This window comes from Camellia sinensis, chromosome 11 (assembly GCF_055761805.1).
Source record: "Camellia sinensis isolate YWXY chromosome 11, ASM5576180v1, whole genome shotgun sequence".
NCBI classification, from domain to species: domain Eukaryota; kingdom Viridiplantae; phylum Streptophyta; class Magnoliopsida; order Ericales; family Theaceae; genus Camellia; species Camellia sinensis.
Window position 1 is genome coordinate 92,603,573 of NC_138971.1, and position 134,589 is coordinate 92,738,161.

At 38.6% G+C, this 134,589-nt stretch overlaps 1 protein-coding gene and 1 pseudogene across 6 annotated transcripts; one reads left to right on the forward strand and one right to left on the reverse strand.

Annotated features, from left to right (window-relative positions):
* The first annotated feature begins 5,773 nt into the window (after positions 1–5,773).
* Positions 5,774–103,015, forward strand: LOC114280714 (Transducin/WD40 repeat-like superfamily protein). 5 transcript variants are annotated; one of them, XM_082894329.1, is made up of 10 exons: positions 5,774–6,216; positions 7,323–7,453; positions 27,731–27,813; positions 72,956–73,207; positions 73,492–73,555; positions 74,558–74,638; positions 74,733–74,814; positions 75,461–75,561; positions 102,383–102,515; positions 102,699–103,015. In XM_082894329.1, the coding sequence occupies exons 1-9, from the start codon at positions 6,109–6,111 to the stop codon at positions 102,507–102,509; spliced, it is 1,029 nt and encodes a 342-aa protein (XP_082750455.1). In that variant the 5' UTR covers positions 5,774–6,108; the 3' UTR covers positions 102,510–102,515; positions 102,699–103,015. The 5 variants fall into 5 exon arrangements, with proteins under 5 accessions (XP_082750455.1, XP_082750456.1, XP_082750457.1 ...); XM_082894330.1 differs by having other exon boundaries at positions 102,752–103,015; XM_082894331.1 differs by having other exon boundaries at positions 102,404–102,515.
* LOC114298312 (protein EI24 homolog pseudogene) lies at positions 50,505–52,062 on the reverse strand (annotated as a pseudogene). The gene has a single exon (XR_014344241.1). The product of XR_014344241.1 is annotated as a protein EI24 homolog pseudogene (transcript).
* Positions 103,016–134,589: the final 31,574 nt, after the last annotated feature.

The window sequence follows — 134,589 nt, forward strand, 5'->3', positions numbered from 1 at the left end:
GACAGGAGTATAGTACGGGTTTTCCGGGTAGGACGGATTCGAGCATGCATCATCTGCGCGCCCCGAGGCAGAGGCTGTGGCCACCCTCTTCATTCTTTTGCTTCCTTTCTTTTAATTAATTAGGAAATTTTGTAATAATTTTATTTGTTCATTATTTTGGGACTGTAATATTAATTCGAACCCTCTGAGTGAGGGTAAACATGTAATAAGTGTGGGTGAGTGTGTGTATGTCTTCCAATCCCCATTTCTTTCTCCCCTTTTATTTACCTGCTTATGATGGTAGATTAGGGCATTTTTTTGAAATTAGCATACCTTATGATGTGCATGCGTGCATTTATGCATCTGTTGACATGCACCGGGCTCGGTACATCATACTAACCGCATTCGCATTTTCAAATTCCAAAATTGAATACATGAATCAGTTGGTTGCATATCGTATGTCATATTTAGGTTAACCGAGCCTAACTAAAATTGCATCTTGTATGTGTTGCATTAGGCAAAATAACATGAACTAGGACATGCACATTTGCTAACTAGTTTATTGTTTTGGCATGGAGTACAATGTAAGTGGTTATGCTTTAGCATCCAGCATGCGTGTGAATGTTGCCATAATAGCATGCTTAACATGTGGCTAGATGTTTATGTGTTAAATTGCTTGAATGCCTGTGGGTGGAGGTCAAATTGCTTAAATTGGGATAATGCGTTAAAACTATATTTGTTTTAAGCCCACTAGATAGTGGCAAAACCGTCTTTTCCAAAAAAAACACTTGAGGGTGGTAAAATCTGCATTTTAGCCTATTTAGGAGTAGCAAACCATTTTCAAAATGAACAGGGAATGTTTTGTTCCAATTTGGGCAATTTGGTCTATACTTGTTTGCTGCGCGCACAACATAGTAATTCTAGGCTAATAACTGGATTAAGAACACATAACGTTTTCAAAATTGGATATCACGGTTAGTAGAGGCCGGTCTTCGGACCGGGCGAAAGGGGGTGCTCATAGCTGACCTTCCCCGATCGTACCCAAGCTCCCGAGCCGAGACAACTCCGGTGATGACGGACATGTGGCCTTCGGCACTGAGTCAGGGTTTCCTAAATTTCCCCATTTTAAAAATATTTAGGTGGCGACTCTGTATCTGGCAAAGCAGTCCATGTTTGGCACTACTTTTTCAAAAATCTGTTTCTCAAAACGATTTGCCAGATTTGGACTCTTTGGTTCAGATTAAGAACCGTGACACAAATCGCGAGTCCGAACTGTAGCGAGGTCCCACGCGGGCGCGTCTACAGGTAGTAACTTGCTAGAGTCACTCTTAGTTCACTATCTTCAATGTGAAGCATCTCAAATGTCTTCACAATTTGTTCGAGCCACTCATCCGCTTTCTTAGGCTCAGGACCACCATGGAACTCATCCGGTTTGGCCCGCAAGAACTCTATAGTAAGGAAACTCGCCCTTGACTCCGTGGTGTTCTCTCGGGCTTGATTCTCCACCCTCAACAAGTTCATAGACTTCCTTAAAGCCCCTGCCATTTCTCAAGCTAGAGCCCCCATTGTGGTTTGACCCGCTTGTCCCGGGATTCTCGCCTGCCCCACTTGTTCGGCCACATTAGCTTGGCCGGACTCTTCCTCTTGCATCGGAACCTCATGGACCAGTACCTCATGCATACCTCGGTGAGCCCTACCACGCCTCCTGCCTCTACCACCATGGGTTTGACCTCTTCCTGACATCCTATAAATGACAATAGAATTAATTTAGCACACTAACCCACACGTGCCCGCAACTTGCCTTACACATTTGATCACAATAATTCTATACATTTCTCTACCATATAGCAATTAAGTTTCACTCCACTTAAGCACTTAGTCATATAAACACATACGGACTATTTTTTTACGATGAAATTCGTCCCACGAAAAACCAAGAATTCTTAGTAGAACGAGTATAGATCAAGTACCTTTCTAATGAGACCTCAAGGAATTTAATAGGCGTAAACAACATCCCAAAAGTCCAGTCTCATACCCATTTAGTCACATAAGCATGTTATCACGTAGTCACAAAATGCATAACACTTCCTAAGCATGCTAAATGAACCCATTGTGGTTAAATAACCACTTCCCACGAGCTCCAAGTATTCAAACCTGGTAGCTCTAATACCAAGTCGTAACGCCCCAAATTTCTAGCCCAAATGATAATACAACAATCATGGCTCTTTCAAGGAAAACCGAATATAAATCTCCAAACTTACATTACATGATACAATAGTTCTTCATGCAACAATATATTAATCCAACAACAAGTAAATAAACAAATAAATACCTCCAAGGGTTTACAAGTTTCCAAGGCTTGAGCCTAGTTACACAAAACAGTTATTCAAATCCACACACATACAGCCCTTGGCTTACACACAGAGTCACAGCAAAATGAGAGTCTCGTACTCTCAACACACATTTCCTCGCCTTTAGTTAGGCGGGATCACCACATCTTTTCCTGCACAAAAATCCCGTAGGGTGAGCATAAGGCCCAGTAGGAAATCCTTAACAAAGTATATACATTTTATACAACTCTCAAGAGATGAAATGCACATGCCATGTTATGCCCTTTTTGAAGATAAATCACGTTTTCATCATTTGAAATCCATCATGCTCAATGATATCATGCAATTTCAATTGTTCAAAACTTAACAATTTATTTCAAGGGCGGTAAATATAACTCTGGTAATCTCTAGGTCTGTGTCTGCATGTAGACCATACAAGTGCTGCCAAATTGTCATACTTACCCACGTATTAACCAGAAGCCTTGACACCTGTTCGCGCAGGTTTTCGGTCTTTCACCCTGGACTTTCAGGCCAACTTATTCAATATCATCTACACTACCTATCAAGACTTACCAACGTATTTACCCCAAAACCATTTCATGAAAACTTGTTTCTCAACATTCTTTTCTCTATGCAAGTTTTCAAATCAACTTTCAAATTTTAATGTAATCAAATGAATTGTTATGCCAATAACACAAGATGAATATAAATACTTTATTCTAATTCATTATCCAAGGAATAACACAATTCTCTCTTCTCAAGTATCCTTAACAATTAGTCATTTCAAAACTATTCCAACGTTTTGAACAATAATTTCGAAAATGAACAACAATTCTCATATTCCCTGAAATTCATCATTTATATAAATATAAATAAGAAAATTTCCAAACATCCATTTATTTTGCAACGAAGCCCACGAGAAGTTAACCAACTTTGATGAAGAACCTATGGCAGAACTCTAATGGATCTTGAGAAATCAAGGTTTTGATCCAATTTGGCGAAGGGAAAAGTAGAGATAAGGGAGAGGAAATGTTTTTAGAGAGAGAAATATACAAAAGTGATCTGAAATATCAGATTCACGAATTGGTATAACATGTTCTGCTCGAGCGTGGAAAGCCTCGCTCGAGCATCAAATACACCTTCCCAGTACTTTTGTAAACAGGTTAAACTTCTGAAACCAAACATTCTCCGCTCGAGTGCATAAACGGCCGCTCAAGCGGACAAGCAACCTCGATCCCCGACCTGCCCAGTCAAAGTGGCAAAACATGAAAGAAGGCTCGAAACTGGGATCGCTGCAGATCCTATTAAAAAACAAAATGAAAATAAGCCACTTCCTTAAAACAAACCTAATTAAAATTAGAAAAATCAAAATGACATGAAAATAAAAATACAAAAACTATTGTTGTAATTTGTCTTTATTTTTTTTTATAATAAATTATGACGGTAGTCCTTGTACTTTGATTTTTGTGTTATTTTGATCCCTATAATTTCAATTGACTCAATTTTGATTCTAAATTTATAATTTTCTCTTAATTTGGTCTAATTGATTACAACTCTTACATCTTTTTATGAAAAATATGCATATAAGTTTCACATGTCATATTTTTAATGGGAAAATTATAAACTTATTAAACTCAGTAAGTTAATTTCAATCAATTTATGTATAATTTTTCATAAAAAACACTAACGATGTTATCAATTGGATTAAACTGATACAAAATTTAAAATTAAGAATCAAAATTGAGCTAATTGAAAGTGTAAGAACCAAAATGACACAAAAGATAAAATGTAAGAACCATTAGTGTAATTTATCCTTTTTTTTTAGAATTTCGTGGACCACTAGTAAGGGATTGTTTGGAATGTATTAGATTAGTATCCTTTTTAACTTTTTACAAATATATATATATATATATATATATATGTAAAAAAATAAAAAAATACTAGGGGGTGAGCATGGTCTGGATTGGTTTAGATTGGGACAAAATTAGGACCAATCCGTTATCTATTATTCTTGATAAATTGGAACCAATCCAATCCGTTTAAATCACGGAACTAATCCGAACTAATCCATTTAAACACGGATTGAATCGGTTTAAGACCACAAATTCACATAATTAAATAACAAAAAAAAAATATAGAACATTTTTATTTCATAAAAACATAAACATGGCATCAACCAAAATCAATAAACAAAAGCAACAAACAAAAGTAATAAAACTAGATACACATTACACAAAGCAGAGTTCTCCTTTGTATTAAAACTAAACATAGTATTAAACAAAAGCAACAAGAAAACTAGTTTTAGATAAACAAAAGTAACAAAACTCCATGAATAGAAGCAACAAACAAACAAAAGAATAACAGCAGCAACTCAACAGCAGCAACAACAAACAAAAGCACAACAGTAGCATAGCAACAACACAATAGCAATAGCAGTAGCAAATTCCACATCACAACAAGCCAAATCACTTTCTAGCAGCAATGTTGACATTGGTTAGTGCTGCAAAAAAAAATTATGTCAGTTTAAACTAAAAAATAACACAAAACATGAATGTGATAAATTGAATATTGAAATTCCATTACCTCTTTCTATATCCTCCAAATCTACGAAGTTTTCTTCCATCTGATGTGGCAATGGCGAAGCACGCAACAAATCTTATGTACAAATTAAACTTTCAACAAGCTTTGAAGTAAGAGAACTACGAAATTGATCAAGGATACGACCTTTAGTGTTGACAGTAGACTTGAAAGCAACAATAGAGACAAGAATGGCCAAAATATCCATTGCAACTTGAGAAAACTTTATATGTTGAAGAATTTGTCTTTCACCAACTGAAGATGTCAAAGTTTGCAGTTTCCTTTTCACAAGATTCTTCCAATTAACTATTTACTTTTGACTTTCCTCCATCACATTCTTCTTCCTTCAAAAGCTTTTGAAATTTTGTCATGAGAGACACTTGGTGCTCACTTGCACCAATGTTTAATTGATTAACGATATCTACCTCATGAACCATTTCATTGGAAGATGAAACAATTGTCTCAAACTGTTTATACTTATCAAACATGTTATTCAAAAATTAGAGATAACTTTTAGTTTGAAAAAGAGAAGAGAGGAAGAGTACCAAGAGAGAGATGGGAGTGTAAGAGACAGTGGCGTGTGATATGTTGAATTAGGGTTAGGATTTAGCTTTTATATGGAATAAGAAATGATATTATATGAGAGGGTCTATAGTATAAATATTTGTATACGGTCCGGATTGGTTCTAATCCGGAACCGATTCGTGACCTACGAATTTTTAATTTTCAATCTAGAATTGAATCATGAATTCAAAAAATTAATCAAAACCTATCGGATTAGATTGAACCAAATCGAATTAGGAATTATACCAATTTCCTCCTTCCCTAAAAAAATATGATCCAAAAAAAATATGAATACAATTTTTTAGTGGTAGCCAAACAACTCCAATATAAGCCACCGAGCGGGAACATTTCAGGTCAAACATTTGAATAACTTTCGTTTTACTTGTCTGCCCCCCTCTGTCTCTCTCTCTGTACTGCACTTGGCACTTTCACAAACTGCTGCTACTACCACTACAAGACCACACACACCCACTTTAATGTCAGTGGTTCACCGGAAGAAGCTGTGGATTCGGACAAATCGAACTTCAGAGACCAAATTTAGGGTTTGAAGTTTTCCCCAGTTTTAGGGTTCAAAAATCCCAGTTAAATTACACCTCAATTCGATACACCCCTTCTGAATCGAATGTCCTGAGCTCCCTTTCTCCTCTGGGTTCAGAAAATGAATGAGGGAACTCGTTTGAAGTTCCAAAACCCAATTGGAGACGCCATTACCAGGATCAGATTCGCTCCCAAATCCAACAATCTCCTCATCTCTTCCTGGGACACCGTATGTATTCTCTTCATTTCTGCATTCCTTACTCTACATCTATCTATGTCAAAATTACTTATGTAATGTATTTCATTTCACTCATGTGTATATATATATATCTTCTATCTATTTATACTATTGTATATGTGACAAGGTTGTAAAAACCATTACTTAACGCCGTTATGTAACGGTTGTGGTGATTACTGACAACTGTTACGGCCGTTATAGTAGTGTGACGAAAATTCATATGTGTAACTGTTGTTTTTGTGTTACATAATGGCCGAAATGGTGTTGTAACGGCTGTACCGGTTTGTTACAGCACCGTTATACCCTTTTACAATATTTTATATTTTGAATAGCTTCTTTCTCCCAAAAAAAAAACTTACAAAAAAGGAACAAATATTCGAGTGATTCAAGTCTAAAGAAAAAATCTTATATGAATTTTTTTCTTTATAATTTTTTTTATAAAATTTTTATTTCATGACATTAACATGTAAAATAAAAAATATACAAACAGTGATTATATTTATTTTTTATAATCATTTTATTTAATATTTAATTGTAAATATTTTTTTATTTTGTTATTGTAATATGTTGCCTAAAAAGTGTCTTTAAAAAAATACATAAAAGCAGTAGTTCAATTTTTTTTTTCTTTGTTTATGGCACAATTTTTATTTTTGTAATCATTTCATTTAATACTTAATTATAAATAATTTTATTTAGTTAGATGTAAAGTGTTGTCTAAAAAAATGTTTCAATTTTTTTTTTTTTTTTTTGTTGTTGTTGTTTATGGTACAAATTTTAATTTTATAATCATTTTATTTAATAATTGTGAATATTTTTTATTTAGTTAGTTCAGGTATTGGACTTGGTGTCTAATTGTTTGATGGCTTATCCTTCTTTCAAAATAAAAAATTATTATTCAAAGGCGTGAGCAAGGTTTGAACCCAAGACTTGGGTTTCATTAATAACACTCTTACCACTTCGACAACATATGTATTATGATATTAATTTCTTTATTATTTATTTTTATTCTTATTTATCTGAATTACACATGCATTGTGTGTGCCACCCGCTAGTATATATGTTGATGTATTGTGGTGGTTCATGCAAAATGTGTGCAGAGTCTTCGATTGTATGATTTGGATAGCTTTATGCTCCGAGTAGAGGCTCCCTCCGAAGCTGCACTTCTTGATTGTTGTTTCCAGAATGAGTCAGTTGCTTTTGGCGCTGGTTCTGACAGTTTCATTAGAAGGTTTTTGAAACTTCCCCAACAAATTTTATACTGTCGTTTTTTTATGCATGCATTTATATTTAATCGGTAATTGAGCTGCATTTTTGGAATCAACATAGTTGAGCTGTACAATCAAGCAATATTTACGCGTACACAATTTTTTTTTAAAATCTAGTTCTTGAGGTAAGAAATCTCAAGATTTGAATGGAAGTTTCCTTAAATAATGGAGGCTACTTGAATAGTTGTAGATGTCCAAATCATATAGTAACAGCAGGGGCCTCCATTTACTTGTCTGGCAAAATGTTGCATCATCAAGTGATTTGCTTTGGCAGTGATGGAACATACTGTGAATTGGCGATGCTCATTAACTATTGTCATGACCTCATTTGCTGGGTGTTAATGACTATTGAAAGGATTGTCACTTCCGATGGAAAGCTGATGGTGCTGAACCACCTCATACTTTTTCCTTAATCAATATGTAAGTAAGAAGACATTTGCCAAAAACTACTCTCAACATCATTTTATGGATGACTGCTTTGAGGGCTTGTAATTTTAGATGTAGTTATTTCATTCCTGTCTTATCTTTTTTGTCAAATTTGCAATTTTACTCATTGGTTTGGACCAATTAATGTGCGCCCAATGAACAAACCAATTAATTTATTTTATGGCCAAGGTCTTCTGAGAATTGAGAAAGTAACAAAAGTTTCATGTCCTAAATTTGTACATAAATCATATATTGTAGGACTTGTAGAAAAAGGAAAGAAGGTCAATCCTTATTGGGAAAATGGAGTATAGGTTTCATTATGTAATATGTGAAATTGATAGCAAGTCATAGTCTGCAAACTTAGATGTAACTTCAAGAGGCTTGAGTGGTAAATGTGAATTATATGAATAACTTTGCATAGGTTGCATCAGTACCTCCATAATAACTACCATGATTAGAACCGCGACCGCCACTACTAGACACCAAAGCAGAAGAGGCGAGAGAGGGGGAACCAGAACCGGAACCAATCATAAGGGAGCGCTGTCCCAACGAGGAATGTAATAGGTGAGAGTAGGCATTAGTAGTTGTAGGGAGTCTCTCACTAGCAAGAATTGGATCCTTAAAACTTCGCAAGTCTGAATCCAAACCAGAAAGCAACAATGAAATCATAAACTCCTCCCAATTGTGCTTGTGCTATGTCAAATCAATGGTAAAGGATCTCTGCTGTAATAGTTGATCCCACAAATTCTTTAGATTGTTATAATATTTAGACAACGGACTCCAGACTGCTTAGAGGCAAACATCCATTCATACAATTCATACACATGAGAAACATTACTTTGATGGGAAAACAATTGAGAGAATCCCAAATTTGCTTAGATGTCTTACAATATTTAACAGTAGTCGCAATATCAGGTTCTAAACAATGCCAGGGCCGCCCCATCACAACAGAATCCCCACTTGACTAACCATCAAAGGCCTTATCGTCTGGAAGGGGGGAAGCTCTGTAACAAATAGAAGTTTCTTCTTACGTGAAAAAATCTTGATAGTATGGGCCCAAGCCATATACTTTAGACCATCCAGTTTCTTTGTAGTAATGGATTCAGGCAAATAAGCATGGGGGATTTGGCTTTAGTCATGGATTTTGCCTCAACCATAGGAAAAATAGGTGCCTAAGTGTATAATAGCACAAGAAGAAAACTTCAATAGAGAGAGATGAGACTGTCACGCACTAAACCACCTAGGCAAAGGCAACGAAGCACCACACAAACCAAAAACAATGTTTGTAGACTTTCGAACCAGAATGTTGGAGCCTTTACAAGTAGGTTTGACTACTGTAAGGGTAAAAAATTCACCAAACCAAACAACCTCAAGAAACCATTCAGATACTTTAGTTGACATCCGTAGAGCATATTCCAGGGCAAAAAAAAACTTCGGGTAATGTTTTAGGCAATAGATGGGAAAAAAAAAAATTCTAAAAAAATGAAAATACTTGAAAAAATGAAAATTCACGTCAATGCCTTCCGAAAAATCCACAAAAATCACCATAAGGATTAGGAGGGCAAGATGAATCAATCTATGTGTTCGCCCAATCACCTTTGTTTCCACTTCATAAGAAAATCTGGAAGGCAGTTGTTCCTCATAAAGTGAAGTTTTTTATGCTGTCCTTAGCTCATAAAAGTGTCATGACCAATGATCTCTTTCAAAGGAGAAGGTTTGATCACCTTCTTTGTCCTCAATGGTGCATAATGTGTAAGGGGAATGCGGAATCGACAGACCATTTATTTCTACATTGACCGGTGGCTCTTATCTTGTGGCAGCAGCTCTTTGGACTGTGAGATACAGTGGGCAGCTCTGGCGATATGCACACACATGCTTCTTGTCAACTTTGAAGGGTTTGGAGGCAATAGGAAAGCCAAAACATTGTGATCTTGCATCGTTTTTGCCATCTTTTGGACCATTTGATTGGAGAGAAATGTAAGAATTTTTTTATGGGAAGGAGTTGCACGTGGAATCTTTGTGGAATAAGGTGGGTTACTTGGCTTCATTTTGGGCCTTTGGGTCTCCCCCATTTAAGGGGCTTTCATTTTTTTTTTTGATTTGTGGGGATTGTGCTGCTGTGTGTTATTCTTGGTGTTGGACTGTTTTCTAGGGTGCACCGTTGATTGTTGTAGTGTTTTCTTTTCACTGTATGAGGACTCGTTGTCCTCTCTTTGCTACATGATTTTCTTTTAATAAACTTATTTGTTGATGCTCAAAAAAAAAAAAAAAAAAAAAGTGTTCCCCCAATCATGGGGTCTGTACAGATGCTGACATCACGCTAATGTCATCATACGGATGATGACACCAGCTACCTCGAGACTATCTCTAGATCTCAATAACACTGACTAGAAATAATCAAGAAAGAGAGGAGAGAAGAGAATATGATGAATGGGTTATTGGGTCATAATGAAAAAACCCTCACCCAGCACGTATTTATATAAAAAACACTAATGTCACTATGACAATAAAACCCTCACTATAAACTTAAATCAAAAAACATTGCTGACAATTCTAACTACTTCAAACTTAGAGAAAGGAGAAGGAAGGAAAAGGGTTGTTGCAGGAAGATGGTTAGCTTAAAAAACGTTTTCACACCCGATGCATATTATCTTGAAAAAATTGCTCTCTTGATAAGGCATTGGCAAGAATGAATTAGAAAGCTCCATCAAGAACAAAATTGGCATATGAGGCATGCTGGAGCCGCACTTGTACAATTGTACTAAAGTTATGAAAATATAAATATTTATTTTTGTATCATATTGTTCTTGAGTATCACTCAGGGTGTTCGAAATGCTTTTACAACATTGAGTTTTTGTTATGTACCTCATTAAATTCATGGTAGAGGGGTTGTTAATTGTTTCAAGGATGTTGACATTAATTTTCAATTCTTTATTCTAGAAATGAAATTTGAAGGTAAATTGGTAAAATATGTCTTAGTCCTAGAGTTTGAGTCTAGGAAGTTGTTTGGCAATTCCATTTAGACAAACACTTTTCCAATGTAATCCTTTAATTTTGATTAAATTGTAATTGTTCTAGTCTATAGATTTTGTTTTGGTTCTTAGTTATGATGAATCCTCATGCCCTGGATCTATGGCTCCGTTTATTGAGGTGATCAAGACTGCCATTTAGGTAGAGTTAATGAAGTCAGCACTCAAGCCATGAACTGTGCACTAGAGTGGTCAAGGTCGGTCTGAACACTTTTTTGTTTTGCAATCTGATCCAGATACAGATCTAACCGACTATGGTTTCTCTCTCTAAGGACGAAAACTATCTCTTAGTCGTGAAATGTGCGCTTGAGTGGTAAAGGTTGGTTTGAACACTTCTCATTTTACAATCTAATCTAGATTCAAATCTAACCGATTGAGGGTTTCTCTATCTGAGGATGAAAACTATATTTGAGTTGGAGAGAGAACTTAAATTACTTGAAGAAATTGTGAGCTCTATGGATCAATGGTGATGGATTGAACTCTTCAAGGTCTATTACACTTCAAACCTTTCATACCTTTACTTAGAAAATATGAGGAAGAAGAACTCCGAAAATATGAGGAAGAAGGAATATATTTCTGTTATATTCAAAACTTCTTATCTTACAAGACCAAATGACACTCCTTATATAGGAGATATTACAAACATCATTATAACCCATTATATGCCACTTATATATTATATATTACCACTATCTACCACTATCATATTATATACATGCCACTATCTACCACCAACACCACTATCATATTCTATACATGCCACTATCCTTCACCAACACCACTATCATATTATATACATGCCACTATCTACCACCAACACCACTATCATATTCTACACATGCCACTATCCTTCACCAACACCACTATCATATTATATACATGCCACTATCTTATTATATACATTAACACAAATTTCCAGCACTCCCCCTCAAGCTGGTTTGAAGATATCTTCCATAGCCAGTTTGCTAGTTAGCTTATCAAATTGCTTCTTGTGTAGTCCTTTCGTTAGCACATCAGCTAATTGTTCACCTGTTGGAAGGTAGGTCATACAGATTATGCCAGCATTGATTTTCTCCTTGATGAAATGTTTATCCACTTCTATATGTTTTGTGCGATCATGTAGAACTGGATTATGAGCTATAGATATAGCTGCTTTGTTGTCACAATAGACCTTCATAGGTGTCGGGTGAGAAAGCTTTAATTCTTCAAGAATTCTTTTAATCCACATTACTTCACAGATTCCATGGGCAACAGCTCTGAACTCTGCTTCTGCACTATTTCTAGCTACCACATTCTGTTTTTTACTCCGCCATGTAACTAGGTTCCCACCTACAAAGGAGCAGTATTCGGATGTTGATCTCCTGTCTGTAACACTTCCTGCCCAGTCTGCATCTGTGTATACTTCAACTTGAAGATGTCCATGTTTCTTGAACAGTAAGCCTCTCCCTGGAGTTCCTTTCAAATATCTTAAGATCTTATAAACGGTCTCAAAGTGCTCTGCCCCTGGTGAGTGCATGAACTGACTTACCATGCTGACTGCAAAGGCAATATCAGGCCGCGTATGAGACAAGTAAATCAATTTCCCTACAAGTCGCTGATATTGTTCCCTCTCTTTGACTTCTTCAGCCTTAGCAGCTTGTAACTTCAAGTTAGGCTCGATCGGAGTCTCCACCATCTTACAACCAAGCATACCTGTTTCTCCAAGGAGATCAAGAACATATTTTCTCTGATTAACGAATATACCTTCCTTGGATCTTGCAAATTCCATTCCGAGGAAATACTTGAGGGCTCCCAGATCCTTAATGTGAAATTCTTTTGCGAGTTTCTCTTTGAGGGCTGCTAACTCTGCTTCATCATTACCAGTTAAAATGATGTCATCAACATAAACAATCAAAATTGCAATTTTACTGTTTTTTGAATGTTTATAAAATATTGTGTGATCTGCTTGACTCTGCGAGAAGCCACAACTGATAACTGCCTTCCCAAAGCGTTCAAACCACGCTCTTGGTGATTGTTTGAGTCCGTATAATGACTTGTTCAATCTGCATACTCTGTCGCTTCCAAGTCTCTGCTCAAATCCCGGCGGTAGGCTCATGAACACCTTCTCTTCAAGATCACCATTGAGAAATGCATTTTTAATGTCAAGTTGATGTAGAGGCCAATCTGAATTTACTGCAAGAGATAACAGTACTTTGATGAAATTTATTTTAGCAACAGGAGCAAATGTCTCCTGATAGTCGATCCCATAAGTTTGAGTGAAGCCTTTAGCCACCAGTCTCGCCTTGTATCTCTCAACGCTTCCATCTGCGTTACATTTTATCGTAAACACCCATTTACACCCAATTGTTTTCTTGTCTTTGGGTAGATCAACTATCTCCCAAGTACCACTTCTCCTTAAGCATTCATCTCCTCCATGACTGCTAATTTCCAATTCGGATCATCCAATGCTTCCTGTATATTCCTTGGAACAAACAAGTGTGAAATCCTAGATGTGAAAGCTCTATGGTTTTTAGACAGTCTTTGATAGGAGAGGTAATTTGCAATAGGATGTTTAATGCAATTTCGGACACCTTTCCTAATTGCTATAGGAACATCAAGGTCGGAAATAGAAGGAATAGGATTACCTAAAATTTCGATGCCAGAACTCGGGTGGACATTTGGGTCATTAGGATGGACATTCGGGTCATTATTCCTCAGATGAAATCGCTTCCTAGTATAAACTTGAAGTTTAGGATTTAGATCATTTTGTAGTACTTCTCCCCCTAAACAAGAATCTTCTTGACTAGGCACCATAGAACTTGGTTCTCCTAAGTGATCATTATCAGACAGATGTGGTTTTTGTGTAGGATAAATGACATTGGGGAGCGGGATAGAAATATCCCAAAAACGGTCTTCTACTCCACTTGTCTCCCCCTGAAGAGAAGTGTTGGGGAAATAGGATTTTGTTTCTACAAATGACACATCCATACTCACATGAAATTTCTTGGTTTGAGGATCGAAACACTTATACCCTTTTTTGTTTGAGGAATAACCCAAAAAAACACATTTTATAGCACGGGGGTCAAGTTTTGAACGAAATTGACTGGGAACATGAACATAGGCAGTACATCCAAAAACTTTGGCGGGTAAATCAGAAAACAACCTCGTGTCAGGAAAAAAAGTTTTGAGACAATCAAATGGTGTTTTGTATGTTAACACCTTTGTAGGCATCCTGTTTATCAAATAAGAGGCTGTTAAAATTGCTTCACCCCATAAATATTTAGGAACATGCATGTAAAACATTATAGCACGTGTTACTTCAAGTAGATGTTTATTTTTTCGTTCTGTAATGCCATTTTGTTGAGGGGTATCCCGACATGTAGATTGATGAAAAATCTCCTTTTTTTCCAAAAGCTCACCCAACTGCTCATTGAAATATTCTGTTCCATTATCAGAATGTAAAATACCAATTTTGGTTTGAAATTGGTTTTCAATCATATTGTAAAAATTTGTGAATAAATTTTTCACGTCAGATTTTTTATTCATCAAATAAATCCAACATAAGCGGGTATGGTCATCAATAAATGTAACAAACCATCTTTTACCAGAAAGAGTAGTGATTTTAGAAGGGCCCCAAACATCACTATGAATCAAATAAAAAGGTTTGGAAGCCTGGTAAGGTTTTGGCAAATAAGTAGAGCGATGAAATTTTGCAAAAATGCAACTTTCACAATGAAAAGAAGAACAATCAATCCCTTTAAATAATTCTGGAAATAAATGTTTCAGATAAAGAAAACTAGGATGTCTTAGCCTATAGTGCCATAGCATTATTTTTTCTTGAACAGAGATTGAACTAGTACTATTAAAGCTCTGAGCTTTTTTATTACTAACATGTACTTCATCAAAGTAGTAAAGACCTTCAAGCATCCTAGCACGCCCAATCATCATCCCCGAGTTCTGGTCCTGAAATTCACAATGGGATTCAAAAAATGTAACACGACAATTAGAATCCTTAGATAGTTTACTGACAGACAAAAGGTTACAGGCTAAGTTAGGGACGTGAAGAACAGCATTGAGATTAATTTTCTCAGTTAGTTTAATAAATCATTTTCCTGCAATAGGTGAAAAACTACAATCGGCTATTCTGATTTTGTCATGACCAGAACAAGGAAAATAGGTACTAAATAAATGGGAAAAACTAGTCATGTGATCGGAGGCACCGGAATCTATGATCCACGGAGAGAAGTTTAGGCAAGAGAAGGCTTTAGGATTTCTACCTGTTTGTGCCAACAAAACACTAGGAGTACCGGATGAGGAGTTGGATTTTATCAGCTTTAAGAGTTGATCAATCTGCTCGTTGTTGAAGGGACCTGAATCGGCTTCATTAGCGGTAGGAAAGCCACGATTTTTCTCTCCTTGTTTGCTGCTTTTCCAGTTGACAGGTTTGCCATGGATCTTCCAACACGTTTCGCTTGTATGGCGAGGCTTGTTGCAAAAATCACACCAGACCCGTGGCTTATCATCAAACCTGCGCTGGTAATTTGCAGCCTTGTTGGCCGCAACATTGCTAATTAAAGCAGAAATTTCAATTGATTCACCAGTACCTTTTTTCTTAAGCATGACGCTCCTTCGGCTCTCTTCCCTTCTGACTTCGGCAAATACTTCGCCAATGGATGGGAGAGGAGGTCTGCCAATAATTCTTCCTCGCATTTCATCGAACTCAATGTTGAGGCCGGCAAGAAACTTGTAAATACGGCTGTCTTCCACAGTTTTCTTGTGGTGGTTGCAGTCGTCAACCGATTTCCATTCGTATGTGTTGAAGATGTCAAGATCCTGCCACAACCTTTTCAACGAATTGAAATATTTGGTGACGGAATCATCTCCTTGACGAATCTCTCCCAACTTCAAAGTTAATTCGAAAACTTGAGATTGATTTCCTAGGTCAGAATACATCTGACTAACATTATCCCACAATTCTTGTGCAGTAGTATAGCACATGTAATTAGAGCTTATATCCTCCTCCATGGAATTGACCAACCATGTCATAACCATGGAGTTTTCAGCGTCCCAACTGTCGAATAGCGGATCATTAACAGCAGGAGCCTTCTTGTCACCAGTGATGTAACCGATCTTTCCTTGCCCACGGATATACATCCGGACAGATTGTGACCAGCGGAGAAAATTATCACCATTTAGGCGGATGGTGGTGATTTGGACAGAGTGAGAGTTGGACGTTTTCACCGGAATGGCAGCGGCAGGGGTTGAAGTGGTTTCGGATGTGACTTCCGACATGGCTATGACGGTTTTAGGGCTGCTGTGTTTTTTGTTGCTCTGATACCAACTTAGAAAATATGAGGAAGAAGAACTCCGAAAATATGAGGAAGAAGGAATATATTTCTGTTATATTCAAAACTTCTTATCTTACAAGACCAAATGACACTCCTTATATAGGAGATATTACAAACATCATTACAACCCATTATATGCCACTTACATATTATATATTACCACTATCTACCACTATCATATTATATACATGCCACTATCTACCACCAACACCACTATCATATTCTATACATGCCACTATCCTTCACCAACACCACTATCATATTATATACATGCCACTATCTTATTATATACATTAACACAAATTTCCAGCACCTTTCTCTTGGAAGTCCTTTGGTGGTTCTGAAAGGCAATTTGGGAGATCATTGGTGGATTCCAGGTGACTAAAGGCAAGGGAGATCAATGTGGATTTGGAAAGATGTTTTTAGATCCATGTGATGTGGATTCATTTGAGGGATTGTAAGAAACTCTTATAATGATTCATTGTTTATATTGGGCCCGTTTGGGAACTTGGATATTTTACTTGGCTATTTGATTATTTTAGCCTGGCTAAAAAAGTTGAGTTTGGAATGATAGTTGATTTTTTCTTTTTTGTAGTTTATTTGATGGTTATGAGAGAAAAAGTGAAATAATTATAGTTTGGATGTGACATTTTTGTCTTATTGGATATTTTAGCCTATTTTGCCTTTATTGGCTATTTTAGCCAAAAAAGCCACAAACCCAAGTTCTCAAACACTCCCATTGTGTGATTCTTTGACGTTGTGCCCATGGTTTTTTCTTAATTGAAGTTTTCCACGTTAAAGTTGCTTGTCTCTTGTGAGTTTGATTGTTTAAAATTGCATCTACCTTAAGTTTGAGTCAAGTTCCACTGTTTTAGAGTCCTAAAGAGTCTCGTCCTATTTGGTCTGATCTTGATTGTGATGTCATTGCTTCTCTCATATGTGGTGAGTCCCGTCCATGTGGTGATGGTTTAGCATAGGGGTGCAACTCGGGCGGGTTTGGTCGGGTTGGGAGGTTGTCCAAGCCCAGCCCAAGTTGTGCTGAGATCTGCCCAAGCCCGCCTAAGCCCGAATTGTAACCCAAGGTTGTCTGTCCAAGCTCGACCCGAGTTAAACTCGAATTGCCCGAGATGCCCGAATTGTAAATGAATTTCAGGTTTTTTTTTTCCCAGCTACATTATTAAATTATTAAAATTTGACTCTATATACAATTTTTTAAAAAAAAATAGAAAATCATTAATACCATCAAAACAAAAAATTTATATAATGTAAGAGAGATGTCACTATAGTAGTCCTTACAATTTATGAGTGAAAATAAAAAGAAAAAAAGTAAGATTTTATGTTATTTATATATATAATATATATTCAATATGATTTAATAATATAAATTATTTTAATATCATGTAATGGCTAATAATTTATATATATATATATATTTAATATTTTTATATATCTATATATGTATAATTCGGGCTTCGGGTTGCTTGACGTCTTTACCCAAGCCCGCCCAAATTTAATTCGGGTTTCTGAATTTTTGCCCAAGCCCGTACCGAATTTAAAAATATTTTGTCCAAGTCTTAAAAAAATTCGGGCTGGGTTTGGGTTGCTCGGGTTGAGCCCGCCCAAGTTGCACTCTTAATTTAGCAAGGTTTTAAAATGCAGTCGCAATCGTTACGTAATGGTTGTGGTGGTTACCGCTACCCATTACAGCTGCTATAGCAGTGTGACATAAATTCACAACCGTAATGACCACCACCATTACGTAAAGGCCGTAATAGCCGTTGCATTGCCGCTATAGCACTGTTATGGCTGTTACACTTCTATTTTTTTAATATAAATTTTGTATTTATTGCTTTTATTTTCTATTTACATAGAACTTTAGTAAAAATCTTATCTATACATATTTTGAATGTCCAATCTTCAAGTTCATATTTGACTATGAACTTATATCTATTTGTCTTATGTTAAATTTATTGAACAAAATTTAGATTTCATGTTATGTACTTTTACATTATTATGTTGACATTTTGTATTTTGAATTTATGTTTATGAAACTATATTTTTAATATTAAACGTACTTCATTTTTTTTTTCTTAACAAAATGAAGAAGTTATCCATAATTATTAGTAAAGTAAAGAAAATTAAATAAATCCAACAATAGAAAAGTTTTTCATAGCGACTTTAAACTAATATAAAAATTAGTATATATATTGGATCATGTTTTTAAACTACACAAAAATAGTAAAAATCATTTTGAACCTCACTAAATGTGATTCTAAAATTAAAACATGCGTATCAGTATGTTTTCCTAAAGTTGTGTGAAGAATTAAAAATTCACGGTTTTGGTTGCCACCATCGTTACACTACAGCCATTACACCCCGCAACCGCATCAACATTACCGCTACTGTTATGGTAACCACCACCGTTATTTAAAACCTTTTTAATCAAATAAAACGAGCTTACTACTGAGTATTGTTTTTCGAATATGATTTGTATATAATTCCTTCTGTTCACAAACATGATGTTAATCTTAATGGTAGTTATCTCGTATCTTGTCTATCTCAATCCAAATATATTGATTTGAGTCAGATTATCTATTCTCTCGTGCTTAAAGTTCCTAAGTTTAAGAAAATATCTGTTCTTCCTTATGGTGTCTTTCTCACTAGGTTTCTTAAGCCTATGGGTGTTCTTGAGTTTGATGAGGATGTCTTTTTAGGTGTGTCTTTTCTTATATCTAAGATTACTTTTGTTCAGAGTGATGCACAAGTCAAGCGCACTAGGATCATAGGAGCTAGTCTAGGCTTGTTATGAGGCAAAAAAGGAGCTTGATAATATTAGCACCCGAGACATTCTTGCAAGAAATAAGCATGTATTTATCTATGTTTGATTGCTTTGTATTGCATTGGTAGTCTTTTGAGATGAAATACTTGGATTGAACTTTGATATGCTTTGGTTTAGAAATTTATTGATAGCTAGGGGATAAACGAAATAGTGTTCTTTTGAACTTAGTTTTGTTAGAGATAAGATTTTATTGTCAAAGATATCAAAAGATATAGAAGATATTAGAATGTATGGAGATTTCACGATTTGTGCTTATTATGATTTTTTGTATCTTTGATTTATTTCAATTCCTTAACTGAAGGGATTTGATTGTATCTCCTACTCTATATATATGGTGTATTATGTAAACAAGAGCATAAAGTTGAGTGAATGAAAGATGTAGCCCATAGGGCTTTGTGTGTGTGGATGTATGCCAATATTGGTTGAACCATGTTAAATCTTTATGTTCTTTCTTTTCTCTTTTCTATCTCTATTATCTCTCCATATTCACCTTATTGCCTTATTACAAAATTTAACTTGGTATCAAAGCCTATTGATTGAATCCTAAACATGTTTCTATATAGTCTGCTTTCTCACTTCACATTTGTTGTTATCAAGGTGTTTTTCCTTATTCCTTATGTTGACCACTAGTTTGCTGATGTGTTAAGCAAACTTTATAATTATTACTTATTTCGGGGTTGCTGGTCTGTATGGTAGCATTGTTATGTGATACACCGAGTTTTCCGGCTACTTCTCTACCCTTTTGGGGTCCTTGTGCTGATGTAGTAAACACATTTATTTCTTTTTTATTTTTTGGGCTACCGATGTGTTCGGTATTATTCTTTGTGGGATGCAATTTTTTTTAGCCTTTCTGTTTGTGGTGATTTGCTGTTGCTTCGGCTTTGTTGCTTTCTTTCTCTTAGTTGGTTTCTCTTACTGCCATCATGATTGATTCAATGTTCATTTCTCTGTTGCAAGATGTTGGTTCCTTGCTTATGTTCATTGAAGTTGTCATTGAAGGGAGTTATTACAATTGTTGTCTTTTGGACTTCATTGTAGTTGTTTGTGATGATTATCCTATTTTCGAGTTCAAGTTGGACACTTCACTTTAATTGTTCCATGTTCCAACTTGAAGGGGAGTTTTGGAGATAAGATTATATTGTCAAAGATATCAGAAGATATAGAAGATATTAGAATATATGGAGATTCCATCATTTGTGCTTATTATGAATTTTTGTATCTTTGATTTATTTCAATTCCTTAACTGAAGGGATTTGATTGTATATCCTACTTATTATGTAAACTAGAGTATAAAGTTGGGTGAATGAAAGATGTAGCCCATAGGGCTTTGTGTGTGTGGATGTAGGCCAATATTGGTTGAATCATGTTAAATCTTTGTATTCTTTCTTTTCTTTTTTTTGTCTCTATCATCTCCTTATTGCCTTATTACAAAATTCAACTAGTTTGTATATCTGTGTTTGAAAGTCCTAATCAAGTTGTGCATATTCAAGGTTTGCATATATGTGATTAGTGATAATTAAGTAAGATTAATTATGCTTAATTAGGGTTAAGTAGGCATACTAAGATTAGAGGCTTAGCCTTGATTAATCAGAGTTGAACTTGATTAATTAAGTTAATTGGAGGATTAGTGACAGGGTGAAGCATGCACACGTCACCAAGTGGCTTGACCACTCCTACTTGGGAATATGAAGTTGAATTGGTATGGGACCAGTGTCTCTAGAGAAAAATGAATTTTTAGAGAGAATTTCAACTGGAGCAAAATAGAAAAGAGAGGAGAGAAAATAATGAAGAAAGGAAGAGAAGAGAAGAGAAGAAGAAGAGAGCAAGCAAAGAAAGGGGCTTGGGTTTTTGACTTGGAGATCAACACTAGTTGGTTTAAAGGTAAAATTTCTAGTCATTTCGTTTTAGGGTTTATTACACTTTCTACCCCTAAACTATCGTCAAATTGTCTATTTAGTCCCTAAACTATCGATTGAATATATTTAGTCCCTAAAGTATATAAACCAAAGTCTATTTAGTTCCTGCAGTATTGATTGTGTCTACTAGGTTCCTAAATTATATAAATCAAAGTCTATTAGTCCCTACAAGAATTACAAAAATAAAATATATGCTCATACGTATTAATATTATAAATTAGTAAAAGAAACTCCCAAATTAAGATTTTATTACATAAAAATCTTTAAATTTTTTTATTTTGTCTTTATAAGGTATTTTATTTTGTTATTTGTTTAAATTAATATTAGAGTTTGATTTTTCAGTCTTGCTAATAAATTATATGAATATTAGATATATTGAAAATGTAGAATTAGATAATTTAAATAATAACACTTCTCTACAAATAGTAATATAACAAAACAATACATTAATTAAGTAATAAAAAGAATTTAGCGAAAAACTTAAAAACAATCAATTAGAAATTACAAACAAAATTTGACATATTACACTAGATAAAAGCAAGCACGTATCCATTGTAGAAGATAAGTAATAAAATACTATAGATAATTAGGCTTAACCTTACAAGGGAAATTCAATATATGGATTGACGTTCACTTTTCAATGACAGAATAAAAGTTTAAGATTTTTTTTGAAATAAAATTTTAAGTAGATAGGGTCTTTTACTAATTTATAATATTTATGGGTTTATATTTTATTTTGTAATCTTTTTAGGGATTGAATAAGTTTGAATTAAATACTTTAGGAACTTAATGGATTCAATTGATAGTTTATGGGCTAAATAGACTTTGATTTATATACTTTAGGGACATAGTAGACACAATCGATAGTTCATGGACTAAATACACAATTTGACGATAGTTTAGGGGTATAAAGTGTAATAAACCCTTCATTTTATAACCGTCATAACTGGTAGAACTCATTTTGGAAATAGATTTGAAAGGAAGAATGAAGAAGCTATTTTAAAGGAATGAATTGGTAAGAATTCACTCTTTTTGAAAGGAAATTCTAAAGTTTGTAAGGGAGTTATAAATTTATAAGTTTCATGTGATTTTTGAAGGATTTTGTATTGAGAAATTTCATGTTTTTGGGTTTTGGAATGATAGAAATTAGCTTTGAAATGGTTTGAAGGAGAAACAGGTGGTTGCATCTGTAGAATTTTGAATGTGCATCACAAGGCCACCGCACGTGTGGCCCAGACCAAAATCAAGATTAAGATTCTGGAGCTTTCTGCACGTGTGGCCTTGGGTCATTGCACATCCGGCACATGGGTTTTGGCCATCTTTCTTGGATCATTTGTGACCTATTGGGATCACTTCTAACCTTTAGGACTTGGTTTGAGACTTAAAAATGGCTCTAAATAGTATCCTAAAACTTGTATTAAAGGGACATGGATCGAATTAAGAGTGACACTTGAATTAATCTCGAATAACCTATATTTTATGGTAGCTAGAATAGTATTTCAATAGACATTGGTTCTTTGTACTCTTGTAGGTTCATAACCTTGTGGATCATCCCATTTGTCGGAGCCATTGATGAGTTAGTAAGTATTATTTCAAAGATATGTTCAAACTATTATTTTAGAACTAAAAATGTACTACGTTTTGGAATACATTGAAATCTGTTGATATGAATGGATGTCCTATGCTTATGTATGACATGTATAAAGATGGCATTCTCGGATTAGTCCTAACCACTAGGGGACAGTAAATGTGCTAGTAGCGGTAGATTGAGTTGAGATCTCCCTTGTCATCTGCTGGTGGGTCATCTAATTGGTACTCGGATCAGTTATTCCCTGTCTTGTTATAATGGATATGCATTATCATGATTTGGAAATGCAAGCTTGTGGCTAAGATATGGTTTGAGCTAATTAAAGCTTTTGATATATGCTATTGTTCTGAATTGATATCCATTCATCTTACTCCTTTGTCACAATACTATTCATTGGGCTTTGGCTGACCTTTCTCCCGTATATGTGGCATGAAGGGTTTTGCTTGTTGAAGCTTGTATATATATATGCACTAAGACTCTTTTGAAGTGCAAGTTTGATTTTTGAAGTTTGTACATATATTAGAAGTACTCCTCATAATGTTTAAGAGATGTAAATGCTAAATGTTTGATTTCATAAACTTGCGCACTTGGTCAGAGTGGATGTGTTATAAATGATCAAATCATAGAACTTAATAGTTTCCACTACTTAAAAATGGGTTCTGGCCCAATTTCCATAGGAGTACCATATGTTTGGTTTAGATAAGCCTTGGGTAGTCCATGACTACTGGCCTGTCACAACTCCATCTCAGTTTGGGACGGGATAGAGTCGTGACATTGAGGCTACAGAGGTAGGAGTTGTGAGGGAGCAACCTTGGAGTGGCAGGACTTTGGGTGCTCAGATGGATCGTCTTGAGGCCCAATTTTAGTGTCATGAGCATAGTTGTGTGCCTAGTTCTTTGTTGAGACTCGCAAATAGCTTGCTAGCATTGTTCATTAGCTTCAGACTATCACCAGTTATCTTTAGCACCTGTTTCCTCTTTAGGGTGTCCAGTAGTTCACTTTATTTATTTTTGAGTTAGATTCAGTTTTGTCTATGGTTGGATAATTTGGATATTAATAATTTTTTTTTGTACCTATGTTGGTTGCGTATACTGTCATATCCTATTATCTGCTGCTACCTTGTTTTGTCGACTTTGTATTCTACATCAAAAAAAGGGGAGTATAGTGGTTATTATTATGGCTTATATCTAATGTATCTGCTTTTATATCTATTACATTGGTCTAACAGTTGTTTTGCAGCTTCTCTGAGGACTTCACAACATTTCTTTTGTCTTGATTTGGTTTGGGATTAGGCTCGGCTTTTAGATGTGTTTTGTCACGAATAAGGAACGGGGGAGTTTGTTATTTCTAGAGTCTTTGGCCTTGTTTGGTTTGTGTTTTGAGATATTATTTCAAAAATAATTTTTTGGAGAGTTTAAAAAATTTGAAAATTTGTTTAGTTGTATATTTTGAAAATAGTTTTGGAGTTTGGAATGATTTGATTTTTTTTGTAGTTAAATAGATGGGTGTGAGAGAAAAAGTGATTGAGAAGGAGAGAGGCTATGAAGCACAGGTGTGGGTACAATACGGGTACGCCGATGCGACAAGACTTAAAAAAATAAGATACGGGTTTGGTTGGGGTACATCAATAAATTTTTTATTTTTTGTAATTTGTAGTTTGAGGTTCAATCTACAAATCAAAGTTCTATATCAAATCTAAAAGAAGAAATTATAAAACAAAAAGAGAAATCATAGTTCAACAATACCAATACCAAAGCAAAGTCTATAAGCTGTTTTAATGCCATTAAATAGGAAAAATTACAAAATAAAGTTTCATTCCAAAAGCAAGCTACGTGAAATTTGAAAACTTGAAACTTTAGTTTTCGCTTCCATCAACTTCATCATTGAATAATATATTTTTCATCTCTAGCACATCAAATAAAGGATTTGTAATTTCAAGTAAATTAGAACTCTCTAATAAATTAAATGTATCTCCACTAATGTCCCGTAGTTTGGTGTACTCTAGATGTACCAATCCTGTACCCATGAAGTATCCATGGAGTACAACTGCCAAAGAATGTATAAAAAGTACCTGGTATGTATTTCGAGTATTCGGTATGCATGCAACCCTATCAGTACTAGTACCAGTATTCGGTACGAGTATGGCAACATTTTCGAAGTACCCATGCTTCATAGGAGAGAGGAGAGAGAAAAAGTGATTGATTGATGTATAGTATAGAGAAAAGTGATTTTGGAATTTGTTCTCCAAAATTTTTGACCAAACATGTTTTTGGAATTTTTTCTCCAAAAACATGTTTTGAGAGATAAATTAAACATGCCATTTGACTCTGGGTAGTTCTTTGGCTATTGCGTTTGGACAAACAATTTTCGTATGTAATTCTTTAATTTTGACTAAATTGTAATTGTTCCAGTCTATAAGTTCTGTTGTGGTTCTTAATTATGATGAATCCTCATGTCCTGAACTTAAGGCTTAGTGTATTGAGGTGATGAAGACTGCCACATGGGTAGAGTTAATGAAATCATTGCTCAAGCCATGAAGGGCGCACTCAAGCTTTCAAGGTTGGTCTAAACACTATCTGTTTCACAATTGTTGTGAGGAGAGCCCTATGAAAATTCAACCACACCTTGATAGTTGATGGCTTTGAATATGGAGCCGAAGAACCATACAAATCTAAGAGAAACAAACACAAACTAAGAAGATACCAAGATATATGTGGTTCAGCCTTAGCCTACCTCCACGTGCAATCACAAAGAGAACAATGCTTTGAAGAGCTACAATGGTGACAAAGCAATCTCTCACAAATAACTAACCTCACCAAGCCTAAAATACAAGTTGGCTTATCAATTCACCTAAAAAAATTCTCTTACCAAATCCAAATGCTTTTTACACAAGTCTCACAAAACCGAAGTTTCAACCAAAAGACACTAAGAAAGATATCTCGTAAGTAGACATCAATGGATCTAGTCAAACATAAATGAAGATCCCAAACAAAAGAGACAAGAACAAGTGATAAAATCTCACCAAATCAAGACTTCAAAGAAGCCGCCAAGAGTCTATGGAAGACCACCAAAGCAAGACCTCAGAGGCCACTAGGATGCTGAAGTTGCATCAAGATTTATAGTAGACCGTCAATCGAATATTCACGAATAGAATCTACTTCAAATCAATGAATACGAATCTTCCAAGATCAACAAATATGGGTCCATTGAAAAGGACCAAGTGCCCAAAGGCCACACAAAGACCCAAAGGCCAACCAACAAAACCCTCCCATGGGGGGTTCCCAAAGAACTAAAAAGTCCAACCAAAGACGTGAGAATCTTCACATATTTATAGCCAAATAATCCTTCCTAAAACTAATCCAAAATTAATAAGGAAAAACCCAAACCAAAGTTTTAGGAAGTCCAAACCAAGTCAAAATAGGTCTCTCATGAATCCAAACCCAATAGTAAACAAATTACTTCAAAACCAAATTAATTTGGGAGTGGACATTGAGCCAAAATCCAACATTTTGATCCAGATTTAGAACTAACCGACTAGGGGTTTGTCTTTCTAAGGAAGAAAAGTATCTTTGAGGTTATGGAGAGAAAGAACTTAGATTTCTTGAAGAATTGAGAGACCAATGGATTTGTGGTGATGGATTGAACTCTTCAAGGTCTATTACACTTCAAACCATTCATAGCTTACTCATGGAAGTCCTTCGGTGGTTGTCAAAGGAATTTGGGAGTTTGTTGTTGGATTTTATCGAGGTGACTCTAGGCAAGGAGATCTAGCACTGGGAGTGATGTGGGTTCATCTAACCGATTGTAAGCAAATCACTCATTTTGGTTATAGTGTTTGATTCTCCGACATTGTGCCTGTGGTTTTTTTTGAATTGAGGCCACGGTAAAATTGCTCGTCACTTGTTAGTTTGTTTGTTTAATTTTGCAATTTTGATGATGGGATTGATTCTTATCTTATCTGTAGAACTAGGTTAGTAGTTCTTAATTAAATCTGCATTGATTTGAATAGTTTATATTCTTTGTGTTGGTTGTGTTGATCTCCTAGCTAATCCATATTTGTGGTTATTTGGGAATTGTAATAGGCAAGGGAAAATGTGGTATGTACATATTTAAATACTTTGGTCGAAAGAAAAAAGAAAATGAAGTCTGCGTGTTATGTTGTACCTTGTTACCTGTTTGATGGTATTTTATGTTTCTTATATTAATTCTTGGGGAAATTACAAAAAAAAACCTCCTAGGGTTTGACCCTTTTAACAAATTAAACCCTAAGTTTTTAATTTTCTCAATTTAAACCACAAACTTTTGATTTATTTTCAATCTAAACCATTTGCCTATTTTCGTTAAGTAAAATCATTGGAAAAATGGAATTTTAGTCATTAAATTCAATGAAAAATGGTATTTTGGACATTTTATGTATACTTACATTTAGTTTAATAATTAAAATACTTTTTGCTGTTGATTTTACTTTACAAAAATTGGCAAATGGTTTAGATTGAAAGCAAATCAAAAGATTGAGGTTTAAATTGACAAAATTAAAAACTCAGGGTCTATTTTGTTGCAAGCCTCAAGCGCTAGTTTTTTTTTTTTGGGTGGTAATTGTCCCTTAATTCTTTATTCATAGGCATTGTATGTGTCACATATTGAATATCCTTACCCAAGTGTTGAGTGCCCAACATGAACACTTCACAAATTTAGAATTATTCAAAGGCATTATATGTGTCACATATCGAATGTCCTTACCCAAGTGTTGAGTGTCCCACACGAACACTTAGCAAATTTAGAAGAATCCATGTAACGTATATGTACTTACGTATGTATGTTTAATGCATATGAATAAATGTTTAACTTGCATTATGGTGTGCATTCTATAGCACAAGCACCTTTTATGGCATAGGCTTAGTAGCCTTCCTTGATGACATTCTCTCTCTAACATCTCTTCCCATATATTCCAGTTATTGTTCATTGAAGAGGGCTTCAATCATTTGACATTATTTGTTTCATACTACATCTTTAAACGTGACAAACAAATTTTCATATGCTTATTGCCTACATTTTCATGACGTTGCGTGTTGTGATTAATAGACAGTAGTTAATGTCTCCTTTTTGTTGTTGTAGGTATGATTTGGATTCAGGAATTCATGATACTCTTGGAAATCATGATGATTTAGTGAGCTGTGTTGAATATTCTGCTGAAACACGTAAGATCTGGTACTGCCTAAGTTCTTATGTCATGTGCATGTGTGTGAGTTATCATGTCAGTGTTGGGATGTGTAACTTATACCTGCATTGTGATTTTAGGTATGCAAATGGCCATGTTTAAATAGGTAAAACTAGGCGTTTTCTACTTTTTGGTACACATTTTATCCTTTGAAATTTAGAACTTTAGCATTTAACTATGTATTATCAGTATCATCCTTAAGTAGTGCATTCGTGGCACATTTTGGTCATCACTACTTGCTTCAAGTCAAAAAAGAATAAAATATCAATGAAAATGATATATCATAACCTGAAAAACATGGAAATTTCAGTGGATATGTTTCCAAGCATCAACACATTTCAAGTAAATATGGAAGCTAATAAATGTTAAAAAGTATCGTGTATAATATCAATGTATCAAGGTGAGGGAAATACAAATTGATGGATATTGCAAATTGTTGGACGCAAGGTTCTGAAAAACGGTTGCGGTGTGAAGGCCGTAGTGTAACGGTTGCGGTAACCGGAACCGTGAATTTTTTTATTTATCGCACAATTTAAAAAAAACTTACCGATACGTATATTTTTTTTCCATGATCATATTTATTGGGTTAAAAATAAATATTGATAAATTTTTGTAAATTTTTAAGCATGATCTAATATATTTCATATTTTTAAATCACTATAAACTGAGTTTTTTACATTTTATTTTAATAATTATTGACTTTATATTATAAAAAAAATCAATCACTAACTATTATATATAAGATAAATAATGATAAAAGTAAGAGAATAAATAAGAGCCTAAATATATATATATATATATACATATTTTAACCAAGCCAAATAGATAATGACCACACTTATTATTATTATTATTATTTTCAAACAATATCTAGATAGACACACATAAATAAAATGGTTGAGTGATAGGAGCTGAAGAGAATAGCATAGGTCTTACAACTTCAACAAATCAATAACATGTTCTTCGTCTTCCCTCTTCTCTCTATCTCTTACTCCTCAATTTTCTCTCTTTATCTTTCCTCTTATCTCTATCCCTCTTCTCCTATTTTCAGCTTTTTTTTGTATGTTTTTTCGAAAGAAACAGTTTGGATCCGTTACGGAACGGTACGTAATATGTCGTTACGGCTGTTACGGCACCATTACGACCGTTACGGTAGCCGCTACGGCCAACACACCTGTGAATCTCAATCACACTGCAAAAGCGGCCGTAACGGGTAGCGGTAACCGCCAAAACCGTTACGTAACGGCATTACGTAACGGTTGCGGCCGCTTTTTAAAACCTTGGTTGGACGTCTCTTGCTTTCTGCCAGACCCATACAATCATTATTTTTTAAATGTACTTGGATTAGGTTGTAAAGTCTGGAATTTGCTCGGAATCCATTATATGAAAGGTTTTAATAGTTGTATGGGACTAGGATTTATTGGGTTTGCCTATAAATGGGGAACTTGTGAGATTGAGAGGGTTTGTAGAGATGTAGGGGAGACAGAAATTCTGGGCGCATCGAGCGTGACCTGGGAAGATGGTGTTGCTTTTTGGGTATCAGTTATCCTTGAGTGGGGACATGGGTGTTGTTCTAGGAATTGGGTATTGGTGTCGGTTTTTTCTTGGTTGTTTTTCGTCTCATGTTTATGTACTACCGTTTATAGTGGATTGTCTCTCACTCAATGACGTAGGCAGGGTTGGGCTGAACCATGCAAATTCTGTGTATTTTTCTTTTCAGTGTGTGCATGGTGTGCTTGTTTTTGTGGTTGTGGGATGTGCAATAATCCCAACAAGTGGTATTAGAGTCATTGTGGTCAACCTGAAATCATGGAGATTTAGAGCATGGGAATTTTTTTTTGGTCTCGTTCAAAAAGATCAAAAATTTTGATTCACACAAAAAGAGAATATCATAGTGGTTGATCAATTGAAAATAAATCGAAATCAGTGAAGGATGCAGACATAATGAACAAGAGTGTTATTTGTTTGTTGGACATTTTTCTTTTGCTGTTAGTTGGGTTAATAGCATGAAATGATGAAAAAGAAAAAGATTAGGCTTACAAACAATGAAGGCTAGTGCACGAAAGGATTATTGTGTTGAGGTTGTAATGGGTTGTGATTTAGTGCCACACATGTTCTGATTTCACAGTTTCAAATTTTTCTGTTAGATGAAAATATATGCAATAGAAAGATTCAATGTATAGGTGTTTCTAAATGTGTTTTAGCATTGTGGATTCACTGGTTGGTTCAGATTTTTCAGATTCTGAACAGTTTGACGAGATTGGACAAATTCGACAGAGATCATGATTGATCAAAGGGGATCGGGTTTGATTGCAAGTGATCAAGGGTGATCGGGAGCAAATTGGTTCAATTAGGGGTGAAAGACCAGTCATCAACAGGAGCAACTTGGATTTTAGTTAGGGCTGTTCAAATATCTGTCTGACCCGCCTAAAGCGATCAATCTGATCCAACCCGACCATGTACGGATGGTTTCTTCACTAATTTCGGTTGGCAGTGGTTGAAGTTACAAAAAATTTTCATTTTGGCGGTCGAGTGCCGGATTTAAAGAATAAAAAATCAATTAACCCGACTTGCCCGATGTATTAAACGATGCTTCTATCCACGCTTTTGCTTTTTATTAGTTGGAGATATTAAAATATTATTAACAGAAGGTATTTATTATAGTTTTATTTCATCTGCCAAGATAACCTAGGGAATAGACATCACTGCTACAACCTGTTCAACTTTTCAACTAGACGTCATAATTATACATTTGACTTATTCAACTCTTTAGCTGGACTTCATCATTACAAATTTTAACTTTTCATTTTTCACGTCTCTTTCAATACTTTGCTGAAGAAGTTTAGTTGGTAAAAACATATCTCTCTATCACTCTCATTCTCATCTACTAGAGACTCTTAATCGTATCTTGCACCCTTTTCCACTCTAATAATCCTCTTCCCATCCCCCCCCCCCCCCCCCCCCCCCCCCCCGATCTCCCCCAAATCCCTTTTCTAGCCTTACTCCCTTCCAAAACCCTAATACGTTAGAATCACAGATGATGAAGGTGATCGTAGATGGTGGGTTTGTTTGGTGTTGCACCTGCTAGATCTAGATCTGCAACATCCAACAAGTATCAAGTCAAATAGATTGGAGGCCTAGATCGAGATATGAGTTTGTAATTTTACTTTACTTTATTTGGTAAGGCGTTAAGTTTGGATTTTTTCTTTCATGTTTTTTTGTGTGTATGATTTTAGTTTTGTTTGGGATGAGTTTGGATTTGATCTTTGACACATGTAATTTTCTTCTTCTCGTTCTTTCTTCTTCTTGTTTATTGTGTGCAGCCCAAATTGAGAAAACATGACTCGTCTGCCACCGACCGTGAATCCGAATAGTGTGAGTGGTTTGATTTCGAACAATGCATCAGTCGAACTCGGATGGGCATATGCCGAACCTGACATAATCGGTTCGAGTGATGGGTGTATGTCAAACCCGGTCCGATCCAACTCATAAACAGCCCTAGTTTTAGTTGTATGTGCAGTCAATCAGATGGCATTTTCTTGATCTAAATAGACGATTGGCAACCTATATGGGATTGTGGATAGTATTATGATAGGTGGAGCGGTTATCAAACATTAGACAAGTGGTATGGGTGGACGACATACGTAGGTGTGCGTATGGGTGAACAGGGTGGGCTACAATTATAGATGCACACATAGGTACAAAGGTATGGGGATACTGTGTGAGTGTACAGGTGTGCGAGTTTTCAATTCGAATAGTGTGCATGATTCTTGTCATAATCCTAACCCCGTCCCTAGAGGTTAGAGTGGTGACCGACCAATAATCATGAGATTACTTACGGCCTCAGACAGAATTTCAAAATTATTTAAATAATATCAGGACCCGAGGCAGAAACAGAATATAAATTTGTCCATTGAGCTGTACATGAATGACATGAACAGAAACAAACAAAACACTTCTTCACTTACTTAAAATATTTACAAACATTCACCTCATATACATAACCCAAGATCATTCATATATCATATAGGGACTTGACAAAATTAAGCTATACAAAGCTTGGCCAAAGGCATCAGCAAAAGCCTCAACACGGAGGCATAACTCGGGTGGCTTTACAAAAAGGGTTGAATGCAAGCAATCTCTAATGTGGGTCCTCCTGATGCATACCCACATATATATATATATATATATATAAGAGTGAGTTGGAAGCCCAATGAGTAATCTCAATGTAAAGAGGTTAAATGAATGAGTTCTATATTTATAAAAACATTATTATCATATGCAAAACATCGTCTAGAGATAAATCGTACGTAAGTTTCATCTAAACTTCTCAGAGTTTAACAAATTATGTGGTACATCCAATAACATTAAACATATTTAAACTTGACAAAACGACCTCTGATCCAATACTTGACAACACATGACAGAACGACCTCTGGTCCAATATACAACAACTATACGGAACTCTAGTCCAACATATAGCGGAACGACCTCTGGTCCAACATATAGCAGAACGATCTCTGGTCCAATACACAATTCATAGAGAATTCATTTAAGGATGCCACGATAAATTATCAAATGGGAAACTCATTCATTTATAGCAAAACAGAATTTTAGAAAACATAACGGGGGTATTTGTTTGGATTTTTTTGAGCCAACTTATAGCTTCTATGTTTAAAAAAGCTATTTTGGACTGTTTGGTTAAACTTATTTCAAATAGTTTCTGATTCTAATAACTTATTTTAACTCAAAAAAGCTGATTTTAAGAAGCTATTCACCCCTTGTTTCTGATTTTCAACTTCTGCTATGGACATGTTAATTTGTGATTATATTTTTAGATTTTTTTATTTTTTATTTTTTTAAAAATAGAAAAAGACCCAAATCGACTATAGATTATTATTATTATTTTTTATAAGAATTGTAGACAAGTAATGAATAACAAAAAATAAAAGTTAATTGAAAAAACTACTTCACAGTTTATTTAACAAACACTACTTAGCAACTTAAATCTATAATCCAACAGTTACACCAAACAGATTAATAGCTTCTGATTAAAGTTATAATCTATAATCTGTTTTAACAGCTACACCAATTGGGGTCAACATTTCATAACGTTTCAAATTAAACACTTACGAATATAATTTCGGGAAAACCCATCATATCATGATTCATAAGTATTTCGGAATTTCTTAGCATATCTTATCATTTCAAAAGTACTTATTTGGAAAACTTATCATATCATGAACAATCGGAAATTCATAGCGTATCTTATCGAATATTTCGTAGACAAAACATGGATTTTATAAATCATCATATAACATAGTCATTTCTAAAATCATTTATATGAAAATATCTTTACAAAGACATTACTCATACTGGGTTTGACTCGAATATTACTTCTCGAATGTCCAACCTACACATAGCACGCAAACATACACATTGAAACATTTTAAAACAAATATATAATGGCAATAGAATCCCTACCTCAAATTAGAGGGGGAAGAGAAAAGTCCTAAAAGTCGAATGTGTCGAAATCATGATCGGCTCCGGTCAAAATGATGCTCCCAACGCGATCTACACTCTAATTCAAAGGAGCAAGGCGAGATTCTAACTCTAAATATGGTGGATCGAAGGTTTTGTGAAAGGGTAACGCTAGGGATATCAAATTTTCTACCAAATAAATGACCAAATGTCTCACATGGGTGTGGGATCTGCAGTTTTATGGACCCCACACCTGTGTGAGACATTTGGTTATTTGTTTGGTAGAAAATTTGGGGCCTATAGCATTTTCTTTTGTGTAAAATGGTTAAGGTTTTAGAGAGAGAGGGAAAGAAATTTCAAAGAAGAGAGAAAGGAGAAGTGAGGAAGAAAGAAAGAGAGAAAACGTTTAAATATGATTTTTAGTCAATGCAATTGGTCACATCGCACTTACAAGAGCGATCGATCAGCTATTGATCATAGCATTTTGCTAAAATTTCAACCAAAATTAATTAGGCAGAGCGATTGATTGCACTACCATGGGCGATTGATCGTCCAAGTGTGATCGATCCCCTTTCGGTTGGAGCTCTTTGTTTTCTAATGAAGAGCGATCGATCGCTCCCAAATGCGATAGATGGCCAACCTAGAATTCTAAACAAATAGGCTGGGAAAAATCTCCAACCAAGCCAAAAACTCAAAACAAAGAGGCAGGAGAAGAAATAAAACAATTCCCAACAATGAATAGACAATAGACAAGTTCAAAGAGTTGATAAGAGTATACAATGATGTCAAAATGGTTGGGTCTTGACTTGAGCCGTCACAAAACAAGTCTCTCTCTGTGTTTGGTTAGTAGTGGTGATCTCTCCAATTGTGCACGTGTGGGAGAGGCGGAACCACATCAGCTGGTACCTAGGAAAGGGGTGTAGGCTCCTTGGTGAGGAGGTGCGGGCCATATTGGTTCGAGTATGTTGGATTTGTAGTGAGTGGCATAATCTTTAGGTTGGTTTACAAAATTAAATCTAAGGTGGAGATTGTTGGGTATGTCTTGTGTTCTGTGATAGACAAATTCCATGAATATTTCATTCTAATACTCTAGGCACATGTTTGAGAGAGTTGTTAAGTGTTAGGGGTAGTTTGGTCTTTATGTATTGTTCTTATTAGTATAAGTAGTTGTGTGTAAGGGGGAAACCCTAAGTTTTGAATCAATAATCTACAACAGCTTTCTCTTGTTCTATTCCTTCTTCTTCTTTTTCTTCTTCTCATCTATACATTTAACATGGTATCAGAGCACTATCTTCCTCCTTGAAGATTGTTCCTTAGAGCCCCATATTGTTCTTGGTACGTCTGTTATAGCCACAAAAAAAAAAAAAAAAAAAATTACAGTATGCTCGAAATTTAATGGGTAATCACCCTATAATCTCATTTTGATTGTTTGGTCATTATTGATTGAATTTTCTAATTTTTCGTCAAAATTGGGTGATTTTTCGAAAATCCCTGTTTGACCCTCTTTTTTTTTTTTTTTTTTTTTTTTTTTTTTTTTTCTGGTTTTGTCCCCTCTTCTCCTATCCTTGGGAGCCGACTGGAACCCTAGAGGGGTTTTTTGTCCCTGGTTTGATGTATTTTGGCCCTATCTTGGATTTTTATCGCTGTTCAGGTGCTCTGCTTCGGTTTTCTGATTTGTAGTTGATCTGGTTGCTCTGTTCTGGGCTTCTTTTGGACTGTTTTAGCCTTAGAAGGTGTTTGGTGTGCTGGTTGGGTGATTTGTGAACTTGTTTGATATCCGGCTTGTGTTTTTTGCACCCTCTTTTCTCATCTCATGGCTGACAGCTTGGGTCAGGACTCTAAGGGCAAGGAGGAGAGTGGACTGAGTCGTGGTCTGACTCTCGGTGATAGTCCTTCTCTCCAGATTAGTCCGGTCAAACTTAATGGTCTTAATTACTTGATTTGGTCCCGCTCCTGTAGTCTTGCGATTGCTGCCCGGTGTTTGACTGGCTATATTACTGGTAGTAGTACCCAACCACCTACTAAGGATAGTACTTTATCTGCTCAATGGATTTCTGAGAATGCTTTAGTTATGACTTGGCTCATCAATTCTATGGAGCCTACCATTAGTCGGACTTTTCTCTTGATGGATACTGCTCATAAGATCTGGATAGCTGCCTCTCAAATGTATTCTCAACAAGGGAATGATGCACAACACAGGCCTATGAATTGCGTAAGACGATTAGGGGTTTGGATCAGAAGGATCGCTCTCTGGCAGTCTACTATGCTGAGTTGAGTGGTTTGTGGCAAGAGCTAGATTTCTACCAGAGTTTCCTGCCAGTTTGCTCCAAGAATGCCACTATGTTTTAGCAGGCTGTGGAGAAGGAGTGGGTGTATGACTTTCTTGCTGGTCTGAATTTGGAGTATGATCAGATACGGGTTTAGGTGTTGGGTCGCTCTCCGTTTCCTACATTGCGTGAGGCTTATGCCCTGGTTCAGCAGGAGGAGAGTCGTCGTAGTGCTGTGGTGCATGCTCCTGTTCTGGATCGGTCAGCGATGGTTGTCGGCCCCAAGTCACGTGATACTCCACCTTTTCTGCCTCCAGGTGGTGGTAAGGGTCTATTGGTTGATCGGGACCGGTTGAAGTGTGAGTATTGTGGGAAAGATAGACATGATAAAGAACACTGTTGGAAGTTGCATGGCTGCCCTACTCGAGGCCGTGGTGGTGGTGGTGGTGGTGTTCGTCCTCAAGCACATGTTTCTGAGACTACTGCTAGTGCCTCGAATGATGCTAGTTCTATTTCCCCGGATGAGCTTCACACTCTCAGACGTTTGATGGCTCGACTTGATTCTTCATCTGCCTTAGCTCCTTCCTCTTCTGCCTCTTCCAACTTTGCTCACACAGGTATTTCTGCTAGTGCCCTCAGTGCTTCTTCGTCGTCTCCTTGGATCATTTATTCCGGTGCTACCGATCACATGACAGGTACTTCTAGTTTTTTCCATTCTTATTCACCTAGTTCTGGGCGAGATAAGGTTAGAGTGGCTGATGGCACTTTATCTTCTATCTCCGGCAAGGGTTCTGTTCGTTGCACCTCTTTATTTTCGCTTTCATCTGTTCTTCATGTTCTTAATTTTTCAACTAACTTACTTTCTGTTAGTAGCCTTACTACTGCTCTCAATTGCTCTGTAACTTTTTTTCCGACTCATTGTGTCTTTCAGGAACTGGCTACGGTGTAGAAATTTAATGTATAAAGAGAAATAGAGAATTGTATTATTGATTGATGATTTATTGAATGTTACAATGATTCCTATATATAGAAGAGTAGGTGGTAGATGGAGTAGGTAAAGTGGAGGTGGTAGTGGTGTAGTGGGTTAGGTTTAGTGGAGTAGGTGAGGTGGTAGTGGTGTAGTGGGCTAGGTTTAGTGGGTGAAGTAGGTGATAGGTTTTAACAGCCCCCCGCAAACTCAAGGGGGATAGGAACTAACCAACTTGAGTTTGGAGAGAGTAACAAAACAAGAAAATAATCTGAAAAAATAAAAAATGGATAGGAGACACTGTATGGTCGTGTCAGACCGTTGTAGAAGACTGTATGGTTATGGCAGACCGATGTAGAAGACACTGGCTTGTGTCGGACCGATGTAGAAGACAGTTTATGGGGTCATGTCGGACCGTTGTAGAAGACAGTTTACGGAGTCTTGCTGGACCCTTGTAGAAACTAACCGGAACCAATGTCGGGACAGTTGACGGAGTCTTGTCGGACCCATAAAGGAGCTAACCGGAATCAATGTCGGGACAGTTTACAGAGTCTTGTCGGACCCATGAAGGAGCTAACCGTAATCAATGTCGGGACAGTTTACAGAGTCTTGTCGGACCCTTAAAAAGTCGCACCCTCAAAAGGTGTGCCCAATCTTTCAATAGGCGTGCCATCAAAAGGCGTGCCCAATTCATCAAAAGGCGTGCCATCAAAAGGCGTGCCATCAAAAGGTGTGTCCAGGTTGGCGTCGAGCGCCGAGCGGCGCATGATGCGCGTGGCTGCCTTGGCTATTTAACCAAGGTTGATGCTGAGGCTGAGGCAGACAAAAACTTCTGAAAATCCTCTGAAAAAACTCTTCCTTTGCTGAGAGAGAAACGCTGTAATACTCTGTAACCACCCCGTCTCTGAAACACTCAGCAACATGGCCTCTTCTTCCCGTCCAGCTACCCAGAACATGGCCTCCTCGTCCCGTGGTCTGCTCACGCTCTTTCCAGAACTGAACGAGTCCACAAGAGAAATAACTGGTGCGGTGGCCAGTGAACCTCAACCAAACACCGCTGGTTTTGCTCCGTTGAACTTTTCGATGCGGTCGGTGGAGCAAAAAATGGCGGTGCAAACTGATATTGAGGCCAATCAGTATACTCTGAAGTCATGTGTGGAAACCATGACTGCGGTCACAAACTTGTCGCACCGGCTGCAGAGCAGGACAAATGAGGTGCAACAGTTAAACTCCCAGCTGGCTCTGCTCCAACGCATGTATAAGGATGCGCGAGCAGAGATAAGTGTGCTAAAGACAGAAAACAAGGAGCTGAAGCGGAAGACCACCGTGATGTTCCGATTTGGAGGTCCACCATATGCTGTAGTGGAGGAGCAGGGAGAAGTGATCGTGCCCAGTGGAGTGGGAAACACGAAGGCAACACCGTCAAGGGCCGCCCAGGACGGAGGCAAGAAGAAAAGACCGGCGGAATAGGCGAAGAAGTGAGGGCGGTGGGTGGCCGGTTGCAGAAAAGAAAAACAAATCTGTGGGTGTTGTTTTTTTTTTTTTTTTTTTGGTGTAAAATTGTGATCGGGGTTGATCCCTGAAATGAATAAAGCAAGTGTGTTTGGCAAACTCGAATGGTAGGTGTGGTAATGCAGAAAAATCAACTGGAATGATTTTTTTTTTTGTGAAAATAATAATAATAATAATAATAATAATATTGGTATCATGGAGTGGGCGGTGGTACAAAAATATTGTGTAGAAAAAGAGGGAGATGGTGGAAAATTATTGTGTAGACAGAGAGAAGGCATGTGAGCTGTAAAGTGGAGGACAAAATAAAAGAAAAAAAGGTGAGAAATGTGATGATTTCTGTCCCTTCGCACAAAAACAGTACCACTACCACTCTCTCTCCCCAACCACTCTCTCTCCCCAATTCACTGTGATTTCGAGGAGAGAAATTGAGGCTGTGAAGATGACGCTACTTCCGCCCTACTCTTGCTGGCGGCGCTGCACCTGCGCTGAAGGTTGCCCAATTTAGGCGGAAAGTTTGCTCGGTATTTGGCATTGTAGTACCATTGAATCTCTGCAGAACTTTCTCAGCTGCTGCGTGAGAAAGGAACTCAATAAACCCATATCCCTCTGACTGACCAGTCTGCTTACTGCGAATAACCTTGACAGAGTTAACCTCGCCAGTGTGAGCAAAGCAGGTGTTGATGTAACCTTGCCAATTGAAAGATGTTGTGGCTGCAAAGCCTGAAAAACTCAGTGCATCAGTGGGTGATGGCGGAGACAATTGGAGTGTGGGACAGAGACAGCTTCTGTGCTTGGGGAGAGTCATGCTGAAACACAGCAAGATTCTGTTTATGGACTGGTACAAAGTGATGGTTATGGATGCTGGATGGGCAAGGGAATATGAAGCCCCATCTCAGTTGCTCGAGAGGCTTTCATTATTAGCCTAGCAATACTCAGATTACTATGCATTTAGAGGCCATGAGGTGTACCAAACACCATTCAAGGAGGGGAAGAAAAGAGGGTCTGAGAAGCTTGATCAGAAGCAGGTTGTCCATAGGAAGTCCATTGATGCATTTGGACAGAGGACTTCACAGTATAGAGGTGTCACAAGGCATAGATGGACTGGTAGATATGAAGCCCATCTATGGGACAACAGTTGTAAGAAAGTTGGAAGAGGCAGGAAAGTGAAGGTATGTGTACAAAATTCCAGCGGGCAGCGAAGGTAAGGTTGCCGGCCAGCTGCCCGCTGGTGAGAAAACAAAATACGGGCCTAAATCTTATGGCTCTGATACCATGTAGAAATTTAATGTATAAAGAGAAATAGAGAATTGTATTATTGATTGATGATTTATTGAATGTTACAATGATTCCTATATATAGAAGAGTAGGTGGTAGTAGGTGGTAGATGGAGTAGGTAAAGTGGAGGTGGTAGTGGTGTAGTGGGTTAGGTTTAGTGGAGTAGGTGAGGTGGTAGTGGTGTAGTGGGTTAGGTTTAGTGGGTGAAGTAGGTGATAGGTTTTAACATACGGGGAAAATGATTGGCAGTGGTAGAGCACAAAGTGGTCTGTATTTTTTGGATGCCATGCCTGCCTCACCTTTGTCCTCTCAGGCTCTTCAATGCACTTCTGGCTCCTTCTTTCGTCTCCTTCATCAGTGGCATTGCCGTTTGGGGCTTAGCATTTTAGAGAAACTTTTTCCTTTATTAGTTCGTGATTGTCCTAGGAATAACTTTGTTTGTGATGCTTGTGAGCTTGCTAAGCATAAACGTACTTGTTATCCTTCAATTAATAAAAGAAGTACTTTTCTTTTTATGCTTATTCATACCGATGTGTGGGGTCCTTCCCTTGTTGTTTCTACCTCTGGTTATCGATGGTTTGTCACATTCATTGATTGTTATTCCCGTGTGACTTGGCTTTATTTACTTCGTACAAAAAATGAAGTTTTCTCATGCTTCAAAAGTTTTCATAAAATGGTATCCAATCTCTTTAATGCTACTATCAAAATTCTTAGGAGTGATAATGGGACTGAGTATGTTGATGGCGCTTTCCGGGCATACCTCGACGACCATGGCATTCTTTATCAGACTAGTTGTGTTGGCACTCCTGAACAGAATGGAGTTGCTGAACGTAAGAATGGCCATCTACTTGAGGTTGCTCGTTCTCTCTTGTTTACCATGAACGTTCTTAAGTCCTTTTGGGGGGATGCGGTTCTTATCGCGGCTTATCTTATTAACCGTTTGCCCTCTAGTGTCCTCCACTTCCAGATTCCTCTTGCGCTTCTTCCTGTGACGTATCCCACTTCTTCTCTTCCGCCTCGGGTTTTTGGTAGTGTTTGTTTTGTTCATCTTCAACCTCGGACTCGTGGGAAGCTTGATCCTAAGGCTGTCCGGTGTGTCTTTCTTGGTTATTCTGCTACTCAGAAAGGCTACAAATGCTATGACCCTCACTCTCATAGGTTGTATGTTAGTATGGATGTCACCTTTCGTGAATCTGAGTCTTTTTTTCTTGGTCCTCCGCCATCTCCTCAGGGGGAGCGTGGTATCGATGAGATTGCGGATGAGACGGCATCATATCAGCAGGAGTTGTCTTTTTTCCTTCCTCCTTAACGGGCTGTTATTTGTGGTGAGGGGGAGCCTAGGAGTTCTGTTGATGAGGAGTCGGATATCGGTGGTTGTTTGGACAGAGCTGATCTTAAGACTTATTCACGGCGTCAGAAAGAGCCGGCTTCTCTTGTGCCACCAAGTCAATCATCATCTCCTATGCCAGTTCCATACCTAGTTTCCACTAACTCTTCAGGTAATGATCCTCATCTCATTTCTTCACCTGTTGTTGATGGTCCCATTACGGATGATTTGAGTCTTCTTATTGCTCTCAGAAAGGGGGTTAGAGCTTGTACTCAACACCCTATTTCTAAATTCGTGTCATATGATTCGTTGTCTTCTACGTATCGTGCTTTTGTTTCGTCCCTTTCTTCTGTGTGTATTCCGCAGGGTTGGATAGAAGCCATCAATGATCCTAAGTGGAAGGTAGCTATGGTAGAAGAGATGCGTATCAGCAAAGCAATGTGGATCACACCTTGTTTGTCAAACGTAATGTACATAAGGTAACAGTGCTTATTGTATACGTGGATGACATAGTTGTGACAGGTAATGATGAGGAGGAGGTGACCCATCTCAAGATGCAGTTAGCCAAGGTGTTTGAGATAAAAGAACTTGGTCCATTGAGATACTTCCTTGGCATTGAAGTTGCTAGATCTGACAAAGGCATCTTTATTTCTCAAAGGAAGTACATTCTAGATCTTCTTGAGGAAACGGGCATGTTGGGCTGCAGACCAACTGATTCACCAATTGAGACTAATCATCATCTTTGTAGTGGAATTGGTGAGCCTGTGGAGAAGGAAAGGTACCAAAGACTTGTGGGAAGATTGATATATCTCTCTCATACTCGTCCAGATATTGCCTATGCAGTTGGAATAGTGAGTCAGTTTATGCATGATCCTCGTGTACCTCATTTGGATGCAGTCTATCGCATTTTGAGGTACCTTAAATCTGCCCCTGGAAAAGGAATTTTGTTCTCTAATCATGGTCACTTGAGGTTGGAAGCATTCACAGATGCAGATTGGGTAGGCTCTATAGATGACCGACGCTCTACATCTGGTTATTGTGCTTTTGTAGGGGGAAATCTAGTCACATGGCGTAGTAAGAAGTAGGGTGTCGTTTCTAGATCTAGTGCTGAAGCTGAATACAAGGCTATGGCACATGGAACATGTGAACTAATGTGGCTTCAATCTTTGTTGAGTGATATAGGGCTTGATTGGAGTGGTTCCATGACTTTGTATTGCGACAACAAGGCTGCTATTAGTATTGCACGCAATCCTGTTCAACATGACCGGACTAAGCATATTGAGATTGACACACATTTCATTAAGGAGAAATTGAATAAGGGTGTGATATGTATGCCTTTTGTTAAGTCTGAAGATCAACTGGCGGATGTTTTTACTAAGGGTCTTAGTAGTAAAGTCTTTCACTCTATTTGTTGCAAGTTGGGCATGAGAAGCATCTTTGTACCAACTTGAGGGGGAGTGTTAAGTGTTAGGGGTAGTTTGGTCTTTATGTATTATTCTTATTAGTATAAGTAGTTGTGTGTAAGGGGGAAACCCTAAGTTTTGAATCAATAATCTACAGCAGCTTTCTCTTGTTCTATTCCTTCTTCTTCTTCTTCTTCTTCTCATCTATACATTTAACATAAGTACCTTTAACAAACAATTGAATCAATATTTTAAGCACCGGATCGGACTGGATCGACTGGTTCAATTGGTTGAACCATCGACCATTGTTTTAAACAAAAGACTGACTTATTTTCATTAAACTGGTCAGTACCGAGGTCGAATTGGGTTGTCATGACCCTAACCCACCCCAAACAGGATGGTGTAGTGATCGGCCAGTAGACTTGACTACCGAAGGCTTAACTAGACAAAAGCTAGTTGGACTCTTAAAATAATTGGGGCAAAAGTTCTTGTAGTGAGTGTTGAAGCCATTATTTTCTTATTTTAAGTCCATTTTAAAACATCCATTCAGAACAGTGTGTATTTATATGAAATGAAAGCATACATTCAGAGTAGTGTGTATTTATAGGAAATGAAAGCATACATTCTTCTTGAAATATTATCTACTTTATTACATGACTTAAATTGTTAAAATAAAATACAACACTTATAACACAACTTTACAAATCCAGCACAAGCTTATAAGATTGGCTTCTAACCGAGTTCTCTCTATACTTGAATTCTTTGTCACCTACATATATATATATAGGGATAGGGGTGAGCCATTGCCCAGTCAATAGTAATACAGTAAAGTGGTAAATGAATGAACACTGATAAACATTATTAAAACCAAGCACAAGCTCATATCAAACATAATATAACTTTTCAAACAAAACATGCTTATCTTGTGACATATACATAGTGATGTTCATTCTCAACGCACTTTGAGTCAAGAGGCCACAACTAGTGGCAAAGAGCTCAGTTAGTAAGCAAGAGGTTATTGGCTAGATTTCTAATAACATTCAAGTTCCAAGATGTCATCTTAATACATGAGCCAAAAAGATATGATGTTCATTCATAATAAAACAATAATATAACTTTCATAAACATAGCATAGATTTTGCATTTCAAATCATAGTTTTAGCAAACATAACTTTATTATACTACTACTCACAAATGGCTCCTTGAACAAAGGGTTTCCTCCTCCGAGTGCTTGACCTACATAGAACACGAGCAAGACATTGAACACAATTCAACTTGTAAGCTCCTACTTCAATTCAAGTGCCTAAACTTACCTTAATATTTCTTATTGATTTTCTTAGATTGTTCAAAGTATTTCTAAGCTTATTCCAAGTCTATATCAAGTGTCAAATGCATGCCTAGAAGCATCCTAGGTGATTAAGGCCTGAAGAATGTTGGAGTGTGTTAAAGACACACGTTGAAGGGCCCTAGGTATTCTACATCAATTTCATATAATAAGCATTGAAAAATATCATGTTTACATATTGAAGGTTTAGAGAAATAGGCAGAAATGAAAGGAAACTAAGTTAGGAGAGGCATTAGCATGAAACAGTTAGGAGGAAAGTGAGCTGTCTTCACTAATTTAAACATTTTTTTGTATATTTAGAATTTGGATGTGAGACCACCACTAGTGGAAACTAGACTTCCGGGGCTTAAATTTAGACTCAAGAATCACTTAAAATCGAGTCTAGATGAGAGAGATATGCTTATTTGAAGTTGGTATGAGCTGTAACAGATTTGGCCGCATGTGCACCCATCTTGACCACTCGTGTGGTGGTTGAGCTGCTCGAGTGGTTGGTCTAGACAAGGCAAAATGCATTCTGCATGCTCAAGCGCCCGATGAAGGCCGCTTGAGTGGACAACATGCCCAGGTTGAGGCTGAAGCTGTTCTTCATGTTCTAAGGCTTCCCATGTCGGTTTTCTTCATTTCTAACTCTGAAAACATGATATATAATGTCTAAAAACATGTAAATATGATGTCTAATGTATAGAAACTCTTTTACTTGGGAATATTTCGAGTTCGAACTTGTTAAAATCAAGGTTTAATTTAAGATTTCACTAACTTGGTTCCTTTTCCATGTTCTTTATTTTTCTTCACTCAAGTCTCTACAAAACTCATTGTTTAAGGTTCCTAACAAGAATAGGTGATAGGGAAATGAAAGGTAAACACTTGTATGCTATGAATTCAAAGTAAAAACATATTAAAACATGTTCTTGGTGCCAAATCTTCAAACCCTTTCTTAGTTTCTAAACTTTCTTGTTTTTCTTCATTTTAATTCTTTTAAATCTTAGTCCAAATGAATTTGTAGCTAGATTAAGTTAGCAATACTGTGTAGAGAATTGAATATCTTACCTTCTTATGATTTTTATTGAATTTCTAGGCTTGATTTAAAATCTTTCTTTAAATTTCTTTCCTTTCTCCTTCTTTTTCTCCTTGTTCTTCCTTAGCTCCAAGAGCTCCAAGCTTCTCTAGTTTCCTCCATCATTCTCCTACTTTCTACTATTTGTAGGAATAGATTAGGTTAATTCCTTAATGACTTCAGTAGCCTAATTAACTAGGCTTAGTTCTAATTAATCATGCTTAAATCCTAATCTTGTTTAGTCTAATTAACCTTATTGAGGGTTAAGCTAATCTTGTTTAACTTTTGCTAATCCCGCTTAATTTTTAATTAAATACTTGTTAAACTCTATTCATTAGACTAAGATCATTAAGCTTCTCACTTAGGTTTTCCTAAATTATTTAAGTGTTCAGTATTCATTTAAAAAATCAATCCCGTAACTCCATGTCATATATCAACTTCTATATTAAGGTTCTATTTACTATCTTAAGTTTTTCATCAATCATAAGTATCCTTAAGTTTCTTCTTCTTTTGCTCTCTTTCTCAAGGCTTTCTAACTACTCGTTTCTAAGCTTTATCTTAAGTACTTTTGTGTATTGAGATAGTTAATTTGACTTAGGGTGTTCAAGGATAGATAATAATAGTTACGACATGTGGCGTTCTTTGGGGTGTCACACGGGTAACTATTCACACAGGTAGCTAGTTCGAAAAAGTTGCCGCGTGCTCCACATGTTGCTTTTAAACAAAAAATTTATGCAGCAAAGGCTCGAACTTGCAAACTGATGAATACATAGTCACAAGTTAACCACTACGCTAGGCTACCAACTTGTTGAAATTTAGTAAATGTATTTTTTTTACTACATTCTTTACATTTTATTTCAAGTACATAGTATAATTATTTTTTCCCCAAACATTCAATATCTATATTATCTATGTCTATATTGTCATGTAGAGCCAAGGCTTGACTTGGTGTCTTGAAGCCTTTATTTTCTAATGCCAATGGATTTTTCATCATTAGTTGCACTTTTAACCAATTTAAACATAACTTCCCACTTACAAAACAATTACCACTACTTATTTTTTCATTTTATATATATATGTATGAACATATATATTTGTTAGACTGTATTTATGTAAATACATATATATATATTAAAATGTGAAAATATTTAAATAAATGTATGTGATAATCTTGAGCCACAGGGCCTTTTATTTGATTAGTGGAACGCTGTTGTTGTAAAAGGGTTGAATCCTTTCTCTTTTATGTAATAGTGTAAGCTTACGGGCAATTTATTTAATTGTAATTCGTTTTGCATTTCAATATGTATATACGATTGAGGGAACCTTTATGTATTTATGGATATCAGTGGATTTTGTTCCGTATTATATCAATGAAAATGGACTATAATGATGGCTTTGGTAATTTTAACCGGGTAATAAAAAGTGTGGCGTGACAACTTGTTTTTTGTATAAATTATATATAGTGAGGTAATTATGATAGCACAGTTCAATTTCAGTTGACCCGACGGTTTGAACCAGTGACTCTTGACCCGGTTCCTTTTTCAGTTTGGTCAATAGTCTTGTTTTTAACATTGCGATGAATGTCAATATGAACTGAAATTTGTTGTATATCCTTTACTAAGATCATGTAAAGTATTTGCTTGTAAGCAAGTTTTCTTAGGCTTCATTGCAGTTTTGTTGTCATGTACATTGTCAAATGCAATTTTCTTGAGGGGACAAAATGTAGTTTATTTTCGTTGTTTTAATTGATCTGCTGATGACTCCTTGTTGAAAAGAGGTCAATACAAAGTTGTAGAGCAAAATCTCTAAAATCCACTTTCTTAACTATTTCGTGGTGAAGAATTTTCTTTTTCTAGCTTTACTAGGCATGAAGGGATTTGGGATTCACGGTTAAGATTGATTTTGAAGAGATTCCTTAAGTGGACTTGATCCACATTCTCTTTCTAATAGTAGATACAAGGATGATGGTTGGACTTGGGTGGCTTTAGTGGGACATGGTACAAAACACCCTTCTCAATTAATTCAGGAATTCTGCAAGAAATTTATGGATTGAACATGATTTAGGGAGCAGTGCCTTCATACATCGATTGAAAAATAGTTCAAAGAGTAAGCAATCCGGAGATGAGGATGTAACAGTAGACAAACAACTTCTTGTGAATCTTCTTTCTATTTTTTGTTACTTTTATTGCAATCTGTTGTTTATCCAGAAAATAAAGAAAAAAGAAGTAATTCAACACTTGAGAATGATGAGATTCTACTTATAAGTTATATATTTTATGACAAGGGCCCTAAATTGGTTTTGCATTGTTAATAAAATCAAAAATCGTGTTTTACAATTGATAGCCGAAAACTGAATGCTACATTGCACACTTGAAGCCTAAATGGTCTTTCCATCCTTTTCTTAGATTCTTGCACTTATTTCGTCTAATATGCTACTGTATGAAGCATTTCCAAAGCTAGCAACCCAAGCATGACAAACCCATTTCTGAACTCATTCATCAAATGTGGGCAAGACTTAAGAATAGAACACAAGTTAGGTTACTAAATTTTTAAATTCTTCCTTGAAGATATGAGTTAGCTAGGTAGAGGTGGCAATCTCAACTCCGGCCCATAAAGTCGCCTAATTAAACCCATTTAAAACCCCTCCAAATTCATAAATGGGTTGCCCCTTACAAACCCAATTAATATTGGAAAGGAATAAAGAATTGCCATAATAGCTATTGGCGGACCTCGCAAGGCCTCTCTTTCTAGAATCAATCATTCCCGTACATCTCGTCTAGGTGGCTTAGTCAAAGCAGTAACATGAGAATACCGGTTTTAAGTGCTATAAAAAACTTAGCACGACATATGAAATTTCCTTAATACATATTGATGGGATCCAAGAACAAGAGAGAGGAACCTAAAGGGTTCTAGAGAGAATATCTCAATATCAATCAAATATCATATATCTAAGTTGGTTACAAATGATCTCTTCTTCTCTAGATATAGGACACTAACTCAGTCACGTACTCACTCACTGACTAACTCACATGTTAGGCATGTGTCCTACATCATATTCTTTCACTCGAAAGAACTTGTCAAGTGAAGACGAAAACAAAGTAACAACCAATGCATAATAAATGAAACACTATACTAGACAAGTACAATACAAACAAATCCCATAAGGAAACTAGTTTACAAGAAGGGAAGTGGTGTTGGTGTAAGAAGAATCCGGCAAGTGGGGCACAAGATGTTGCACATTGGATGCGTTGGAAATACCCAAATGAGGAGGTAATTGGACTTGGTAAGCATTGTCATTGACTTTGTGGGTGTTTGGGAAGTTGCTATTTTAGTTTTTGGCTATTTTAGTATGCTAAAATTTGTGTGCTTAGGAAGATGATTGGATTTTTTTGTAGTTGGATGTAATGTTTGTGAGACAAAAAGTGAAATGATTATGGATTTGATATGACATTTTGTCTTATTAGCTATTTTAGCATATTTTGTCTTTTTGTGGATTTTAGCCTAAATTGGGCTAAAATCCCACTTCCCAAACAACCCCTTTGTCCAACACTCCACATGGACCCACTTTTCGATAACTCAACTTTGTGTAAGAACCTTGAGGGTACCTTTCCTTGCTCAATACAACCCAAAGAAGATCCCCCACTTCGAATAACACCTTCCTTTTTATGTGTATCAATGGCTGCCTTTTATTTGGAATTGAACTTTTCAATTTGGGACTTGATTTGAGTGTTTCTTCATGAATGCGGTCATCTCCTCCACTTTGATGCTATAATGACCAGGAAAAATGTAAAAATCAATGTATAGAGAAAGAGAGAGAGAATCAATTATGTATATATTGATGTATTATTGATTGATATATCTTGATATATGTTACAATGATTCATGATTCCTATATATAGAAGAGGTTGAGTGTGTAGTAGGTAAAGAGTAGGTGAAGTGGAGGTGGTAGTGGTGTAGTGGGTTAGGTTTAGTGGAGTAGGTGAGGTGGTAGTGGTGTAGTGGGTTAGGTTTAGTGGAGTAGGTTTAAGTGGGTGAAGTAGGTGGAAAGTAGGTGGATTTTAACAGCCCCCGCAAACTCAAGGGGGATAGGAACTAACCAACTTGAGTTTGGAGAGAGTAACAAAACAAGAAAATACATAAAAATAAAAGAGGATAAGAGACACTGTATGGTCGTGTCAGACCATTGGTGAAGACACTGGATGGTGGTGTCATAACGTTGTAGAGGACACTGTATGGGGGTGTCATAACCATGTAGAGGACACTGTATGGTGGTGTCATAACGGTGTAGAGGACACTGGATGGCGGTGTCAGACCGATGTAGAAGACAGTTTATGGGGTCATGTCGGACCGTTGTAGCAGACAATGTTGTGACAGTTGTTGTGACAGTTTACAGAGTCTTGCTGGACCCTTGTAGAAACTAACCGGAATCAATGTCGGGACAGTTTACAGAGTCTTGTCGGACCCATGAAGGAGCTAACCGGAATCAATGTCGGGACAGTTTACAGAGTCTTGTCGGACCCATGAAGGAGCTAACCGAAATCAATGTCGGGACAGTTTACAGAGTCTTGTCGGACCCATGAAGGAGCTAACCGGAATCAATGTCGGGACAGTTTACAGAGTCTTGTCGGACCCGTAAAAAGTCGCACCCTCAAAAGGTGTGCCCAATCGGTCAAAAAAGGCGTGCCATCAAAAAGTTGCGCCCTCAAAAGGCGCGCCCACTTCATCAAAAGTCGTGCCCGACAGAAAGCGTCGAGCCATCAAAAGGTGAGCCGGAGACGCGGCGAGGCACGTGAGCGACAGAGCGGCGTGTCGGCCGCGTCGTCAGTGTCACTATAAACCAATGCGGAGGCGGTGGAAACCAAACCAGACTGAAACCTCTGAACTTGTCATTCTGAAACAATCTGTAAATACTCTGTATCCAACCCTTCTCGGAAACACTCAGCAACCCAAAAAACATGGCCTCTTCTTCCCGTTCAGCTACCCAGAACATGGCCTCATCTTCCCGTGGTCTGCTCACTCTCTTTCCCGACCTCAACGAGTCAACAAGAGAGATAACCAGTGCGGTGGCCAGTGAACCTCAACCAAACACCTCTGGTTTTGCTCCGTTGAACTTTCCGATGCGGTCTGTGGAGCAAAAAATGGCGGTGCAAACTGATATTGAGGCTAATCAGTATACTTTGAAGTCATGCGTGGAAACCATGACTGCGGTCACAAACTTGTCGCACCGGCTGCAGAGTAGGACAAATGAGGTGCAGCAGTTAAACGCCCAATTGGCTCTGCTCCAGCGCATGTATAAGGATGCGCGAGCAGAGATAAGTGTGCTAAAGGCAGAAAACAAGGAGCTGAAGCGGAAGGCCACCGTTATGTTCCGATTTGGAGGGCCTCCATATGCTGCAGTGGAGGAGCAGGGAGTGAACATGCTCGGTGGACTAGGAAGCACTGAGGCAACACCGTCAAGGGCCGCCCAGGACGGAGGCAAGAAAAAAAAGACAGGCGGCAGAGTAGAGAAGGGAAAATCCCACTATGGATGTGGTTGTGTTTTTTGTTTGTTTTGTGTGGTTGTGGTTTTTTTTTTTTTTTTTTTTTTTTTTTTGTTGGGTGTTGTGTTGGTGGTGTAAAATGGGGATCAGGGCAAAGGCCCGATATGAATAAAATGAGTTTATTGTGCAAATTCGTATGGCTTAAAGGAACAAGACTAAGCAGAAAAATCAGATGGAATGAATAATAGGGTTTTTTTTGTTTTTGTTTTTGTTTTTGTTTTTGTTTTTGTTTTTGTTTTTTTTTTTTTAAGTTGAAGTTCAAGAAAAGTTGGGCGGTGGAAAGAAGAAAAAAAAATATATATAGATATATATATAAGATAAAGAATGGTGGAAAATGTGATGATGATTTTGGGGGAGAATATTTGAAAATGAAAAAGTATATATAATAATAATTAGAAAAGTGAAGTTGGTGGCCCGAGGAGGGTGCAAGTCAGTGCTCTAAGAATAATAAGAAAATGAATGGGGTGGCCTTTTGATGATTATTATTATTATTATTATTATTATTATTTTTTTTTTTTATAATAAATAAACCATGGTTGGATTGCTTTGATTGAAGCCATTGATGAGATGATCTGGATCAGCTAGAAGATTGACGCACCGAACAAGCCACCACTTGGGCCCATTGTCGCAACCTTGTCTTCACCGTCTGAGGATTATCACCGGGATCGAATATGGAGTGGTTACCAACGGAAGACGACGGCGAGTCACACTCGGACGCCGTCGTGGAGGACTTCGAATTCTCATGAAACTACTTATGAACAGTGTAATAGAGCCCTAAAGCAGGCAAAGTATCGGACAACCGTTGATCGATCTCCGGCGATGCGAACCCGAACCCGAACCCTAGGTCAATACTCCGCCGTCTGCGGCTGTCGTGGTTTCCCTTCCGCCTCAGCCACGCCTCGTCGCGGTAGGCGTCGGGAGACCACGATGTCTGTGTTAAGAGCGGCGCAACCGCCGGTGATGAAGGAGGAGGGGCGGCGTGGCCATCTTGTTGCTGCATATGGAGTATAGCCATGACCCCATAGCTCACAAGAGGAGAGAAAAAGAAAATAGCCAGAATACATGGATTTCCAAAACCAGCAAAGAATGCCCAGTTGGATTCAAAGAAATCAAGTCTTTTGTCCAAACTCAGTCCAGAGAAGTTCCATTTGTACTCAAAGCAGTAGTAGGCATACATCCAGGAAAGAAGTAAGAAATTCAGCATCTTCCCAATATAAGGTATGTATCCTGTAACAAAAAACTCTAGGAAGAATACATTCAAGAGGAGGACTGAATAGACCTGTTCAGCTATTCCAATCATGACTCCCCCAAGGTCAGTAGGTTTATCCGTCTGAGTTGCTTTCGGCGAGCTCGATAGCTCAGTAACAGTATTTCCAGATTTTGCATTCGCAAGAAAACCATACTTAGCAATGTCATTGTACCACATGCTGCTTATAATAAAGCTGAATATGTACAATGGATGTGGAGAGAGAGAGCTTCTGTGAAACCATGGAGCCAGAGTAGTGATGCCTGCTTTAGTTTTGGTCTCCAAACTTCCATGAACTGCCCTCTTCTTCCCATCTTGGAGAGAGAGAGAAAGACCCATGTATGTATATCTTTGTTACCCCACGAGAGTGGTTGATCTTTGTATGTAGAGAAGTCGCCTCTGGTGGCGGCGAACTGGAAGCTATATGTATTGATAGAGAGGACAGCGGAATAGGATGAGGTCCGGCGGGCGGCTAAGGTGAGGTTGCCGCCCGCCGGTGAAGCGAAAATATTAGGTTCTAAACCTGCTCTGATACCATGTAAAAATCAATGTATAGAGAAAGAGAGAGAGAATCAATTATGTATATATTGATGTATTATTGATTGATATATCTTGATATATGTTACAATGATTCATGATTCCTATATATAGAAGAGGTTGAGTGTGTAGTAGGTAAAGAGTAGGTGAAGTGGAGGTGGTAGTGGTGTAGTGGGTTAGGTTTAGTGGAGTAGGTGAGGTGGTAGTGGTGTAGTGGGTTAGGTTTAGTGGAGTAGGTTTAAGTGGGTGAAGTAGGTGGAAAGTAGGTGGATTTTAACAAAAAATTTAAGCTTTTACTAATATGATCAAGCTGTAATTAAGTTTAATTAATTATAATTAAGTCCAGTAGTTTCCCTAATCATTTTAGTTGAGAACCTGTCTATTAATTTTGTGTGCATCAGTGTGCCTCGTTTTGCGTGCACTTGGGCACAAGATTTGAGACATGGACTCACCAGACTTGGTATTAGATGTCCTTATGCTTGTGCAATATTACTGGTTAGTTTAGTGATACCCTAATGAAATGGGAATCCCAATGCATCAATCGCCTCGTTTCGTGCGCACGCGAGCCTAATTCTATTTGAGATTTGAGAGTTGAATTCTCCAGGCCCATAAATTATTATTTATGTGTATTTTATTATTATTAGTTGACCCCGCGAATTTTGTTAAATTCTAGTATAGAAAACTCACAAACAAAGGAATCCAGAATCACGAGGTTTCGATATCATTTGATATTCCTTTTTATTTTTGAAACATAAACAACCTGCGCTGGAAATTGCAGAACCTGCTTTTGAAACAATCTGAATGGAATCTTTTTCTCCATTACCTCATTTTCTTTCACACTCAGTTACTCACATCTATGTCAACTCATTTTAAGATGAATTATGAAATTATTCATGATAGTCGACTCTATGAATGTAACGCATTGCGTCATTATTGATTGTTGGTCTTATTTTGCTTTGTTTGTCGTATGCTCAAACCCTAACGTGGAATGAGAGGTGTTTTGGCTCTTATTGGTATTGGGGGTTATAAGGTTGGGTGTGCATGTGGTACATCAGGGAGAGTATCCCTGGAAGATTGTTCCCATGGGATAGATTATTAATGTTATGACTAGAGGACGTAACTATGTACATAGGCATCGTTGGTAGTTACTGCGGTAATGGTTATAAATGTGACCAAGGAGAAGTCTGAATTGCCCGTTGCCATTACTTAGCAATTGGGTAGAAAGGGTGCTTCATAGGGAGTTGCTTGGATCAATGTAGTTAAAGGGGTTGTTTGTTTGGGCTTTTTTGAGCCAACTTATGACTTCTCGCTTTTGAAAAACTATTTTAGACTGTTTGGTTAAATTTATTTCAAGCAGCTTCTGATTCTAACAATTTATTTTAAGTAAAAAAAGCTGATTCTGAGAAGCTGCTCACCCCTTACTTCTGATTATCAGCTTCTACTGTGGATATATTAATTTACAGTTGTACTCTTAGGTTTTTTTTTATTTTTTTTATTTTTTTAAAAATAGAAAAAGATCCAAATGGACTATAGAATATTATTATTATTTTTTATGAGAAATGTAGACAAGTAGTGAATAACAAAAAATAGAAGTTAATTGAAAAAGTTACTTCACAGCTTATTTAACAAACACTATTCAGCCACTTAAATCTATAATTCAACAGCTATACCAAATAGATTAACAATTTCTGATTAAAGTCATAATCTATAATCTGCTTTGACAGTTACACCAAACGTGACCAAAGCACAATAGGAAGAATTGAAATTTAACACTTGTAAAATTAAATGCTTCTACAATGAAAGTATTGTTATTGCTTTGAATATCTGTCTATTATGCTCGCTTTACTTGTGATATATTTTTGGTTTGGGTAGTGTTGGGTTGTTGTATCCTGTTGGGCTTTGCAGCTCAGGGTGTTTCAAGTTTTGAGAATGACGTAGCAGTCGCTAGAGACTACGGCAGTGGCGACCAATCCCATGAGCCATCGCTAACTTAGAGCCGAAGCAAGCCTAGCACGTAGTCTTTTAAATTTAAGTTCTAGTTGTTCAAACATTGAAGAATGGAATGTAATAGTGCTTTATTTACTTTTCTTGCAGAAACAATGTTCTATTTTAATTATTGAATTGAGTTTTTACAATGTTCTATTTTAATTATCGAATAGAGTTATTGAAACAAAGTGTGTTATATTATGACTCACCCGTAATCTTATAATGTTTATGATTAAATTCATCTAATGATGTCCCCGAAAATTAGGGCGTCACAATCAAGGTTCTTCCCCCCCACCATAATCCGAATTCCTAGAGTAGCCTTTCCTACTCCTTCAAAGGTCATCTTGATGTGCTTTGAAGAGGAAATTGCCACGAGATTGAGATAGATCATAGATGTGTGAATTTAATTTTAAAAAAATATAAGTAATGTAATAAGACCGCGTCATGTTCATCCTTGCTAGCATCCCATAAAAAAAATTCATTTTTTTTTTTTTTTTTTTATGGTTTGCATTTTTTCAGTCACCTTTCTTTTCCATAGGGATTAATCACTTCACTGGAGAAGACACGAGGGATGAGCGACGATCTGGTTTAAATGGTTTGGACATGGATGTCCGTTTAAACCCGTTTAAATAGGTACCGCTTCTTCAACCACCATCATTGCCTCCACCTCACCACCACCCCGTAGTGGCGACTCCAATAATTTTTTTCATGGTAGACATTAAAAAATTTAAACTTTATAAATCTGGTAGTTTAGACATTTCAAATCACACAACCAAACACCAAAAATAATAAATAAAAAAAATAAAAATCTAATATATTAATATCATTGTTTCAAAAAACAAAATGTGGATCCAAAAATTTGTGTAAATATATTTTGTATTTATCACTAGCATGATAAAATGGGACTTTTTTTTTTCTTTTCCCCGTAGAGTCTTGTTTGTCTGGTTTTTCTATGGTTAATTTGTGCAGTTAGTTATAAAATAAGTTTTTGATTGGTCAACAAATTGTGAACATAAATAGGCATAAGATTTGAGACGAAATAAAAGACATGGATATATGCTTTATATTGAATTATTGTCTAAAAGATTGTATAACTAGAGAGAATAAACAAAAGAAAGAAAAAGAAAAGAAGAATTTGTGTATAAACTTAAACCACACATATATATATATATATATATATATATATTAAGAACATTAATAACCACATTTGCTTATCATATTTTATTGATCATCTCCTGTGTCAACATTATATTAGTAACAAACATGAGTGGTATGGGAGCAAAACATCGGTTCATGCAGAATAGCCGAATATCATCACTTAGAAAATCAGGATATATATTATATTTGGCTCCGTCCTGTATGATCAAGAAGCCGAATAGACTAATCGGCCATAGAACCAGTTGAACAAAAAGCCGAGTGTGAATTGGCATACGACAGAAGGGGCCGAACAAACAATCACGCGATGGATTAAGAGTGGGCCCGACCTTGGAGCCCAAAAGCGAATATAAATAGAGGAATATCAACCAAAGAAAGGTATGTGAGAACAAACCCAAGAAACTTAAAACTCAAGCAAACAAGAGACCTATACTAACTTGTTCGTCGGAGTGCTAATTTCGGCACTCCCGACCGGAGTGTTAATTCCTTTTTCAGGTGGCGATCAGAGGATCAGGGACGACTTTTAGGATCCTACAGTATTTCCAAACCTACACTTCCACAATTGGTGCCGTTTGTGGGAATATTCAAGCTTATTCATGGCAAGCGTCACAGAAGATCCTTCGATGGTCGCTGACGAAACTACACTAAGAGACGACCTCACTCCAAGAAACATGCTGGGATCGGAGAATATCGCCGTGCGACGTGCCTTGAACTTTGATTCAGTAGCTCAGACCTCACCCTCAATGCATGAGACAATGCAGACGATTATGGATCAGGCAAAGCAAAATGAACAGCGGCTGGAGAACATGATGGCTGAGAATGAGTGCCTGCGCTAGGATTTGGCCTTGGAGGTGGCGAAATCCCAACAAGCCGCATGCTAAGACCGGGTTCGACCTTCGGGAAAGAAGGATGGTCGCTAACGTCGACTTCAGAAACGCAATATGATAGTGATTCAGACTCACCATCCCTGGAGCCCAGAAAGACAGGGCGCGTTGATGCATCCAGCTCATTTGAAGGAAGTCCATATGTACGGTATAGACGAGGGAGAAGCGATGATTCGGATGAGGAAGATAAACATGACCCATTCGTGCGACGAATTGCCAGGGCTGTGCTACCCAAAAAGTTCAAGGCACCGTCGTTCACCCTCTATGATGGAAAATCAGATCCCACTAATCCTATTCGTCATTACAAGCAAGCGATGACGCTCCATGCTGACGATGAAGCCCTCATGTGTCGAATATTTCCAAGTAGTCTGGGACCACTGGCCGTGAGGTGGTACTATAAACTGGAGCCGACATCGATTAAGAGCTTTAACCAACTCCAAAAGTCATTCAGAGCCAGATTCATCACTAATGAGGTCCAGCCGAAGCAAGCCTATTCTGTCTGGGCCATGCAAATTAAACCGGAAGAAACTCTTAGTGAATACTTGGCCTGCTATTGGGAGTGCCTTAATCTGGTAGATGATGCTTGCAATGATTCCATGGCCATCACCGCCTTTAAGATGGGATTGCATTCTGATACCCCCTTCCGCAGTTCATTAACAGGCGACCCCCCAAAACCGTTTGGGCATTAATGAAGAAGGTCGAAGAATACTGCAAAGTGGAAGACGATGCCTTTCGAGTCAAAGTCGGACGTAAAGCCGTTGAGACGGCCACGTTGGGAACTGTTCAGCCGATTAGTGTCGTGCCATCAAGAAGCCCCGAGCGGCAGAATCGGCCTAAACATGACAAAAGGCGTGACTCGCGTCGATTAAACGACCAATGTTCACATCGAGCTAATGAACAGTATCAAGTGAATAGCAGGCGCACAAGGCGTTCGGGCAAGAAATACACGGAGTTGACAAAGCCGATCAATAAAATTCGATTGAAAGTACAACACCTTCTGTTGTTCAAGTGGCCGCCCAAGATGACGGGACTTTCGGATGCGAGAAGACAGGATAAACGGTGTGAGTATCATAAAGATCATGGTTACGACACCGATAGTTGTTATGCATTGAAAGATCACCTTGAGGAATTGGTGCAAGACGGTCGTCTCACGCAACATGTCCGAAAGAACAATTCAACAAGCATAGTAACTCTACGGCCGGAGTCACCTCCTCTTGGTGTAATTCATATGATATACAGCATGTTGGCGTCACCTGAGGTGCATACAGTCCAGTTGCCATCTGGCTCCGATAGCCCAATGACGCTAGCGAAACGGCCCCACGACACTGGAAGGATCAGTTTCGATGATAGTGATTTAATTGGAGTGACGCACCCCCACATAGATCCCCTCGTCATCGAGCTATGCGTAAATAGATTCACCATTGAGCATGTTCTCATTGACCAGGGCAACACTTCGGAAATAATGTATTACAAAACGTTCGTCAAACTTGGTTTTACCGACTCGGACCTATTTCTGGCTGATTACGCGTTATTCGGCTTCAATGCTAACCTGGACTATCATTTGGGCAAAATTACATTACCAGTACAGGCCGGCACCAGATCAGTAGGCGTAGAATTTCTGGTTGTCAAGCTTCCTTTGCCATATAATCTCATCATGGGCAGAACTTGGTTACATACGATGCAAGCCATGCCAAGCATCTACCACCCACTACTTCGTTTTCCGACTGAATACGGTATCGAAGAAATTTGCAGCTCTCAGAAATCGGCGCGGGCATGCTGCATTCTAGCTGCAAAGAGACCAAGAGAACTGGAAGTGCATTCGATTGAGGTACTGGATAGGGAGAGCCTTGAAAACATTGGAAGATCCCAAGTGGAAAGGCAACCGAAGCCCCTGCATCGGGTCGAAATTGACGGAAGTCCTGACAAGTTCTTTATGATCGGCGCATCCTTGGATAAAGTTGAAAGAAAGGAGTTGGTATCCTTCTTACTCGGCAATATTGATGTATTTGCATGGTCCCCATACAAGATGCCAGGAGTGGATCCGTCAGTGGCCTAACATCGCTTAAACGTTGATCCGAAATGTATGCCAATTATTCAGAGAAGTTGGCGGTCAGCTTCGGAGCATACTTTGGCCGTTGTTGAAGAAGTAGATCGGTTACTTGACGCCGAGGCGGTTCGCGAAGTAACCTATCCTACATGGTTGTCCAATACTGTGGTCATAAAGAAGAAGAATGGCTCTTGGCGTGTCTGTGTGGATTTCATGGACTTGAACAAAGCCTATCCCAAGGACTGTTTTCTCTTGCCCAGAATAGATCAACTCGTAGATGCAACGGCACATCATCAACGCATAAGCTTCTTGGATGCCTACAGGGGCTACCATCAATTTGCCATGCATCTAGAGGATCAAGAAAAAATCGCATTCCTCACTCCAAGAGGAACTTATTGCTATAAGGTCATGCCTTTTGAACTGAAGAATGCTGGGGCAACTTATCAATGATTAGTGACTGCCATGTTCAAGGAACAACTTGGCCGTTCCATGGAAGTATACATCGACGATATGGTGGTCAAATCTAAGGAAAAGCACTCCCATCTTGCCAATTTGTCAGAAACATTCAATATCCTTCGAAAGTACAAGATGAAATTGAACGCTTCTAAGTGTGCATTCGACATCGGTTCCGGCAAATTCCTTGGCTACATCGTTAACCACCGCGGAATCGAAGCCAATCCGAGGTAAATCACGACAATTCTGGAGCTTGGATCCCCTTGGTCAGTCAAAGAGGTTCAGAAACTGTTGGGAATGGCCGCCGCGCTCAACAGGTTTATCAGCCATTCCACAGATTGCTGCTGACAATTCTTTCACACACTTCGGCAAGGCAGAGCATTTGATTAGACCCCCGAGTGCCAGGCCGCTTTGGACGGCCTGAAGTCTTATCTCCGATCATTACCACTCTTGGCAACACTTGCGGCCGGCGATTCGCTCATTTTGTATCTAGCAGTATCCGATTGGGCGGTCAGCGCTGTACTGTTAAGGGAAGAACTTGGGGAGCAGCGACCAGTTTACTATGTGAGCAAAGCTATGGCCGATGCCTTAACACGTTACCTTCCATTAGAAAAGTTTATCCTTGCTCTCGTCATTGCTGCAAGAAAACTGATGCACTATTTTCAGGGGCATACCATTGGGGTACTAACGGAATATCCCCTCCGGTCAGCGCTCCACAGCGTGGAAGCGTCGGGGCGCGTTTCGAAATGGGCTCTTGTCCTCGGCGAGTATGATATCCACCCAGAACTTCCATCAAAGGGCAAGTGCGTGCCAACTTTGTAGCTGAGTTCACAGGATCCGTCGCCGACTTTAAGTTTGATAAAGTGCAAACTACGCCCAACTGGAGAATGTATGTTGGCGACGTTTGGCAGATGTATTGCGACGGGTCATCCAACCAGCGTGGCAGTGGGGCCGGCGTAGTAATCATGACCCCCGAGGGGGCAATAATCGAATAGGTTGTCAAATTGGGATTCGACGCATCGAATAATGAGGCAGAATACGAAGAACTGTTAACTGGCCTGCGAAATGCACTTCACCTCGGTGCGCGGCGTCTGCTTGTTTTCTGTGACTCAAAGCTAGTAATCAACCAGTTGAAACGGGAACATGCAGCCAAAAATGTCCGCATGGCAGCCTATATGAAAACGGCGAATTCTTTGCTTACGAAATTTGATCACCACGAACTGAATCAAATAACCCGGGATCAGAACTCGCATGTAGACGCCTTGGGTTGCTTAGCGTCTACTATCAACTCAGAAATTAAGCAGACAATCGAAGTAGGGTTCGTCCCTGAGCCAAGCATTGCCTCTTCAGAATCAGTTCAGGTCAATGTTATTGAACTGGGTCCGAGTTGGATGGACCCTATCGCCACATTCCTATCTTCAGAGCAGCTCCCGATGGATAAGAAAGAAGCATACAAACTGCGAAACAAAGCCCTCTGATACTACTTGGATCCGCAGGGGAAGCTCTACAAAAAATCCCTCTCCGGGCCGTACTTAGAGTGTGTTCACCCGGATAAAGTCGAGGAACTTTTGTTTGAAATACATAAAGGCAGTTGTGGTGCCTATTCGGGCGGACGTTCCTTGGCTCATCGCGCCGTATCGCAGGGTTACTATTTGCTGACCATGCGAACCGATGCCGAGTGTTATGTCAAGAAATGTGGTCAATGCTAGAAGTTTTCCCCCTTAACTCGTTTGCCAGCCGAGGAGTTAAATTCTGCTGGAAATTTGTGTTAATGCATATGATAAGATAGTGGCATATGATAGTGGTGTTGGTGGTAGATAGTGGCATGTATAGAATATGATAGTGGTGTTGGTGGTAGATAGTGACATGTATAGAATATGATAGTGGTGTTGGTGGTAGATAGTGGCATGTATATAATATGATAGTGGTAGATAGTGGTAATATATAATATGTAAGTGGCATATAATGGGTTATAATGATGTTTGTAATATCTCCTATATAAGGAGTGTCATTTGGTCTTGTAAAATAAGAAGTTTTGAATATAACAGAAATATATTCCTTCTTCCTCATATTTTCGGAATTCTTTTTCCTCATATTTTCTAAGTTGGTATCAGAGCTACAAAAAACACAGCAGCCCTAAAACCGTCATAGCCATGTCGGAAGTCACGTCCGAAACCCCTTCAACCCCTGCCGCTTCCATTTCGGTGAAAACGTCAAACTCTCACTCTGTCCAAATCACCACCATCCGCCTAAATGGTGATAATTTTCTCCGCTGGTCACAATCTGTCTGGATGTATATCCGTGGGCAAGGAAAGATCGGTTACATCACTGGTGACAAGAAGGCTCCTGCTGTTAATGATCCGCTGTTCGACAGTTGGGACGTTGAAAATTCCATGGTTATGACATGGTTGGTCAATTCCATGGTGGAGGATATAAGCTCTAATTACATGTGCTATCCTACTGCACAAGAATTGTGGGATAATGTTAGTCAGATGTATTCTGACCTAGGAAATCAATCTCAAGTTTTCGAATTAACTTTGAAGTTGGGAGAGATTCGTCAAGGAGATGATTCCGTCACCAAATATTTCAATTTGTTGAAAAGGTTGTGGCAGGATCTTGACATTTTCAACACATACGAATGGAAATCGGTTGACGATTGCAACCACCACAAGAAAACTGTGGAAGATAGCCGTATTTACAAGTTTCTTGCCGGCCTCAACATTGAGTTCGATGAAGTGCGAGGAAGAATTATTGGCAGTCCTCCTCTCCCATCCATTGGCGAAGTATTTGCCGAAGTCAGAAGGGAAGAGAGCCGAAGGAGCGTCATGCTTAAGAAAAAAGGTACTGGTGAATCAATTGAAATTTCTGCTTTAATTAGCGATGCTGCGGCCAACAAAGCTGCAAATTACCAGCGCAGGTTTGATGATAAGCCACGGGTCTGGTGTGATTTTTGCAACAAGCCTCGCCATACACGCGAAACGTGTTGGAAGATCCATGGCAAACCTGTCAACTGGAAAAGCAGCAAACAAGGAGAGAAGAATCGTGGCTTTCCTACCGCTAATGAAGCCGATTCAGGTCCCTTCAACAAAGAGCAGATTGATCAACTCTTAAAGCTGATAAAATCCAACTCCTCATCCGGTACTCCTAGTGTTTTGTTGGCACAAACAGGTAGAAATCCTAAAGCCTTCTCTTGCCTAAACTTCTCTCCGTGGATCATAGATTCCGGTGCCTCCGATCACATGATTAGTTTTTCCCATTTATTTAGTACCTATTTCCTTTGTTCTGGTCATGACAAAATCAGAATAGCCGATGGTAGTTTTTCACCTATTGCAAGAAAAGGATTTATTAAACTAACTGAGAAAATTAATCTCAATGCTGTTCTTCACGTCCCCAACTTAGCCTGTAACCTTTTGTCTGTCAGTAAACTATCTAAGGATTCTAATTGTCGTGTTACATTTTTTGAATCCCATTGTGAATTTCAGGACCAGAACTCGGGGATGATGATTGGGCGTGCTAGGATGCTTGAAGGTCTTTACTACTTTGATGAAGTACCTGTTAGTAATAAAAAAGCTCAGAGCTTTAATAGTACTAGTTCAATCTCTGTTCGAGAAAAAATAATGCTATGGCACTATAGGCTAGGACATCCTAGTTTCTTTATCTGAAACATTTATTTCCAGTATTATTTAAGGGGATTGATTGTTCTTCTTTTCATTGTGAAAGTTGCATTTTTGCAAAATTTCATCGCTCTACTTATTTGCCAAAACCTTACCAGGCTTTCAAACCTTTTTATTTGATTCATAGTGATGTTTGGGGCCCTTCTAAAATCACTACTCTTTCTGGTAAAAGATGGTTTGTTACATTTATTGATGACCATACCCGCTTATGTTGGATTTATTTGATGAATAAAAAATCTAACGTGAAAAATTTATTCACAAATTTTTACAATATGATTGAAAACCAATTTCAAACCAAAATTGGTATTTTACATTCTGATAATGGAACAGAATATTTCAATGAGCAGTTGGGTGAGTTTTTTGAAAAAAAGGGGATTTTTCATCAATCTACATGTCGGGATACCCCTCAACAAAATGGCATTGCAGAACGAAAAAATAAACATCTACTTGATGTAGCACGTGCTATAATGTTTTACATGCATGCTCCTAAATATTTATGGGGTGAAGCAATTTTAACAGCCTCTTATTTGATAAACAGGATGCCTACAAAGGTGTTAACATACAAAACACCTTTCGATTGTCTCAAAACTTTTTTTCTTGACACGAGGTTGTTTTCTGATTTACCCGTCAAAGTTTTTGGATGTACTGCTTATGTTCATGTTCCTAGTCAATTTCGTTCAAAACTTGACCCCCGTGCTATAAAATGTGTTTTTTTGGGTTATTCCTCAAACAAAAAGGGTATAAGTGTTTCGATCCTCAAACCAAGAAATTTCATGTGAGTATGGATGTGTCATTTGTGGAAACAAAATCCTATTTCCCCAACACTTCTCTTCAGGGGGAGACAAGTGGAGTAGAAGACCGTTTTTGGGATATTTCTATCCCGCTCCCCAATGTCATTTATCCTACACAAAAACCACATCTGTCTGATAATGATCACTTAGGAGAACCAAGTTCTATGGTGCCTAGTCAAGAAGATTCTTGTTTAGGGGGAGAAGTACTACAAAATGATCTAAATCCTGAGCTTCAGGTTTATACTAGGAAGCGATTTCATCTGAGGAATAATGACCCGAATGTCCATCCTAATGACCCGAATGTCCACCCGAGTTCTGGCATCGAAATTTTAGATAATCCTATTCCTTCTATTTCCGACCTTGATGTTCCTATAGCAATTAGGAAAGGTGTCCGAAATTGCATTAAACATCCTATTGCAAATTACCTCTCCTATCAAAGACTGTCTAAAAACCATAGAGCTTTCACATCTAGGATTTCACACTTGTTTGTTCCAAGGAATATACAGGAAACATTGGATGATCCGAATTGGAAATTAGCAGTCATGGAGGAGATGAATGCTTAAGGAGAAGTGGTACTTGGGAGATAGTTGATCTACCCAAAGACAAGAAAACAGTTGGGTGTAAATGGGTGTTTACTATAAAATGTAACGCAGATAGAAGCGTTGAGAGATACAAGGCGAGACTGGTGGCTAAAGGCTTCACTCAAACTTATGGGATCGACTATCAGGAGACGTTTGCTCCTGTTGCTAAAATAAATTCCATCAGAGTACTGTTATCTCTTGCAGTAAATTCAGATTGGCCTCTACATCAACTTGACATTAAAAATGCATTTCTCAATGGTGATCTTGAAGAGGAGGTGTTCATGAGCCTACCGCCGGGATTTGAGCAGAGATTTGGAAGCGACAGAGTATGCAGATTGAACAAGTCATTATACGGACTCAAACAATCACCAAGAGCATGGTTTGAACGCTTTGGGAAGGCAGTTATCAGTTGTGGCTTCTCGCAGAGTCAAGCAGATCACACAATATTTTTTAAACATTCAAAAAACAATAAAATTGCAATTTTGATTGTTTATGTTGATGACATCATTTTAACTGGTAATGATGAAGCAGAGTTAGCAGCCCTCAAAGAGAAACTCGCAAAAGAATTTCACATTAAGGATCTGGGAGCCCTCAAGTATTTCCTCGGAATGGAATTTGCAAGATCCAAGGAAGGTATATTCGTTAATCAGAGAAAATATGTTCTTGATCTCCTTGGAGAAACTGGTATGTTTGGTTGTAAGATGGTGGAGACTCCGATCGAGCCTAACTTGAAGTTACAAGCTGCTAAGGCTGAAGAAGTCAAAGAGAGAGAACAATATCAGCGACTTGTCGGGAAATTGATTTACTTGTCTCATACGCGGCCTGATATTGCCTTTGCAGTCAGCATGGTAAGTCAGTTCATTCACTCACCAGGGGCAGAGCACTTTGAGGCCGTTTATAAGATCTTAAGATATTTGAAAGGAACTCCAGGGAGAGGCTTACTGTTCAAGAAACATGGACATCTTCAAGTTGAAGTATACACAGATGCAGACTGGGCAGGAAGTGTTACAGACAGGAGATCAACATCCGGATACTGCTCCTTTGTAGGTGGGAACCTAGTTACATGGCAGAGTAAAAAACAGAATGTGGTAGCTAGAAGTAGTGCAGAAGCAGAGTTCAGAGCTGTTGCCCATGGAATCTGTGAAGTAATGTGGATTAAAAGAATTCTTGAAGAATTAAAGCTTTCTCACCCGACACCTATGAAGGTCTATTGTGACAACAAAGCAGCTATATCTATAGCTCATAATCCAGTTCTACATGATCGCACAAAACATATAGAGGTGGATAAACATTTCATCAAGGAGAAAATCAATGCTGGCATAATCTGTATGACCTACCTTCCAACAGGTGAACAATTAGCTGATGTGCTAACGAAGGGACTACACAAGAAGCAATTTGATAAGCTGACTAGCAAGCTGGCTATGGAAGATATTTTCAAACCAGCTTGAGGGGGAGTGCTGGAAATTTGTGCTAATGCATATAATAAGATAGTGGCATATGATAGTGGTGTTGGTGGTAGATAGTGGCATGTATAGAATATGATAGTGGTGTTGGTGGTAGATAGTGACATGTATAGAATATGATAGTGGTGTTGGTGGTAGATAGTGGCATGTATATAATATGATAGTGGTAGATAGTGGTAATATATAATATGTAAGTGGCATATAATGGGTTATAATGATGTTTGTAATATCTCCTATATAAGGAGTGTCATTTGGTCTTGTAAAATAAGAAGTTTTGAATATAACAGAAATATATTCCTTCTTCCTCATATTTTCAGAGTTCTTCTTCCTCATATTTTCTAAGTTATCACTAGTTCTTCGCCGTTCGCTCAATGGGGGCTTGATATCGTTGGACCGTTACCACGGGCCCCAGGCAACAGGCGATTTCTAATTGTTGTGACGGATTATTTCATAAAATGGGTCGAAGCGGAGGCACTAACACATATTCGAGATTCGGACGTTCAGCGTTTTGTATGGAAAAACATCATAACAAGGTTCGACATACCACGAGCACTTGTTTCTGACAATGGTACCCAGTTTGATTGTGGCGTGTATCGAGAATTGTGCAACACTTATGGTATCCGCCCTTACTTTTCCTCGCCGGCTTACCCCCAAAGCAATGGTCAAGCGGAGGCTACCAACAAGGTTATTTTGGACGGCATCAAGAAAAGTTTAGAGAAAGCTAAAGGTAGATGAGTCGAAGAATTGCCCAGTGTGTTGTGTGCTCATTGCACTACTTCGAGGCGATCGACTTGGGAAACGTCGTTTGCTCTATGCTTCGTTACCCAGGCAATCATTCCCCTGGAGATTGGCCTCCCAACCTTGAAATCAAAGGTTTTTGACATGGATCAAAATGAGATGATGTTGGCCTTGGACTTGACTCTGATTGAAGAATGCCGAGACTGTGCCCTTGCTTCCATGGCACGGTACCAGCAGCAGCTTACTAAGTCGTATAATCAACGTGTTTAGCTATGCCGTTATACACCTAGAGAGTTGGTCCTCAAGAAAGTGCTTCCCGCTGCTAGGAATCTGGCTGACGGAAAATTGGGTCCTAACTGGGACGGCCCCTATTAGATTGACTCTATCGCAGGGATAGAGGCATATCGGCTCAAAGACATGGATGGAAGAAGCTTGCCGCGTCTGTGGAATTCCACACACTTGTGCAAATTTTATCATTAAGTTAACTTGTACGGCACGACAGCTTGTTTTGATTCTACGCCGTGTATATCTTTCTTTTTTCAGTACAATGTTCTCTCTTGCCCAGTGAGTTCTGGTTATGTGAGAAAGCCTTCGAATTCGGAGCGCCCTTCGTGGAAATCACGATTGGCCAACATTAAAAGCCTCCAAATTCGGAGCGCTCTTCGTGAATGACACGTTTGGCCCGAATAAGCCTACTCATTCGGAGCGTCCATCGTGGAAGTCACGATTGGCCAACATAAAAGGCCTTCGAATTCGGAGGGCCTTTCGTGAATGACACATTTGGGCCGAATATGCCTCCGAATTCGGAGCGCCCTTGGTGAAAATCACGATTGGCCAACACAAAAAACGTCTGAATTCGGAGTGCCCTTCGTGAATGACACGTTTGGGCCGAATAAGCCTCCGAATTCGGAGCGCCCTTCGTGGAAGTCATGATTGGCTAACACAAAAAGCCTCCGGATTCGGAGTGCCCTTCGTGGCAATCGCGATTGGTCAACACAAAAAAGCTTTTGAATTCAGAGCGCCCGTCGTGAATGACACGTGTGGGCTGAATAAGCCTCCAAATTCGGGGCGCCCTTCGTAGAAGTCATGATTGGCAAACACAAAAAGCCTCCGGATTCCGGCCGCCCTTTGTGAATGACACGCTGGGCCGAATAAGCCTCCGAATTCCGAGCGCCCTTCGTGAATGACACATTTGGGCCGAATAAGCCTCCGAATTCGGAGCGCCGTTCGTGGCAATTACAATTGGCCAAACAGAAATAAGCCTCCGAATTCGGAGCGCCCTTCGTGGCAATCATGATTGGCCAAACACAAAAAAGCCGCCAAATTCGGAGCGCCCTTGATGAATGATACGTTTAGGTTGAATATTCCTCCGAATTCGGAGCTCCTTTTGTGGATATTTCGATTGACGTAAAGCCGCCGAATTCGGATGAATGACACGTTTGGGCCGAATAGTCCTCCGAATTCGGAGCTCCTTTTGTGGATATTGTGATTGACGTAAAGTAGTAGATATAACTTAATCTACAAATATTGACTGAAATAACATATAAACATTCAGAATAATATTTTTTATTCAATAAATCATGTGTACATGCTCTACATAAAAAAAAAAAAAAATAATAATAAAACAAAATGTACATCAAAAATTATTCGACTTCGCCCTTGTCATCAGTCTTCTCGGCTTCGAAAGCCTCGAACGGAAAAGCATAACTCTGATATAAGGGTGACACTGGATCAACACCCGCGGCTTGAAGAGCCTTGATCTATCCATGCTTAAATCGGCGATTTCGCATCGACAGACTTCCTCATCTAGTTTTTCCTTCGTCTTCTCTATTCCAATTTTTCGGCCGTGATGAGAGCCTTTTTCATAGGACCTAGCCTTTGCAGATTCTATTGTGAACATACTGGCCGTCTCTCAGTCGGCAATCGCGTGATCCAGAATTCGGCGATTTACTCGCTCTGCGACAATCGGATTCACTTGACTCGTTGAATGAGTCTCAGAGGTGTTAGCTTTCGTCAGCTCATTTTCGGCCTTCTTCGTGCGGGCTTGCAAGCTCTGAATGCGAGCATCCCTTTGCTCTATCTCTCTTTGTGCGGCACAAAGACGCATGCCGATTTCATAGGAGGTATACAAACCCTTCACTACTACATGAATTCCCTCTCGAAAAATTTCAGAATCAGCATGGCCGACCATGGACTGTTGAACTCCTGGAGGAAAAATTTGTCGAGCGAACTCGACTGCTACATTTGGGTCGTGGATGATGGAATCTGCTTCCGCCATCGGTTTGTTCCCAAGAAAAATCGAAAAACTCAACGGGGGCGGTGTCGCACTGGTTTCACCTCTCGAGCGAGGGGAGTTACCTCATTGTTGTTTTTCCTTTCTGGGTGTCCTACTTCGGTGACGTGGGGAATAGCGCTTCTCACGCTCCCTCAACGTCCTACTCCCCGTGCGTGTAGGCTCGCCACCTCGATTCATCTCTGCGTCCAGTTCCGCCAATGTCTTACCTTCCCCTCTGCTGTTGAAGAATAGTCTTCTTGCCATCCACAGTTGTCCACACTGTTTTTTTCCTCTCCCAATTTGTTGGATTTGAACGCAACAATAGCACCTCGCGCACGCAGCCCCCGCCCTATTTATTGATTACGAGGGCAGCACTCCCGAGGCGATCTCATCAATGCTCGCATTTAAGGTCTTGTGCTGATAAGTTCATGTGGCCCAGCCATTCCATGAACCACTGATATTTGCCGTTCCAGTTCATTCCTTAACTGGGGTAAGGGCTGATTCGTTAATCTTAGCGGCTAAGGATTCGTCAATCTAATCGGCCATATTTCAAGGCCTTGCGCCGATAATTTCATGTGCCTCAGCCAATTCATGAACTACTGATATTCGGCGTTCCAGTTCATTCCTTAACTGGGGCAAAGGTAGATTCGTTAATCTTAGCGGCTAAAGATTCGTTAATCTAATCGGCCAAATTTCAAGGCCTTGCACCAATAAGTTCATGTGCCTCAGCCAATTCATAAGCCACCAATATTCAGCGTTCTAGTTCATTCCTTAACTGGGGCAAGGGCAGATTCGTTAACCTTAGCGGCTAAGGATTCGTCAATCTAATCGGCCATATTTCATGGCCTTGCGCCGATAATTTCATGTGCCTCAGCCAATTCATGAACCACCGATATTCGGCGTTCCATTTCATTCATTAGCTGGGGCAAGGGCTTATTCATTAATTTATTTGGCTAAATTGAAAAGATACGCAACTATCTAATCGGCATCTATTTAATCAGATGTTTAATTTACTCATGATCTTACATCCTACTAGATTGTTAACTAGCACATGCAACCGACAGAAAATCAAAGGAAATTTTCATTAATAAATTGATTACTGAGTAATCATTTTACACATGAAAATTACCCTATATTTAACTTCTAACCAAAGTAAATAAGCAAAAATCTACTAAACAAAAATCTACTAACCAAAAATCTACAAAAAAACTATGCATGGAAGATGCCTAACAAAAATCAAAAAGTCACCCTAGTCAATCTTCAGGGTCAGACTCCAGCGGCTCAACGTCCACCTGCCCGTATGGAATCGGTTGTGCTAATGTCACATTAGTGGCAGTGAGGGCTTTGAGCCAGCCGTGTTTGAAGTCTCGATTCTCGAATTTAGGTTCTTCCTCCACATAGTTCTCCAAGGCGGCGTCCTTCCCAGCTTGGAATGCTTTGGAAATCTTGGAGTCGACTATTTCCTTTGCCTTCTTTGACTATTCCAAATCGCCTTTCAGTTTGGCAATCACCTCCTTGGCTAACTTGAGCTCGTCTTCGCTCGCGTTTGTCCTTTCTTCGGCGGCCAACCTAAGCTGGTCAGAACTCTTCGCTTTTTCGGCCTTGGCGTCGGCTCTTGCACGCTACTCCGCCGCTCTTGCCGCTTCAGACTCGGCCCTTTGAGAGGCCTCCACGGCCTTGCTCTTCTCATTTTCAACTTCGGTTTTCAAAATGCCGATCTGTTGAATAGCATCATTTTGACGGCGGCCGATCTCGGCTATCTTGCCCGCCGTATACAAAACAAGAAATTATAGTTTAAAAAAAAATATAAAAAATATATAGGCTGAAGATTGCAAATAAGGCTCAAGTCACGTACCAATATGGCCGATTGAGCGGCTAAAGTTGTTGACATCAAATCGAGCTCCGCCCAAATAGTCGCTCTGTCAACCGGTTGGGAAATTGAGGCGGCCATGCTCAAGGCCACAATCGGATCCCTCAGAGTCTACGCATCGGACGCAATCGGCACGTTCTTTATCCTTGGTTGGAAGATGAACGGCACAACCGAGTCCAACTCCTCCAAGCGCGGCTGTTTATTGGTAAGTATTTCCTCAGGGTCGGTTTCGCGTTTGGCGGGACGCTTTTCCCCCCTCTGCTCGGCCTCCTGATCCAACTGTTCGCTTATTTGCTCCGTCTCGGCCGTTTCAACCTGAGCCGTTTCAACTTGCTCCGTCTCAGTATTCGGCGAAGAAGACTCAGTCACGGCAACAGGGGGAGGTTCAAATCGGCTGGTCTCGGCCCTCCTTTAGGCAGCCATCCGTTCGGCATTTTTCCTCCTGGCCAGCTGCGTGAGTGACTCCCCAGCCATGTTCTCAGGGTGCGCGCTGGGAAGGTCCCCTAAGTCGGTAAAAATATCTTTTTGTTGGGGACGTCCCCTCGGCCTAAAGTGGATGGAGGGTTGGATTGATTAAGGCCGGCTTCTTCAAAAGCCAAGTTCAGAGCCTCGTCAACTTCTTCGGCTTCCAAAGTGGACTGATTCGGCTGTTTGGTGACTTCTTTGGCTACTTGTTCTTCTGCCTGCTCCGAATTAGAAGCTTTAAAACCAATCTGCCTGAGGTTTTTGAAGTTGGGGAAGATAAGAGTTGTGAGCTGCTGTTCACCCCTCGGAATCGGAATGTTTCCTGCGGCCAAAAAGGGTTCGTAAATCGGCTCGTATTTGAGAAGTATATGGGCCGCCCTCCCTTGCTTCTGGAGGTTTGGACGGCCAAAGAACTGGAGTGCGGTTTTGATTTCCGCAAGCACAGCGTCGTCGGCTGAAACCAGAACTTTCTTCAAGTCGTTGCCTGCATAAATAAAACGATAAGTGCGTGGAAGGAAAGCCGAGTAAATATATAGCAAATTCATGTAAGAAACTATACAGCCACCTGGTTCGCCTTTTCGTCTAGGCACAGGATCTAGGCGATCTTCACCCTCGCCGAATTCCCAGTTGCCTCGGATAACTACCATGACATCGTCAACTTGCTTGCCAGAGCTGGCAAGCATAGTCACCAAATGATGGTCGGTATCCTTAGCCCTGGGAAAGTAGTGCTCTGCCGGCCAGAAGATTTGGCCAAGGCATAGCAATGCCGAATGGCAGGGATACCAAGATTGATCCTAAGGCGTCGGTTCAACTCTACAATTCCCATTATGATTGGGTAAAAATTTACATTGGGTTGGGAAGGGATTAGACCCCAGTGGCGGAGGACAGCCTTTAAAAATGGGTGAAGGGGGAAACGGACTCCGCCCTCAGCAATTGATAGGAGAGGAAAGATGATTGTACTCTCATCTATCCTCTCCATATCAAGTGTGCTCTCTGCCACAAGTGATAGGTGGACGTCATGAGGAATGGCAAAATGGCGTCGAAAACCAGAAACTCGATTCGTAGAAAGAAGGGCTTTCAAATGTTTGGCCATCCTAGCCAGTTTAGGGAGTATGCTAAACTAAAAACAAACAAGGAAGTGGGATTCGAAATGAGGGAGAAGAGAACTTACAAGAAGCGGAGAAGACAATGAGAAACGGGAGGAAGTTGCAGAGGTCGCGAAATGTAGGTGTTATACTGAATGGCGAATCAGAAATTTTGAATATTCAAAAAACGTACTTTCGAAGGGACAAAGTTTTAAATCGCATTAAATGAAGGAAGCGTACGAAGGGGCGGGAAATTGTAATGATGACCAAAAAGCGTATGTGTTCTGACACTTACGTAGGCGTGCACCTAGGCCCAAGGTTTGCGCCTTGTAGTATTCCAGGCCAGGTGACTTCAATAATGGGCGCGCAAGTCCCGTCCAGGCGTTGCGCCTTGTAGTGTTTTAGGCCAGGCGACTGTGATAAGGTGCTTGACTAGCCCAAGACTTGTGTCTTGAGGGCTCTTTTTTATTGTTTTTTTAATTGGGTTTGTTTAAAATTTGACCATTGATTTAATATGGTGTAGTTATAGAAAATCTCTACTCTTGTTACAGATGCAAATACATTGGGCATTCAATCCCAAATCAATGATAGAAGGAAAATTAGCCCTAATTCCTAATGTCCAAAAAATACTAAATGTTTAACATTTTATTTTGTTTATGTTAAACCCTAAATTATTTACTTATATTAAATTATATATTTTTTTTCGTACAAAGTGTGCCTCACTTCAGTGAAGCCTGCATCTCGCCTTGCGCCTTGAGCCTATGCCCCAGAAGATCTTGGCGTCCACGCCTATCGCCTTTAATAACATTGGTGGCCTCACATACCTACTGTGAATTTAAACAACCTGCATATAACTAACTTGAGATAAGATAAGGTTTTTCCAATAACCACTGCTGCCAGCTCCACCACCTCCACCGCATCACCACCACCACCACTATCGCCACCAGCACTCCACGGCCACCACCGCTGCCATTGCTGTTACCCCTCCACCTCCACCGCCACCGCCATCGCCTACGCCTAGACCTCTATTAGCACTCCACCTCCACCATCTATTGGGGAAAAATTTCAATGAAGTAAATGGGTTGGTCAGGTTTATTTGTCCAACATGTATCCAATTTAGTCCAACCCTTTTAAACCTGTTTATTCAATGGGTGGATGTGGGTTGGGTTTTAAATTCATAACCCGTTTGGCCTGCCCAAAATCGCCAATTTGCCACCTCTAGAGTTAGGTACCGAACAAAGGTCTCTCTTTTTGGACACTGGGGTAGCCAACTGCTATATTAGGCAGAATTTGTTGACAGTTGCATGAATAAAATGACCCTCTGGTTGAGAAACATTAGTCTTGGTCCTCATGGACACCAAAATTTCTGAAAATTAAATATGTATATATATATGTCATTAGACCTACCCTTCTAAGCATTTAGGACAACCTTCTAAGCATATAGAACAATGCTTTGCTAGTGCGTGTACTCTGAATTTTTGCAAGGTTATACTTTTTAACTATCAGGAATCTTGGCATATATACTAATACAAAAGCAACTTGACTGCACAGCAGTCTATTTCCCAAACACAAATCTCAATATGCTCGCTAGTGTTTCAATCTTCTACTCCTATGATGCTTTCTTCTTCTGTAACAATCATTATTTATTAGATAATTTTGAATTATTTTTTGAAATTTTTTGAAATTTTTTTACTGCTGTAGGTCAACTAATCAGTGGCGGTTGGGACAAAAAGATAATGTCATGGGATACGCGCTCAACAAACACTCTTGGATGCTTGAACACTGCAGGTGCAGATGTGGAATCTATGGCGGTCTCTGGGTTTCATTTGATGGTTGCTGTTGGGTCATCCGTAAACATATATGACTTGCGTAACTTTAACAAATCAGTTTATGTGAAGGAATTATGTCTGGGCATTCAAATAAGATGTGTCCGGCCAATTCTTAATTATGAAGGTAGTATGACAGCATTGTCATCATCTTGGTTGTGATTTGCATTTCTAACACCATTTAGTTGTTATTTTTCTTGGAGCTGGTCTCGCACAACAGCATTGACAATTTTATTTGATTGGTTACGATGTCAGAGTTGTTATAAATCGTTGTATATGTTTGCCATGTAAAAAATTATTGCAACTTTTGAGCAACAGTTAACCCAAGAGAATTGGGTACTTCCAGTTCCAAGTATTTAGTTCCTTGTATTTATTCTGTCAATTTTCAAGATAGGGTATCTGTTCATGCAGGATTTGTGGCAGGATCAATTGATGGACGGATAGCGTTGGAGTATCTTAATTCAAGTGACACAGGGTCAGTTCTGGTTTGTGGTTCATAGATTTGTTGGCTGGAGCTTGGAACATGGTTCTAGTCGTAATTGTTAAAAAACTTAAGTTTCTTTTTTATGATTAAGCAATAAACAATACTCCCTCAGTCCCAAAACATTAGTCCCTTATTTTATTTTTCATTGTCCCAAAATATTAGTTCATTTTCAAAAATCAAGGACTAAAATGATGTGAATTTCCTATTTTGCCCTTCTTTTAAATTGATTAATAACACAAAAAATACAATTATGACAATTGATATTCCCAAAAAAATGTACTATCAAAGGGTAATTTTGGAAAATCAATATTTTTAAAGTACAATAATTGTAGTATCAAAAAAAAAAATTGGATTCCCCAAAAGGGACTGTTATTTTGAGACGGAGGAAGTAATAAAAATTTATGAAAGTACTTTTAAAATAGAGCCCAATAATAACATTTTGTACATGTTAAGGTTATTAAAGTAAATTTGAGTAACTTACAATTGCTAACTACAAGGGTTCATGCTAGATTTTGTGTGCCAAATTAGACAATATACATATCCCACTGTGTTAAGGTTATTCCATATATGATATATCCAACTTGAACACATTGGTATGAAGCTGGATGAAATTAGATTAAAAAAAAAAAGTTGTGATCTTTCTACAGGGGGTCAAAGCCAAACCTTTTAAAAGTTCTAAGTGTCGTTTCTTCCTGTTTCTTCTCAATCGCTCTCAGAGCGTAGTTTTGGTAGTAGTGATCATTTGTGAAACCCAGTTGTTTTTGCAACTTCACTACTGATATCTGACATAATATGATTGGATTACTTTGTTTTGGTTGGGATCACAATTGGCATATGTTTTGTTCTCAAGAGTTGAGAGTTAATAATTAAATTTCATTGAAGCTTCTTAGCTCATGATAGGATTCGTATTTCCAGCATTTTTTTCTGTATCAGGTTTCCTAACAACTTGCTGTAATGCAACATATCAAATATAGTTCGTGATTGATTTTGCAGATATGTTTTTTGGTGTCATCCAAAGTCAAAAGATGGAAGGCATCAAGTTGTAGCAGTGAATGACATTGCATTTAATCCATTGTATGTCTTCAGTCATTGACAGCTGAATATCATAGATACGAGAAAACTTAAGATTGAATAGTTTTTATTTATTATTATTATATTTTTTTGATAGTGTCTCCGGTGCTTTTGTCACTGGCAACAACGAGGGTTATGTTACCTCATGGGATGCTCAAAGCAAGAAGAGACTACTACAGGTATTTTCATTTCAGGCTAATATGATTTTGCACCTGCTGTTATCACATTTACTGGAATGCTTGATATTTCAATCTGTTGACCCAAGGGTAAATTAGTTGCAATGAACTATGCTTTTCAAGTGAAGATTCTTAAGCCCCTAAATGCAAACTTAGTGCATGATAGTTGATACAACCAAATTCAATTTGGAGACTCAAACCAGAATGTAAGCTTTAGTAATCTTGCGCTCTTATTGTCCAATGCCAGTGGACAGTGGTACATAAATTTATTTATTACACCTTTTATTCCACATGCTAATGTTTGGCAAAAAACCCTAAATGGTTGTTTTTTGGTTCATTTACATGTTTGGCAGTACAATATTTAGATTTTTATCTTGCTTGTCTTTCATTGTTTTTGGTTCTTGCTGTACTTTTCATCAAGTTTAACAACATCATGCTAACGATTGGTATGAAGCTGCAATGTTTAATGAAATCTCTCCTATCTGCTTTTGTACTAATTTTTTCAAAGAAAAGTGCACATCATGTTCTTTACCCTAACAGATGAACATCTTTTTTTCTCTCTTTCTTTTTTCGTTAATTTTTTTCTTCTTTCAATTAATTGCTTCGTGTTTTATATTTCTTGTGATAGACTAACCCTTTTTAGTTTCAGTTTCCAAGATACTCCAATAGTGTGTCATCCTTATCATATAACCATGGGGGGCAACTTTTGGCCGTTGCATCAAGCCACACATACACAGAAGCAAATGAAATGTTAGTGAATTCTCTCCCAGCTCTTGCTATTTTTATTTTTATTAATTATGCATTTTTAATGTGAAAAGTTTTGTAATTATAATCATTGTCCTATTGTGTAGAAAATTTAATGTATAAAGAGAAATAGAGAATTGTATAGATATTGATTGTATTATTGATAGATGTATTGAATGTTACAATGATTCCTATATATAGAAGAGTAGGTGGTAGTAGGTGGTAGATGGAGTAGGTAAAGTGGAGGTGGTAGTGGTGTAGTGGGTTAGGTTTAGTGGAGTAGGTGAGGTGGTAGTGGTGTAGTGGGTTAGGTTTAGTGGGTGAAGTAGGTGATAGGTTTTAACAGCCCCCCGCAAACTCAAGGGGGATAGGAACTAACCAACTTGAGTTTGGAGAGAGTAACAAAACAAGAAAAATACATAAAAATAAAAGAGGATAGGAGACACTGTATGGTCGTGTCAGACCATTGGTGAAGACACTGGATGGTGGTGTCATAACGTTGTAGAGGACACTGTATGGGGGTGCCATAACGTTGTAGAGGACACTGTATGGTGGTGTCATAACGGTGTAGAGGACACTGGATGGCGGTGTCAGACCGATGTAGAAGACAGTTTATGGGGTCATGTCGGACCGTTGTAGCAGACAATGTTGTGACAGTTGTTGTGACAGTTTACGGAGTCTTGCTGGACCCTTGTAGAAACTAACCGGAATCAATGTCGGGACAGTTTATAGAGTCTTGTCGGACCCATAAAGGAGCTAACCGGAATCAATGTCGGGACAGTTTACAGAGTCTTGTCGGACCCATGAAGGAGCTAACCGGAATCAATGTCGGGACAGTTTAGCTCACCTTAGCCGCCCGCCGGACCTCAACCTATTCCGCTGTCATCTCTATCAATACATATAGCTTCCAGTTCGCCGCCACCAGAGGCGACTTCTCTACATACAAAGATCAACCATTCTCATCTCTCTCTGAGATGAAGAGGCCAACCTCCCTCTCTCGGCAACTCTCTCTTCGGTTTCTCTCTACACCACCTTCTCAACCTTTTAGTTCTACTACTGTGACCCTCTCTATGATGGTTTTGGTGTCTCTGCAATGTGGGCTGTTCTTACTATTGTTGTTGTCTTTGACTTCTCTGTGGGTGCAACACTTGGAAGGGGTGTAAATAGGGGTTTTGCAACACTGCTTGCTGGTACTCTTGGCGTTGGAGCTCATCGAATTGCTAGTTTTTCTGGAGAAATATGTGAGCCCATACTACTTGGGCTTTTCGTCTTCATACTAGCTGCAGTAGTGACATTCATAAGATTTTTTCCAAGAATGAAAGCAAGATACGATTATGGGCTGCTGATATTTATATTAACATTCTGTTTAATATCAGTATCTGGTTATAGAGATGATGAGGTGTTAGAGATGGCCCACAGGAGGCTATCCACCATACTCATCGGTGGTGCCAGCGCTGTGATTGTGTGTGTATGCATTTGTCCATATGTGGTGCTGGTGTTGTCAAGGGCTTCCAGCCATCTATCTATCAGGCAAATAATGGTGGGGCCAATTTTGTGGCACATGGTTAGAACCTTTTCAGAGGACTACAATGATTTGAATGTTGAGCCTTCGTTTGGAGAGACCAATCTCGACTTTGAAGGCAGAGAGAGGAGCACTAAGGAAAGCACACCCATTCTTCTTTTATTTATTTAATCACACTCACCAAGTTTGTTTCACTCTCATTATCACATCCATACACACCGGTATCATGTTGTCTTCAACTTTCTTTTATTTATCATTTTAAAATACACCCTTATCATGTTGTTCCCCACCTTCTTTACTTTATATATATATATATATATATCTCTTTTTGTTATATTCTATTACTCAAACTCTGATACCATGTAGAAAATTTAATGTATAAAGAGAAATAGAGAATTGTATAGATATTGATTGTATTATTGATAGATGTATTGAATGTTACAATGATTCCTTTATATAGAAGAGTAGGTGGTAGTAGGTGGTAGATGGAGTAGGTAAAGTGGAGGTGGTAGTGGTGTAGTGGGTTAGGTTTAGTGGAGTAGGTGAGGTGGTAGTGGTGTAGTGGGTTAGGTTTAGTGGGTGAAGTAGGTGATAGGTTTTAACATATTGTTTATATTGGTAAGTAATTGTCATAGGCCGCGTTTGGTACAACTTATGGGGTTGCTTATATATATATATATATATATATTTATTCATTTTGGAATTTTGTGCCGTGGTGTTTGGTGTATCTTCAGCTTATAACTTCTGAGGTAGAAATCATTTATATAAGTTGATAATTGGGAAGTTGGGGAAAGAGTGCTTTTAACTTTTGCTTTATGATTTTCAACTTTCAACTTTTAAGAAACTACACCAAACAAGCACCTAGTACTTGATTCCTTGATGAAGTGTACTAGACATGTCATTGGGAATTGTCACTTGCTAGCCTAATGAATAGGGCACCTAGACTTTTGAGGGACATGTTAAGCTGAAGATACAACATGGCATCTCAACATCCCTCTTAGGACCATGCCACAACATGAAATTTGAGAGACATGTTAAGGCACTTTCTTGATTGTCTATTGGGAATGAAGTACTAAGTAACACCATGGGACTGTTCAGGTCAAGGCAAGCTCTAGGATGCACTACTAGTGCAAATTCTTGGCACTATAGGATTCTGGGGTTTACGAGGATTGTTGGCTAGAGGTGAGGGTTTGCTGAAGCATTTCACCTTCACCTCCTCGCAAGTTTCTTGCCTTAGCTAGTCACAGAGAGAGAGAGAGAGAGAGAGAGAGTTGTGCCCAGGGCTAGAAACAAACACCAAACAAGCAAAAAAAACACAAGAAGTTTTACATGGTCCGACAATTCGCCTACGTCCACGACAACAGATTTCACTAAACCAAGGAAAATTACAAGATTGATTCCTCACTCTCAACCTCACCTCTCTCACTCATTCTTTGCTAACACTTGAATGCTTTACACTTGCTTGCCTTTTGCCCCTTCCTTGCATCCCTATTTGTACACACTATTTTGGGGACATTTTGGGAACTTTGCCAGGGAACTTGCTTGAAAGTTGTTGCTGCAGTGCAACATTTAGCTTCAACTTGCAAGCTTCTAGAATTACAACTTGCCAACTTGCAAGGCTTTTTGGAATTTGAGCCAATTGAATGAGTCAACTCAATACAACAAATCTTCACCTTGGTGAGGATTCTCCATCCAACTTAGTGACCACTGCTTTGTACCTGAAGGTACTTAGTTTCGAGAGATGTTGATCAAGTCCAAGCAGTGTTGGAACTTGATCCTAGATACTACCTTAGTGAGCATATTTGCAGTACCAATCTTCTAAAGCAGAATATCCCCTTCATTCATTATTTCTTGGACAAAATAGAAATGGACATCAATGTGCTTGGTGCGAGAATGATGAACCTGGTTCTTTACCAAACAAATGGCAGTTTGACTGTCACAGTAGACCTCCACGTGCTCTTGACCAATCCCTAGGTCCTCAATCAGTCTATGTAGCCAAATAGCCTTCTTAAAGGCTTTTGTTACTGCCATATACTCTACCTCTGTAGTAGGCAAAGCCACCGTTGATTGTAACGTTGACCTCCAACTCACTGGCACTTTAGCAAGAGTAAACAAATCTTGTCTCTTTCATTCTCTGTTCTAACAAATCTGTTTGGTGTGCCTCAAATAGGTAGCACAAGGTTGAGCTGGATCTAAAGGCCGAGTTTTATAGCCAGTTTGTTTGCTTTTGTCGAACACATGAGTTTAGAATCTTTGAGGCTTCAAGCAATTGATACTTGCCAGACAATAAATTTGCGGTTCTTCGTCTCCAATCTACAAGCGCCAAGAGATTGAGTTGAATGGTGTGATCAACAAACTTTTTTGCCGCGGTTGATTGGTAACTTATTTTGGCATGCGAGAGCTCCGTTACTGGACTAATCAAGAAAGTAGAGTTGAGCAACGATTCATTGAAGATGATTGTGTTTGTTTAGGGAAAATCTAACTTAGGGAATGATTAGGCAATCATTCCCTTCTACATTTATAATAGGTAACTTACAATGGAAGCCTTGGAAGCACAAATAAGGAAATAACAAAATAAGGAAATACCAGCTAAGGGAATAATCAATACACAATAACCAAAGATATTATAATTCTGACACTCCTCCTCAAGCTGGTGCGAAGATGTCTTTCATGCCCAATTTGCCAAGCACATCATAGAATGGTTTGCTTCTAATTCCCTTGGTTAGAATGTCTGCCAGTTGTTCAGCTGACTTCACAATAGGAGTACATGTAGTGCCATTGGTGAGTTTCTCCTTAATAAAGTGTCGATCAATCTCCACATGTTTCCTTCGGTTATGCTAAACTGGATTGTGAGCTATGTTAATAGCAGCGTTATTATCACAGTAAAGTCGCATGGAGTCAGTATGACTAATCCCCAGATCACTTAGCGACAACTTGATCCATAAGAGTTCATATACATCTTGCGCTATGGCTCTAAACTTAGCCTCTGCACTAGATCGGGCGACTACATTCTGTTTCTTGCGCCTCCAAGTAACCAAATTACCTCCAACAATGGTACAATAACCACATGTGGACCTTCAGTCAGTTATTGATCCTGTCCAATCTGCATCTGTATAAGCTTCCACTCGAAGATGATCACGTTTGGAAAAATAAAGAGCCTTTCTTGGAGAAGATTTCATGTACCTAAGGATGCGCATTACTGCAGCTAAGTGTGTCTCATGAGAAGCGTGCATGAACTGCCTAACCACACTAACTGCCATGGCAATGCCAGGACGAGAATGGGACAAGTAAATGAGCTTACCCATTAGCCTCTGATAACTCCCCCTGTCAACAATAGCTCTCCCCACTATCATCACTAAGTTTCTGATTTGGCTCCAGTAGTGTATCACAAGCTTTACACCCAAGCATCCCGGTTTCTTTTAATAGGGCATGAACATATTTCCTCTGACAGACGAAAATTCCATCCTTGGACCGGGTAACTTCAATACCTAGGAAATATTTTAGATTTCCCAAGTCTTTTATTTCAAATTCGCCTGCCAAATATTTCTTCAACCGGGGTATTTCCTCACTCTCATCTCCTGTAAGCACTATGTCATCCACATAAACAATGAGAGCTACAGTCTTTACCATGTGAGGAATGCATCACAAACAAAGTGTGATCAACTTGACTCTGTTTGAAGCCATATCAAAACATAGCCTGAATGAATCCTTAAACCAAGCCCTTGGAGATTGTTTGAGAGCATATAATGACTTCCGAAGTCAGCATACTTTGCCCTTTGTTTGAAGGTCCTTAAAGCCAGGAGGGATGTCCATATACATCTCTTCTTCTAGATCACCATGTAAGAAAGCATTTTTTACATCAAATTGATGAAGTGGAATCCTGATTAGTTGTAAGAGAGAAGTATTCTGACTGAATTCATCTTAGCCACTGGTGCAAAGGTCTCTTGATAGTCTACTCCATAAGTTTGAGTAAAGCCCTTTGCCACTAGTCGAGCCTTGTAACGCTCAATTGAACCATCTGCTTTATGTTTCATAGTATACATCCATTTGCGTCCCACATTTCTTCTATCCTTAGGTAACTTAGTTAATTTCCAAGTACCACTCTTACGAAGTGCTTTCATTTCTTCTATCATGGCATGTTTCCACTCAGGGGTAGCAAAAGCATCCTGAAAATAATTAGGTATATACTAACAGAAGAAACTTTGGACACAAAGACTCTATAAGAAGGAGACAAATTAGAGTAGGACACAAAATTAGAAATTGGATGTTTAGTACAAGACCCCACACCCTTTCGTTTTGCAATAGGAATATGAAGATCAGTATACTTAGCAGAAATAAGGGTTTCAGAGTTACCTGGACTATTATCAGAAGAAGATAGCAGTGGATGATTAGAAGTGGTCTCTTGTATCGAAGTAACTTTCTATTTGTCTTTGTCCTTAACATAGACTTTTCCATCCTTCAATTCATTAGATTTTGTAATTTCACCACTAGTAATTAGTTCCCCTTCTGTGTTCTCAACCACTAGTGATGAGCCAGGAACTGATATAGATCTTGGAATCCCTTCACACCAAGGCTCCCCCTGAAGGGAGGATTGGGATCCTGAGGAGGACTGTGACAAGAAATAAGACTGTGACTTAAAGAATGTTACATCTATGGAGACAAACCATTTACGAGACGGACGATGGTAACACTTATAACCCTTTTGGGTAGGTGAGTAACCCAAAAAGACACTTTAGAGAGCAGGGATCAAATTTACCACAAGAAGAAGTATGATTGTGGACAAAACAGACACACACAAAGACTTTGGGGGGAATAGAGAACATAGACTCAGAACTCGAGAAAACTTACAGAGGAGATTTTTTGTGCAACACTTGGGTTGTGAGACGGTTGGTGAGGTAGCCAGCAATGAGAACTGCGTCCCCCAAGTGAGACCGAGGCATATGCACAGAAAATGACATGCAACAAGCTATACCAAGAAGATGACGATTCTTGCGTTCCGTGACCCCATTTTGTTTAGGAGGGTTGGTGCAAGAAGTCTGATGAATAATGCCATGGGTGGAAAAATAGCTTGCTAGACCAAAATCAATATATATATATATTTTGATAATTAACTAGACCAGAATCAATATACTTTACCCCATTATTAGAACGCAATATTTTGACAATCACCCCAAATTGAGTACATATCATTTTATGAAAATTACAAAACACAGAAAAGACCTCACTTTTGTCTTTCATAAGATACACCTAAGTAGTACGAGAAAAATCATCGATTAAAGTAACAACCATCTATGACCTTTTAAAGAAACAACACGAGATGGACTCCAAATATCAGTGTGAAATAAGGAAAAAGGTATTAAACTTTTATTAAAGCTTGGAGCAAAAGAGGCTCTGTGTTGTTTTCCAGGTTGACAAGATTCACTATGAAACTTAGAGACATTATTGTTTGTAAAAACAGAAGAAAATAAATGCTTAAGTAATAGAAATGATGGGTGTCCAAGATGCTGATGCCATTGTGAGAATAATATTAGTATAGTATATATTATGTGAATATTGTTTCCTATTTAGGATTGGTTTAGGTTTATTCTTTTCTATTTAGGTTTGGTTTAGATTTATTCTTGTTTTCTATTTAGGATTAAGTCTAGAATTGCTATATATATTAGATGTACACGTTGTATTGAAACACAACTAAATATATAGATTCATTCAGAAATCTTACATGGTATCAGAACTTGGTTCGAAACCCTAATCTGAAGGATTCGAAACAGTAGCAGCCATCTCTGTTCGTTTTCGTCTAGTTCAAAGTCAACCTAGTGAGTTCTCTCTCACATCGCGATTCATCTGGTTCTTTAGTCTCTGGTTCGCTGCCATTGGGTGTTCATCGGAGTCGTAATTGCCACCAAAATCACAATCCAAAGACACGTTTGACCCCTCTGCTCATACGAGGGATCTCTCTCTCTCTCTCTCTCTCTCGCGGCATCTATCTAGATTGGCCTCTCGCTAGACTTCGTCTGGTTCTCTCTCATCTTCAGCTTCGGCTTCAGCTTCAGGTTCTCTCGGCTTTAGTTTCAATTGCGAGACCGTTCTATCTCGTTGGTTGTGTCGATCGAAGCTCTTTGCTTCGTTTTTGTTGACGAAGCTCTTTCGTCTCAGGTCTCTATTCTCTGATCTCTCTCTCTCTCTCTTTGGTTATCTGTTCTTAGTTGACTAGTGTTTGCCCATCTAGAGATAGTTTCGGGTTATTACAGTTTGACCCCATCAGATTTTAATTTATTACACTTCACCCAATCGGTTTGCTATTTTTGGTTCATTACGATGATGGATGATCAGATTCAGTCAATCGATTCTCCATGTCTTCTTGGATTCTGTTAGGTCCAAGAAGGGGCCCTTGGCTTCAGATGAGTGTGCATGCCATCAGAAGGGTCATTGGACGTAGCACTGCCCCAAGAAGGGACGTTCGTTTGCTCTGTCTTCTCAACAGTCTCAGCCACCATTCCGAGTTCCCTCTCAGAGTACTTTTTGCCTCCTACTGCTTATGTTGCATTTGCTCTGGCTCCTGATCCTGACTTGGCTTCCTTGAGTGCTCAGATTGGTCAGTTTCAGCATATATTGTCTACCTCCCAACCATTTTCATCTACCTCCATTGTTTCCTCTCTTCATTCAGGTTTGATTGAGTCTTCTTCAGGTATCTCTGTCTGTTTGGATTTTTGATTCTGGTGCCTCTCATCATATGACTCCTCATCTCTCATTACTTCATAATTGTACTCCACCTCCCTTTCCTATTATTGTTAATGCTGCTAATGGGCCTGGTATATCTGTTATATCTGTTGGGTCTATCCTACCATCTGCTGTGTCTGTTGCCTCTATTCCATCAGTCTTATATGTTTTCCAATTATCTGTCAGCTTATTATCAATCAGTCAGCTTGATGCCTTTGGTTTTGATGTTATATTTTCTTCTTTTATCTGTTTTGTTCAGAATCGGATGTCTAAGTAGCAGATTGGGACCGACTGTATAGTTGGAGACCTCAATATAGTGGAGAGCTTGTATCTGCCTATGGCAACCTCTCTGACTGTCTTTTCCTTTTTTCAATTAGATTCTTTGTGTAGTCCTTTCTACTTATGGCATTTTAGATTAGGGCATTTGTTTGCTGATCGCTTACGGTCCTTAGCTCAGTCTGGTATATTGGGTAAAATTTCTCCTAGTGAACTTACTGAATGTCAGGGGTGTAAACTTGCCAAAATGACATCCTCACCTTTTCATAAAAGCATTTTTATATCTGATACACCATTTTCTTTAGTTCATACTGATGTTTGGGGCTCCTCCTGTTCTCACCAAAGGGGGTTCTGCATACTATGTGTCATTTATTGATGACTGCACCCGTTACACTTGGGTTTATCTTAAGACTCATAAGTCTAACTTTTACCAGATATACTGTACTTTTCAAACTATGATCACTACACAGTTTGGGTCTACTATTAAGTTGTTGCGGTCTAACTTGGGCAGGAAATATTTTAAAATTGAATTCTGTGAATATTTTGCCAAATTGGGTACCATTCACCAAGCTTCTTGTACTGGTACACCTGCCCAAAATGGTTGAGTTGAGCGTAAATACCGTCATCTCCTTGAGACTACTAGGTCTCTCATTCTCTCTGCCTCCATTTCGGTTCCGTTTTGGGGTGAGGCAATTCTCACTGCTGCTTTTCTTCTCAACCGTATGCCTACCCCCCTTCTTTCTGGTTGGTCTCCTTATGAGACTTTGTTTTCTCAACTTCCTAATTACTTCCTCCTTCGTGTGTTTGGATCTGTTTGTTTTGTCTTTTTATCCCGTAAAGATAGGACCAAACTTAGTGCCTGCTCTATCCTATGTGTCTCTTTGGGTTATAGTCTCACTCAGAAAGGTTATCGCTGTTATGATCCTGTTTCCCGTCGCCTTTATGTCTCTTGCCATGTTGCCTTTCTCGAACGTCTACCTTACTTTCAGCTTCCTCCTCTCACCGCCCCAGTTTCCAAAGAGGATTTGGTTCATATTGATCCGTTTCCTTCGGAGGTCTCGTCTGATGAGTACATCTCTATAGTTCCTTCTAAGCTTATTCCATATTCTCCTCCTGCTTCACCTCTGGCTGCTTCACCTTTGGCTGCTTCTCCTTCGGTTTCTTCTCCTCCTCCGTTGTTAGTTAATTCTTGTCGAAAGGCTCTTCTTCCACCGGTTGTCTCTGCCCCTACTGTTGATCCTCCTGCTACTGACGACTTTGATCCTGTTTCACACCGATATCCTACTCGAGCGCGTCATCCTCCAAACAGGTTAGGTTGGTCTAATACATATTTTTCTACTCCCTATCGTACTTTTTTGTCTGCTATTCACTCTTTTTCTGAACCTCAGTCTTACAATAAGGCCTGTCAGGATCCTCATTGGGATCAAGCTGTGGAGGATGAGTTGTCTGCTTTACAGAAAACTAGTACTTGGGAGTTGGTTCCTTTGCCTGCTGGTAAGAATCTGGTTGGTATCAAATGAGTTCGTACTTGGCCTTTTTATCAGATGGATGTTAAGAATGCTTTTCTTAATGGGCATTTCATTGAGGAGGTTTACATGCGTTCTCCCCCTGGCCTTAACCATTCCTTTGGACAGGTTTGTCGCCTTTGGCGTGCTCTGTATGGTCTGAAGCAGTCTCCTCGTGCTTGGTATGATCGCTTTTAGACTACTGTTACTGAGCTTGGGTTTCATCCTTGTGCGTAGGACTCAACTTTATTTCTTCTCCACACCTCTGTTTTATTTATTGCGTTATTACTATATGTGGATGATATGATCACCACTGGTTCTGATTCTTCTGCTATATTTGTGGTCAAGCAGCATCTTTTCCGCACCTTTGTAATGAAGGATCTGGGCCCTTTGCGGTATTTTCTTGGTATTGAGGTAGTTTCTTCTTTCAAAGGCTACTTTCTCTCTTAGGCCAAGTATGCCAATGGGGTCATTCATCGTGCCGGTCTTACTGGCACTTAGATTTTTGATACCCCCATTGAGCTTAATGTAAAGCTCAACACTACTGATGGTGTTCTTTTGGATGATCCTACTTTATGTTGAGAGCTCGTGGGTTGCTTTGTTTACTTTGTTTATCTGACGGTTATTCGTCCTGATCTTGCCTATGCTATTCATGTGGTCAGCTAGTTTGTCTTTCCTCCTCTCTCCATACATTGGGCTACATTGGTACCTATTCTTCGCTATCTCCGAGGTACTATATTTCAGGGTTTACTATTATCCTCTACTTCCTCTCTGGATTTTGTAGCCTATGCTGATTCTGATTGTGCTGGTGATGTTAATGATCGCAGATTCACCTCTGGTTTCTATATGTTTGTTGGTGATTCCTTGATCTCTTGGAAAAGCAAGAAACAAACTGTTGTTGCTCGCTCTACTGTCGAAGTTGAGTATCGTACTATGGCTCATGCTATTGCTGAAGTTGTCTGGCTTCGTTGTCTTCTCTCTGACTTGGGTGTCCCTCAGTCTTCTCCAACCTCCCTCTATTGTGACAACCGTAGTGCTATTCAGATTGCATATCATATTGTATTCCATGAGCGGACAAAGCACATTGAGATTGATTGTCAGTTTGTTCGTCGGCATCTGCAGTCTAGCTCTATCTCACTTCCTTTCGTTTCTTTGGCTCTGCAGCTTATTGACTTCTTTACTAAGACTCACACCACTGCTCAGTTTCAGTTTGTTCTTGGCAAACTCTTAGTGTTTTTTGCCCAAACACCTTGAGTTTGAGCAAGGGGTGTGAAAATAATATTAGTATAGTATATATTATGTGAATATTGTTTCCTATTTAGGATTGGTTTAGGTTTATTCTTTTCTATTTAGGTTTGGTTTGGGTTTATTCTTGTTTCCTATTTAGGATCAAATCTAGAATTGCTATATATATGAGATGTACACATTGTATTGGAACACAATCGAATATAAAGATTCATTTAGAAATCTTACAGCCACAACCACAGGTCTTCCTTGGTGGTAGGAAACTTGATGGAATGAAGTGCCAGCTTGTCCGCCTGATCCAGGATATAGAGAGACCATGTTCTACTCTACCACTGCCAATCGTCTTGCTCGTGATAAGGTCCTGAAACAGACAATGATCAGGAAAGAAAGTCACACTACAATTCAGGTCATGAGTAAGACGACTCAATGATAAAAGATTAACAAAGAAATTGGGAACATGCAAACTTGAAGATAATGAGATAGGAGTGGCATGGATTAAACCTTTCCCCGAAACAGAAGAAACAATACCATCAGCGATCCTAACTTTGGCTCGACTTCAAGAAGGCTTATATTCCGAGAACAAATAAGAAGACCCAGACATGTGATCTGAGGCACCGGAATCAATAATCCAAGGTAAAGACTTATGAGATAGAAAAGCATTTGGAGAAGTAGCTAAGTTACCTGAGTGGGCAAAAGACGAGGAGCATGTACCAGATGGAGTAGTAGAAGAGCAACGATCCAACAGGTGGCTTAAAGCATCCTCTAACTCAGTAGAAGATAATCTAAATATATCCCCTCTTGGAAGAGCAACTGAAGAGGCACCGGGAGTATCCACTGCACAAGTATGAGGTGCACGTGGATTAAACCCTCGTCCTCGAGACCGTCCACAGCGAACTCCACGACTACCAGAACGGTCACCACGACCACCAGAAAGAACCTCATAAAGCTTCCAACAAGTCTCGCGGGTATGTCTTGGCCGATGGCAATAATCAAAGAACAGTGTATCCTTCTCTGAAGGACTTGTGGAAGTACGAGGCAGACCAGAACTGTCTCTAGGAGGAGCAGAAAGTAAGGCTGAGCGCTCTGTAGTGGTAGGTGGCAGCATAGTAAAACGACGACTCTCTTCATTCTGTACATAAGCAAAGACCTCATGAAAGGAGGGAAGAACATCCATACCAAGGACACGACTTCAAACAGGATCAAACTCTATGTTGAGACCTTCCAAAAATTTGAAGACTCGTTCCTGTTCAATAAACTTACGGTAACCCACTGAATCGGTTGTGCAAACAGGCTTATAATCCTGTGGATGATCAAGACGTTTCCAGCCATTGTTAAGAAAAGTAAAGTATTGAAGGACAGTCATCTCCCCCTATACTCAGCGCTCAATAGAACAATGCAGCTTAGAAGTCTGTGAGAAATTCCCCTTCCGGGAATAGGTAGTGGCCATAGCATCCTAAATATCTTGGGCGCTATTCATAGACAAGTAGCCTTCCCATATATTAGGTACCATGGAATGAATAAGCCATCCTATAATTAAGGAATTGGTAATCTCCCATTGGTCATGACTAGGATCGGTGATTCCTGGTGCCTTGATCTTCCTATCAACCTAACCTATCTTCCCTTTTCTCTTCAAGAAAAGTGTCAGACATTGTGACCAAGCAAGATAATTTTGACAATTAAACAAAGAGGTGGTGATTTTTAGGCTAGGGTTTAGGTTTTCGGATGTAGTAGTCATAATGGGACTCTTCTCTCTAGGTGGTTGACAAGTGGTGGATTCACTAGTAAGGTCAGCCATTTATACTCTACAAACCGAATAACAACCTGCACTAATAACAAATACTGGAAGAGGGAATAAAATCAATTGGACTAAGCAATATCAATTATAGACCATGATAGGAGCATACCAATCAGTCAAAGCTGGGTAATGTGGTCATTTAATGACGTAAAAAATAAATAAACTAAATGGAAAAGGAACCTCCAATCAAAACAAGGGATAAGCTATTCTCAAATAAGGCAACTTGTTAGACTTGAGGAACAATGGTTTGATGAAAACAGGGTCCTGAAGAACACTTAGTACTGTAGTAGAAAAACTAGTAGCAAGGAGCAAACTATGAACAGATGAGCTAATCACCACATAGGCTTGATTCGAAGCCTCTAGGCAGAGAAGAAGAGACTGGCGAGCCGGAGTAAGGCTGCCGAAGTCCTAGCCCATCATAATGTCCTAGCCCATCATCAAGAATGAGCCAAATAAGCTCTAGATGTATTTAGGGTGAACAGACCACCTACAGAGACAAACTGGAGATGCAATAGGCCCCGGGGGGGTCGCAGGTCAGCAGCGAAGGTCCCCTGAGGGTCGCAAGGCAGTGTCGAGTCACTGCCAGATGATGGGCAGTGACGGGAGAAGAATGGGTGCCGTCGGAAGTGGTTGTTTTGGTGCCGGCTGCTCAGTGGTGTTGTTGGGTGGTGCTGTGCTTGACTGGTAAGGGGCAAACGAAGGTTAGAAGCTAGGGTTTAGGTAGCTTTGATACCATGTTTGTTTAAGGAAAATCAAACTTAGGGAATGATTAGATAGTCATCCCCTTTTATATTGATAATAGGTAACTTACAATGGAAGCCTTGGAAGCACAAATAAGGAAATAACAGTTAAGGAAATTATCAGTGATATTATTCTAACAAGATATTATTTCGACAGATTGTTCAAATAATTCAAGGACAACTGTTTGGTTGGATTTGAAGCTATGAAGTACGGACATGCGACACGACACGGACACGGTGACACGCAAATTTTCAAAAAATAAGGGACACAACACGCTGAGGACACGTTCAATACATATAATTAATTTTATTTATTATATATCATAAAATTATAAAAAAAATCATTAAAAGGTAATAAAAAATACAAAATAACACTATTAAAATTATAAAAAATAAACATTTAATTGATTTGACATCATATATATCATTAACAAAACTAATCAAAAAAAAAATAAATTTACGTACTCAAATAATAGAGGCACAGGGAGAAAAAAGAAAAAAAAAATAGAAGACAGAGAGAGGCGGATGTTAGTCACTCACTATATAAAAGAAAAAATAAAAGAAAAGAAAAAAATAAAATGAGACATAGAGGGTGACTGCGAGAGAGAGAGAGAGAGAGAGAGAGAGAGAGAGAGATGAGAAAAATAAGAGATCGAAGAAGAAGAAGAACGAAGAATGAAGCAGAGCTGCAAAGGTGTACCTTAGATGATGACGGATGATGGACAACGAGCGACCAGATCTTCTCTCTTTCTCTTTTGTTCTCTCTTTGTCTTCTGGTCTAACTTGATTTCGATTTAGGGCAAATTTGTTAAGTTTTTTTTTTTTTTTTACAAATCGACCCCAAAGAAGTTTTATAAATTTTGAAATTAACCCCCAAATGTGTCCCGACAGTGTCATAACGTGTCCGGATGTTAAAAAAATAAAAATAAAAATGGTACACTCTTTGCTGCGTGTCGGACACGTGTCCACCGCGTGTTTGACCCGTGTCCGTGTTCGACATTGGTACGGAGCCCTCGGAGAGGTGTTCGTGCTTCATAGATTTGAAGCTTATTAAGCATTCTGTTGATCATGTAAGTTCTTATTGTACGCTTGGGGGCTTTCAATTCATTTCTTGGTACTCGACCATGGCCAAAAACTCTTCTTTAAGCTTGGTACGAGTTGTCGAGATGCTGTCAAGTTGTTTAGTTTTGATGCCGAGCAACTATGACGACAGTGGATATGTTGTCGAGCAAAGATGATGTTGAGCGAACCCTGGGCTTTGCATTGCTGAGAAGTATGTCCAAATATGTCCAGTTTTCGTGTTTCTCACTACTTGGACGTTTGCTCCTTGAGTCTACCTTTACGGCTTATCATAGAAACCGATTTCAACAACTTCAAATCTCCTCTTAATTGTAAAAACATGGAATGTGTTGTCCAGACTGATTGTTGGATAGGTTGACTTTTTATGAGAGTAAAGCATGCTCCTTTGATCTTGGTACAATTGTTGTTGCACAAGAATAATGTATAATGTGATAATGTGGCTTGAAGACTAGTGTTGATAACACTGCTCAATGTGCCTAGCTTGGCTAGGGTTTTAGTGTTTGATGCCTAGTAAGACTCGGGCTGATTCACTTTCCAATGCTTAGCTCAACTAAGGCTTACTTAATTTTCAATGCCTCTAGGGCTTTTGTGTTCGATGCCTAGTAAGACTTGGGCTTTCTCTCTTTTCGAGGCTTAATTTGGCTAAGGCTGGTTTAATTTTCATTGGCTAGCTCGACTAGGGCTTACTTAATTTTTGATCTGATGCTTAGCTTGGATAAGGTTACTCAATTTCCGATGCCTAGCTTGGTTAGGGCTTACTCAATTTCTGATGCTTAGCTCGGCTAAGGCTTACTCAATTTCCGATGTCTAGTTACTCACTTTCCGATGCTTAGCTCGTCTAAGGTTTACTCAATTTTTGATGCTCTCGGCTAAGGCTTACTCAATTTCCGATGCCTAGTAAGACTAGGGCTTACTCACTTTCTGATGCTTAGCTTGGCTAAGGCTTACTCATTTCTGATGCTTAGCTCGACTAAGGCTTACTCAATTTCCGATGGCTAGTAAGACTAGGGCTTACTCAATTTCTGATGCTTCGCTCGGCTAAGGCTTACTCAATTTTTGATGCCTAGTATGACTAGGGCTTATCTGTTCTTGCCACTAAGTTCAAGAAGACCAGGGCATATGGCGGAATTTGCCAAGTGTATGCCAATGGCGAGTTGTATTGAGTACAAGGAAATGGCAAATTTTGCCATGGCACAATTACTTTCTTCATGGTATGATGACTTTGACAAATTGTATTGGGATGAGCTGAATGTTTAATTTTGATAGCTTTCGCTTATCTTGGCGAAGCTTATTTTTGACATGTAGAGTTTATTCTTTCTGCCCAATATTTGTGCTTAGAGTTCTGTACACCATGTTGTTCTTAAGCTCTTGATCTTCGTCACCTGGTGCTGATGTAATCATAAAACTTCTTGATAGTTGAGATATTCTATTACTTCTTGGATTTTGGCACGCGGTGCATTGAAATAAAGATTGGGCTAGTGAGAGCCCACTTCTTTATTAACTCAACTAGATTAGGCAGATTATTGCTAATAATTTCGTTGGGTGAGAGGGATTGCTTAGATCATGCTGCAAGTATTTCTTGTGGATGACTCTACTTGAGATGGCCTTGTTCCATGTACTTGTGACCAACGATCCTAGGTTGGCTCAACAACGATCGTTTTTTGTACTTTGATGCCATTGTGGTTCGGTGTTCTGTATCTTCATTGAGCTCTTTTGAATTGTGACTTGGTTGAATGCTTGTGCCTGAACCTCTATGCATGGGTCTTTAGATTGGAGTTTTTATGCACAACAAAACTTTATGTTCTCAGTATTATCTACTTTTGTCTCAATTGCGATGCCAAACAGCCTTTGTTTTTTGCCAAGGAGATATTGTTGAATAGCTTTTTAGAGGTGAGACATTAGTCGGGCGATGCAAACAATTGTATTAGCATTTTGGTTGTTGCACGATGTTCGATTTGTGTTTGACATAGATCAACTTCAAAAGTTGTAGTTGCTAAAGTTGGATGTTGTGGACATATTCCCACTTGATGAACTAATCAATGATGGCCAAGAAACTGTCGTTGAACTGCGAAGTGGCGGTGATCAGTTGCCAATTTAAAGCCATAAGATTCGGCCATGGTTGCAACAAGTTCAGCACCATTCTTTAAGAGATTTTAAGAGTTGTAAGTTGTTCGTTGAGATTTCATGAGACTCAGGTCCTTTCAGCCTGAATTGTTGCTGGATGGCATGTTGCATACACTATACTGCTAAGTCGCCAGGACGTATGATGAGACTCGAAGTTGTTTTCTCCGAGGAGATGGGCGTGATAGAGTTCGCTGGGCTAGTTGAGTGTCGGCCCAAAATGCCTGCTTTGGACTGTTGTCTTTGCTTCATGAGAGTAAGGGAAATTGATGCTTGGCCCTTCGGATGAGGTTCGATCGAGCTGCTGGATTGTCGAAAAAGTTTGTCAAACAATTTTGACATTCATCTACGGATCATCTTGCGAAGCTAGGGCATGACGAAGACGGTCACCTTCGACAAAACTTCTGAGTTTCTTGTGATGAAGTTCCATGGACCATATTCTGCTGAATCAACAAAGTCGTGTCTACAAGGTATTCCTGAGCGACTCTTGCTTGCGATGGCTAGGTTGTTAATTATGGTTTATGATTTTGGCCGCTGGATATGTCCGTCCTAGCTCCATGATCATCTTGCTAAAATTTCTTGTTGATTGGGCACGATCTCACCATTGAACTTCCATTTGATGCTTCCAAGTTTGTTGGTTGTTGATTATTGCGTTGGACTCAGAATTTATAGAACCAGGCGCCAAAAATGGATTCGACATGTTGAAAAACTTAAGGGTGGTTATCCCTGAAGTCATCGGACCACCCGAATGTACTAGGATGGATCGTAGTACCTAGGGCCAAGAAGCACTGGATAAAATCCAGCTTCTTCCTCCTAAAACCAGCGGGCAACCCAGATTTTTTCCAGCTTTTCCGTCTTTGCTTTGAGCAATTTTTCAAACTCCATAACTTTCTTGATTGTTAACGGTTTTTCTCCTTTTTTTTACCATTATCTTCACCTTGCTTTGTATTTCGTGCTACGCCACCTTGCCTTCTTGCTTATCCTTGAATGGGTAGTTTCGAAATGCCGAAAGTTGTTCAAAAACCAACTTTGAACATTGTAAGAATTATCTCCAAATTTATTTCTTTCTTCTCCATTGTCTCCTTTTAGGTGGTAACGGAGTTAGGTGATGTTTGTGGTGGTGGTCCGGTAGCAGCAACAGTAGTAGAGAAGCTCGCGGTGGTGACTTGGTTGATTTTAGTTTGCTGAATAATAGGCCGAAGATGGTAAGGACGATTGAGTTAAGTGCTACAAATGAACAATTAACTTGGTCTTCGTTCTCCAAGCTAGCACGGATGCTTGTGCGGCAACGGTGTTGCCAAACCATCTTGGCCGTTATGTTCAAAGTGTTGTTGATTATGATTAGGTGTCTACTCATTTGGTCGATCGCCGCTTCTTCCGATTAATCTTTTATCTTATTGCATTTGGTCGACCATTTTCTTGATCTTTGTCAATCATATTTTCGGTTGCCATTACTTCCGTGATCAGCTTTGTTCTTTCTCGAAGGACCTACATCCACTTATTTGCCGAACAACAATTTAGAGAGAAAAAGATGATCAAGTTGTTAGTGTACCAAGATGTTCTCATGCGAAAAATATTTTCACAGTTTTTATAATTTTAAGCATATATAATAAGAGTTCATGCTCAAAAACTCAAGAAAATATATATTTAGAGAGAGAGTTGGTAGCAACAAGAGTTTTCCTTTATGTGACATGCAATCTTCTTGGTTTTTGGTTTGGTTTTTGGGCCGAGATGAGTAATCGTTGAGTGGCCGATTTGTAGCTGAGCATGTGATTTGATGAAGAGCAAAATCCGGCTCTCCATGTTGTGATCATATGTTGCGACATTCTTTGGCCGGCCTTCGACGTTCGTTATTCTTAGCACTCTCCTCGGCGATCAAAGTTGCCGAAACAATTCTTTTAGAGAGAAAGAAAAGCTTTGTCAGTTCTTCTTGAGCAAGTTTTGAGTAAATATATGTATATGCTCATTTTTGCATTAAAGTTGCTATTGAAGTGAGAAATGAGGAACTCCCCTATGTTTATTCATTTCGGCAAAGGTCTCAGATCTCTGAACAAATGATCGGTCTCCATCTTGATCAGATGCCGGTCGTAACTTTGGTCGGCACATTGGTTGTCGGCCAATTGACTTTCCACGCTGATTTGTCTTTGCAAATAACCTTTCACAGAGGGAGAAAGCAAAGACTAAATCATGGAAATGTGTAATTCATATAAACACTGTATGACCATGAATGAATGTATATTCAATTTTATATACAAGTAAATTTAAAATAAGAGCAAAAATCTTTCCCTAGAATAGCTCGTTTGATATTTGGATCGGCTAAACGAGACTGCGATTGATTGCCTCCTAGATATGTTTTTACCGAGCTATTGAACTTGGTTGCTTTGTTCTCGCTCGTCGCTTTGTTGTTTTGCTTGCTGAGAACTCTTGGTCAGCATCCCCTCTTGGTTTTTGTCTTGCCGAGAACACTTGTTGAGCAACTCCCTTTTGTTCTTGGCTTGCCAAGCCACTTCTAGAAAGTGAAGACCCAATTGTGGATATGTAAACTTGTTTTTTTATTTTTTATTTTTTATTTTTTTTTTCAATTATATATATATAAAAAGCTAGATTGATAATCACCAAAGGTTTTTGACAGAATTAGCAAGCACCAATATATATACACATCAATAATGAACTCCAAAAATAAGCTTAAGCAGAGAGGAAAAAATGTGAAGGCCTAGTCGTGGGCCTTGTTTTCCATAGAAGGAGATTTCTTAAATAGACCTTGCGTGGTCTATGTTGGTGTAGGTTTGTCAACAACTAACGTTTGATGTTATAGGAAACAAAATCACCACCCTTCAAGCTTCGACAATTAAAGTGTTTTAGATTTTTACTTGCAGTAACTCGTAAGAATGGTTCTGAGCATATCGAGTGCGATGTTTGGTCAGCCACTTTGGCTTGACGAAATACCTAATTGATAACTCCGCTTGGTTCCTTGGGCTTGCCGAAACACTTGGTCGGCAACTCCTCTTGGATTTTCATTTGCTGAAACCTTTGGTTGGCAACTCTTTTTGGCTTTTGATTTGTCGAAACCTTTGATCAGCAGCTCCTCTTTGCTTTGTCTTGCTGACGATGCGGAGAATTGGGGTGCTGTTGGGTAGATGGTCAAGCTTCAGGGTATTATTTGCTGATCATGCATATATTGTGATTGCATAGTTGCCGATCTAACCTAGAACAACACTGATTTTTGATAGTTATATTGCAACTACCCAATAAGTGTAAATATAAAGAGTTTCCACATCCTTCTTGTCTGTAAATTATGCACATATATATATATATATATATATAACGTAGAAAAACATAACAATTAAAAGAATTAAATTATTGAGAAGGAAAGAGAACTCGTTAAGATCTTTTAGTTGTTATCATCAACTAAGGACTCTAGAACATGATGTTGTTATGAGCTTAAATTTGTCATATTATACTTGCAACAATGATTGATTATAATCACTATACTACGATCGGCAGAAATTCATAATGGTGTTTTGTCATTTTCTTAGTTAATCTCTTTTGTTTCCACTGACGGCGCCAATTGTGGAGGCAAAAATTGACCTACATATTAATTGAGAGATCAACAAAGAATTGAGCTGCACCATTCCGAACCTGCAAAAGAGAAACAATTAGTGCCTCCTGATCGGCAGTTGTTGGCCAGAGGGCACTCCGATGATCAAGTTAGATAACATATATCTAAGTGAAATTGAACAAGTAAAAAGAATGGTTTAGGTATGCCTCCCTTGGAGTTGAAGAATACATCCCTTTATATAGGCTAACTTGCCACTCATTTTGTCTAATGAGCTTAAGCCACCAATTTGGTCCAATAGAAATAAGCCACTTTTATGGCCCAAAACTCATCTGATACATGAATGTCAGAGCAAGTTGCATTGCAAGTTATTATTTGTTGCCTTAATTCTATTTCCATGTAGACATTGCGTGGGCCCATCTCACATGGGTTAATTTTTATCCTCTATAGTTGTAAATGGGTCTATAAGGTCAGAACTCATTCTGATGGTTCTCTCGAGTGCTACAAAGCTTGCCTGATTGTCAAAGGTTTCTCACAAGAGTATGGTCTTGGTTATGAGGAGACTTTTTCCCTTGTCGCTAAGATGACTATTGTTCGTACCTTGATTTTTGTAGCTGCCGTCCGTCATTGGCTTCTCTATCAAGTGGATGTTAAGAATGCTTTTCTGAATGGCCATCTCGTCGAGTTCTACATGCGTCCTTCCCATGGTCTTTCTCACTCTTTTGGGCAGGTGTGTCGTCTTTGTCGTGCTCTTTATGGTTTGAAAGTCTCCTTGTGCTTATTATGGATGTTTTCAGATAGGTGTTACTCAACTTGAGTTTCATTCTTATGCTTATGATTCTGCTTTGTTTATTCTTCATACTTCTGTTGGTTTTGTTGCCCTGTTGCTTTATGTGGATGACATAATCATTACTGGCTCTGACTCTTCTGTTATCTCTATGGTCAAGTAGTATTTCTTCTGCACCTTTGAATTGAAGGATCTAGACTCGTTGTGGTGTTTTCTTGGTATTGAGGTTGCTTTTTCTCCCAAGGGATATTTTTTTTGTCTCAAGCCAAGTATGCAAATGAAATTATTTACCGTGTCAGTCTTGCTAATACTAAGATTTCTAATACTCCAATTGAGCTTAATGTAAAGCTTAATCATATTGATGGTGTTCCACTAGATGATGCCACCGCATATTGCAAGATTGTAGGTTGCTTGATCTATTTGATTGTCACTCGCCTTGATCTTGCCTATGTTGTTCATGTGGTCAGCCACTTTGTCTCTACTCTGCTTTCCATGCTTTGGGCCACATTGGTTTAGATTCTCTAGTATCTCTGAGGTACTATATTTTAGGACTTGCTATTGTTGTCCACTTCTTACTTGGACCTGGTGACCTATGCTAATTTTGATTGGGCTAGTGATGTCAATGATCGCCAGTCCACTTTTGGCTTCTGTATGTTTCTTGGTGATTCGTTTATTTCTTGGAAAAGCAAGAAACATATCGTTGTTATTTGTTCTACTACAAAAATTTAGTACATTGTTATGGTCGATGAAACTCTGCCGAGGTTGTTAACAACTCTGCCGGTCCCAAGCCCGGGTTAAGGAAGAGGGTTGTGTGTTAGGTAGCCGACAACCAGCATGTAAAAAAGCCATTCGGATCCCTTATGAAAATGAATCCTACTTTGAATCGTTTAAATGCTAGGTCGTTACCCTTAAGTAACGCGTTGTGCCTGTCTCCGGGTGTTTCGAAAAGTGAGCAAGGGGCGCCGCATCGACGTCTGGGTGCGGTGGAAAATGGGCAAATGTTCCCGTGTTTTCTTGGACGAGCGCGGGTAAAGAAGCTAGTTCAAGAATATAGGTTTAGGGCAGCCACTTGGAATATAGGAACCTTAACTGGTAAAAGATGGAATTGGTAGATGTTATGGTTAGGAGGAGGGTTAGTATAGCTTGTGTGCAAGAAACTAAGTGGACGGGTGAGAAAGCTAGGGAAATTGAGAATATCGGTTTTAAACTGTATTATAGCGGTAATGACAGACGCAGGAATGGGGTAAGAATCATAATTGCCAAGGGTCTGGTGGAGAATGTAGTGGCAGTCATTAAGAAAGGGGATAAGATTATGTTAGTTAAACTAGTTATTGGAGGGAATATAGTGCACGTTATTAGTGCATACGCCCTTCAAGTAGGGTTAGATGATCAGACTAAGGGATTTTTGGGAGCAAACGGATGAGATCTTACAAGAGATACCCGTAGGAGAGAACTTGGTTATAGGTGGAAATTTTAATGGCCATGTAGGCATAGATAAACTAGGCTATGAAATGGTGCATGGTGGATACGGTTTTGGTGACAGAAATGAGGTTGGAGAGAGTATCTTAGATTTTGTGTTGGCTTTTGACCTGGTGGTGGCCAATACTATGTATAAGAAGAGGGAGGAGCATTTGATAACTTTTAAGAGTGGGTCAGTTAAGAGTCAAATAGATTACTTCTTTGTGAGAAAAGTGGACCGCCTAAAATGCAATGATTGTAAGGTGATTCCTGGAGAGAGCCTGACCTCTCAACATAGGATTTTAATACTAGATTTATGTTTTAGAGGGCAATACCAAGCTAGGAAGGATGGTGGGCGTAGTGGAACGAGATGGTGGGACCTAAAAGGAGATAAACTAGAAATATTTAAGAATAGAATGGATAAGGAAGGTACTTGAGACTTGGAAGATGATACTAATATTATGTGGAACTTGATGGCCAATTGTATGAGGAGAATCTCAAGGGAAGTGCTTGGAGAGTCGAAAGGAACGGGACCCAGCTCTAGGGAAACTTGGTGGTCGAGGGAAGAAGTTCAAGCGGTAGTTAAGACAAAAAAAGAGTGCTTTAAAAAATAGCAGAAGGATAGAAGTGAGGAAAACCTTGAGAGCTATAAATTGGCTAATAAGGAGGTCAAAAAAGTAGTGAGTGAGGCGAAGTTGAAAGCTTATGATGATCTATACACTAACTGGAGAGTAAAGAGAGAGAGAATAGGGTATACAAACTTGCTAAGATACGAGAGAGGAAAACAAGAGATTTTAATAAAGTTAAGTGCATCAAGAGTTAGGATTCTAAGGTATTGGTGAAGGATGAAGAGATTAAGGAAAGACGGAAGAATTATTTTGAGAAACTATTAAATGAGAAACATGAGGTACGACAATAGGGGAAGAAATGACTAGTAATACGATAAACCAAGACTATAGGTTTTATCGCAGGATTAGGAACTTGAAGTAGAGATTGCACTTAAGAAAATGAAATCAAATAAGGCTTTAGGACCCGATTCTATCCCTATTGAAGTTTGGAAGTGCTTGGGTCAAAAAGGGGTTGCTTGGTTGACTAGGTTGTTTAGCAAAATTTTGTTGACTAGGAACATGCCAGATGAGTGGATGAAGAGTATTTTAGTGTCAATATATAAGAATAAAGGAGATGTTCAGAATTGCAACAACGATAGAGAAATCAAGCTAATGTGTCATATAATGAAAGTGTGGGAGAGGGTGATGGAACGCCGATTACGAGATATAACAAAGGTGTCAGAGAATCAATTTCGGTTTATGCCTGGCAGGTTAACAATGTAAGTGATTTATCTTTTGAGGAGAGTAATAGAAAAGTACAGAGAAAAGAAAAGAGACATTCATATGGTGTTTATCGACCTTGAGAAAGCATATGATAGAGTGTCCCGAGATATAATATGGTGGGTGTTAGAGAAGAAAGGGGTGACAAAATGTTACATTGATGTGATCAGGGACATGTATGAAGGGTGGTGACCATTATTGGATCGCCTCCTGGAGAGACAAATGAATTTCCTATCATTGTTGGGTTACACCAAGGATCTACCTTAAGCCCTTATCTTTTTGCTTTAGTTATGGATGAGTTGATGAGAAATATTCAGGATGACGTGCCATGGTGTATGCTTTTTTGCAGACGATATCGTGCTAGTGGATGAGACTAAAGAAGGAGTTAACACAAAGTTGGAGATTTGGAGAAAAGCTCTTGAATCGAAAGGATTCCAGATAAGAAGAACTAAGACAGGGTATATGGAGTGTAAATTTAGTAACAGTAACAATGAAAGTAGAGGAGAAGTGGAGATTGAGAATCAAGGATTGCCTAAGAGTGAACATTTTCATTATTTAGGGTCGAATATCACAACAGCGGGGGAGATTGATGCGGATGTGGCGCATAGGATTAAGGCGGGATGGTGTAAGTGGAGAAGTGCGTCTGGGGTATTGTGCGATAAACGAATACCCACTAGACTAAAAGGTAAGTTCTATAGAATGGCTATTAGACCAGCGATGTTGTATGGGACGGAGTGTTGGCAACCAAGAAACATGTAGATAAGATGAGGGTGGTTGAGATGAGGATACTAAGGTGGATGTGTGGCAAGACTAGACAAGACAGAATTAGGAGTATTCGGGAATGGATAGGAGTAGCACCGATAGAAAGCAAGTTGAGAGAGAATCGATTGAGATGGTTTGGTCACATTCAACGGAGACCAACAGAGGCAGTAGTGAAGAGATGCGATGCTGTAACGGTAGAGGGGAGTGTTAGGGAACGAGGTAGGCCTAGATTAACGTTGACTAACGTTGTAAATAGAGATATGGATCTACTTAATTTGACTAACGAAATGGCTTTTGATAGGGCCGCGTGGAGAAGAAGGATTCGTGTAGCCGACCCCATTTGGTGGGACTCAAGGCTTGGTTTGGTTTGGTTTGTTATGGTCGATGATGCCACTGCTGAGATTGTATGCCTTTGTTGTCTCTTGTTTGATTTGGGCGTTACTTAGTCCTCTTCAACTTCTCTCTACTGCGACAACTGAAGTGCTATTCAAATTGCCCATAATACCGTTTTTTATGAGCAGATGAAGCACCTTGAGTTTGAGCAAGGGTGTGACAATATATTGTATATATTGTGTATATTAGGAATGATCGTAGTTGTAACTGATTGTATTTCCTTTTGAGGCTTAGGTTTAGAGCTATATAACTGATGCATTCTTTGTAAACAATACAATTTGAATATACGAGTTCTTTTAGAAAGCTTACAAAACATGCGTCTTAGGCGCACATTCCTGCACATCCTTTTGAGTAGGGAAAAAGACAGTCATGAAAGATAGAGAACTTGGGACTGAAGGGAAGAGAAGCCAACACTAGCAGGCTCCCAACCGATAAACCACCAAGTGAACTTTCTAGTATTTTCGGAATTCTTTTATTTATATATAGTTTATACATTCTTCTCCTCTACGATCAACTACAGTTCTCTTTTACAAAAGATATTAGTGCATAAAAACTTAAATAGTTTTTCGTAGAAAATGGATATAAACATGTTAAAATTTATGTAAGTACTCTGGAGGCGCTCCCACTCTTGAGGCATTTTAACAAAGAATGGACTCACACTTGTGCTCTCACTCCACGTTTCGCTGCCTTAGGTCAAGGGTTTGGTTGGGGTATTGGGTTTTCAAAATGGGTCTGGCAATCAAGTCTAACAAAACAGTAGTCGTTGTCTTCCATGATTTAGGCATTGAGCAAACCTACCGCTGGTGATGAGTCGGCCTGGGTTGAACAATGCACAGCATTGACGCTGTGAGCTCGTGTCAAGGAAGAGTTGTGTGTCTTCTTTAGTGACAATATCTGTTGATGGTGTGGTGATCACAAAGATTCGACTAGCAACATTATTATGAAGCAAAAGTGACGCAAAGAGCTGGGTCGCGACAGTGACACAAAGAGGTTGGAGTTGTGATGGCTGGCGATGAGTGCGGGAGAAGGTGATCAACACTTGATCTAGGGTTCCGGCGACTCCTAAAGGGTAAGGTTTTGGATTTTTTTATTTTGGATGATTTAGCTCTGAGGGAGGAGAGATAAGTAAAACAGCAATCGTAGCTTAGGCTGTGATACCAAATGATGTAGTATGCCGTAGGGAAAAGCGGAGAGAAAAGAGGAGAAGAAGAGGGCCACAACCTTAACGCAAACGACCATAGCTTTAAACAAAATAATATTCTGAAGTTAACAATATAATGCAAATGCTAGTATTTATAAGTCAAAAACCCTAATCACAATAGGAAAACTAGTCCTTTATTTATTGGAAACCTAAAAAATCCCTAATATCCTAATTATTTATAAGTAAACATAGTATTAGAAGTGACATTATGAAATAAATTAAGTCTCCATGCATGTTCCTCATCATAGAATGCATGAAGTTTGTTTGTTTGTTTTTTTTTTTTATAAATTTTTTTGTGCTTAAGCCTAACACATTAGCCATTATTCCACATGAACTAAAAGTGCACGCCTTGCCTATGACAGAGAAGAGCCCCCTCAAATATTCATACACGAAATCGACGACATCTGCACTGGATCAGTTTCTGCTGGAAATTCCACGTTGAATAAGATTGCACAAGACATTATTTGAGAGAAGGTAATGGTTTACATCTCTGCTTTGGATCTCATCTACTTTGAATTTTAATCAGTTGCTTACTTATAAATTACAAGTTTTTTTTCACGTCAGCCTTTTAACTTATCTATTAACCTCTCTAGTATGAATGTTTGATATTTCAATTTTACATTTTTGATCTTATAAATTTATGTTAATCCGAAACAGATATACATATATACATTGGTCTGTGAAATCAAACATTTGGCTTGTGTAAACAGCTGCACTTGTTGGCCTAACTCGCCACGCCAAGTGGAGAGATTCGATTTCTTTGATGGCTTCTCTTGCAGAATGAATGCAATGGAATCTCTTACCTGACCCTCAGGAAATGTTGTATAACATCTTGTAATTGTTGGAATTTTAGTAGGTCTTGCTGTTCGGCTTTTGGTCACGCCTCTGATCGTGAATGGCTTTGCTTTGACTAGTTTGTAAAATTCTCTTTTATTTACTTTTATAAATATGATTATCAGAGTTATTTTGAATAATTATCTACATAATTTGGAGTGTCTTGACCTTGAGGGATATGCTGTGAGTTGAATTCAGATAAAATGTGTTGTTTAAAAATGTTATAAGTAATTAGCCAGCAATTGTACCATTACAATGTGGATGATAAAAAAAAGTATGGTGAACAATCCGTTTGGTTTTGATTTTCAAGAGTAATTTTTGAATGTTGAATTTTTATTTTTTATTTTTCGTATTTTGTTGTCTTTAGTGAAACTTTTTTTTATAAATATTTTAGTGAATTTTTATTTTAGATGCAATTAATCCAAATGTATCTAAAAAGTAAGGCTGTGTTTGGTTGTGAATTCAAAACGTGATTCTACACGTGAACTCCCGCTTCACGTTTGGATAGGATGTTCAAAAGTTGATTCAGCGTGTTAATTCAAATTAGATTTTGAAAATTCGTTTGGCAGCTTGTATCTCCACTTTCAACGTTTTTGAAAAGCTTCCATGTCCTTCTCTTCCATCGTCTCTGTTTCCCGTGAACCTCATCTTTCTCTTCCATCGTCTCTGTTTCACGTGAACCTCATCTGTGTATCAAACCTTGGGGATGACCGGCCGGTTGTCCTCCTCTCTGAAGATGAACTGGCATCAATTATTTTATAGAAAGGTGAGGTTCAAAAGGTTCAGAAATGTGAGATTTTATTTAGATTTTCTGTCAATTATTTTAGAAAAAAATTAAAAATGTAATTTATAAGATGTTTGTACTGGCGTAAAAAATAAATTGATAGAAAAATTAATTGACACAAAATAATTGACATAGGTTTATTTTAAAATGACAAAATTATTTGAAAAAAAGTTATTCAAAAAAAAGATTTGAAAAAAAATTAATTGACAAAAAAATGGTATTTTTAATGTCAGTATTTTAAAAATAGTTTGGTTATTATTGTTAATAAAAAATATGAATATCGATAGAAAAATTAATTGGCAGAAAAAAATTGACATCGGTTTATTTTAAAATGAAAAAATTATTTCGAAACAACAATTATTCTAAAAAATTACTAAAAAAAAATAATTGACAAAAAAAATCAATTTTTAATTTCAGTATTTTAAAAATAGTTTGGTTATTATTGTTGATAAAAAATATGGATATCGATATATGAGTTGTGTGTTTGATGATAAATTATTAGTTGAATTAAGTTTTGAAAATTATTTTCAAAACACATCACCAAACAATTGTCCACCTTTCACATGCCACATCAAACTTTCAAAACTTAATTCAAAATACATCTTCAAAAAACAATTCAACACTCTATTTTAAAACTATAACCAAACAAATTTTTTACACTCAAATCATAATTCTACAACTCACAAATTCAAAATACAACTCATACTCTCAAATCACATTTACAAAACACAACCAAACGCAGGCTAAAATATTTATGAAATTTTTTTTTATAAAAAAATCAATAAATACATAAAAATACTGAATTTTTGTTTTTTTTTTTTGTATTGAGTGATTTTTTCATAAAAAGACTTTTTTTCACAAATTTAATACTTTTCAAATGTATCTAAATTAAATCTAAAAAAATAAAAAAAAAATATTGATTAAAAGTTGAAAAAAATTACTAAAAATAAAAAAATATCCCATTTTGCCTGCTCGCTCATCAACGGTGTGATGCACCCCAACATTTGGAGGACCCGCACTGCCACACGCTTCACTCTGCTTTTGAATTAGCACATCAATGTGAATGTGATTAAGCCCAAATGGTCTAGCACATCTTCGTCGCACTAAACCACAAACTTCTTGTATCCGGGTACAGTGAACAAGAGACCCACACACTCCGGCACTAAGCTATCAAACTTCTCACATACACCATCCATCAATTGTGCAAATGTGAAGGTTTGATGGAGGCGGACAACCGTACCAGTCTCCCTATATGAACACAACAACAACACTGACCATGACCTGCAACGACGCATACGACAACAGTGACTAAACAGAAGGCAACCCATCTTGCACAAAATCAATCAATCAACACCCCAAAATTCAAAATAAACAATGACACACCAACATACCGACACGATAATCGACACCCATGCTCAACGATATTGATCCAATGACATTCACAACATATGAAACTCACCTGCAAAAATGTGTCACAACATGTCAATAACACAATACCGACCATGACCTACAGCACCAAATCACAACAATCGATTTATTGAAAATCCATCACCAACCCACGATTGCACATGAGAAACACAACAATTGGGTAATATCATACAATCCCACAAATCACTCTACCAAATCCCCATCAAAAAAAGAAAAAAGAAAAAGAAAACTAATGCCTTACCTTAACAAACCCTCCCCAAACATGAGGAAAAAATCAAACCAAAAATCACACCCAATGGCAAACAAGTAAACTTCCCAATCCCCACATCAAATAAATATAACATACCAAAAACAAAAATGACCAAATGGTTTAAAAGAAAACTTCTAGGACTAAACATAATAACATTCCTCTAAATGAGATTTTTGAGTAATTTTTTTTTAAATTTTTTATTTTATTAAACTCTTAAACTAAATTTTTGATCAAACAATTAGGAAAAATTACAAATAATCTTATTTTATTCTCAAGATTTATGTTGAGTCTTATTAAGTTTTATTATGAATAACTAGATACTATTTGTCATAAAATGTTTCTAAAGGGTTCATTACTTTATAATAATATATCTCATCCCAATTTTATCATTCTCATTTAATATAAACAATAATTTTTTGAACAATTTTAACTTAATTAAAATTAAATTTTTTAATTCAATACATTATTAATATCATATTAAGAAAACATAAATAACAATTGGATGGAAACAATTATTGTATAAAATGTATTTTCTTTTTTGTTATTTCAAATTATGATTTTTTCTTCGTATAAAAAAAATCTAAAAAGGCAAAATTCCATTAAAATTGTAAAGAGCTATGAAAAATAATATTATGGAAAATTTATGTATTTTTCAGTGCATAGATAATTGATGAATCTTATACTTAGTCTTTTGTTTATGAAAATTCATTTATTTCAACAATTAAAAATATTTTTATTATAAAATTTGAAATAAATTAAAATTATTTATGAAATTTTTTGTTGATATTTTAATGAGAAAGATAAAATTAAAATAAAATAATTGAAACTTTTTTGATAACAATTTATATATAGAAAAAGTGAGACTTATTGGTATAACTCAATAGTAATTTTTAAAACAAAATAAAACTTATTGGTAATTGTTCTATTGTGGTTTAAGATTTTTTTTAATACAATATCATAATATTTACAATTAAAAAAGTATAATTTTACTTAGATTAAACATATTTATGAAGTTGTTCATATTAAATGAGTGGTAAAATTCAAATAGCATACACTATTATTGAGCAATAAACACATCTGGAAATATTTTATGGAAAAATAAGATTTAGTTGTCATATTGAAAATTGATAAAACTCAATAATAATCTTAAGAGAAAAATCGAACTTATTGATTATTTTCACTTAAATCTTCTAGCTTCCAAATTGATTCAACTTCGTTATATCTCTCCACTTTTGGCAGTTAAATATATTATATGAAACCAACAAAAGAAAAAATTGGTATAATTAATCATAATTTTTTTTCTTAATATCAAAACCAAAAAAAAAAAAAAAAACAAAAACAAAACCATAAAACCAACATTCTTTGCACAAGTTTCTAAAGCAATTAATGATTTTTTTATTTTTTTATTTTTTATAGAAAATGGATTTTATGATTAATTTATGTTATAGATTGGTCCTATATCATATACGTATTAAATTACCAAAAAATTGACAAAATTAAATAGAAAGGCTAAATTGACCCCCGCGGGGGGGCGGGGGGGGGGGGGTTATTTTAACAAAAATTTAGTTTACAGACATAATAATAAATTGATAAGTATAATTGTTGAAGGATTCTGAGATAATTTACTCATTATTATTATTATTATAATAAAAGAAATTGCTATTGCATGTGCCCAAACTTTCTTTTTTTCTTGGACTTTTCTCATGTGTGCCTTGCATATGGTATGCAAGGCAGTTACACCCTTCCATTTTGCATTTACACATTTATATGTATTGGGTTATATCAAAATATTTGGAAACTTACACATTGGTGACCTGCTAAGCAGGTCAGTTTCCAGGTAAATTAATAAAATAATATATTATATGACTAAAGGTGTAAATGGTCTCAAGAAAGGCGTAAGGAATTTCAGAAAAGGCGTAACTGATTACTGAAAAGTATAAATCATTTACACCTTTTATGAACACTTACTCATTTTGTGTAAGAATTTTTGGCATAAGATTTATACCTTTTGTGGAAGCCCAACTTAAAGCTTTTCGGAAGTCAAAAATTCTTACACAAAAGGAGTAACTTTTCAAAATATATATAAGCACTTCCACGAAAAGGTATAAGGTTAAGAAAAAGGTGTAAATTTGATGAATTTTTTTTTCCACGAAAGGTATAAGTGACTTCCGAAATAGGTTTAAATTGGCCTTTCACAAAAGGTGTAAGTTCGAAGAAAAAGTATAAATCTCATGCCAACAATTCTTACACAAAAGCAGTAACTTTTGAAAAATGGTGTAAATATTTTCACGAAAAGTATGACGGAGTAACATTTCAAAGCGTTGATAACGAGAAAAGGAGTAACAAAGGGTTCATTTAAAAATGTTCGTAAACACAGAAGGAGTAACATATGTTCATCTGAAAGTAGTAAACACAGAAGGAGTAACATTTCGAAGTGTTCATAAACCCAATTGAGACAACCACTGAACAAATCAAAGGGTCGTGACCACCGCTGACCACCCAAGCGTCGGTGGGCTCCAGTGCTCACAGCCTTCTGAGATCGGCACCTCCACTGGCACCGCCGCCGCAAATCAAAGGTTTTTTGAAAGATTGGCTATCGATCTTGGTCTCTCTGTGTCGATGTCGGTCTCTCTCTGTCGATCCCTGTTTATCTCGGTCTGTCTCCAGCGATCTTGGTATGTCGGTGTCCATGTGGGTCTCTTCTCTGTCGATCTCTGTCGATCTCGGTCCCTCTGTCGATCAGTGTCCATCTAGGTCTCTATGTCTGTGGATCTCAGTCTATCTCTCTCTCTCTCTCTCTCTCTCTCTCTCTCTCTCTATGTCTCTGTCCGTTGCTCTATACTAAAAACGGTATCTATATCTGTCGATAACAGTCTGTCGATCAGTTATACCTTTTGTGGAAAAATAAAGTCATCAAATTTACACCTTTTCCCTAAGCTTCTACCTTTTTGTGGAAGTGCTTATATTTTTTTGAAAAGTTACTCCTTTTGTGTAAGAATTTTGGCATAAGATTATACCTTTTCTTCGAACTTACACCGTTTGTGGAAGGATAACTTAAACCTTTTTCGCAAGTCAGTTATACCTTTTGTGAAAAGATAAATTCATTAACTTACACCTTTTGCTTAAGCTTATACCTTTTCGTGGAAGTGGTTATATTTTTTTTGAAAAGTTACTCCTTTTGTGTAAGAATTTTTGGCATAAGATTTATACCTTTTCTTCGAACTTACACCGTTTGTGGAAGGCTAACTTAAACCTTTTTCGGAAGTCACTTATACCTTTTGTGAAAAGATAAATTCATCAAATTTACACCTTTTGCTTAAGCTTATACCTTCGTGGAAGTGCTTATATATTTTTCGAAAAGTTACTCCTTTTGTGTAAGAATTTTTGGCATAAGATTTATACCTTTTCTTCGAACTTACACCTTTTGTGGATGCCCAACTTAAAGCTTTTTCGCAAGTCAGTTATACCTTTTGTGAAAAAATAAATTCATCAAATTTACACCTTTTGCTTCGGCTTATACCTTTTCGTGAAACTGCTTATATTGTTCTTGAAAAGTTACTCCTTTTGTGAAATAATTTTTCTCATAAGATTTATACTTTTTCTTGAAACTTACACCTTCTGTGAAAGAGTATATAAGCACAAAAGTATAAATGTCATGCCAAAAATTCTTACACAAAAGGAATAACTTTTCAAAAATGGTGTAAGTATTTTCAGTAAAAAGTGTAAGCTTAATCAAAAGGTGCAAAATTAATGATTTTTTTTTTCACAAAAGGTATAAGTGACTTCCGAAATAGGTTTAAGTTGGGCTTTCACAAAAGGTGTCAGTTCGAAGAAAAAGTCCAAAGTATAAATCTTATGCCAACAATTCTTACACAAAAGCAGTAACTTTTCCAAAATGGTGTAAATATTTTAATGAAGGAGTAACATTTCAAAGCGTTGATAACCAGAAAAGGAGTAACAAAGGGTTCATTTCAAAATGTTCGTAAACACAGAAGGAGTAACATATGTTCATCTCAGAGTAGTAAACACAGAAGGAGTAACATTTCGAATTGTTCATAAACCAATTGAGAGAACCACTGAACAAATCAAAGGGTTCGTGACCCCCGCTGACCACCCAAAGCGCGGTGGGCTCCGGTGCTCACAGCCTTCTGAGATCGGCAACTCCACTTGCACCGACGCCGCAAATCAAAGAATTTTTGAAAGATTGGCTATCGATCTTGGACTCTCTGTGTCGATGTCGGTCTCCCTCTGTCGATCCCTGTTTATCTCGGTCTGTCTCCAGCGATCTTGGTCTGTCGGTGTCCATGTGGGTGTCTTCTCTGTCGATCTCTGTCGATCTCGGTCCCTCTGTCGATCAGTGTCCATCTAGGTCTCTATGTCTGTTGATCTCAGTCTATCTCTCTCTCTCTCTCTCTGTCCGTTGCTCTATATTAAAAACGGTTCTCGTTTACATTGACATACTTGGTTGGATTTGGACTCGGAGTCGCTATTGGAAGCCTTCCCAGACTCGTCTTGTATGAAACGGAGTTCTACTGGGAGAAAGGCCAAGCCCTCCGAAACGCCCTTCTCTCTCACATTGCCATTATCTGAACAAGACAAATACAGTGTGATTGGATTTTAGGAACTTGCAAAAAAAACGGAACTTGGACGTTTTGCGAAGTTACTTACATCTCTTTGTGGCATAGATCTATACGTTTTCTCCGAACTTACACCTTTTGTGAAAGTCCAACTTAAAGCTTTTTTGGAAGTCAGTTATACCATTTGTGAAAAAATAAATTCATCCAATTTACACCTTTTGCTTAAGCTTATACCTTTTCGTGGAAGTGCTTATATTTTTTTGGAAAAGTTACTCCTTTTGTGTAAGAATTTTTGGCATAAGATTTATACCTTTTCTTCGAACTTACACCGTTTGTGGAAGGCCAACTTAAACCCATTTCGGAAGTCACTTATACCTTTTGTGAAAAGATAAATTCATCAAATTTACACCTTTTGCTTAAGCTTACACCTTTCGTCGAAGTGCTTATATTTTTTTCGAAAAGTTACTCCTTTTGTGTAAGAATTTTTGGCATAAGATTTATACCTTTTCTTCGAACTTACACCGTTTGTGGAAGGCCAACTTAAACCCATTTCGGAAGTCACTTATACCTTTTGTGAAAAGATAAATTCATCAAATTTACACCCTTTGCGTAAGCTTACACCTTTCGTGGAAGTGCTTATATTTTTTTCGAAAAGTTACTCTTTTTGTGTAAGAATTTTTGGCATAAGATTTATACCTTTTTTCGAACTTACACCGTTTGTGGAAGGCCAACTTAAACCTTTTTCGGAAGTCAATTATACCTTTTTGTGAAAAGATAAATTCATCAAATTTACACCTTTTGCTTAGGCTTATACCTTTTCGTGGAAGTGCTTATATTTTTTTGAAAAGTTACTCCTTTTGTGTAACAATTTTTGGCATAAGATTTATACCTTTTTTCGAACTTACACCGTTTGTGGAAGGCCAACTTAAACCTTTTTCGGAAGTCAATTATACCTTTTTGTGAAAAGATAAATTCATCAAATTTACACCTTTTGCTTAGGCTTATACCTTTTCGTGGAAGTGCTTATATTTTTTTGAAAAGTTACTCCTTTTGTGTAACAATTTTTGGCATAACTTTTATACCTTTTGTTCGAACTTACACCGTTTGTGGAAGGCCAACTTAAAGCTTTGTCGGAAGTCACTTATACCTTTTGTGAAAAGATAAATTCATCAAATTTACACATTTTGACCCTCTCGTGGAAGTGCTTATATTTTTTTTGAAAAGTTACTCCTTTTGTGAAATAATTTTTGTCATAAGATTTATACTTTATCTTCAAACTTACACCTCTTGTGAAAGAGTATATAACCACAATAGTATAAACTTGATGCCACAAATTCTTACACAAAAGGAGTAGCTTTTAAAAAAAAATATAAGCACTACCACGAAAAGGAATAAGGTTAAGAAAAAGGTGTAAATTTGATGAATTTTTTTTTCCACAAAAGGTATAAGTGACTTCCGAAATAGGTTTAAGTTGGCCTTTCACAAAAGGTGTAAGTTCGAAGAAAAAGTATAAATCTCATGCCAACAATTCTTACACAAAAGCAGTAACTTTTCAAAAATGGTGTAAACATTTTCACGAAAAGTATGAAGGAGTAACATTTCAAAGCGTTGATAACCAGAAAAGGAGTAACAAAGGGTTCATTTCAAAATGTTCGTAAACACAGAAGGAGTAACATATGTTCATCTCAGAGTAGTAAACACAGAAGGAGTAACATTTCGAAGTGTTCAAAAACCCAATTGAGACAACCACTGAACAAATGAAAGGGTCGTCACCACCGCTGACCACACAAGCGTCGGTGGGCTCCGGTGCTCACAGCCTTCTGAGATCGGCACCTCCACTGGCACCGCCGCCGCAAATCAAAGGTTTTTTGAAAGATTGGCTATCGATCTTGGTCTCTCTGTGTCGATGTCGGTCTCTCTCTGTCGATCCCTGTTTATCTCGGTCTGTCTCCAGCGATCTTGGTCTGTCGGTGTCCATGTGGGTCTCTTCTCTGTCGATCTTGGTCCCTCTGTCGATCAGTGTCCATCTAGGTTTCTATGTCTGTCGATCTCAGTCTATCTCTCTCTCTCTCTCTCTCTGTCCGTTGCGCTATATTAAAAACGGTTCTCTTTTACATTGACATACTTGGTTGGATTTGGGGTCGGAGTCGCTATTCCAAGCCCTCACAGACTCGTCTTCTCTGAAACGGAGTTCTACTGGGACAAAGGCCAAGCCATCCGAAACGCCCTTGTCTCTCACATTGCCATTATCTGAACAAGACAAATACAGTGTGATTGGATTTTAGGAACTTACAAAAAAAACGGAACTTGGACGTTTTGCGAAGTTACTTACATCTCTTTGTGGCATAGATCTATACGTTTTCTCCGAACTTACACCTTTTGTGAAAGTCCAACTTAAAGCTTTTTTGGAAGTCAGTTATACCATTTCTGAAAAAATAAATTCATCAAATTTACACCTTTTGCTTAAGCTTATACCTTTTCGTGGAAGTGCTTATATTTTTTTGGAAAAGTTACTCCTTTTGTGTAAGAATTTTTGGCATAAGATTTATATCTTTTCTTCGAACTTACACCGTTTGTGAAAGGCCAACTTAAACCCTTTTCGGAAGTCACTTATACCTTTTGTGAGAAGATAAATTCATCAAATATACACCTTTTGGTTAAGCTTACACCTTTCGTGGAAGTGCTTATATATTTTTCGAAAAGTTACTCCTTCTGTGTAAGAATTTTTGGCATAAGATTTATACCTTTTCTTCGAACTTACACCTTTTGTGGAAGCCCAACTTAAAGGTTTTTCGGAAGTCAGTTATACCCTTTGTGAAAAAATAAATTCATCAAATTTACACCTTTTGCCTAAGCTTATACCTTTTCGTGGAAGTGCTTATATTTTTTTTGAAAAGTTACTCCTTTTGTGTAAGAATTTTTGGCATAAGATTTATACCTTTTCTTCGAACTTACACCGTTTGTGTAAGGCCAACTTAAACCTTTTTCGGAAGTCAATTATACCTTTTGTGAAAAGATAAATTCATCAAATTTACACCTTTTGCTTAAGCTTATACCTTTTCGTGGAAGTGCTTATAATTTTTTGAAAAGTTACTCCTTTTGTGTAACAATTTTTGGCATAACTTTTATACCTTTTGTTCGAACTTACACCGTTTGTGGAAGGCCAACTTAAAGCTTTGTCTGAAGTCACTTATACCTTTTGTGAAAAGATAAATTCATCAAATTTACACATTTTGACCCTCTCGTGGAAGTGCTTATATTTTTTTTGAAAAGTTACTCCTTTTGTGAAATAATTTTTGTCATAAGATTTATACTTTTTTTTCAAACTTACACCTCTTGTGAAAGAGTATATAACCAGAAAAGTATAAACTTGATGCCAAAAATTCTTACACAAAAGGAGTAACTTTTAAAAAAAAATATAAGCACTTCCACGAAAAGGTATAAGGTTAAGAAAAAGGTGTAAATTTGATGATTTTTTTTTTCCACAAAAGGTATAAGTGACTTCCGAAATAGGTTTAAGTTGGCCTTTCACAAAAGGTGTAAGTTCGAAGAAAAAGTATAAATCTCATGCCAACAATTCTTACACAAAAGCAGTAACATTTCAAAAATGGTGTAAACATTTTCACGAAAAGTATGAAGGAGTAACATTTCAAAGCGTTGATAACCAGAAAAGGAGTAACAAAGGGTTCATTTCAAAATGTTCGTAAACACAGAAGGAGTAACATATGTTCATCTCAGAGTAGTAAACACAGAAGGAGTAACATTTCGAAGTGTTCAAAAACCCAATTGAGACAACCACTGAACAAATGAAAGGGTCGTCACCACCGCTGACCACACAAGCGTCGGTGGGCTCCGGTGCTCACAGCCTTCTGAGATCGGCACCTCCACTGGCACCGCCGCCGCAAATCAAAGGTTTTTTGAAAGATTGGCTATCGATCTTGGTCTCTCTGTGTCGATGTCGGTCTCTCTCTGTCGATCCCTGTTTATCTCGGTCTGTCTCCAGCGATCTTGGTCTGTCGGTGTCCATGTGGGTCTCTTCTCTGTCGATCTCTGTCGATCTCGGTCCCTCTGTCAATCAGTGTCCATGTAGGTCTCTATGTCTGTCGATCTCAGTCTATCTCTCTCTCTCTCTCTCTCTCTCTCTCTCTCTGTCCGTTGCGCTATATTAAAAACGGTTCTCTTTTACATTGACATACTTGGTTGGATTTGGGGTCGGAGTCGCTATTCCAAGCCCTCACAGACTCGTCTTCTCTGAAACGGAGTTCTACTGGGACAAAGGCCAAGCCCTCCGAAACGCCCTTGTCTCTCACATTGCCATTATCTGAACAAGACAAATACAGTGTGATTGGATTTTAGGAACTTACAAAAAAAACGGAACTTGGACGTTTTGCGAAGTTACTTACATCTCTTTGTGGCATAGATCTATACGTTTTCTCCGAACTTACACCTTTTGTGAAAGTCCAACTTAAAGCTTTTTTGGAAGTCAGTTATACCATTTCTGAAAAAATAAATTCATCAAATTTACACCTTTTGCTTAAGCTTATACCTTTTCGTGGAAGTGCTTATATTTTTTTGGAAAAGTTACTCCTTTTGTGTAAGAATTTTTGGCATAAGATTTATATCTTTTCTTCGAACTTACACCGTTTGTGAAAGGCCAACTTAAACCCTTTTCGGAAGTCACTTATACCTTTTGTGAGAAGATAAATTCATCAAATATACACCTTTTGGTTAAGCTTACACCTTTCGTGGAAGTGCTTATATATTTTTCGAAAATTTACTCCTTCTGTGTAAGAATTTTTGGCATAAGATTTATACCTTTTCTTCGAACTTACACCTTTTGTGGAAGCCCAACTTAAAGGTTTTTCGGAATTCAGTTATACCGTTTGTGGAAAAATAAAATCATCAAATTTACACCTTTTGCCGAAGCTTATACCTTTTCGTGGAAGTGCTTATAATTTTTTTTGAAAAGTTACTCCTTTTGTGTAAGAATTTTTGGTATAGGATTTATACCTTTTTTCGAACTTACACCGTTTGTGGAAGGCCAACTTAAACCTTTTTCGCAAGTCACTTATACCTTTTCGTGGAAGTGCATATATTTATTTTAAAAAGTTACTCCTTTTCTGTAAAAATATTTGGCATAACTTTTATAGCTTTTCTTCGAACTTACACCTTTGTGGATGCCCAACTTAAAGCTTTTTCGCAAGTCAGTTATACCTTTTGTGAAAAAATAAATTCATCAAATTTACACCTTTTGCATCGGCTTATACCTTTTCATGAAACTGCTTATATTTTTCTTGAAAAGTTACTCCTTTATGAAATAATTTTTCTCATAAGATTTATACTTTTTCTTCAAACTTACACCTTCTGTGAAAGAGTATATAAGCCCAAAAGTATAAATGTTATGCCAAAAATTCTTACACAAAAGGAGTAACTTTTCAAAAATTGTGTAAGTATTTTCAGGAAAAAGTGTAAGCATAAGCAAAAGGTGCAAAATTAATGAATTTTTTTTTCACAAAAGGTATAAGTGACTTCCGAAATAGGTTTAAGTTCGGCTTTCAGAAAAACTGTCAGTTCGAAGAAAAAGTATAAATCTTATGCCAACAATTCTTACACAAAAGGAGTAACTTTTCCAAAATGGTGTAAATATATTAACGAAGGAGTAACTTTTCAAAGTGTTGATAACCAGAAAAGGAGTAACAAAGGGTTCATTTCAAAATGTTCGTAAACACAGAAGGAGTAACATATGTTCATCTCAAAGTAGTAAACACAAAAGGAGTAACATTTCGAAGTGTTCATAAACCCAATTGAGACAACCACTGAACAAATCAAAGGGTTCGTGACCCCCGCTGACCACCCAAGCGTCGGTGGGCTCCGGTCCTCACAGCCTTCTGAGATCGGCAACTCCACTTGCACCGCCGCCGCAAAGCAAAGATTTTTTGAAAGATTGCCTATCGATCTTGGACTCTCTGTGTCGATGTCGGTCTGTCTCTGTCGATCCCTGTTTATCTCGGTCTGTCTCCAGCGTGGGTCTCTTCTCTGTCGATCTCTGTCGATTTCGGTCCCTCTGTCGATAAGTGTCCATCTAGGTCTCTATGTCTGTTGACCTCAGTCTATCAACGGTTCTCTTTTACATTGACATACTTGGTTGGATTTGGACTCGGAGTCGCTATTGGAATCCTTCCCAGACTCGTCTTGTATGAAACGGAGTTCTACTGGGAGAAAGGCCAAGCCCTCCGAAATGCCCTTCTCTCTCACATTGCCATTATCTGAACAAGACAAATACAGTGTGATTCGATTTTAGGAACTTACAGGTTTTCGGGGGAAAAAACCGAACTTAGACGTTTTGCGAAGTTACTGACATTTCTTTGTGGCATAAGATTTATACTTTTTCTTCGAACTTACACCGTTTGTGAAAGCCCAACTTAAACCTTTTGTGTAACAATTTTTTTCATAAGATTTATACTTTTGCTCCAAAGTTACACCTTTTGTGGAAAAAAAAATTCATCAAATTTACACATTTTCCTTAAGCTTTCACCTTTTCGTGGAAGTGCTTACACCATTTTTCAAAAGTTACTCAGTTGGTGTAATAACTTTTGGCATAACATTTATACTTTGTCTTCGAACTTACACCTTATGGGAAAGCCCAACTTAGAGCTTCGTCGGAAGTCACTTATACCATTTGTGAAAAAAAAAATTCATAAAATTTAGACATTTTGCTTAAGCTTACACCTTTTTGGGAACATATTTACACCATTTTTGAAAAGGTACTCCTTTTGTGTAAGAATTTTTGGCATAACACTTATACTTTTTCTTCCAACTTACACCTTTTGTGAAAGACCAAGTTAAAGCATCTTCGGAAGTCACTTATACTTTTTCTTCCAACTTACACCTTTTGTGAAAGACCAAGTTACAGCATCTTCGGAAGTCACTTATACCTTTTGTGAAAAACAAAATTAATGAAATTTACACCTTTTGCTTAAGCTTACACCTTTTTGGGAAGATAGTTACACCATTTTTGAAAATGTACTCCTTTTGTGTAAGAATTTTTGTCATAACATTTACTCTGTGCTTATACAATCTTTCACAGAAGGTGTAAGTTGGAAGAAAAAGTATAAATGTTATGCCAAAAATTCTTACACAAAAGGAGTACGTTTTCAAAAATGGTGTAAGTATTTTCTCGAAAAGGTGTAAGCTTAAGAAATAGGTGTAAATTTGATGATTTTTTTTTTTCCCAAAAGGTGTAAGTGACTTCCGAATAAAGCTTTAAGTTGGGGTTTCACAAAAGGTGTAAGTTGGAAGTTAAAGTATAAATGTTATGAAAAAAATTCTTACACAAAAGGAGTAACTTTTCAAAAATGGTGTAAGCCCTGCCACGAAAAGGTGTAAGCACAAGCTAAATGTGTAAATTTTTTGTTTTTTTTATCACAAATGCTATAAGTGACTTCTGACGAAGCTTTAAGTTGCCGCTCACAAACTTAAAGGAGTAACTTTTCAAAAATGGTGTAAGTATTTTCACGAAAAGTATGAAGGAGTAACATTTCAAAGTGTTCAAAACCACAAATGGAGTAACAAAGCGTTCATTTCAAAATATTCGTAAACACAGAAGGAGTAAAATTTCTGTTTATATTTACAAAAATTTAAAAAACTCAAATAAAAACTTGTTTGGCAAAATTTTTGATTTATAAATCAGTGGTCTCAGTTTATAAATTTGGCCAAAAAATAAAAACACAAAAAATGTGTTTCCATTTTGAGCTTTCAGTTTTTTTTTTTTTTACCACCCAACACTAGCCACCACCCGCCACCATTTTCCACCACCGTCTTCCGCCTCCGCCACCACCACCCACCCCCACCCCCACCCCCACCACCACCACTACTGCCCACCACCCACCACCCACCTGCCATCCAACCGCCGCCACCCACCACTTGCCATTACCATCCACCGCTCGCCACCACCACCTACTTGCCACCACCCACCTGCCACCACCACCTGCCACCACTAGCCACCCACCACCACCTGCCACTCACCTGCCACCACCACCACCCACCACCCACCACCACCATCACCTATCACCCACCTGCCACCACCACCCGCCACACGCCACCACCACCACCCAGTCGTTACCACCTATCACCCGCCACCGTCACCCACCACCACCACCACCATCCGTCACCTACCCGCCACCACCCACCACCACCCGCCATCCGCCACCCACATGCCACCACCACCCGCCGCCACCACCACCCGCCACCGTCACCCACCCACCCACCATCACCACCCGCCACCACTCGCTATCCGCCACCCACCTGCCACCACCACCCGCCACCATCACCACCACCACCTATTCGTTACTACCCACCACCCGCCGCTGTCACCCACCCACCCACCCACCCACCCACCATCACCACTCGCCACCACCTAGCACCTACCACCACCCGCCATCCGCCACCCACCTGCCACCACCACCCACTTGCTACCACCCACCACCCGTCACCGTTACCCATCCACTCACCACCACCACCCGTCACCTACCCGCTACCACCACCCACCACCCGCCACCACCACCACCACCACCACCACCCACTCGCTACCACCTGCCACCATCACCCACCCACCACCACCACCACCACCACCCACCACTCACCGTCACCACTTTCCACCACCGTCTTCCGCTGCCACTTGCCACCACTCGCCATTTCTCACTCTTTTTTATATTTTAAATTTTTTAAAAACATTTTGTCAATTACGAAACGCGTTTGTAGTTTATGTTTTTCAAAAAATAAACAAAAACTAGTTTATAAATTTTTTGTAAATATAAACTGAAAACGTAAACGTTACCAAACACACCAAGAAATTATTTGACAAAAGGTATAACCTTTTCAAATATGGTGTATGTTTGTCTGTAGAAGGTGTAAATGACCATAGAAAAGATGTAAGTTTTGTTTTTCACTAAAGGTGTAACTTGAAATAATAAGTGTAAATTTTACGAAAAAGGTTTTTCCACAAAATGTGTCATTTTTCAAGAAGTTGTAAATATTTCCGAGAGGAGGTGTAAATTTTTAGGAAAGGTGTAAACTTTAGGAATAGTTGTAAACTTTGTGATTTTTTACAAAAGGTACAAGTTCCCAAATAAGAGCAACCATCGAAGCTGAATGTTTCGTTTTTACAAAAGATATAAGTTCCCAAAGAAGACCAATTCGAATTAAAGCTGAATGTTTCGTTTTTGGAAAAGATCCAAGGTGTAACTTTTACTAAGAAAATTAATGTAATGTAAAGATAAAGTTCCAAGGTGTAACTTTTATGAAGAAAATTAATTTATAAATGATGTCAGTTTTCATTAAAAGGTGTAGGTTGTCAGAACAAGTATAAAACTTAAAAAATTGCCGAAGTGTTCAGAAGAGGTGTAAGTTCCGTCGGCCCGTCCGTCTCTCTTCCATCTCGGACCTCTCTCTTTGTTTGTCTTTCTGTCTGCCCGTCTCTCCGTTGTTCCATTTCCCCGTAGCTGTAGGGTTTTACAGAGAACAATATTTGAGTGCTGAGCTTAAGTTCTTGGGAAGGTTAGCCATGGAAGTGGATGCGTAAATACTTTTTTTGAGTTGATTTTTGTCGGTGGAGCACAACCGCAAGGGTTAATCGAGCACCACCGTCGGTTCGTCTGATCCGGTTGGTATTTCCTTTATTTCGTGCTGGTACATTATCTGCCTCCTTGTTTGTCTTCTATCATTCGCATATACCTTCACACCCAACCCGAAATCGACCCAATAGGAACTGTTCTGTACTCCATTTTGGTATTTTGTGCTATTCGAATAGGAACTCTTCCCTCTGCTAACCGAAATGAACCCAATAGGAACTGTTCTGTACTCGATTTTTTGTATTTTCTCCCTTCCGAATAGGAAGTCTTCCCTCTGCTATCAGTGCTGCAAGTTGAACATAGGTATGATAGTAGTTAGCAACAAGAATAAAAGGTGTTCTGCATTTACATGGCGAACTTGTTATGTTGGGTTATATATAACGAAAGAAGACTTTAAAAGAAATTTGTGTAATGTTGGCACGGGAAAAACAAATTTTTTTTTTCTTTTCGAGTAGCCAAAAAAGCAAAAATAAGAAACTCGATAAACAAACAATGACTAATCTTGTTTCCGCAACAGGTAGCACACTCGGTTGAATTGTGCTTTAAATTTTGCTGTACTCGGTGATTTTATATTGCCGGAACTTATGTTTAGAAACAATCTGTGGTACACGGACTCTTCAAAATAGATCAAATACCCGTGTCGGACACCTGAGAGTTGGACAAGGGTATGGGATATGTGTCGGATACTTTTCAACGGACACTTCTTATATAATTGTATAAAACACAATTATTATATGTGCAAATTATTGTGAAATTACTATAAATGTGATTTTGACACCGTGAGTTACATATAGTACCATTTTATGGCACATATTAGATTAAAAATATGATATTTTTTCCCCACACCGTGTACCATTGAATGTAGGGTTAAGATATAATGAGTCGGACCTGTACATGCATACCGCACCTGGGACCCGTACCCGAGTCCGTGTAACACAGTAAACAACTCTTTCTTTCAGTGCTGAAGTTCATGCATAGTTGACGGTATTCAACTTAAAACATAGGAAAGCCAATTGAAAGAGTTGAAATGAGGATGACGATTTCCAAATTTTGTAGAGAGCTATTCGTTCCCACACCCAATTCTGAATCAAGAGTTGAAGCATTCACTTTCATGGCTAGCCTTTCCAACAACTTAAGTGGCCGGAGACGATGGCTGAAAACCAATACCTTCTCCCCACCTGAGTCGGAGAACCCTAACAGATTAAGGAAGAAGTTTGCCTTCAGTCCTTGTCTAATATCCAACTTTTCTAAGATGTGGTCCATCCGGGCATCGTCAATGCCCTCTGTTTCTGTGGTTGACGTGTCTGTAGGTGAAATCTTTAGGAGGGATCTCAACTGTGCGTGCACATACAGTGTGCTCCCATCGCAAGTGATGTTCAACTGCTTAACGAAGTTGTTCAGTTCTTCAACTTCACGAACTGTCGTAAGGGTGAGGTGAAGAAATTCAGAGAAGTCAACAAGCCCAGGCAATTCACGAAGAAAATCTAATTTGTAGAAATGGACAACCTTGCCTGTCATTGCACGCAACTTTTGAATGACGGTTACCTTTCTGTTGAAGTTATCATCTTGCATATATATACAGCAGTTACATTTGAAGAGGAAGGTAGCTGTCATTCATGAGTTGCGGGCTGTTTGAACTTCATTGAGCGTAGAAATGAAATGCGTACTCTCATTTGTCTTTTTTATGACCTTCGTGCAGAATGAGAATGGATGGGTACGTTAGTAATATTTTTTGGCAGGCAGTGGCAGTCTTGCTTGTTTCATTGTCGCATACAATTGATGAAACTTGTTTGTCAACCACAGAAAAGTATTCTTCTCTGATCTGCCCACTGTCTGAGCACCCGAAGGTAATGGAGCACGGGCCAGGATGCAGCCACCTCGATTCTCTGCAACCAAGTTGCTCAGTAGGAAATTGAAGCCCTCAACTTGATGGCTGGCCTTGCCAACAACTTAAGCGGCCGGAGAGTGCGTGCACACTGTATGTGCACGCACAGTTTAGATCCCTCCTAAAGAGTTCACCTACAGACACGTCAACCACGGAAACAGAGGGCATTGACGATGCCCGGATGGACCACATCTTAGAAAAGTTGGATATTAGACAAGGACTGAAGGCAAACTTCTTCCTTAATCTGTTAGGGTTCTCCGACTCAGATGGGGAGAAGGTATTGGTTTTCAGCCATCGTCTCCGGCCACTTAAGTTGTTGGCAAGGCCAGCCATCAAGTTGAGGGCTTCAATTTCCTACTGAGCAACTTGGTTGCAGAGAATCGAGGTGGCTGCATCGTGGCCCGTGCTCCATTACCTTTGGGTGGTCAGACAGTGGGCACGATGCAGCCACCTCGATTCTCTGCAACCAAGTTGCTCAGTAGGAAATTGAAGCCCTCAACTTGATGGTTGGCCTAGCCAACAACTTAAGTGGCCGGAGACGATGGCTGAAAACCAATACCTTCTCCCCACCTGAGTCGGAGAACCCTAACAGATTAAGGAAGAAGTTTGCCTTCAGTCCTTGTCTAATATCCAACTTTTCTAAGATGTGGTCCATCCGGGCATCGTCAATGCCCTCTGTTTCCGTGGTTGACGTGTCTGTAGGTGAACTCTTTAGGAGGGATCTAAACTGTGCGTGCACATACAGTGTGCACGCACTCTCCGGCCGCTTAAGTTGTTGGCAAGGCCAGCCATCAAGTTGAGGGCTTCAATTTCCTACTGAGCAACTTGGTTGCAGAGAATCGAGGTGGCTGCATCCTGGCCCGTGCTCCATTACCTTCGGGTGCTCAGACAGTGGGCAGATCAGAGAAGAATACTTTTCTGTGGTTGACAAACAAGTTTCATCAATTGTATGCGACAATGAAACAAGCAAGACTGCCACTGCCTGCCAAAAAATATTACTAACGTACCCATCCATTCTCATTCTGCACGAAGGTCATAAAAAAGACAAATGAGAGTACGCATTTCATTTCTACGCTCAATGAAGTTCAACCAGCCCGCAACTCATGAATGACAGCTACCTTCCTCTTCAAATGTAACTGCTGTATATATATGCAAGATGATAACTTCAACAGAAAGGTAACCGTCATTCAAAAGTTGCGTGCAATGACAGGCAAGGTTGTCCATTTCTACAAATTAGATTTTCTTCGTGAATTGCCTGGGCTTGTTGACTTCTCTGAATTTCTTCACCTCACCCTTACGACAGTTCGTGAAGTTGAAGAACTGAACAACTTCGTTAAGCAGTTGAACATCACCTACGATGGGAGCACACTGTATGTGCACGCACAGTTGAGATCCCTCCTAAAGATTTCACCTACAGACACGTCAACCACAGAAAAGTATTCTTCTCTGATCTGCCCACTGTCTGACCACCCAAAGGTAATGGAGCACGGGCCACGATGCAGCCACCTCGATTCTCTGCAACCAAGTTGCTCAGTAGGAAATTGAAGCCCTCAACTTGATGGATGGGGTTTCATCTGGTTTTTGTGCCTAGGATGAGCACCAATTTCTGTCACAGAAGAATCGTGTCCTGATTGTTTAACCCCGTCATGAAATAGTTCAGTTGCTTCTTTGTCATTTGTAGGCGGGCCTTCATAAAAGTATGTGCGTGTAGTCCTTCAGCCCTAAATGAAAAACACAATGTAGTCCTTCCTCTTGAATATTTGTGAAATTATGCATTTATCGCTTGTACACATAATTGTTTTAATTGTAAGCTGTGTGAAAGAAATGCAAAATTTCCATGTGTGCCCTTTCTTTTGTCTGTTTCAAAATCTGTATGTGTTGGGAAATTCTGCGTGTTGTTGTCTGTGTTTACGCAAAATTTTAAGGTTAACAGCCACATGTTGCAGCCGTTTGTTTGTGTTCCTGTAAATATTGATTGCAATACTTTGCAGGAGTTGTCGTCATTGCATCTGATGGATATTGGTCACCTCGCACCAACAATGTTAGTTTTCTCCTTAAAGACTTGCTACCAGTTGGTTTGGTACATATGTTTGTAAACAAACGAAATCCATCACCAAGGAATACGCTGATTTTTTTCCGGATCAATTCTTACAGCAGCCCTTGTACTTTTGTGTTTGTGTTATTTGTTTTGCACAAATTTTGAATGGCCTCGCTTTGCACCATCAATTTTGAACTTTTGTTTCAATTACGTCCATTTGATTTCAACTCTTCACTGTTTTGTATCAGAAAATATGCATATACGTGGCAACTGTATTTTTTGTTGTAGTCAACTTATAACTTTACTGAACTTACATAATCTGAATCAATTGACATTACAATCTTTGTTTTAAAAATGACAAACGGCATTAGCAATTTGACCGAAAATGTCCACGAAATTTGAAATGGACTGTCACAATTTAGGTAGTTTAAAGTGCATCGATCGAAATTAGACGACGGACAAAATGTGTACACCACCCCTGTAATTTTCCCTTCAATCTAATTTGTATGATTTGCTCTTTCATAAGGGGAAGGAAAAGATTGAAGACAATTGCCGAACAACATATCCAAATGTCTGACACTATCACTGGCTCTTGTCGAAAGCAGCCAGTTGCACCATTCATTTGTTATAGGTACTAGTTCTTTATTTTGACAATCTGGAATTACATATTTCGTACTGAAATTACGCGCCTCGTCGAAGTTCAGTTTGTGATGTTTCAAATTGGTTTTGTTCCGCATGTCTGAAAATGTTTAACTTGGTGTCGATTCAGTCCCGGATGTACGAAAGCTGTCTTATGCCGATTTCAGGGCCAGCGTGACATAAAAACTTGCATATATATATATATATATATATGTATTCATATTTCACATTTAGTGATGATAAGCTTGACGATGCTTGCATGCAGCCAGCAACAATTCAAGGAAATGCAAGGGCCAGACAACACTCGACGAAAAATGGTGAGTGTTGAAATCTGTATTCTCTATAATACAGTATGATGGAAACACATCGCTGGGTTGCTATCCACACGTTGTATTGAATGGTCGTAGTGGGCTTGTGATTGTTTCGCGTTTGTAGGATTGTAGCATGTAATAATGTCACCTTCCTATTGTTTTTGTAAATTTCAATTCGTTGTAAAAGTCCAGCTACGTTTCGTCGCTGACTTTTTGCTGCAACTGTTATTTGTATTTGCAATCTTATTTAATTAGCAACAATGCACGCGGATTGCGTTTGGCATAAAGTTGTAGTTACAGTAATTTCGGACTCATAGTTGTTACTTGTCTTGTACGTCTGTCATTTTCTTGGTTAAAGACTAGAAAGGAGATTGGGGAAAGGTGGAAGGCACTCCCCTCTGATGAGAAAAAGAGGTTTGTCGAAATGGCTAAGGCGAGCGCTGAGGAACACGCCAAAGTAGTACCATGTGCACCGAAGTCTGAAAAGGTCATTACGTACTTCATGTTTTCGTAAATGCATTTGCCTAGGTCCTGCTTTGCTGACATTGTTGGTTGTATTTTTTTATTAATTTAAGGGTAAAAAATGTGCAGGGTAAAAGGCAACTCCGCATATCATTGAAGTCAATTGTTGAGCTAGTTAACCGGTTCAACGAAGCACAAAAGCAGGCAGTCATTGACATTGGGTTTGCTGGCCTCCTGGGGATGAAGTGTACACGTATAGATCACGACTTGTGCGCATGGTTGGTACAGAACTTCGATCCTGACAGTAGTTCATTGAATGTCCATGGTTGTCAAGTCAGGCTCACGTGTAAGGCAGTTAATGTTTTATTGGGAATACGGTGTGAAGGCGATGACGTGCAGTTGGCTGGGTCATTGGAAGCATATCCCAATATCTACGATGAGGTTGGAGTTGTTAACGGAGTCATTCCTTTGAACAAGTTGAGACTTTATCTGACCGAGACTGCTGGTGCGGAGGACGAGTTTCGGCGGAAATTTGCGCTGTACGTGTTGGGGGCCATGTTGTGTCCTACCACAATGACCGGGTTGAAGCCATCGTTCATTCATGCCGTGAAGGACGTGAATCGTATGCGAGCTTGTAATTGGGCAAAGTTGACACTGCAATTCCTTCACAACGGTGTTCGCAAGTATAAAGGTCATCGCGGTGCAACTGGATGTGTTTTCCTGCTAATGGTATGCCAATACCTTGAATTTTTTTTTCCATTCCCCCCTTCATGTGTTTCATGCATTGTTCTGTCATGGTTCAACAAATTGGCCTTGATTGGGACATACAATGGTACTTGCTTTGTGAGTACGACAAACAGCACTCTTCCTGACCAAGTATGGTACTTGCAGAAATAAATTTTGTGTGACTACCGTCATGAATTTAAGAACAAAGAGTACAGGGCAAAAAGTATGCTGAACCTCAATGGAGGAACCAATTAAAACTACGTTGCGAAGAGGGGAACATGTACATAAATTTTTTTTCTTGGTTTCATCAATAAAGTCCTTGGTGTGCTGTACAATTTTTTCCCCAAAAAACATTGCATGATATGTGCCTATAAAGTTGACAGCATCCTCAACAAAATCGGTATGCTATGTACGTTCCACTGCAAAATTGAGAATAATGAATGTCATTGTTACTGAATATAGTTCATTTCTGTGGGAAGAACAACTTAATTATGGTATGCCCCTTAATGTCCACAGCTGTTGTACCTTGATTGTGTTTGTCTGAGCTCGACTACGACGCGGTCCACACCTCGGCTTCATTATTGGGGTGATACCCAAATACGGGAGACGCTGCGACGTATCAGAAGGAAGCAAAATTTCCCAACAATTGCGGTAAGCACTCCTACCACTGTGCACATTTCACACCATCGACCCACTTGTCTTCAACATACAATGTCAGACTTCATTTATGCGTTTCTATGATTAGGTGGAGTTTGATTACAGTAACGCCGATGATGCTGACATGGATGCATGCCATGTCGAGAACCAACAAACAGGACAGTACAATGAAGTCCGTATGAGCAATTTGGAGTCCGACATTCGTGAACTGAAGGAAATGATGAAGCAAGTTCTCCACAACCAAACAGATTTAATGGAGATGTTGCGACATTTCGAAGGCAAGCAAGTTGTTCGCAATGACAAGGTAATCCATCCAAGCATTACGCAATTTTCACACAGTTGAGCCACATCATTTGAAGATGGTTTGTAAGACTAAGTTCACGAATGTGTATGTATAATTAGGTGGAAGGCAATGATGTGTGTATCATTAACCTCTCCTCCAATGTTGCTCAACTGAAGGACATGCTGAAGCAACTGCTTCAACGTTTCAGTTTGGGCTGCAACGAACCGTTCACTGAACAAACCAATTTACGTGAACTGAAGCAAATGCTACACCACCTCATCGAAGGTATATTCTCTACACCGCAACCGGCAGGCGTGGCCAAACAGGGTGTGGACCCTGCTGTTGGAGTCGAGGCGCATGAGGATGGCGTGGTCAAACCATCGGACGAAGTTAACCCAATGGAGTGTAATATTTCAGATGTACAAGGGGTGGATCACCAACAACATATTTTGAAGGGAACCTTGGCAAGGGACAAAAGTCATTTGCATGATGGGCACAAGCTGAACATCGAAGAAGGTGGCGACAACAACAAGAAGGGAGGCCTTCAGTCAGAGGAAACATATGAAACTGAAGATAAATACAGTCCTGACCTTCAGTCAGTGGGCGTGAAGAACGTGGCGTGCGATGTGCATACTTCTCCTACTAAGCTTGGCAAACCATTGGGAGTAACTGGAATCGTTAGAAGAAGTGCAAAGGGAAGACGAAAAGGAAAAGGAAAAGGAAAAATGTGCGGAAGTGGAGTTCAAGCCACTGAGGTCGGGGATATGCAATTGTGCATCGATAGCAAAACAAATAGTGGAGTTGACGACAACAGTTCACCTGTGGATGTTGATGGTGTGGACAACGTGAACAAGGTACAAATACTGCCTTTAATGCCCCACAAGTTGTGAATACCCAATTCATGCCCACATCAATAATGTGAATCAGTAATTTTACAATCATCTGTGTTGTATTGTACTAGTTGTCAAAGAATTGCATGTTTGCAGTTATGACTGCTGCCATATGTTAGTACACATTTCTAACAAACTCCGCACCAAACATCACAAGTTGGGAAAACTCTGGGGCTCACAGTTTTTACATCATTTCACGTTTTTTTTATGACTACAGACCTTGTAATATAAGCTTCAATACTTTTATGAAATGTGTACTGTTAGTTGGCTGTTTATTTTTGTAGGACTCGTTGACGATGTTGGACAGCGAAGGGTTGTTATCGGCGGAGGAACAAAAACTTCTTCACTATGTATTTGACGATAGCAAAAATGAAATGTATTGTTTCATTTACTACTTGCAAATTTTCAATGACAGTCCACTGTGAAATAACTATCGTTCTAAGGATCATTTATTGCTTGTAGGGACATTGTTGTTTCCATGAATCTTCATGGACGGGCATGTGAAGTTGGCACCCGGCGTGACATGCGCACGCTCAAACCAGGGTCGTGGCTATCCGACACTGTAAGTGTTGGCTGCACAAATATGAATCTGCGTTTTTCAGTACCCCTAACTCAGAAACCTTTCTAATCAACTTGCCTTGTGTCTTGCATACAATGTTCCAGCCAATCAACTTGGTGGTGGTGCAATTGACTAATCGACAGAGGGATTTACACAATGACGGGAGGCACACTGATTGGTTCTTTCCCGTATATCTGTCGGTAAGTAAGTGTTTAAAGCTACGTTGTGTATTGTGTATGACATATTTTGACAAATGTTTCCGTCAATGACCTTTACGCATTACACATGCAGACTATGATTCTAAATAAAGATATGCAACCTCTGGACCATGAACATATCGTCACATCATTTTTCGGACATGACAGATACACTGGTGCGATTGATGCATGCCAGAGGGTAATATCAATGTTCATCCCGTTATATTAAAACGAAAATATGAAAGCCATTACATGTTTGCATGGCCTCTAAACAAGGTCTGCCGTTGTGTTTTCGTGTAGATTTACGTGCCTTTCAATTACAGAGGAGTGCATTGGTTGTGCGTTAAAATTGATATGGTGGACCGTGTAGCCTACCTATTCGACTCAGTCCCATCCAACCGACCGAACAAAAGGAAGCTAAATGCAGCTAAAATTTTGGTATGTCCTTCTGGTGCATTTCTGAACACTACAAAAAACTTGAACATCCTTTACGTAAACCAACTTCAACCTTGTGGAACAGGTTGAAACTATGCACGACTTGCTGCAACTACACTTTGGAAATGATTATGTTACAGACGTGCGTACCTTCCACCGCTGCATGTTAGACGAGAGGCCAGTACAACAACTGGATGAGTAATCCACAATCCCTCCCTCACATTAATGTCTAAGCTGCATGACTGACTTAATGAACCTATTACGTATTGACGACAACTTTAATGTGAAATTATTTTTGTAGCACGTTTGACTGTGGGATGTTCGTCATCAAATTCATGCAGCAACCTGATTTAAGCCCCGGTCCACACAAGGTACATTCTACCGCTTAATTTCCATTTGTCAATCAAATCCTTCCTCGTACGTCCTCCAATTTTAACTGATTTGTCTTACGATTTTTGTGGACAAAGTTCGCTCCCTCTGTGCGTCATAAGTTGTTGGTTGACATCGTTATGGATGTCAATAATGCAAAGATCGCAGAGTACCGGGACTGCCTTCATATGAGCAATGCCACAAGCTAGGCCAGTGATGGGAATGGGCTGCCAGTACGCCACTAATTTGGGTGGCAATAGGACTTTAACTAATTTTTTATTCTTTGATTTCAATATGGATGTTAATTATGGGTCCCCAGTATTGTTTTTGCTGGACGATGTAAATATGGACCAACTGTAAACATGGATCAAACATGTCGATGTAAACATGGATCAAACATGTCGACGTGGCTGCTGACTTAGTACTGTTTTGTTTACGCATGTTTCTTGTTCGGATGAATGCGACTGTAACTGTATATAATTTACGGCTGCTTTTGTTACCGAAGTTAATTTATAATTTAATTACAAAAAAGGCAAAATTAATTTTCAAAAATGAAAGAAACCACATTATGAATGAAAACTCAATACTCTTCGTAGGGAAGTTATATATCAGCCCATTAGCACATATGACTCCAGCCAAAAAAAAACTTTCATGGCTTACAGGGAAGGATAAAAAAAAAAAAAATCAAATCTACATATCTGCTGCATCATCAGCAGCGTCTTCTGAAGAGTTGTCCGTACTGTCTGACTGACTGTCCTCATCCATTGTCTTATCAGACTTCGCTTCGTCCGCCGCCAATTTGTCATCGGTCAGCCAATCAACGTTCTGCTTGATAGCGCCGACTTGCCGCTCCAAACTTGACAACCGTGTGTCCACTTCATTCAGCCTTTCGTAGATAGCTTGCAACTACTGGAATACAGGAGCAACATGAGCTTCAACAATAGCTTCAATCTTGTTCGAATCGGACATTTTGTAGGAATATGTGTATGGTTTATTTTACTGACTACTTTTTTAAAGGAATGTACAGATTCATAATATTACACAACACTATGCTGTAAGTATTTGTAATATATGGTACATGACTTGTATGTTTGCAGAAGACCTCATGCATTGTGACATACATCGTATTAATTTCTCAAACTGGCCGAATTCATCTTGCAAAAATTCGTTCCTTCTTGCATGCACCAAGTCATCCGTTCAGTACCCCTGATCGTCCATTATTTGGCATTTCCAACACACATGCATTGTACCTTCCATCAGTACTAGCCCACTGTCATTGATTTCCACACCCACAGTTCATCATACAGTCACATTCGTCATTTGTATTTGTGCCCCAAGCCAATTACATGTCTACTCATCCATAAAGGTTAGCAAAATTGCTCTTATCAGATACATATGCCGTTCCAATTGCACCGAACCTTTAAATGCAATACCCGCAGTCATTAAGTTGCTTTTACGCAGTTTGGGTAGTTGTTGCCACCAAACAACAATAAGTGTGTTCACGTCTTTAAACCTACCACCAACGTATTAATGACTATGGGTTGAAGGTAATTTAACATTTACAACCAACCACAAAAAGGTTGCAACCAGTGTTGTTTCCTTTGCATTTGGGTTTGTTTTTGCGTCCATATATTCTTCGTGAACCTGCGAAAACAAAGTTGGACTCAATCAAGAAGCTTCACACCTATGGATGCACACCACGGTAAACGTGGTCGTGGACAATCACTTGCAACGGCTGGCAGCTCCCGACCGAAGTCACCAGAATTGGATTATGCAGGTGGGTATATTGATTCCTTCGGTGATCGACGTTTCTTTGAAACAGGGTTCCCACTGTGGAGTTTTGAACCTCTACGGGATTACAACTGCACCCCAATACAAGATGCTTGCCTGGGGAAGTATTTTGGAATTCCAGTTTCACTGTTTGCCAAACGAGTTCAGTGTGAACACCACTGTCGATGTGCTTTCCTGAAGGTCACAAAAGCCCGATCGGTTGAAATGCAGCGGCAATTCCCTCATGTCAGCGACTCCCAACTTAGGCATCGTTTGCAAAGTGAGGTTGATCAAATGACTCGTCGACTCATTAGGAACTCACAGATAGAGGACGCAAAGGCAGAGTCGAAGATACATGGATCGAACCCGGCATCTGCGATAAAGGCTATAATGGAGGATCCTGCACTGGTGTCGGACCCTGACCTTTCAGATTACTCAGACTCCGAAGTTGTTGATTTGAGCGAGGATTAGCAGACCTGGACATGTGTATGACATAGTAAGCGTAGTCTTGTGAGATGGCATCGTCGCGCGAAAATAAACGACTTAGAAACTAACAGACCGTCATACTCTGCTAACCATTGCAACGGTGCATGCATTAACGTCTTCATCAAAATGATTTGTTGAAGGTATTTTTTTGGGTCACCGTCCTCGACTAAAATCTGTCTTATGATTTTTGTTGGTACGATGACAAGGTAATATTTTTGTAATGTCAATGACCGATATCAGAAACTATCATTAACCTACGTTTTGTTGATTACTTCATGTTTGTGAATCGTTCAATATGGACAACAAGGTTTAAGTGTCGGAATCATTGCCTGGAATCACAAGCTGTAATTGCAAACAAAAATTGTGCACAACCAGCCAACGGTCTCATACACTCTTACCATCAATATGGGCACAAAATGTTTTGTTTTTTCAAAGACGACGGTTGTGTGGAAGCATACCCCATGGGGTCAACCTGTGCATTACCAATTTTTCTCCCATTGTGCATTGTTATGAACTAATCAGCTCCCCTTCAAACAAAAAAATATACAATAGACCATGCAGAAACAGAGTATTGATATTCATTAATGAAGAAGTCAGCACGATGGTGAAGAAATGTACCACGCATCCTACATCTGCTTTCAACTTGCTAACAGATAATAGTTGAGGCCACAGATAAGTGACAAACAGATACTAGTTGACAGATAACAGATTTGCCAAATCTGTTAATTACAAACAAACCTGCAACACATAACAGAAGTTGTTCATTACAACCAAAATTGATGCACCCAGATAAGAGAACCTGCAACAGAAAACAGGCCACAGATAAGTGACAATGCATCGAAAAAATTCAGTCATCCACAAAGCATCCACAAAATTCATCCACAGAGCATCCACAAAAATGAATCCACATACCATCCACAAAATTCGTCCACAGATCTGCCAAATAGCATCCACAAAGCTCTTACAATGACACCAATGTTTCCCAAAATTCATTACAGACTAACATTATAAGTCACATCATAATAACTTATAAAATTCATTCCGTACATTCATTCCATAATAAAATTCATTCCACAAAGCTATTAAGTAAGTTACATAAGTTACATCATAATAAAATTCATTCCATAAACATTACTTACATAATGAAGTACAATACAACAAAAACTGGTACAAACTTCCATTCAATTTCCCAAAATACAAACAAGTACGAAAGTTACATGATCAAGTACAAAATGATAGAAGGGCTGTGCTACATCCCCCGAATTTGGGGGCCCCTAATCCCCCGAAAAATCAGAACAAGGCAAAAAAAAAAACATGCCCAAAACGACGTTGCTTTGGGCATTAGGGGGATTAGGGGGGGCATTTTTAGGGGGACAAATCATTTCTCAATGATAGAAAATAGCAAAATGATTTGTCCCCCTAAAAATGCCCCCCCCTAATCCCCCTAATGCCCCAAACGACGTGGTTTTGGGCAAATATTTTTTTTTTTTTTTTTTTTATCCGTTTTTTTTTTTTTTTTTGCCTTGGTTTGAAATTTAGGGGGATTAGGGGGCCAAAAATTAGGGGCATGTAGCAAGGCCCTAGAAAAAATAATGAAATACACCATCGCTTTGATTATATTTTCTATCCTTTCAAGCCTTCGACCATGGTCATTTCCCAAGTCATGAAGCCTCGTCCTTACATCGTTGAAGTGTTCTACTGTTAAAGCATCACCAGCTCTAGTGTTGGAAGGGATTGTGGACATAACGCCTTCATCATCTTCAGCCACGAAGTTGAAGTAATTGCAATGGGGAGTGGGAGTGGTACTCTACAATGCATGACAATCAGTTAGTTGAATACGACAAATATTACTGTGACTACTAAAGGATTAAAATTTCCAATACATACTTACATATTTTGATGGGCAAACAAAGCACAAACGCCCTTCATTTCCATTCTTATTGTTCTGACAATACGTATGGCAGCGGTTCTTCCACAATTGCACAGCCTCGTTTGTAATCTTATGTTGCTAATGTTAGAAGAAGAAGCCATTTTTAAAATCCGCATACATGAGAAATTTGTAGTGGTCTGCTATGCTTCTGTTTGATGGGGTTAATAGCAGGTCTAGGTTAATTTGAGGGACAGAGTGTGTCTTTACTGAAAACATCTATTTGTTCAAACTGCCATGTTTAATAGCATTTGCACAGAGGTTACACAGACTAAACTGTTAATAGCATTTGAACAAACATCGCAGCTCAATGTACACACGTAGCATTTTGAAACTGAACAAATACAGCAGTTTCAAACATAGCATTTGTGATTAATTACAGACATGTTACACACATAGCATTTTCAATCTGAACAAACATGGCAGTTTTACAAACATATCAGGTCAATGTCAAGTAAATTATCAATCACACATGTTAAACAACTATTATCAACAAATCATGCTGAAGTGAAATGATTAGGGGCAGATTGTTGGAGACTGTGATTCAGTAGTTATCAAACTGAAATAGTTATCAACAAATGACACATGTGATTTTCAACAAAGCACACTGAAATACTTATCAACAAATCAGTAATAGTTATGAACATTTAAGTTCAGTTTGATAATAGTTACCAATGTTGATAATAGTTAATTCAAGTCACGCAGCTAACACATTAGTTGATAGCAGTTCATTACAACAATTCATGCGTGATTGACAACAAATTCAGCAAAATCACATTATCAATCACACATTGAAAATTACACAACTATATGCATTCGTTCAACTAATTATCAATCTGCATAATCATACTATGTTCTGCAAAGATGTGATCCTTTCATTTTATGTTGGATCAGTTTCTGCGTATTCATACTACGTTCTGCAAAATTTATACTTTAACTCTAAAAGGTAAATGCATAAATGTTCGTCACAATATGTGCCGCATTTTTCAAGCATACCATTTATCTATCTGCATAACAGTAATTTTCAAATATATTTTGTGAATCACAACCCTAACTTTTTTATTTCAGCGTTTGGAGGACGAACCTGGTTCATCTATGGCCTGAAAGCCCACGTTATCGTCAACAAATTCCTTCTCTACAGCCGATGGTGGTCGCGGTCGAGCTATGGTTCGCGAAGCAGAGAAAATGAGGGCTACAGCGGTGGGTTGGGTTTACGAGTGGGTGGCCGTCGGGAGTGGTCGCCGGTGAGGCTGGGTTCGGTGGAGGAGGAGTGATTCGGTGGAGGAGGAGTGAGTGTGACAGTGAGGGGGAGTGAGAATGAGATTGAGGTGTATACTCTGTATAACCTGTATAGCAGAGCCGGAAAACGGAAATTTATGTTTGGTTTGCATTTGGGAGACGAGTTTTAAAGA

Excerpts from the sequence above, each read along its gene's own strand:
- LOC114280714 (XM_082894329.1), top strand. The coding sequence starts at position 6,109 with ATGAATGAGGGAACTCGTTTGAAGTTCCAAAACCCAATTGGAGACGCC. Across the intron at positions 74,639-74,732 it reads GACATTGCATTTAATCCATT|TGTCTCCGGTGCTTTTGTCA; the intron begins GTATGTCTTCAG and ends TTTTTTTGATAG. Across the intron at positions 75,562-102,382 it reads TACACAGAAGCAAATGAAAT|TGCACGCCTTGCCTATGACA; the intron begins GTTAGTGAATTC and ends ATGAACTAAAAG.